This window comes from Scardinius erythrophthalmus (genome assembly GCF_964197995.2).
Source record: "Scardinius erythrophthalmus genome assembly, chromosome: 16".
NCBI lineage: Eukaryota > Metazoa > Chordata > Actinopteri > Cypriniformes > Leuciscidae > Scardinius > Scardinius erythrophthalmus.
Window position 1 is genome coordinate 41,064,933 of NC_138236.1, and position 144,179 is coordinate 41,209,111.

Below are 144,179 nucleotides of genomic sequence, written 5' to 3' on the forward strand. Positions count from 1 at the left end.
TATCAACCAGTGCTGAACTGATATCCAGAAGACTGTGGAAAAATTGCATGTAAAGAAGATAAGGTCAGTGTAGCTATTACAGAAAGAACAGGGGACAATATCTATATTCAATTTTTGATTTAAGAATTTATTAGAGGGATAAATCTCATTTAAGATTTTGAAGTGTGTTTCTTTTGCTTTAGGAGAAATAGGAAAACTTAAATAAGCTGTTCTAAGATATTTTACAGTATTCTTATTAAACATGTGATCTAGCTTATTTCTTTTAATTTGACAGGGATAACATGTTATTAAGATGACCTGTCTTATATACTTGTTAGTACAATGAACACTTTTAAAATTAATATCTCCAATGAATAAAGTGGGAAGAGCTGGTTTAACTTTAGCATAAGAAAGGGAGCATCTCATTAGCATCTTTATGCCAGAAGGTATTGCATTAATGACAGTGAAGAACTCTTTCGGGTGACAGGTAAATCCATGCTTCAAAAGCATTATAGTCTAAAAGGTTTCCCTTTTCAACTGCAGACCAAAACTATCTTCATTACATACAAACATTTTTAGCCATTTGAGTTTTAACAGAATATTCATGTTTTCGAACTCAATCACATTCAAACCACCTTGTTCGTAAGATTTAACAATGTCAGCTTTTTTAATATAAGGAGCTTTTTGCCTCCAAATAAAATTATACATTTTCCGGGAGCGGTTGGGGGCTAAAGAAAGAGCGGGATAAATCAATCTGGATAAGTATTCGACTTTGGATAATAAAATTCGACCAAAATTTTTTCTTCATAAAACTCTTTGTAACCAGCATTTTAAGATTCGGTTTGCTTTTTGTAGATTATTTTCAAAATTATCTTTCGTACAAATTTTCTGATCTTTGGTAATTGTAATGCCTAAATATTTCACCTTATTTTTTACCGGAATATTATGCAGACAAGTGATATCACTCTGATGTAGGGCAAGAAGTTCACATTTGCTTAAATTTAGCTGGAGTCCTGATGCGTTAGAAAAGGTATTAACTAAGGAAATAGCCAGAGGAATTTGATCCTTGTTTTTTAAGAATAACGTAGTATCGTCTGCCAATTGACTGATTGCTATACTTCTATCAAATACATTTCATTTCTGTACAGTTCGATCATGAATAACTAAAGTAGACAACATGTCTGCAGCCAAAATGAATAAAAGAGGGGATAGGGGGCAGCCCTGTCTTATTCCACGACTAATAGGAAATCTTTGCGAAGTACCGTAAGGAAGAGAAATGGAACTGTTCATATCTTTATAAATAATTTTTATAATATTGCTAAAGTGCTGACCAAAACCAAAGTGCTCTAAAGCTTTAAATAAAAACCTATGTTCTAACGTGTCGAAGGCTTTCTTAAAGTCTAAGAAATGAATATATCCATCATCCTTTATCAAATGATTGTATTCAACCATATCCATTACTAGTCTTACATTATTGTGAATCGATCTTCCTTTAAGGAATCCCGATTGAACCTCATTAATTGCCCCATTAAGGCCCTCTTTCAATCGATTGACAAGAACATGTGTAAAAATTCTATAATCATTGTTAAGCAAAGTGATTGGGCGGAGATTATCTAAATATCTTTGATCTTTATCTGGTTTGGGGATTAAAATAATCAAGCCTTGACTCATTGCGGGGCACAAAGATCCATCTTCAACAGATTCAGTAAGAGCATTAAACAGTAACACTTTCAAATCATTCCAGAAATTATTTATAACAATTTCCTGTAAGGCGGTCGGGACCAGGGGATTTGTTTGACTTTAGTTTCTGCACAGCTAGATCGAGTTCTTCCATACCTAATTGTGCATCACAAAGATCTCTCAATCCTAGGAATAAAATTACTAATTTTTTCAGAGAAGTCATCACACTCTTTTGGAGAAAAAATAGATAAATACAAGTCACTGTAGAAATTATGAATTTCTTTGCTTATTATTGTAGGATCAGTATTTTCAATATTATTCACCATTAGGGAAATAATCCTGTTTTTAGACTGTCGTCTTTTTTCTAACCTACAAAAATAGGATGTGCTTTTCTCTCCCTCCTCGATTCATTTGGCCTCTGAGCGAATGTATGCGCAAGTTTCTTGATGTACAAGTTATCCAATTGTGTTTGAAGAGAAATAAAATTACTTTTTTCAACGCTACTTAATGCATTTTTACTGCAGTACTTATTAATCTGAAATATAATCTTGCTTTCATGTTGTCTTCTTAATTTGGTAAGCATTTTACTATAGTTTATAGAAAATTCACAAATTTTAATTTTAAGCAACTCCCATCTGGCTTTATGAGAACTGAAATCAGTACTATTCTCAATTACTCTAATTAAATATTTTATCTTTGCACAAAATCCTTCATGAACCGCTGGGATTGTGAAATGTTGGGCAACAGTGTGACGTAACGCAGACGCGCGGCCCGAGGGCTGGAATCACGTGACTCTGCGAGTTTAGGCTTTATCTTGGCCTTCCCTCCTGTCGCTGCACGGCCACGGCTTCGTCCAAGCGACGCATTTTCTCGTAGCCCTTTTGCTCAGCGCATCAATAGTGGTGCTCCTCGATCCTCACTCCTCGATCCTCACTTCTCGATCCTCGATCCTCACTCCTCATGAAGCTCATCACTCCTCGATCCTCGCCTCCTCGATCCTCACTCCTCGATCCTCGCCTCCTCGATCCTCGCCTCCTCGATCCTCACTCCTCGATCCTCGCCTCCTCGATCCTCACTCCTCGATCCTCACTCCTCGATCCTCGATCCTCACTCCTCACTCCTCGATCCTCGTCTCCTCGATCCTCACTCCTCGATCCTCGCCTCCTCGATCCTCACTCCTCGATCCTCACTTCTCGATCCTCGATCCTCACTCCTCATGAAGCTCCTCACTCCTCGATCCTCGCCTCCTCGATCCTCACTCCTCGATCCTCGCCTCCTCGATCCTCGCCTCCTCGATCCTCACTCCTCGATCCTCGCCTCCTCGATCCTCACTCCTCGATCCTCACTCCTCGATCCTCGCCTCCTCGATCCTCACTCCTCGATCCTCACTCCTCGATCCTCACTCCTCATGAAGCTCCTCACTCCTCGATCCTCACTCCTCGATCCTCACTCCTCGATCCTCACTCCTCGATCCTCGCCTCCTCGATCCTCACTCCTCGATCCTCACTCCTCGATCCTCACTCCTCATGAAGCTCCTCACTCCTCGATCCTCACTCCTCGATCCTCACTTCTCGATCCTCACTCCTCGATCCTCACTCCTCATGAAGCTCCTCACTCCTCATGAAGCTCCTCACTCCTCGATCCTCACTTCTCACTCCTCGATCCTCGCCTCCTCGATCCTCACTCCTCGATCCTCACTCCTCGATCCTCACTCCTCGATCCTCACTCCTCATGAAGCTCCTCACTCCTCGATCCTCGCCTCCTCGATCCTCACTCCTCGATCCTCACTCCTCATGAAGCTCCTCACTCCTCGATCCTCACTCCTCGATCCTCACTCCTCATGAAGCTCCTCACTCCTCGATCCTCACTCCTCGATCCTCACTCCTCATGAAGCTCCTCACTCCTCGATCCTCGCCTCCTCGATCCTCACTCCTCGATCCTCACTCCTCATGAAGCTCCTCACTCCTCGATCCTCGCCTCCTCGATCCTCACTCCTCGATCCTCACTTCTCGATCCTCGATCCTCGCCTCCTCGATCCTCGCCTTCTCACGGTGCAATTAGAGAATTGAGATGTCCTTCAAGATGGCTGAGCTCGACTGGACTCCGGGTCATAGGATGGAGGAGCGAGGAGACGAGGAGGATATTGAGAAGCACCCATAGTCATGATGTTCAGGGAAGAGCGGCGCTGCTCTCTGACGAGGGAACCAGTCGTCCAGGCCGCTGCATATGGGCTCCTCAGGGATAGACCACTCAAAGCCCAACGCGGATTAACTCGCCATCATCCCAGGCTGAGCTCACTCCAGCGGCACATGCGGCTGCGACATTTGAAACAACGGCGTGTGGAAATTTGCTCTTTTAGAGATCGCTGGAAAGATCAGTCAGTCTTGATCTGCTGTGAGGCTCTTCAACGAAACCAGTCGTCAGAAGCATTTCTTCAGTCTCAGAGTCCATGAAGATTATCTCCGTCACTGAAGGAGAATTAATCTGAGATCTACGGTGATGTGCACTCTTATATATACGGTGTTGTGGTTAAATTCTTTTCAGGGGAATGACTTCAGAGATATTTGACATCAGAAAAAATTAGACTTTATTAACAAACAAAGCCGAGTGTCCCTCTGCAGAAAGACCCTCCAGAAAGATTGCCCAGCAAACGTATATACCCTCTCCTTGTCCCAAACATGGTAATACATTCTATAGGTATTTTGAGAAATAGTTTTGTACCATGTGACATTACTGAAATAGAATTTTCAGCTGTAACAACACCTTGTGCTCTCAGGTTCCAAAGTCAGCCAAAGTCACCCACAGACAAGGAAATAATAGTGTACAAAAACCAGTTAAATTACTTATTTTCTAAATAATAAAATCTTCAACAACGGGTGCCCCCCATTTCGGCAGGCTTCATCTCCAGAGGTTCATGCAGTTTCAGGTTAGGTTAGGTAGACTTTATTAATCCCACACCGGGGAAATTCCCTTATTACAGCAGCTCAAAAACAAAAATATGGAAAAACACATTGAATAAAAATACTAGATAGATATAATAAGTGCTACATAGTGTTGTTACTGCAATTAAAGAGTCATTGATCATGACTGTCGTCCCCTTAATGAAACAGTTCGAGCTCTTGTGAGTACTCACAGCTCAAGATTAATTCATCCCCGCTGTTATAAAGAGCGTTTTAGGCAGAGGTGGGTAGAGTATCCAAAAACTGTACTCAAGTAAAAGTACAAGTACTTATAGAAATATTTACTCAAAGTAAAAGTACAAGTAATAATCTTAATAGTTACTTGAGTAAGAGTAAAAAAGTATCCAATGAAAAAACTACTCAAGTAGCTAGTTACTAGTTACTTCGGATCATATAGGCCTATATATATATATATATATATATATATATATATATTAGGGGTGTAACGATTCATACATCGATGTATCGATTTATATTCTTAATGATCCAACTACATCGATCAGTGCTCGGCAGCAATTAGCCAATTAGCTGCCCTAGGCAAGATTTTACCTTGCGCCCAATGCATCACAGCCCATTTCACCCTGTCATTTTGTTCATGATTTAGCATATTATATATATATATATATATATATATATATATATATATATATATATATATATATATATATATACACACATACACACACACACACACACACACACACACACACACACACACACACACACACACACACACACACACACACACATTACAGCTGAACTGTTTCCAACACTCATAATAAATCATCATATTAGAATGATTTCTAAAGGATCATGTGATAGACCGGATGTCACATGTGACACTGAAGAATGGAGTAATGATGCTGAAAATTCAGCTTTGCATCACAGAAATAAATGATAATTTGAAGTATAATAAATTGAAAACAAATTATTTTAAATTGTAATAATAGCCTATATCACAATATTATTTTTGATCAAATAAATGCAGGTTTGATGAGCAGAAGAAACTTCTTTCAAAAACATTAAAAAAAGTAATGTTTCCAAACTTTTGGCCTGTACTGTATCCCCCCAAAACTGCACAACTGTAGAGTAAAACATTAATAAAAAAGTGATAATAAAAAATGCGTCTTAAAACTGACATGATTGTTTCAAAATCACAGTCTGGGGACTCAGAACTCAGAACAACTGCTAACATTAAGTTTAAGGTAAAAACAACTGCCATGAAATTATAGTATCTTACTCCTATGCAATAAATTGTTCATTCACTACATCACTTTACCTTTGTCTTTCTCCCCTTTTATCCTCTTCTCTTCTTTTTGGCACTGCTACATAGTGTTGTTACTGTGTTGTTACTGTATCGCAGACTATGCTCATTTATAATGTGTCATGTAAATTCGGCCATCCATCACAATCAGGAAACTTTCACCGTGTCTAGAACTGGCGCGAGCTGCCAGGCCCGTTTCTACGAGCTGTGTGTTAACAAAAGCAGTGCTGTCTACAATGGATGCGGCGTCGCGCACGCTACACAACAAATTACCAACAACTGATCGCGCGCGCGCTCTGTTTCTGACACTCTTCAAGCACTCGATGGGCGGGGGAAGATTGAAGAGCCGGACTTTTTTTTTTTTTTTTTTTTTTTTTTGCTTTATTTGGTAGTATTTCGAATTAATGGTTTTAAAATAGTAGCCTATTATAAAAAAAAAATATGTAAAAAAAAAATTCACTCGTTCACTTATTCTGGCGCCCCTATGGATGAGTGGCGCCCTTAGCATTTGCCTATACCGCCTATGCCGCGGGCCGGCCCTGCTCGGCAAGTTATATCGATCTAGACATATATCGATCTAACATCATTTTAAAAGGTAATGAATCGATTGTATCGATACTATGAAATAACGCATTGGATTTAAGCACGTCAGACTTTATAAGGATGTTTTTTCTTAGCACTTTTAATGATAAAGGCGTTAACCGTTACTCGATTCAGTCTGCCTATCTGTGACGTGATCGCCATGCGTGACGCGCCAGCAGAAGCGCGAAGACAACAAGCAGCGCAAAGTCTCTCACCTCAGAAAAACGGACTTTCCTGTCCTCTCAGCCGCTATACTGCAGTAGTGCGCACTCTTCAATTGCACGCGCAAATGCGGCGGCGCGCGCTACTGGCTTATATGGTTTCACTAGCCTATATATAAAGCACAAAATAAACTACAAGCATGCAACGTCGTTACGTTTTAAATTAGAAAAAACGTGTTGTCCAGATTCAGTATCTGCGGTCAGATGATGTTGTCAGGCTATATGTCCGTGTCATTATTCTATCATTATTTTCATAACTTGTAACGAAATAAAGTCTCTCACCTCAGAAAAACGAAATCTCATGTCCTGTCATACTGTGCTCGTAGCGTGCACTCTTTAATTGCACGCGCATAATTAATTGCGCGAAGTAAAATTCTTGAATTATTCAAGAATTTTTGGCTAAAAAGTCACTGAATCGTATCGTATCGGATCGTTCTAAATGAACCAATATCGTCCTTGAATCGTATTGACAACCACGAATCACGATACGAATCGAATCGTTGTTAAAACGAATCGTTACACCCCTAATATATATATATATATACAACAACCTCAATTAGATTGTACAACCAGCGTTATACAAGATGATAGACTATATTCTAGGATCACTTGGTTGTATATAATCATAATGCTTTGCGAAATTGATTCTGGAGAATTAGTCTTGTTGCTGTTGTGAATGTTGTTTTCTATTTAGTCATTTTATTGTTGTGCTGCTGTGACATGTACATTTCCCCCTGGAGATTAATAAAGTTGATCAGAGGAACTGGTCAGAGACCCAGAGTCTCATGCAGGGGTGAGAGATGTTGTCTATGATGAAGTCAGCTTAGCTAACATCTCCTCGATGGTGTCCAGAGGACAATCCAGGATAGAGCTGGCCCTCTTTACCAGTTTATTAAGTCTCTTTCTGTCCCTCTCAGTGCTTCCAGCTCCCCAACACACTACCGCATAAAAGAGCGCAGAAGCCGCCACAGTGTCAGAGAAAGACTTCAGCAATGACCTGCACACACCACAGCACCTCCGTCTCCTCAGCAAGTGAAGGACACTTTGGCCCTTCTTGTACAGAACCTCTGTATTGTTAGACCAGTCCAGTTTATTGTTGAGGTGAACACCCAGGAGTTTGTATGTTGTCATCATCTCAATGTCCAAACCCTGGATCTTCACCGGAGTAATCTGGGGCGCCTTCCTACGAAAGTCTATCGCCATCTCCTCTGTCTTGCTGGCATTAATGCAAAGGTGGTTTAACACACACCAGTTGACAAAGTTAGCAATGACCTCCTGGTATTCCTGATCGTTCCCTTCCGATACACGTCCAGTGATGGCAGTATCATCAGAGAGCTTCTGCAGGTGACGGCTGTTTGTGTTGAATCTGAAGTCTGATGTGTCCAGGGTGAACAGAAAAGTAGCGCGCACCGAGCCCTGTGGGACCCCGTGCTGCAAACACACACACACACACACACACACACACACACACACACACACACACACACACACACACACACACACACACACACACACACACACACAGTTCTGGAGCCTCACACACTGTGGTCTGTCAGTGAGAGAGTTGGAGGCAGTCGACTCCGGCTCCTAATAGCTGATCCCTGAGCAGTGACGGCTGTACTGAAAAAAAATTCTGTATTATGAATTTTTAAGGCCAGACAGGTATTGTGTTGAGGTCAATTTGTAGAGAAAGACTACACGCCTGCGCACATATTCAAATGCGCAAACCTATAGACTAAACACGTAATACGCATCTGCACGCCGTCGGCATTTTCACACATTTGCGCTGAGATAAAGTTTTTTTTCTTTACTGCATCTTGGAGCCAATTTCAAGGTTTGCGTTCTCGAGCCGCCAAACACTATTGTCGTGTGGATGAGTGGCCGGAGCGCATTAAGGGTTTTCTGTTATAGCGGTGTCGTGTTAGCGGCCGCTAAGTTAATAACTAATGATCTTTACAACGGAAGTGAATCAATCAAAACTAACTTTATCTGGACAATAACTTTATTCTAGAGCTGCTGTAAAGCCTGAACACTCTCTGTTACTTTGTTACTCTGCATTTTTTCTCACTGTGTGATTCTATAAGGCTTCAGTAATCAGAGGAAACAGGAGTTTCCCCATTGCTTCTAGTGACGCAGTCAATCTAGAGATCACTTTACAACATCTGGATTTATTCATTATTTAATATTTCTAAATCATTTCTGTTCTTTCCTCTTAATGACCATGTCAGTTATTAAATTAAAAGTGGTCCAAAGTGCAATAAAGTTATCAGTGCAGGAACAATACATTAAACCAACCATTAAACTGTTAAAAGTTTACAATACAGTATTTTTTCCAGTATGGTTTTAATTGATCTGATTCTTTCAGGTTTATGTCACATTGCATTGTTCCACATTTGTAGATCGCTTTGAAAAAATCATCTGTTAAATGACTAAATGTAATTATAAACATGATTGGATGATGACAAACTTACCGGTATTTTAGATGTGATCAAACAAAGTCCTCTTTATGATTTATTATCAGGAACAAATAAGAGAAAATGATGAACAAATAAAAAGAATGAACGAGTGAAAGACAACAAAAGAATAAACAAAACAGAAATAAATATAGCTGCGAGCAGCGATTACGGGCCCAAGCCGGTGGCACCGCAACCCCGGTGCCTTTAGGGTGGCGGTGCCGCCGGCTTTGGCCCTTTATCGCTGCTCGCAGCTATATATATATATATATATATATATATATATATATATATATATATATATATATATATATATATACACATACATATATATATTTATTTATTTATTCATTCATTCATTCATTTTTTTTTATTATTATTATTTTTTTTTTTTATTCAGATTTTATGATACACTCAAAATATTCCACAACAAATCCTTTAAATTTAATGTAAAAGTAAAAATGAAAGTAAGCAGTGTTGGGCTCACGTAACCCTCTCATCAGAATCAAAATGTTTCAACATTTGCGATGTATTTGGATGCTAAACTATTCTTTATTATAGGCTTTGTTCTTCACTCGTGTTCCAATATTGATGGAAAAAATCATCCTCTTCACATGCGCAAAAATTTGCTTGGAAACATCACAGTGGAGCGAGCGGTGCTTACTGTGAATGTACGAATTGTACTACTGACTATTTAGAGCAGTGTAATTTTTATATGTTAGGTTAACTATTTTATTATTATATTTTATTAAGGCTATAATGAACAGGCTGCGATGTCAAGATTGTAATGCTGGAGTGTGTGTGTGTGTGTGTGTGTGTGTGTGTGTGTGTGTGTTCATGTTTTTCTATCCCGGTGGGGACTTTAACCTGAATGCACACAGACTCATGGGGACTCGTGTCACAGTGGGGACCTAAATAGAGGTCCCCATGGGTAAACAAGATTATAAATCATACAGAATGAGTTTTTTTGGAAATGTAAAAATGCAGAAAGTTTTATGGGATAGGTAGGTTTAGGGGTAGGGTTAGTGTGAGGAGATAAAATATACAGTTTGTTCAGTATAAAAACCATTAAGTCCATGGAGAGTACCCACAAAGATAGTAAACCGTGTGTGTGTGTGTGTGTGTGTGTGTGGCGTGGGCGCGATTGAACAGTAGACACATAAAAACATACTCCATCATTATACAGGACGACATTCAAACTGCAAAGCGTTAACTTATATTTGTGTACAGTTGCAATAAAACACAAAATTGTGCTTTTGTAAAATAATTTCAAGCAATCCACCCCCCGAAAGGCGCTAATTTTAAAATGAAACTAAAATGCTCATGGCTGCACGGGCATTCATAACGGTGCACGTCCACGGCGAGGAATGAGCAGAACAGAGTGAACGTTTTTCAGTTAATTCCTACTTCCATAGGAATTCATTTGAAACGCTCGCTCAACCAATATAAATGTCAGTGCGGACGAACATATTTTACTTTCGTTTTTAAGTTAGCGATTAAAAAGCCCCCAGCGGTGTCACACGTCAGTTAACCGGTGGTAAAATATTCTCACCGTCACATACCTAGTATATTTATATATAGATATAATAGGCCTACCTGATTTTGAACACAAGAGGGCAGTATAGCACTATGTTTGACTTTATTTATGTATTGTTTAGACTAAACAACCATTCTGGCAGTTTTTAAACTTAAAATTCATTCTTAAATTGAAAAAAAAAGAATAAAATGTTTAGTTGTGATGTTTGTATACTTTTATATAGAAATAAATGGTATATAATTACATTTTTAGAAAATTTGAGGCTTTTAGTTTTTCCTTTTTGGACATTAATCCCTCGCCATAGCAAAACCGTTTGAGATATTTATTATCCGTTCACAATTTAGCATATTTAATGTATTTTCATCATGTTGAAAAAGTTTGGTGGGAATAAAATAAATAGTTTAAGAGGAGTGGCTAAAAATTCATAGGCTGATTTTGCAAAAAAATCCACATTCAGACCAAAATATCTGACTTCCTTTTGCTCTGAGCTAATGAATGTAAATTAGAAAGTTGTCCGGCTTGATGAGAACAATATAAAAACATTTTTTTTTTACTGTATTTAAAACTAACCCCCCACTTTTGTCAAAAGCATGTTGAAAGTGACACACTTCCTGCTGCCAGTTGGTGGCGCTATAACTTTGACTCACAATAGTCACATCCATCTGATCGGCCTCTTACCACGAACACACTGCTGAAGTTTCATCAAGATCAGTTGATGTATGCAGAAGTTATAACACTTCGTGTCTCTCTTTTCTCGCCATAAATTCGTTTCCTCACCACGGCCAAACCGTTCAAGATATCAAAAATCCGTCCGCAATTTAGCATCCTCAATGTCTTTACTTCATGCTGACTGAGTTTGGAGGTGATTGAATGAATTCTCTAGGAGGAGTACATCACATTCCACAGCAAGCGTTTTACAAACAACCCATAATAGCTGACTTCCTGTTGGGCTGGCGTGAAACTTGTCAGAGGGAAAGTTGTTCGGCCCGACGAAATCTATATGTGTACCGAGTTTCATATTATTTCATGCAAGCGTGTTTGATATATGGACCAAGTTTTCAGACCCTGTTCAAGAGGGCGCTGTTGAGCCCCCCTGCCACGCCCGTTTCTGAAACTTTTCACATGTCTACTGGCTAATAAGTGTTATGTGTCTGTCGAGTTTCATCCAATTTCAAGCATGTTAAGAGTCTCAAACGCATCCGAAAAGAATATTAAAACTTGATGCGTTGCCACGGCAACAGTATCTAAGATATCAATAATCCTTTCACAGGTCTACATCTGCCCTGTGTTTACATTATACACATAAAGTTTGAAGCAAATCGGGTAAAATTAAGAGGGTGACTTCAAAGCATTTTGAAAGTGACACACTTCCTGCTGCCAGTTGGTGGCGCTATAACTTTGACTCACAATAGTCACATCCATGTGATCGGCCTCTTACAACGAACACACTGCTGAAGTTTCATCAAGATCAGTTAATGTATGCAGAAGTTATAACACACTTCCTGTGTCCCATTATTCGCCATAAATTTGTTTCCTCGCCACGGCCAAACCGTTCGAGATATCAAAAATCCGTTCGCAAGAATTCATCCTCAATGTCTTGACTTTATTCTCACAGAGTTTGGTGGCGATCGGATGAAATCCCTAGGAGGAGTATTTCACATTCCATTGTATGCGTTTTCCAAACAACGTATAATAACCGACTTCCTGTTGGGCTTTTGTAAAACTTAGAGCACGAAAGTTGTTCGGCCCGATGAGATATATATGTGTACTGAGTTTCATATTATTACATGCAAGCGTGTTTGATTTATGGACCAAGTTTTCGGACCCCATTCCAGGGGGCGCTGTCGAGCCCCCCTGCCACGCCCCAGTACCAGCTTCAGCCCGGCCCTGATGGCCGCAGGTTCTGACGTGTGTGCAAAATTTCAAGAGTTTTTGAGCAGGTTAAGGGCCCCAAAAGTGGCAAAAAGGCAAAAAAAAAAATAATGAAGAAAAAAAAAAAAAAAAAAAATCCTTACGGAAACAATAGGGCCTTCGCCCTTTCAGGGCTTGGGCCCTAATGAAGAAAAACTGACGAACAAACAAAAGAAGAACGTATAAACTAAATGGAAGAGAGAATTTTTTTAATTAAATTGAATATTAAAAAAATACAGTAACATAGATAAAAACAAACTGAAAGTTGAACAACGTAACACGCAAAAAAAAAAAAAAACAACAACATAATTTACCACTTGAATATTAATCTCCAACGCGCGTTCAACAACGTCTGCTCTCACACGCATGCGTCGTGGTGCTCTCGTGAACGCGCGTCTCTGTTTACATCTCTCTCTCGCTCTCTCTCTCTCTCTCGTCACACATAGAAAGTGAAAGTAAGTTCTCTTACGAGAGGTTCTCTCGTATTGCGTAAGTAGCTTACGCATCGGGAAAGTCTTCTTTCTTCGAGATCTGAAGCCAAAAAATTATCCTTAATTTTGTATTCATTGTCAACGCAGTGCAGCAGCCGACAGACCTAGGCAGGCTGTATAAGCGTGCTCATTGGCTGCTCGGCTGCAACTGCTTAAGCCTATCGTTGAGCGCTCTGAACGCGGCAACCAATGAGGGCGCTTCGCGCCCTCCACACCCTTCTAACCGTCAGAATGGGCGTGGCCAGCGTGTATATATTCAGCGCTCACAGGCTAAAATTCTGATTTTTTTGTCTTCAGCGAAGCTCTTCGCATCGCTGGATCTGGAGAAGCCGCCGCCGTTGAAACCAGCGACCAGCAAGCCTAGGACAGCGCCTGAAGAAGCCGGCCGCCTTCGCCGCCTTCAGCCTTCCGTGCCTGCTACGCTATCCGGCGTCATATCCTTTTTCTCTGCTGTGTGTTCGCCTACTGCAACACACCCTCTTCTCTAAAAGAGCACGGGGCGTTTTTCTAAAAATGCCCCGTTTTTCTTGCGGCTCGTGCCACGCCCCGCTCAGCGACGGAGACCGCCATCACATCTGCGCTCTCTGCCTGGGCCGCGATCACGCCGCCACCGCACTCTCCACGGGCGGCTGCCCCGAGTGCGAGGAACTTTCAATGTCGACCCTGCGGGCTCGGCTTGAAGTTTTCGACCAACATGTCTCCCCGCCCGTCCCTGCTGGGCCGCGCAAGAAGAAGCGCCGCTCACAGCGACCGCCGGAGACCAACCAGGCGCACAGAAGCTCGCCGGAGTCTCTCCCTCGAGCTTCTCCCTCGCCTTTCCCGCCCCCCCTCACGGCCGCGCAGCCGCCGGCTCTCGCCCGCGCCTCCACCGCTTCAGGGGATGAGGCGGATGAGTTTGGTGAACGCGCCGCGGACAGCTGTTCTCTCCTGGCCTCCGACAGCGAGGAATGGTCCACTGCCTCCTCGTCAGTCCAGGATTCAGGCTGATCTCGAGCGGGCGAGGACGCAGAACTTTTACGCCTCCTCACGCGAGCTGTCGAACAGCTGGGCCTTGACTGGTCTTCCCCGGAAGAGCCAGCCCCGAACAGACTCGACGGCTGCTTTCTTCACCAACGCCGCCGACATCCGGCGTCCAGAAAAGCACCCTTCCTGCCTGAGCTTCACAGCGAGCTCTCGAAATCGTGGAATGCTCCATTCTCCGCGAGAGTGTCTTCACATGCCTCATCGACGCTCTCACAGGTTGACGGCGCCGCTGAGAAGGGGTATAATTCCATCCCCCCTGTGGAGGAGGCGGTCGCAGCGCACCTTTGCCCGCCCTCTCGTTGGCGCTCAAAGGCTGCCCTCCCGTCCAAAGCATGCAGGACCACTTCAGCCCTCGTCGGCCGCGCTTTCGCCGCCGCGGGGCAGGCCGCATCAGCACTCCACTCTATGGCAGTACTGCAGATCCTCCAGGCTAACCTCCTCCGTGATCTGGACGAGAAGCGCTCGGAGCCTGCTTCCCTTACGGATTTGAGGAGCGCGACGGACCTTTCCCTTCGCGCCACGAAATCCGCTGCCCAGGCCATTGGAAGGTGCATGGCCTCTCTGTTAGTTACAGAGAGGCATCTCTGGCTCACGCTCGCGGACATGAGGGAGTCTGAGCGCGCGGTGTTTCTCAACGCCCCCCTCTCCCCCACCGGCCTGTTCGGCCCAGCGGTTAGCAGGATCGTCGACCGCTTTTCGGAGGTGAAAAAGACTTCTGAGGCAATGAATTTGTTTCTGCCTCGACGCTCCAGACCCGCTGCACGCCGTCCTTCGGACCAGCCTGCACAAAGCTCTGCCCAGCGTCCAGCTCGACCTCCGTCCTCGCAGCGACGACAGGGCGGCCGCCCTCGCTCTCGCTCGTCAAAGCTTCAAGCTCTGTCAGTCCCCGTTGCCACGGTTACTGCAGACACTCATTTCACAGCCAACGAGCCGGTGAACTCACCCTCTCGCCTGCACACAACCGCCGTTTTCACGGCGACCCAGAGAAATCTCAAAGAGAGTATTATGCCTGGTCGCGCGCCTCGCGCTGTAAGTGTTTCAAATGCAGTAAATGTGCCCACTTATCTGTGTTCACCTCTGCACACAAGCACCGTAAACCCCGTGTCTCTCACAGAGCCCACTCGCATAAAGCTGGCACAAGCCGCTCGAGTGTTAAAAGTAGGTCATGTGTCCACCCCGCTGTGCCCACACCTACCCACTGCCCGCTCTGTTACACAACCCCTCTGTACCGGTCAGGTTATAAACACGGATGCTGTGCCCGCTTCCACGCGCTCACACATCCGCTCTCTTACTTCGCCCCCGACGCCGCCTTCGAGCGTCGTGCTTCACACTGTATGTTCCCCGTCAAAAGCCACCGGGACGCTGTGTGTAAAACGGCCGGTCACCGCTGTGAGCGACCCGCCGTATCTAAGCACCAAGAGCGCGCGCGTCACGCCCGCCCCTCCACCGCTTCAGGGGATGAGGCGGATGAGTTTGGTGAACGCGCCGCGGACAGCTGTTCTCTCCTGGCCTCCGACAGCGAGGAATGGTCCACTGCCTCCTCGTCAGTCCAGGATTCAGGCCGATCTCGAGCGGGCGAGGACGCAGAACTTTTACGCCTCCTCACGCGAGCTGTCGAACAGCTGGGCCTTGACTGGTCTTCCCCGGAAGAGCCAGCCCCGAACAGACTCGACGGCTGCTTTCTTCACCAACGCCGCCGACAGCCGGCGTCCAGAAAAGCACCCTTCCTGCCTGAGCTTCACAGCGAGCTCTCGAAATCGTGGAATGCTCCATTCTCCGCGAGAGTGTCTTCACATGCCTCATCGACGCTCTCACAGGTTGACGGCGCCGCTGAGAAGGGGTATAATTCCATCCCCCCTGTGGAGGAGGCGGTCGCAGCGCACCTTTGCCCGCCCTCTCGTTGGCGCTCAAAGGCTGCCCTCCCGTCCAAAGCATGCAGGACCACTTCAGCCCTCGTCGGCCGCGCTTTCGCCGCCGCGGGGCAGGCCGCATCAGCACTCCACTCTATGGCAGTACTGCAGATCCTCCAGGCTAACCTCCTCCGTGATCTGGACGAGAAGCGCTCGGAGCCTGCTTCCCTTACGGATTTGAGGAGCGCGACGGACCTTTCCCTTCGCGCCACGAAATCCGCTGCCCAGGCCATTGGAAGGTGCATGGCCTCTCTGTCAGTTACAGAGAGGCATCTCTGGCTCACGCTCGCGGACATGAGGGAGTCTGAGCGCGCGGTGTTTCTCAACGCCCCCCTCTCCCCCACCGGCCTGTTCGGCCCAGCGGTTAGCAGGATCGTCGACCGCTTTTCGGAGGTGAAAAAGACTTCTGAGGCAATGAATTTGTTTCTGCCTCGACGCTCCAGACCCGCTGCACGCCGTCCTTCGGACCAGCCTGCACAAAGCTCTGCCCAGCGTCCAGCTCGACCTCCGTCCTCGCAGCGACGACAGGGCGGCCGCCCTCGCTCTCGCTCGTCAAAGCTTCAAGCTCTGTCAGTCCCCGTTGCCACGGTTACTGCAGACACTCATTTCACAGCCAACGAGCCGGTGAACTCACCCTCTCGCCTGCACACAACCGCCGTTTTCACGGCGACCCAGAGAAATCTCAAAGAGAGTATTATGCCTGGTCGCGCGCCTCGCGCTGTAAGTGTTTCAAATGCAGTAAATGTGCCCACTTATCTGTGTTCACCTCTGCACACAAGCACTGTAAACCCCGTGTCTCTCACAGAGCCCACTCGCATAAAGCTGGCACAAGCCGCTCGAGTGTTAAAAGTAGGTCATGTGTCCACCCCGCTGTGCCCACACCTACCCACTGCCCGCTCTGTTACACAACCCCTCTGTACCGGTCAGGTTATAAACACGGATGCTGTGCCCGCTTCCACGCGCTCACACATCCGCTCTCTTACTTCGCCCCCGACGCCGCCTTCGAGCGTCGTGCTTCACACTGTATGTTCCCCGTCAAAAGCCACCGGGACGCTGTGTGTAAAACGGCCGGTCACCGCTGTGAGCGACCCGCCGTATCTAAGCACCAAGAGCGCGCGCGTCACGCCCGCCCCTCCGTTTCGAGCTCTCGAGCCCGCGATCAGCGTCGTGCTTCACACTGTATGTTCCCCGTCAAAAGCCACCGGGACGCTGTGTGTAAAACGGCCGGTCACCGCTGTGAGCGACCCGCCGTATCTAAGCACCAAGAGCGCGCGCGCCACGCCCGCCCCTCCGTTTCGAGCTCTCGAGCCCGCGATCAGCGGCGATCAGAGCCCGGAGGCTATTCTGCCCCTGGCTGCACACGCGAAAGCGTGGGAAGCTATTCCAGGCGCGTCAGAATGGGTGCTGAGCACAGTAAAACGAGGCTATACTCTGCAGTTCGCTCGCCGCCCTCCGCGCTTTCAAGCGCGTGTCGAGACCAGAGTGAATGGGGAAGTAGCACATCTACTTCGAGCAGAAATAGCCACACTTCTGTGCAAAAGGGCAATAGAACCGGTTTCCCCTTCCATGAGCGAGTCGGGCTTTTACAGCCGTTATTTCCTCGTTCCCAAGAAGGACGGAGCTCTCAGACCAATTCTAGATCTGAGACGTTTGAACAAGGCTCTTATGAAAAGACCGTTCAAAATGCTCACAACCAGACAAATCCTCGCGCAAATTCGCCCGAGGGACTGGTTTATATCTCTCGATCTAAAAGACGCATACTTTCTGATCCAGATAATACCCCGTCACAGGCCATTCTTGAGATTCGCCTTCGACGGTCAGGTATATCAGTACACCGTCCTGCCGTTCGGCCTGTCTTTGGCACCCCGCACATTCACGAAGTGCATGGACACGGCTCTCGCTCCCCTGAGGGGTCGGGGAATGCGAATTTTGAACTACTTGGACGATTGGCTGATCCTAGCACAGTCAGAGGCCGAACTCATCGCCCACAGAACAGTGCTTTTAAGCCATCTGGACAGCCTGGGGCTTACGGTCAACTGGACCAAGAGCTCGCTCGTGCCCAGTCAATCAACCTCTTTTCTGGGTTTGGATCTGGACACTGTAGCGATGACGGCCCGCCTGTCGACACAGCGCGCGCGCTGCATTCGACGCCTGGCCGCGTCCCTCCGGCCGGGCAGCACCGTACCTCTCAAAACATTTCAGAGGCTGCTGGGTTGTATGGCCTCTGCCGCAGCAGTGCTTCGGCTGGGTCTTTTACGAATGCGCCCGCTACAACGCTGGCTGAATGCCCGAGTGCCTCACAGAGCATGGGCTTCCGGCGGTATTCGCATCAGAGTGACTCAGAGCTGCGTTTCAGCTCTGAAGCCCTGGTTAGCGGCCGACTGGTACCAGCGGGGAGTGACAATGGGAGCTATCTCACACCGCAAAGTTATCTCGACGGACGCTTCCACCTCAGGCTGGGGCGCTCTGTTCGAGGGCAAACCGGCTTTTGGCCTATGGTCAGACCGGGAAAAATGCCTCCACATAAACTGTTTGGAGATGATAGCGGTCGAGAACGCGCTCAGGCGCTTCCTCCCATTCATACGGGATCACCATGTGCTAGTCCGCTCGGACAACATGTCCGTGGTATCCTATGTGAACCGACAGGGCGGTGTCAGATCCAGGAACCTGTGCAGGCTGACAGAACGCCTCCTCGTGTGGGCTTACCGCTCGCTGCGCTCGCTGAGAGCCGCGCACGTGCCGGGCCACCTGAATGTCGGTCCAGACAGACTGTCCAGGGACAACATTCCCCCGGTAGAATGGTCTCTGCACCCCCAGACAGTCCAGTTTCTCTCGCGCCTATTCGGCAGAGCGGAAATCGACCTCTTTGCGTCAAAAGACAATGCTCAATGCCCGAAGTTTTATTCGAAGAGCGAGGACGCGCTGTCCCAGACATGGCCCAGCCTCCCGCTGTATGCTTTTCCTCCGATCTCCCTGTTGCCACAGGTCATTTCGAGGATCAGAGAAACGCACCACTCAGTGCTGCTTATAGCCCCGCGATGGGAAAACCAAACTTGGTACCCAGAGCTAGTGAGGCTGTCGCACTCACCCCCATGGCCGATCCCGGTGAGAAAGGATCTCCTCTCCCAAGCCGCTGGATCGATCTGGCATCCCCATCCAGAGCGCTGGTCGCTGCATGCATGGGTGATCAACGGATACCCGTTGACCTGTCAGAAGGGGTCGTGAACACGATCACGCAGTCTAGAGCCCCCTCCACGAGACGGCTCTATGCGTCTAAATGGTCAGTGTTTTCTAAATGGTGCGCTACTCAAAACCTGGATCCGCGCGCATGCGGGGTCCCGCGGGTGCTCTCCTTCTTGCAAGAGCTGTTGGAAAAGGGCAGATCCCCTTCCACGCTCAAAGTATATGTGGCCGCTATTACAGCGTTCGCTGAGACGACGCTCGGCCGGGCAATGGGAAGGAATAAGCTCATTATCCGCTTCCTCAGAGGAGCTAGACGGATGAACCCCCCGCGGCCCCCCTCGGTTCCCTCGTGGGATCTGTCCTTGGTCCTGGCGGCCCTAAAGGCTTTTCCCTTTGAACCGCTTGAATCTGCGGATCTAAAGTATCTGTCGCTTAAAACCGTTTTTCTGATAGCTCTGTCTTCAGTCAAACGAGTGGGTGATTTGCACGCGCTATCTGTTAGCCCTGCATGTCTCGAGTTCGGGCCGAATGACTCGAAAGTCATTCTCAGACCGAGGCACGGTTACATCCCCAAAGCGATTGGAACCCCGTTTAGGGCACAAGTTATTTCCCTCTCGGCTCTGCCAGCATCCGATAGTGGGGACAGTGATAACCTCCTATTTATTTATTTACCGGATCAGTGTGTGTCGATGTGTGGGTTTGTTTTCTTTTTCACCCGAACATGTTCAATCAGTGTTTCTCGGTGTCAGTTATTATTCAGAAAATTCTAGATCTAACGGTCGACTTGTGTGTGTGTAAAGGCCAATGAGCTTGAGTTAACGCAGTCACGTGATCCTTTTCTCACACACTCCAGATATGTTCAGCTAAATTATGAAGGTTGTTTAATATAATCATTTAATTTAGTGTGTGAATGTTTCTTCATTCAGAGTCAGTGAGGAGATCAAACTCATCAGATTCTCCTGCAGCTTCATCATGGCTGATTCACAAGGATCCAGAGATTGTTCTCCAGGATGCAGGTACTTTCAACAAACATTGTTAAATATTGTGTTACATCACAGAACCTAGAGAAAGTTTACACAAAAAATATATAATTTTTTGCCAGTTTTTATTTTGAAACTAACATAAATGTTAGATAAAAATATTATAAAGTGCTATTTAGTTGAAAGATGAATGTTTATGTTAATATGGTTCCTCTCATAAAGAATGAACACAGTAATCTGAATGATTAAACTGAATCTGTTCTCTGTTCCAGTTCAGTCCAGCAGAAGAGCTCAAACCCAGAGTCCAGCTGTGTGTCTATGAAGAGTAATTGCTCTATGGATCCGCCAATAATGTTTAAGAGTGGAGACAAACGGCCTGATCTCAGGTATATCACTTCTATACAGTGGCGTAACTTTGTTTTAAAAAGTTGGTAGGACAGGTGGGATGACATTACGATGTCCAGCAATCGATTTAAATAGTAGGCTACATGGGGTTTAATTTGTCGTTTAATGAGATGTAGCCTAATATATGTTGTCAGTGCGAGAATTTTCGTGTAAATACATACATAGACCCGCCTATTTGAACAACGTGTATCTGGTCCAGTGGTAGAGCTTTCGCCAAGCGTGTCAGAGGTTAGGGGTTCTAATCCACACTCGTATAGTTTTTTTCTCTCATCAAAATCGATTATGTTCATCAGTGGTTGTATATCAAGCAGGGACACGTTTGTGTGCATTATGTTTTGTGATTTCACCAGAACGAATTGAGAGTAGGGGTGGGCGATATCTCGATATTTACGATATATCGAGATATTTTTTAAACTCGATATGGATTTTGACATATCGTATATATCGATATATTGTTTATATTTAATTCAGATTTCGCCACTTTGCTTGTTTGCCTTCTCTGTGCTGTGCTCGCGCTCGCCCTCCTCCGCCTCCTTGCTATCAATCTTTCCCCGCTCAGCGAGTGCTTGAAGTGCGTCAGAAACAGCGCGCGCGATCAGTTGTTGTTGGTAAATTTTTGTGTAGCGTCGCCTCTCGCCGCATTGCTTTTGTTTGAGGGCGCTTAACACACTCACACTTAACATGCTCCCCTGTAGAAACGGGCCTGGCAGCTCGCGCCAGCTCTAGACACAGGGAAAGTGTCCTGATTGTGATGGATGACACATTATAAATTAGCATTAGCCTAAGTTACCTATTCTGCTATATACAGTGTCAAAAAGAAGAGAAGAGGATAAAGGTGGATAAAGACAGAGGTAAAGTGATGTAATGAATGAACAGTTTATCTAATTGCATAGTAGTAAGATACTGTAATTTAATGGCAGTTATTTTTACCTTAAACTTTAAGCTAGCAGTTGTTCTGAGTTCTCCAGAGGCCCCAGACAGTGTGATTTTGTAACAATCATGTCAATTTTTAGATGCATTTTCATCACTTTTTTTTAAATGAATGTTTTACTCTACAGTTGTGCAGTTTTTGGGGGATATATGGCATTTTTTTTATTTATTTGCCAAAATTAGTAATGATATTTCTATACAGGTTTATTAAAAATAGTGCAATATGTATTATTTCTTCCTTTATTTTACAGTTAAATTATTATTTTTGTATACAGGGATTTTTTTTTTTTTAATGTCGCAGAAGCACTTTGTTCCTACATGAACAGCCTACCTATTTGCACGTCAATAAAAAAAGACTTTGTGGTATTTGGCATATTTGTTTTTGCAGTAGTTTTTGGTGGGTTATTTTTCCTGTAAAGATATCGAGATATATATCGTATATCGAGATATATTTTTTGCTCCATATCGCCCAGCCCTAATTGAGAGTATCTGCAACTGATTGAAGCGCGCGTCCGAGTGAAGACAGTGCGGTGTGTGTGCGAGCCACACGAGAAAACACTGTATCCGCGCCACTGCGGCAACGAGCACTTTGATCACTTGATTCAAAAAACACATTTCAGGCTAGATCGCCTCTTATTTAAAAACGAACTAAATGAATGCTCTGCCAGTTAACTGGAGATGTTTTGTTTATTTGTAGAATTGGTACATTCGTGCGGCGAGATGTTTTAAAAAGTGGTGGGGACATGTCCCACCCGTCCCACCCGCAAATTACGCCTATGCTTCTATAAAAGTTATTCTTATAGTATTTGATTTTTATGAAATTGATATGAATATACAGCAGTTTACAGTTTTTTACAATCACTTTGTTACTATTTTCAGAACCTTGATGTAATTTTTCACAACTCTAGACACAAAACCCACAACCAATGATCAAAATGCACATTTTTCAAAACTCTAACCCTTTTCTCAATTGCTTGGATACAATACACATAAAACTTAAATCATTTGTTCATTCAACAAAAATCACCTGTTCAATATGACACAACTTAACATCACAGTACTACTATTTCAAAACGCAATTCACACATTACATTTCAAATGAGTGTCTATTCATTTCCTTACAATGATCTAACTATCAATTGGTACAACTGCTCAAAATGATAAGTTACTGTTGCATTACTCTAACTGCATAGTTGTGTGGAAACAGACAAACAATCTTACATGTTTACTGTAAATCATGAAAGTTTCAAGATAACGAGATTCATTGTCACCAATTAGCGTGGAGCATGAACTAATTAGACTACAATATCCATGGATGTAGCCTAATATTTGATCATAATGCTTCATCAGACACTGTGTCTATGGTCCCAAATACTGTACCACCTCTTCAGACTATGTACAGTATTGACAGCACTGCACTGTATAGATAATCACTCCTGTTCTGTTTCTTACAGTACAAGCAAGCAAGTTGAGGAACACTGCATTTCATAGCTAATTATTTTTGCTTTGATTCAAATAAACCTGTTGTGATTGTACTGTAGTGTTTTTCATCAATATATTACAAACTTTGTTCAATGATTCCACTGTGTCTGTAGTATTCTCTCTATTACTGCAGTGCTTTTACAGAGATGTGTTTACTGTACATGTAGTGCCATAATGAAACCTGTATCACTTATTTTGTTCTACAATATTTAATGATTGTACGAACAACGAAACAGTGAAACTATCGGTTGCTTGTGTGTGGGTGATCTATAGTTATGTTTCAATGGTATTTCTCAGTAAATTTGTTTTTTGAACCAATGATTGTGCAAGTGCAAGATTTCTTTAAAGATGTGAATGTACAATGCAATGTTTTGAACATTAGACAGCCTGTGTTACAAGTGATAACCGTTTTGAGTTTTGTGTCTAGAGTTTTGAAAAAATACATCAAGGTTCTGAAAATAGTAGCAAAGTGATTGTAAAAACTGTAATGATCTAGATTGGAACCGAATAATTCTAAGTTCAAATCCTATAAGTTTCAGTCTATTAAAGGGGGGGTGAAATGCTATTTCATGCATACTGAGTTGGATTCCCATGCTAAACATGGACAAAGTTTCAAAAACTAAGTTGTACGTTTGAAGGAGTATTTCTGTGCCAAAAATGCTCCTTCCGGTTTGTCACAAGTTCCGGAAAGTTTTTTTCGAGTATGGGTCTTCGTGACGTCAGCTGGGGCGGAATTTCCTTATATGGGTCCTAAGGGCTCTTCTATCGAGAGGGCGCGCGCGCACCCACAGGCCAGAGAGAGAGAGCGAAAGCAGTACGCCCATCAAAGCTCTGTGCTCGCTGCAGCCACAGGAGTTTGTTTGTTCCCTGCATTTCGACGATGATTGTTTTATAAACAAGGCCCAGTTCGATGCTCTAATGCTTAAGGATGGAGCAGTCCCAACGATAAAGGTTCACGGTCGTGTGTTGGAACCGCAGGCGGTGAGAAAAACTGCTTCAAATGTCTGTGTGTTGTTAGCTATCGGCGCGTAAGCACAGCCCACACGGCCCGCCTCCAGCTGCTCGTTTTTCCGGAAAGACTCGGAACTGCCTATCTTTCTTTTATAAATATAATAAAACTAAAGACTTTTTGGAGATATGAAGGATGCAATACTACTCTATAGGTACTCAAGATTAACAGGAGATTGACTGAAACTGAGTGTTTCACCCACCCTTTAATGATTATCATTGTGCTCTTGCCAATCAGAATCCACTCTAATTTAAAGGGCTTGTGCATTTAAAATGACAGACGACATTGTTGAGAAGTTAATCGCCGAGGTACAGTTAAAAGTTAAAAAGTTGGATATATGGAAAGCAATCGGTCGTACCCTTGGAATAAATGGCGAGAAGTATTAAAGGAGACATATCATGCTTTTAAATTGTTCCTTTTTAAATATAAATCATACATTTGTAGTCTATATAAAGCGGAACTGCAATGCTTGGGTCTGAATTCCTCATTATTATAGCTCCACAGGCCCCTTTTACGATTATCTAGCGGCACAGAAACTTTTTATTCACACGTTATTAACAAAATGTCAACAACGGAAGACTTGTCCAGCCATGTACAGTACATGTTCGAGCCAGAGTCGGAGCCGGAGCGAGATGAAAATGAAGACGACGAACCTGCAGAACGTCTTCATATGGATGTATCGCAATGGTGTGTTACTGTATTTACACATGAAACTTTGGTCTTCCGACCTTTTACCACCGTGTCGATTTATTTTGATTAATATGTGCGAGGGAGAGAGAGCAAGACAGCGTCTAGTTTGGAGACGGTGATGTCTTGTTTACACTTTCGCCTGGTTCTGAAGAGAGAGAGAGAGAGAGCGCGCGCGACCCGGTCTCTCTCTCTGCTCGTTCTTTCAGTTAAACATGCTCCACAAGCGCGGCAGTTCATCTACATTAGACGGTGTAATGAAGTGTGTGGGTTACTACATCCAACAACCGAACATTTTAACTTACCCTCTCGTAACTTCTGCATCTTTTAGCTTGGACTACAAAATTGCAGCGAGAAATCAAAATGGCGGATTGCTCGAAGTGTTGGGCCGGAAGTCAATGTCCTTATTTGGCAGTTCCGCTGCAAATACTGTGACGTAATAGTTCACAAAACGTCATAGATAACAGAAAAATCGGAACAGGTTGAAAAATATGACCAAAACAGAATATAAAGATATCAACGAAGCACCTGAAGAGAATAATTTCAACTTTTCTGTACTTCTAAACACTCCAAATATACAACAAAATGCATTTAAGGGCTAAAAAAGTGGATTTAGCATGATATGTCCCCTTTAACGATGAGATCATTATGCAGGCTAGCAGCAAATAGTGTAACAAAATTACCTCAGGTATCTAGTTTCGACATCATTTTATTGCTTCCTTTGAAGTTTCAGTGAAAAAGGAATTGTGCAGTGTTTCCCCTACAATGTATTAAGCAGCGGCGCACCTTTAATGTCACGTTACAATAAGGGGCCTTTCACATTCACGTTCACATGCAAATATTTCAAATGTGGGCGCGCGGCAACGACAGATGCCACGGGAGAGCGAGCAAGCGCTTGTAGAAAGGAGAAAGCTGTACGAACTGCGAAATTGGTACCAAGAACCCTGAATTTTCACTGGGATTGAAAATACCATTCATTTTTCAGATGAGTCTACTAAATTGGTTGGTGAAGAGAAAGGTGGATGGGGACCATCAAGGAGCTGAGGTTAGCAGGCACGTGCGGGGGCGGGGGCGGGCCCTTTGTGGGGCTTCAGTGTCACATGACCCTTCAGAAATCATTCTAATATGATTATATGTGATGCTCTTTTTTTAAAAGATTCTTTGATTAATAAAAAGTTAAAAAGAACATCATGTAATAATATTTCACAATATTAGCCTACCGTTTTTTTCTGTATTTTTGATTAAATAAATGCAGGCTTGATGAGCATAAGACTTCTTTCAAAAACATAAAATAGTATCACACACACACACACACACACACACACACACACACACACACATATATATATATATATATATATATATATATATATATATTTTTTTTTTTTTTTTTTTTTTTTTTTTTTACACATTGCCCCTTTCTTACATTTGAGCCCCTGACTAGGGTTGGGCGGTATTACGGTAATATCGGATACCGCGGGATCTTAAAATAGCACCGGTATCAGTTTCAATACCGCCATTACCGGCACTTATATAGCCTATAATATATATAATTTATTTATTGCCTAAAAAATGCTTATGTGTGGTTGCAGTTTGGCAATATTTCTGGTTCCAACCGAATGAGAAGGGAGAGGCGGTAAATACTGACGAGGCAATTTGTAAATTGTTCCATAAAAAGGTGACCGCGAGAGATGTAAACACCTCTAACCTAATGTCGCATCTCCGAAACTACCACCCACTCACTCACTGCTGCCAGGATGCATTTTGTTCTCGAGTTCATTAAATAAGCGCATTAAGTTTCGTATTTGTTAAAATATTATAATGTTATTTTTTCCATCTTTCTTGATTATGAAAAGTGAACAGCACAAATAAGATGGGATGCATCGGGAGTCAGACGATTTGACCACTTCAATAAATTTAGTTTTGTAAAAGGCCTCTTTAAAACGAATTTCGTTTTGTATAAATTGTATCTTAATTTTAATACATTTTTCATCAACCAATTGCCTATATATTTAATATAATCATGACATGATGGGCGATGGCATGCCGCGGTCACTTGCATTGAAATCTCATAAATTAACCGAAACTTGGAGATGGTGATCGTCAATTTCTTTAAACAAAACAATTCAAAACGAAAAGAAATATAGGGTAGCCTACTCTCTGATTAATCCATGATGTGCATTTCTCTCTATGGCGTTCACAGACATGGCGAGTGTCAATTTCTCAAAACGAAAAGACAAAGGCCACTCTGATTATTTAATCCATGATGTGCATTTCTCTCTAGGCGCGTTCATACGGAGATGTGATCATCAATTTCAGCAAACGAAACCATACAAACCGAAAAGAAATAGACTAGTAATCTAAAAAAGACTCTGTAATCCATGATGTGCATTTCTATCTATCGTTCACTATGGAGATGGTGATCGTCAATTTCTTTAAACGAAACAATTCAAAACGAAAAGAAATATAGTCTGATTAATCAATGATGTGCATTTCTCTCTATATGCGCGCTCACTACAGAGATGGCGATCGTCAACTTCCATCTTTGCAGAAAAGTTTTATTAATAAAAATCAAATGGACACGCGTCACTGGATTACAAAGGCACTTCTTGCTTGTTGCACGCACACAGATATTATGTTGAATAATGGTGGGCTCGGGCTGATAATAACAGTTAATGTTAATTTCAACATTTGGGCTAATAATAGCCTACATTATTGAAATATTTGTATTTTATTTGTTAACATAGTTAATGCACTGTGAAGTAACATTAATGAACAGCTGTATTTTTATTAACAAAGATTAATACAGCATATTAATAGCAATAGAGTGCCAAGTGCCAAGCAAAAAATGCAGGGACAGGTGTGTGGCAAACAAATCAGGTTCATCAGGTTCGATTATTAAGGCTTTTAATCGGCAGGATACGTCAAATATAACCATACTGTCTATGAATATAACAGCGCATACACCATCGCCAAAGAAGAGCTTGCCTTCACTGAATTTATGTCAAATGACAAATCATGTGCCAATATCATCGGGGTGAGATGGTATAGAGCCAGAAGACCAAATTTCAAATCTTGGCCACAGGATGAAATAAAATCTGTTAATATATAATTTGTAGTTGTGGTGCTCCTTAATTTTTGGTGGTGCTCCTAACTTTTTGAAGTTGGGAGCACCAGTGCTACCAAGTAAAAAAGTTAATTTCGAGCCCTGGGAGTTAGACCGTTAAACAGTTTTTCACCATTGCTGTGTTCAGGATTTTGTGGGCGGGGCTAAAACGGGGGCTCGATGACACACTGGAGCTGCTGAGGTTACAGCCTACAGTTTGCTAGCTAGCTATGCCTTCGTCATGAAAATGCGTATTTCCTGGATGCGATCACTTATAAAACAGATCGATTAAATTTCCGAAAAACGACATATCAAACAAAAACATATCAAGAAGAGGTTGATTAATTTTGTGAAGAGCCACCTTGATGGAGAGCTAAGGATCACCACCAAAACCCGCCTCTGTAGTGATCATTTTACACGGGATAGTTTTATAAACTTTCGTCAAAGACAACTGGGATTCACTGATAATCCGCTGTTACTGGTGAATGGGGCCGAACCGACTATCTCCCGCCTCAGCCTTCATCCTCCCGTCGCGCCGACAACTGGTGCCATCATCGGCAGTGTGCGCCCGCGAGTCAACTTTCCCGCGAGTGAGCGTGGTTTCAGCGCAGCCCGTGGACCCTCCCCCTCCCCTCCCCTTCCCTTCCCTTCCCTCCCATCCCTTCCCTTCCCTTAAGATAGAAGATTCCAGTAAAAGTGCACAACATTTATAAGTCTGTCTGCTTTTTATTTTTCTCAGTTTGAAAACCAGTTCAGTCCAGCAGAAGAGCTCAAACCCAGAGTCCAGCTGTGTGTCTATGAAGAGTGACAACTCTATGGATCCGCCAATAATGTTTAAGAGTGGAGACAAACAACCTGATCTCAGGTATATAATTTCTATAAAAGATTTGCTTATTGTATTTGATTTTTATGAAATTGTTGTTCATATACAGCAGTTTCCCAGATAGCAATGAGTCGGCGGACCACCGTCGGTGCTCCGGCGGCAGTAGAAGCGGCAGAATGGCGACATCGCAAACACGTTGGACGGCGCACCGCCGGCGGCAGCCGCTTTTTAAAAGCGGCAGCCGCCTTCCTACCGCCTTCGTTCCGCGGCCGGCCCGCGGGCCAACCACTATTCCGCCGCCTTTATATTGAAGGCGACCCTTCCGCGGCCCGCCGGAGGCAAGCGCTATTTTCCAGCGATCTGCCGCCGCTTATTCTGGCTATATATATATATTTAATATTTATAGCATGCAGTTTATCAAGAATAATGATTGCTCAAACCAGACAAATATCCACTTGCCATTTTTATTCCACATTTCAAAGTACAGTAACTGTCATTTAAACAAGATGTGTCAGATCACTGAAACATAACAGAAAAATAAATAAATAAATATACTAACATGCAGGTTTCTAATTAAATTTTGGTAAAAAAGAACAACAAAAAACAGCCTTACAAGCAAATTACAACTCTTACAATAATTGTTCATATAAAGAGGACAGCTCTAGGGTGAAAAAAATTACCAGTAAACATTATGACAAGTAAAGAGAATACTTGAAAATAATGTGCAGCATACCAAATAAAATAAATAAAAGTATGACATCACATTTACAAGCCATTTCTAACAATAGGATAAGTGGCAGTAATTTATAGTAAAGCTCTGGAGTAGAATAGACCGTTACCGGTATAACTGCAATGCTGACCTGTGGCACAAGGACTAATATTTGAAAAAAGAAAATAAAAGTATTTTGCACAGTTAGTGAGTATAGCGTGACACTTCTGACTTCTTTAGGGGTCTTGATGTTACTGACTGCAAGATTAAGAAAGGATTCCAGTTGTCAGTGATTCTGGGGTGTCAGTAGTCAGCCTGGTGCCTTTTTCTGCCTTCACGGTCAGATGCTCCTTTCAGGTAACGCGAAACGTTAACCTAGACCGCTTCATCAGTGGCATCCTGGGTTGCCGGGTCCTTCCTGATGGCTAATTTAGAAAATACAGATCTATCATTTCATTTGAATTGCTTGAGGCCATACACATCTACTTAAATATAATAAAAAATATATCCAACTTACTTTGAACAATGATCTTCAGGAACATGTCTCTAAAACATGCTTTATCCCTGACACCAAGCTGAAAATCCAAAAAAGTGTTACAAATTACATTTCTCTGAAGCTTCTCATAAATAAATAAAAAATGTGAAAGGCTAAGGATTCAGACTGTAATATATGCAGTATACAATCTTAAATTTTACTTTTTAGATTACTCTATGGCGTTATAATCAGCAAACTTACAAATTGTTCCTGGAGCTTTTTATCCTGCTTCAAACTGTTGTCAAGACACGGCAAATCTTCCTGGGTGTGTAGGGGGAGTAACAGATCCCCTGACAGGGATAACTCCAACAGACACAACATCACCAAATTCTGCAAGACGTCACAGCATAAGGGTCTGATCTGCACCTACAGGGTTTCCCAGAATAAAATAGTCAGTCCTGGTCCCTCAATTACTAAACTATGACATTTATATCTAGATCTACTACATGTACAGGTAGCCCCAGTGGGAATTAAACCAACAACCACAAGTGCTGTTTGCAAGTTGTACCTGATTGCCCAGTGCAAGCAAACATCTTCAACATTGTTTGTTGAACTTGCTTCACCTGCTCTTGAAGTAAGCCGCTGTCATCCGAAGCTACAAAATGAAAGGCATATGGTAATTTTGGACTTACATCACACACAAAAAAGTACAATTTAAGAAACAGTGCAAATTCTCACCTGCTCGTGCATTGCTTTCCCTCAGGGCCTGGTTCTACATTTAAAAAATAAAATAAAAAACAACTAAAGGCACTATTTTCAATACTGTTAAAACACTGGACATTAAAACATAGGGCTAGAATATACCTTCACAGCTGAAAACTTCATGCTTGACACGAGATGCCATTGGAGTACAAGGGCCAACAATAGATCAATGACTTTCTCCCTCCTATTGACAATCATTGACATGTAAAAATATGTTTGAAGTTAGTGCATACATTTAATGAATTGGACTTAAATGTAACACTTAGTTAAGCGCAACGTATTACATATCTCCAGAGTTTTCACCCATATGCTGCCAGGGTAAATTTGCTGCCGGGGGTGTAAAGCTTAGTACGTGATGAGCTGGGGGAGCAAACATAACATCTTTCATTTCAATGCAGAGTATTGCATATTCAGTAACGAAACAATAATTGAACTGTGCAAAGCTAATGGAATGTACAACACACCTCAACACCTTTCATCCAGAAACTGCTGCAGCGAATCCCATCAAGTGTCCTAGTGAAAAACAGATTATGATAAAAGGATTCATCATCTTAAAGTCAGCATGAAATTTTTTTTACAATTTGTATTTTTATATGTACTATTGTAGTGTTTATGTAAATGATTCATCTGTGCACTTCATTTTTTTTATTCATGTACCCTTATAATCTTTAATCAAATACATTACCCTTCCCTCCCCCCTCGAAACAACTTCTCTTCCAGTCATGTGCAATGGCGTGAGGGCGTGGCAACTTCCCTCAAACCATTAGTCTGCTATGAGCAGAGATGGAGGTGAGGAGAGCTAGAGTAAAACCCTGCTCCTCTATTCAATATTCCCTTTCACTTGGAAATACATCACAACACTGGAGAAAAGTCGTTTGTAACTTCTGGTTCATGCCGACTTTAAATAGAAGCAATAGTTTCCAAGACAAAAAACTTCACAAATAACATCACTTACTTGTACTCAAACTCTTGGCGGATTCTGGATTACTGGGGAGAAACCTGGTTCTGAGGAAGAGGAAACAGAAATTTGATAATAATAATAATAATAATAATAATGAATGAAAGAGTCCGTTATCCACAATGAACAGACAAATAAATTACACAGATGAAATAAAGGAAAATCAAATGTACAAGTCAGACCCATATACCTGCTCCCTTCATGAACTTAAAATGATGTTTCTCCCAGGTGCTGTGTGGAGGTGTGCAGCGGATGGCTAAATTGTTCCCTTGTCTTTTTTGCGGAGGTTAAATGGGGGCCAATGGCACATGCCCTTCGCTAAACCACTCTTGCGGAACCACTGCAAATGGCAGATCCTCCTTGTTGATAAACTGAACAATGTGAAGCATCTAAAATAGAAGACACATTAGCATAAAGTATACTTTTTGATTCATTTTTTTCAGGCAAAATCAACAACATTAAAATGCTCACCCCTTCGAAAAAGCAGTAATTTTCACAAGTGGATCAACAGAAAACCATGTTCAGACAAACAAAATCATATAAACAACCTATATATATCGTTATTTTTGTAAGAAAACACCAAAAGTTAAACTACCGCTAAGTCTTTCTAGATGTAAAGTTTGGCTAACGTTACCTACTGTAGCTAGATACATTTCAACATGTAGCAACGTTAGAACATGCTTGAACTGTGTAAAAAAGGTGAACAGCATGTGGTAGCGAACACTGTAATCTAGACTAGCAGCATAATTATGTTTAGTTAGAAAACAACACAAGTTATACTACTATAAAAATCAGTCTTTCTTGTCGTGAAGATTTTGCTAACGTTTCCATTCCCACGTAACGTTAGGCGGCAGAATAATTGTCCGTAGTTCAGGAACTGTAACGTTAGTTAATTCGACTGACCAATACTATCTTAAACCACATGTACTCACACTTGTACAAACATACGTAACAGTTAAACATATACTTAGAAGAAGAAAAAAACTCAACGCCAGGAAGAAACCAAGTAACGTTAGCCTAGCTATGTCAGAAACATGGCGGAAACTTTGCAAACAAGACTAACTTAAGTTACTTTAGCTTGACTAGTTAGGCAAGAACAGATTTTAAGAAGAAGTACTAAAAACAATGTCAAAAATGAACATAGTAATATTGCATCACACAAAAAGGCAAAATGTACTTACTTAAAAGATCGTATATTTCCTCTCTCCAAATACTGAAACCGTGTGAGGAGCATAGAGGTGACGAGACGAGTTATCTGCTTCAGTTTTTTAGGTGCTGCCCCTCTCGACCGGTGGAGGTACTTCTCTGTTTGTGCTTTAACATTTTCTTAAACATTTGTACAGGTCGTGAAACTCGCAATTGCAAACTGCAAAGTAATCCCTTATACATGTAAAAGGTAAAATAAATAAAAAAAAATTAGCTTGTAAAAACAATGAAAGACATGACAGAGAGACAAAATATTTCTAAATATTTCACTTTATCCTTCAGGTCAAAACAGACATTTTCATGTTTCTCATAGACATTACCATGGTTGCAAATTAATAAAAAAAAATATAAAGCAAACCCAAGATTTTGGCCAAGTTGCAGATGTCTTTCATTGTTCACTGATTTCAGGCATTGGTGAAAAATCTAAATTGTTCATACCATGAATGAAATATTTATTTAAAAAAAAATCAGAATCAGAAAGATATTTATTGGCAAGTAAGTTTTAGAAAAATTAATCATTTTTGGTCTATTATTGGTACATCTCAAATTGTGCATAAATCAAAGAAATGTAAAGAATTGTCACCTTAAGTGAATAAAATAATTCTATATATTTTACATATCTGCTATCGCTTCAGAGTTTCAAAGTAGGCTAATTTAAATGGAATCAGAGTCAAATCTGTTATAACCCCTAATGGCTTTAGAGCAACAACAAAAATTTATATAATTCACATAATAATTATAATCGCTTTAAATGTGAAAAGTAGTTAAAATGCTATCAGTTTCACTCATGGCTGGTCGATATCAAAGCGGCTTGCCGCCAGCCGGCCGCGGTTCATTTAGACGGCGGCAGCCGTCAGAGAGAATGAAGTCGGCGGCCCGGCGGCTGTTCGCCGGCGGCATCTCGCAAGAAATGGGAGTGACGTATTCGGCGGCAAACGTTTAATCTCCGCCAGCGGGGCGCACCTATAGCCGACAGCTTGGGGCCGGCGGCAAAAAGAAGCCGTGCAGATATTTTTTGCTATCTGGGTTAATGAGTTACAATCTTGCTGGTTTCAGTCTATTAGTTATTATCATTGTGCTCTTGTGTAAAGCTCTATGTATATTGTATTGTTAATACATTCACACACTGTAAAAGCTGTTGGTCTGTTACTCAGTTAATTACACAATTACATCAATATCAGTGTGTCTGATTCTTTACCCTCTTCATTCTGATTTAAGGTCAAACCTTCTATCCAGACCAGTTAAAAACAAAACTGTGTACAAGCCTGTGATTCAACCACAAGACTTTAATGAAAGCATGTATCCTGGTTTCAAGTAAAATGCAGGACTTTTTGTTGTTGCTGTTGTTTAATTTTAGGTGCTGCAATTCACATCACAAATCACTCAAACACTAGCCTGGTTGAAACTGTCACATGCCTGTCCTGTCTTGTGCTGCACATGGGTGTTTTGTTATTTTGGGCCATGTGCTCATGTCATTGTCTGATCCCTCCCACTTGTTATCTGATTATTGTTTGAGTTCTCCCACCTGTTCCCTCTTGATTAGTTCCCTTTATAAGTCCCCTCTTGTTTGCAGTCTGTGTCGGTTCATTGTCTTTTGTTTCCTGTTTCCCCGAGATCTTCCATAGTGTTCATAGTCTGTTATTGTTTTTGTATTTACTTAGTTCTGTTTTCCCCCTCGTGGGTTTTGTTTTGTGTTTTTATTAATAAATACTTATTTCTCCAGCTTTTGAGTCCTCACACCTTTTTGTTTGTAATCTGCCGTTACAGAATGAACCGACCTATTATGAGGACTCAGCGGAGAAGAGAGGCGCAACCAGTCTCCTGTCCGCAATGGGAGCGGATTCTCCAGTTTCAGGAGTTAGTCTCCCTCCGTCAGCAGGGGATGGAGGTGAGGGAGTTCGGGCAGAGGTTCCGTCGCGCTGCTGAAGGGCTGAACCTGGGCGAGGAGGCTTGCAGGGATCTCTTTAATTATGCGCTGGATGAACCGATGGACTGGCTGATCTGTAGAGCTTTTGATCACGTCAGTTTTGAGGCGATGGTGGAGGGTTTCATTCGCCATCAGGAGAGGATCGCCAGGGGAATGGTCTCTGTTCCGGTGGTTCCTGTTCCGGTGGTCCCAGTTCCAGTGGTTCCGAAGCGGAGGAGGAGAAGGAAGAACCCCTCCGTGGCTATTCCGGTGGACCCAGTTCCGGTGGTCCCAGTTCCGGTGGTCCCGAGTCCGGTGGCTCATAACACGAAGACCATCCCGGAGGTTACTACTGCCCCTGACGCACTGCCCAGGCGTCTTGCTCTGCCCGCGCCGACCAGGTTTCCTGCTCTGCCGGCCCCGTCCGAGCGAATCGCACTGCCTGCGCCACCCCAGCGATCCATCACTTCTGCTGATCCAGAGACTCTTCACGTCACGCCTGCCGAGCCTGGGTCTTCGGACAAGATGGCCGCCGCCGAGAGTGTTCACGTCACGTTTGCCGAGCCTGTGTCTTCGGACAAGGTGGCCGCCGCCGAGCCTGTTCACGTCACGCCTGCCGAGCCTGTGTCTTTGGACAAGATGGCCGCCGCCGAGCCTGTTCACGTCACGCCTGCCGAGCCTGTGTCTTCGGACAAGATGGCCGCCACCGAGCCTGTTCACGCCACGCCTGCCGAGCCTGTGTCCCCTAAGTCTCCGCCCTGGCCGCCAGATGGACTGTTCGCTCTGCCCTGGACGCCGGAGGGAAAGTCTCCACCCTGGCCGCCCGATGAACTGGCCGCTCCGCCCTGGCCGCCTGAGGGAGAGTCTCCGCCCTGGCCGCCCGATAAACTGTCGTCTCCGTTCTGGCTGCCAGATGGACTGTCTGCTCCGCCCTGGCCGCCCGATGGACTGTCTCCACCCTGGTCTGTCCCTCCCGTCCCGCCCTGGTCTGTCCCTCCCGTCCCGCCCTGGTCTGTCCCTCCCGTCCCGTCCCGTCCCGCCCCGCCCTGGTCTGTCCCTACCGTCCCGCCCTGGTCTGATGGAGCGTCTGGTAGCCGCTCCGTAGGGAGGGGGTAATGTCACATGCCTGTCCTGTCTTGTGCTGCACATGGGTGTTTTGTTATTTTGGGCCATGTGCTCATGTCATTGTCTGATCCCTCCCACTTGTTATCTGATTATTGTTTGAGTTCTCCCACCTGTTCCCTCTTGATCCAGAGACTCTTCACGTCACGCCTGCCGAGCCTGGGTCTTCGGACAAGATGGCCGCCGCCGAGAGTGTTCACGTCACGTTTGCCGAGCCTGTGTCTTCGGACAAGGTGGCCGCCGCCGAGCCTGTTCACGTCACGCCTGCCGAGCCTGTGTCTTTGGACAAGATGGCCGCCGCCGAGCCTGTTCACGTCACGCCTGCCGAGCCTGTGTCTTCGGACAAGATGGCCGCCGCCGAGCCTGTTCACGCCACGCCTGCCGAGCCTGTGTCCCCTGACAAGATGGCCGCCGTCGAGCCTGTGTCTGCTCCTGAGCCGGTGGTGCCAGTTCCAGTGCCTGAGCCGGTGGTGCCAGTTCCAGTGCCAGTTCCGGTGGTGCCAGTTCCAGTGCCTGAGCCGTTGGTGCCAGTTCCAGTGCCTGAGCCGTTGGTGCCAGTTCCAGTGCCTGAGCCGTTGGTGCCAGTTCCAGTGCCTGAGCCGTTGGTGCCAGTTCCAGTGCCTGAGCTGGTGGTGCCAGTTCCAGTGGTGCCAGTTCCAGTGCCTGAGCCGGTGGTGCCAGTTCCAGTGCCAGTTCCGGTGGTGCCAGTTCCAGTGCCTGAGCCGTTGGTGCCAGTTCCAGTGCCTGAGCCGGTGGTGCCAGTTCCAGTGCCTGAGCCGGTGGTGCCAGTTCCAGTGCCTGAGCCGGTGGTGCCAGTGTCAGTGCCTGAGCCGGTGGTGCCAGTGTCTGTTCCCGAGCCGGAGCCAGTGTCTGTTCCCGAGCCGGAGCCAGTGTCTGTTCCCGAGCCGGAGCCAGTGTCTGTTCCCGAGCCGGAGCCAGTGTCTGTTTCCGAGCCGGAGCCAGTGTCTGTTCCCGAGCCGGAGCCAGTGTCTGTTCCCGAGCCGGAGCCAGTGTCTGTTCCCGAGCCGGAGCCAGTGTCTGTTTCCGAGCCGGAGCCAGTGTCTGTTCCCGAGCCGGAGCCAGTGTCTGTTCCCGAGCCGGAGCCAGTGTCTGTTCCCGAGCCGGAGCCAGTGTCTGTTCCCGAGCCGGAGCCAGTGTCTGTTCCCGAGCCGGAGCCAGTGTCTGTTCCCGAGCCGGAGCCGGTGGTGTCTGTGCCGGTGGTGTCTGTTCCTGAGCCGGTGGTGTCTGTTCCTGAACCTGAGCCAGTGGTGTCTGTTCCTGAGCCGGTGGTGTCTGAGCCGGTGGTGTCTGTTCCTGAGCCGGTGGTGTCTGTTCCTGAGCCGGTGGTGTCTGAACCGGTGGTGTCTGTTCCTGAGCCGGTGGTGTCTGAGCCGGTGGTGTCTGTTCCTGAGTCGGTGGTGTCTGAGCCGGTGGTGTCTGTTCCTGAACCGGTGTTGACTGTTCCTGAGCCGGTGGTGTCTGTTCCCGAGCCGGTGGTGTCTGTTCCCGAGCTGGTGGGGTCTGTTCCAGTTCCTGAGCCGGTGGTGTCGATTCCAGTTCCTGAGCCGGGGTCTGTTCCAGTGCCGTGGCCGCCCGAGGGGTCGTCTCCGCCGTGGCCGCCCGAGGGAAAGTCTCCGCCCTGGCCGCCAGATGGACTGTTCGCTCTGCCCTGGACGCCGGAGGGAAAGTCTCCACCCTGGCCGCCCGATGAACTGGCCGCTCCGCCCTGGCCGCCTGAGGGAGAGTCTCCGCCCTGGCCGCCCGATAAACTGTCGTCTCCGTTCTGGCTGCCAGATGGACTGTCTGCTCCGCCCTGGCCGCCCGATGGACTGTCTCCACCCTGGTCTGTCCCTCCCGTCCCGCCCTGGTCTGTCCCTCCCGTCCCGTCCCGTCCCGCCCTGGTCTGTCCCTACCGTCCCGCCCTGGTCTGATGGAGCGTCTGGTAGCCGCTCCGTAGGGAGGGGGTAATGTCACATGCCTGTCCTGTCTTGTGCTGCACATGGGTGTTTTGTTATTTTGGGCCATGTGCTCATGTCATTGTCTGATCCCTCCCACTTGTTATCTGATTATTGTTTGAGTTCTCCCACCTGTTCCCTCTTGATTAGTTCCCTTTATAAGTCCCCTCTTGTTTGCAGTCTGTGTCGGTTCATTGTCTTTTGTTTCCTGTTTCCCCGAGATCTTCCATAGTGTTCATAGTCTGTTATTGTTTTTGTATTTACTTAGTTCTGTTTTCCCCCTCGTGGGTTTTGTTTTGTGTTTTTATTAATAAATACTTATTTCTCCAGCTTTTGAGTCCTCACACCTTTTTGTTTGTAATCTGCCGTTACAGAAACCAGACCATTCTCAGTAGTAACTGAGTTATGGTCTGGCAAAGCTTCATTAATAACTCATTTCCAAAGGGGCATCACCAACGGACATCGCACAAATGCCTCTGGGCGCAATTGGATAGACCTAAAACCAATCAGAGCGATCGTCATCGTGTAAATCCATATGCTGCGTCCCAATTCGCCTAAGTTACACTACGCCATAAAAGTATGTACTCTTTTTGTGAAGAAAAGTTATTTACTTTTGAATGTGTAGCAAAAAAGTAGGCAAGTTTGGGACATACTACTTCGTCATCTTTATCGGATGGCTCTATCGCGTGCATCCTGTCATGTAAACTGCCCTGTCAATCATCTTGTCACAGTTAAAATTCTCTATTAAATCTAATTTAATTTCCTACCGTTTCGGAGAGAAATGTAGTATCAAGTTCATCTGCCAGTGGGTCTTTCATGGAGGCTGCCCTCATGTGTTTGCAATTTGAATATAATAATGCATTTAAAAGTTGCGCTTCACCAACGGACATCGCTCAAATGCCTCTGGGCGCAATTGGATAGACCTAAAACCAATCAGAGCAATCGTCATTGTGTAAAGCCCGCCTCAACGTTTCTGATTGGTGCCGCGATTTCGACGGATTAGAAATGGGCTTGAATGAGCTCTTTGCCTGACTACTTGCAGAGCAAATCTAAATTTGCCGGAAGTTGTCTGGGTTTTCCCAGGCTACTCAAACACATGATTAATGATTAACATATTTCAGAAACCTAATGATGTTCTGCGTCCCATAAATAGTTTTGTAATTTATGGCTATTTACTTCTCTGACTTGTGTAATAATGTGATATTTTAATCTTACAGCAATGACTCTAAACCTGCTGAAGTCCTCAACACTTTGAGATCAAATCTGAGACAGAAGTTTGAGTGTTTGTATGAGGGAATATCAAAGCAGGGAAACCCAACACTCCTGAATGAGATCTACACAGAGCTCTACATCACAGAGAGTGGAAGTGGAGAGATCAATAATGAACATGAGGTGAGACAGATTGAGACACAGTCCAGGAGAGCAGACACAGAGGACACACCGATCAAATGCAGTGACATCTTTAGACCTTTACCTGGACAAGACAAACCCATCAGAACTGTGCTGACAAAGGGAGTCGCTGGCATTGGGAAAACAGTCTCTGTGCAGAAGCTCATCCTGGACTGGGCTGAAGGGAAAGAGAATCAGGACGTCCAGCTCATATTTCCACTTGCTTTCAGAGAGCTCAACTTGATGAAGGACAAAACACTCAGTCTTTCAGATCTTCTTCATCTCTTTTTCCCTGTAAGCAAAGAAATGGAAATATCCAGTGATGAGTATAAAGTGTTGTTCATCTTTGATGGTCTGGATGAGTGTCGTCTGTCTCTGGATTTTCAGAGCGATGTGAGGTTGTGTGATGTGACTGAATCAGCCTCAGTGGACGAGCTGCTGATGAACCTCATTGTGGGGAATCTGCTTCCCTCGTCTCTCATCTGGATCACCTCCAGACCAGCAGCAGCGGATCTCGTCCCCTCTGAGTGTGTCCATCGAGTGACAGAGGTACGAGGCTTCAGTGACACACAGAAGCAGGAATACTTCAGGAAGAGAATCAGTGATCAGAGTCTGGCCGACAGGATTATCTCACACCTGGAGTCCTCAAGGAGCCTCTTTATTATGTGCCACATCCCAGTGTTCTGCTGGTTCTCAGCCACTGTTCTAGAGAAGATGTTGAGTGAAGCAGAGAGAGGAGAGATTCCCAAGACTCTCACTCAGATGTACACACACTTCCTGATCCTTCAGACCAACATCAAACATGAGAAGGACTATGAGAAGAAAGTGAGAAATGAAGACATGATTCTCAAACTGGGGAAACTGGCTTATCGGCAGCTTGAGAAAGGCAACCTGATCTTCTATGAGGAAGACCTGAGCGAGTGTGGCATTGATGAGACAGAAGCATCAGTTTACTCAGGATTGTGCACTCAGATCTTCAGAGAGGAGTTGGGCTTGTGTCAGGGGAAAGTCTTCTGCTTTGTTCACCTGAGCATTCAGGAACATCTAGCAGCTCTATATGTGCATCTCTCCTTTATCAACAATAACATCAATGTGTTTGACCAGATTATCAAACCAACTCATGGAGACACAGTTTCCCTATCTGATCTCCATCAGAGAGCTGTGGATGAGGCTTTACACAGTAAAAATGGGCATCTGGACCTTTTCCTTCGTTTCCTTCTGGGTCTGTCAGTGGCGTCTAATCAGAGTCTCTTACAAGAACTAAAGACACAGACAAACAGCTCTCACAACAATGAGAGAACAGTTGACTATATTAAAGAAAAGATCAGTGAGAATCCCTCTCCAGATAAATACATCAATCTGTTTCACTGTTTGAATGAACTGGGTGATCTTTCTCTAGTGAACGAAGCTAAACCTCATACGCATCGTTTATGTGAAGTGAAACTCTCCTCGTCTCAGTGGTCAGCTTTAGTGTTTTTGTTCTTGTCCTCAGAGCAGACACTGCAGGAGTTTCACCTGACCAACTTAATTGGAGGCAGAAATGATCAGTAAGTAACACTGAGTGCAATCATTACAGTCTAAAACATTATGAACAAAGAGAAACTAAGAGATCAGAGGTGTTTAAATCACGGGGCACAGACTGATTTCTGGGATATTGTACATAATTTGCGGGTGTTTCTCAAACCTTGGCTGTGTCCTAGTAAGGCTGCATATCTCGACTGCCACGTCATCAAGCGCCTCTGAAGGCCGTCTCAGTTTGAAGGATGTTTTGAAGACAGACTTCATTTTGTGTCTTTAATTCAGCTCATTTTGAAGGATGCATCAAGTAGATCCTTCCTGTTTTTCAAAACAGTTAATGGCCTTGATGCCATTCCTGGTGGCATTTAGCTCTTCACAGTGGCGTAGGGGACGGGCACACAGGGCATATTACATTACTGTTGTTATCATTATTATGCTACTTTTATCATTAATATTACAGTTTATTTGACCCGCAATAATTTCATAGCGCATCGCCGCATAACTGACGCGCTGTGAGGATAAAAGATTAGATTAGCTTACTTACAAAGACAACTTGTTGAACACAAAACACTTCTTGATTCATGAAAATACGCATTTTTTCACTAGGGGCCACAAGAGAAGTATTAAGAAAATAAATTAGATTAATGTCTCATCAACATTTTTCTTTATCACCAGTTGCTGGCAAAATGATGGATAATGATTCACATTTTGTGCGCATCATTTCCTAAGACAATAAAACTAAGTAAATTATTAAATAAACAAGTAGTAAATAAACAAGTAAAAAGCAAACAAACCCGTGTGCTTAATTTCTATGAATAATTTTCTGATGCAGGTAAAAAAATACTTTTTTTCTTTTTTCTGATTCCTGTGGTTACAGCAACTAGATTTGTGGTGTAAGTAACACTGAGAACAAGCATCACTGTTAAAACATTATAACAGTCCTTACTTAAACATTATAAATTAATGGTTTAACAAAAAATATGAGTCACACTTCAGCTTTTAAACCCTCCACCTATCTGACCTGATTTGTGATCTGCTTAACCGTTTTTTATGATATTTGTTTGAGAAATTTATTTTCAAATATATGCATTTATAATTCATGTATATACACATTTATATTTAATGTATGTATTGTATGTAATGTATTCCATTTTATCAGTTTTATATAATCTTTCTCCCTCACATAGAGACATAATCTCTTAGAATAACAGTTACTGATATATTGAATTAATTGTTTAAAAAAGAGATATTGCACAAATTATGAACACAATTCAGAAAATTAAGAAAAGCAAAGATTTTGTTGATCTGAGCGAGTGAAGAGTGTGTCATTGTTCTCTACAGGTTGTGTAAGTGTGGTGTCACAGATGAAGGTTGTGCTGCTGTAATAAAATTATTTTAATGGAATAAAATGCAGGGAAATAACTATTATTTCATTAATTACAAGCAAAGCTATTAAAACAGCATGATCAAATTTATCAAATTATTTGATGTCTGTTATGATGTTAGATAATTCATATTTTTAAAGTGTTTGCTCTATTTCTCCTGCCGCTGTGAGTTCATGTATTTGATCTGTAAATGATTGAACACAACAGTAATGTTATTAAATATTATGACACTTTAAAACAACTGGTTTTTATTTTAATATATTTTAAAATGTAATTTATTCCTGTGATCAAAGCTGAATTTCAGCATCATTACTCCAGTCTTCAGTGTCACATGATCCCTCAGAAATCATTCTAATATGATGATCTGATGCTCCAAAAACATTCTTTGATGAATAGAAAGTTACACTTTACTATATATTCACGTAGAAAAGAGCTGTTTTACATTGGAATAATATTTCACAATATTACTGTTATTTTTTATTTTGAATCAAATAAATGCAGCAGAAGAGACTTCCTTTAAAACCTTAAAGATATTAGCAATCCCAAACGTTTGACTGGTAGTGTATATGCATGTATTGCTTTGGAATCATCATTCGTCTCCACAACTGCATAATTACACCAGCAGTTGTCTGTAATATGATGGTGCAGATAAAAACAACTCAGACTTAATACATGAATCCATGAAGTTCAGCAGACACCAATCTAACTGGCCATAAGAAATACTTCATATCTTAATATACAAGATTGTAACCACTTACCATTGTCATGTGACTCGATTACATCATTTCCAAACGGTTGTGTAAAGTCATTCAAAAAATGAGCGTGCGCACAAGAAGCAAGTTGGGTGTTCTTTACGTAATTGTGTGTGTATTTGACCATTAAAATGCCACGAAGCGGAACACACGCCGATTTGAGTTCTGATGTGTTTTTAAATCATCAAGCTCATTTTGTTCATTTATCCGTGCTTCTTAATCACTCTAAAGTTTCAATAACTTTAAGCAATTCGCTAAAAATGTTTAAAAATACAATAAGCTGACACATGTACAGACACACACACACACACACACTAGGGCTGGGACGATGCACCTATCTCCTGATTCGATATTATCACGATACTTGAGTTCCGATACAATATGTATTGCGATTTTTAAGAATTGCAATTTGCGATTGTTTCTATCAAAAGCTGATTTACTCTGTTGTGATCGCTACCGTAGACATCAGTGTTTATATTCTAACTTTAATCTTTTATCCCAGTACTTCTATTTTTAAGCTGTTTCATGACGACTCTCTCTGGGTCAGCGGCAGCGCCAACACAGATTTATAATGTAGCGATATGATTTTGTCAAAGGTTTAATAGACAGACGAATTTGAAGAAGATCGTGTGAGTGTTTGAATGGAGATCACAGTATTTTAAAGATGAATCGTGCAGCTCTACTGTCTTATCTCTCTCTCAGTATATGAGCAGCGTGAGGGCTTTCAGTGCTTTCAGTCTCACGTCTCTTCCACACGTCCACTTGAAATGGATATTACGACACTCATAGATAACGACACATTTCATCCTCTGTTGGAACAAAAGTGGCTAACTTCTGTCAACCTCGTCTATAAGCAAGGACAAAACTAAAGCAATTTAATTTGAATCAATATTGATTCTGGAATAAAATAAAATCTATGTTAAAATCGTGAACCAAAAAATTTCGATAGTTTGGTGAGTCGATTTTTGTCTCCCAGTCCTAACACACACAAGTTCCTTAAAATGTTTACAAATACATTATTTACACACACACACACACACACACACACACACACACACACACACACACACACACACACACACACACACACACACACACACAGGTTGGGTTTCCATGTTTTAATGGGGATTTTCCATAGAATTTTATACTGTACAAACTGTGGATTGAATCCCCTAATCCTAACTGATGTGGATCATAATTGTCATGTTTATCTCTGGATATAGGCTTAATGTGTGTCATTGTTCTCTACAGGTTGAGGTATTGTGGTGTGACAGCTGAAGGTTGTGCTGGTCTGGCTTCAGCTCTGAGATCAAACCCCTCACACCTGAGAATACTGGATCTGACGATGAATAAACTAGGAGACTCAGGAGTGAAGCTGCTCTCTGCTGGACTGGAGAATCCTCACTGTAAACTGGAGACACTGTGGTAAGATCATACGTGACTCTCACATGAAACTGTCACTGTGAATTCATAAAGTATAATCAAAATGGAAGAAAATGCAGGGAAATAACTATTATTTCATTAATCACAAGCAAAGCTATTAAAACAACATGATCAAATTCATCAAATAATTTTTACGTCTGTTCATATGATGTAAGAGGATTAATATTTTAAAATATTGTTAAAGGGAAAATACAGATTGTGTTCAATGATCTGGTAGGAATTTCACTGTCCGCTGTAAAATCCTCCAGTTTCCCCCTGATATGTAGTGAGAGCCGGCATGGGCCGCTGACAGATGACAGTCGCTCGTCCCTCTCTCTCTCTCCTCTGTCTTGCTCTGCCACACACACTCCCTCTCTTCTTCTCACAGCCGCACACACACATTTAACCCCCTGGGGTCGGCGGTATCGCCGGCGATACCAGCTCGCTTTTTTTTCAGTTCAGTTCAAAAGAAATGAATTTTGCTCTGTTGACTTTGATATTACAAGCAAGTTTCATATATCAATCGATTTTGTTAAATGTGTATTATTTTTGTACTTTATACTCACAATAAAAACAAAGTGTTGTGCTTTTTGCCAAATAAAGAAAAATAAACGTGATGCGAGTTCTGCCTTCTCTCTGTCAGTGAAGACCATTCTGAAACGCGTCCGAAAATGAACTGTAACTCAGCGAATACTCAGTCAAACAGGCATACAGACACACAGGCATGAAGCTTGAATTCTTTTCTTTTAAATGAGGTAATTTATATAAAAAACAAATATTCTCATCTTGTGAAATCTGTATTAAAAGAGAGCGATTCCAGTCGAGCTCATTAGAGCTCATTCAAATGTAATGTGAACCCGCCCACGGAGAGCGCGTGCTATTCAAACGCAAATTACTGAGGCAATCCTGCAAACCTGTGAACGCCCCCCATATCAGCTTGAGAAAACACAAGTTTTATCATATCATTGTAGCCTACTTGTTTACACCGTCTGGCAGCGCTGTGAGGAATAATAATAATGGAAAATCTACCTCAGAGTGCGGGTATTGCGAGGAGCGAGGATCCGACTGAGCTGAGGAATACTGTAGTAAGTTTTTTTTCCTTCTCAAGTTAATCGCGTTTCTGTGAATGAATGAACGGCAGCCGCAGAGATGCGCGCTGTTTACCACAGCTCGCAAAAAGACAGTTTAAATTTAAATTGCGTTTCTGTGTGTGAATGAATGATGATGTTTTAGCAAACTGTATTGCTATACTGAGATGAGTAAAAATCGACTGAAATATGTTGAAATAAAATGTAGGCTATTTGTATAAGCAACGTATTAAACTGCAAATTAACATTTATATGCCCTAATATTTCATAAAAACAACGTTACAGTCAGGCGTTTCTGTGTGTGAATGAATGTTTCGCTTTTAGCAAACTGTATTGTTATACTGAGTAAAAATCGACTGAAATATGTTGAAATAAAATTTATTTGTATAAGCAACGTATTAAACTGCAAATTAACATTTATATTTCTTATAATAAAAATGAAAGACCTATGTTACAGACATATGAAAGACAACATTTCGTTGATTAGTTTTGGATAGATTATACATTTTTACTGTAAAATATCTGCCACCTCAAATAAGCTTTTGTTTGCCAGTTTTTGCTCATATGTTAAATATAGTATGTTTTGTCAAAAATAAAGTAATCAAATAATCAATCAAATCCTTAACTTTGAAATATGTATGATAAAATGTATACTTATTTTTTACAAAGAAAGATTACACTTGAATTGTTGTTGTAATTGTAACCTTTTTAATTAAAAAATATATATTTACAAGGTAGATGTAAACAAACTATTAAAAGGTAAATATAAGCCTTTTCTTTAAATATTTTTTTATTATGTTTTATTAGTGACAAATTTGGGGAGAGGATAAATATTCCAAAACTGAAAATACAGTATGAGAATTAACTGCACAATTACTAGACATGTTTTCCTTGGATATTATAGGCCAATTTGCAAGCACAATTTGTGGAAAAATAAAAAAAACAATTGAGATGCTTCCAACTGTTGCTCTTGCATCAATGTGGCTCAGTGACACACCTGAATGAATGGCTCATTAAGTATGCGGGCCCCATTGTCTCCTCAGGTGTGAACCACTAAATATGCATGATGGTCGTTGACGCCCACTCCGCATATTGCCTTTCCAAACAGAAAGTGTTTTGCAAAATTCAAATCAATGTATTGTGTAATGTGAATGATTAGGCAGGATGATTTTCACATCATGTTGAAGAAAAAACTCTAGGCGACAACATCAATTAGTCAAAAGTCTTATTGACACATATTTAGTATGTGTTTTGTGGCCTTATTTCAGAAACTTTAGTTTTTAGTTTTTTCAATAACCATGCATAAACATTATTCTCTCAAAAATGCAAACATGTACATTCGTGTTGCTCACATATTATGGTAGCCCGGTTTGTGCTAAATAGAGTGTATTTTCTTTTTTGCCATTAATATGTTTATAAGCAACTGAAAAAAGCACAAATGTCAGGGCATGTCAGAACATCTCAAGGACCCCAAAAACACCTTAGACCCCAGAGGGTTAAGAGGATTTTTCAGAAGGATTGTGAGGTAGACTTGAGCTGAAAGAGGGAGTTTTCATGACTCTTTATTGTTCATTACATTAACCTCTTCTTTCACATTTTTTCTATATTTTTAGGTGATATATAGTTTTCATTTGTTATATCAGCTTTTATATAATCACTGAAAAAAATGTGTCGGATCAAACTAAAAAAATTACTTCAACTTATTACAAGTGATCTATAAAGGAAACAGAGACACTACGTTTGTTTTCGTTATTTTACAAAATCTGAATATCTTTTGTAAATTTATGAATTATGTCTTGCTTTTATGTGGATGACCATAAATTACGCAGTAAGAGTTTACTCTCTTGGAAGGAGGAAGATAAATTCAAGATAAAATAATTTATTTAAACCATTAGGTGATACAGAAAACCATCAAACACATACGAGACCAGACAAAGAATAACTGAACAAGCAGGAACTTAAATACACAGATGATAACTAGACAATGGCAGACAGCTGGGATGATCAAGATGATTGCTGGTTGGTGCGGGTAATGGAGGATTGAGTGCAGGTGTGAGCCGGAGAGGATGATGGGAACTATAGTGCAGACGGAGACTAACAGAAGACAGTGAGGATGACAGTGACGATGACGTTGACATTGACAGTGATTGTGACACACATAAAATCAGGGTGTCCGCGGATCCTTAAAAAGTCTTAAATTTGATTTTTAAAATTTAAGGCCTTAAAAAGTCTTAAAAAGTCTTATTTTTACTTATGAAAGGTCTTAAATTTTCGATGGCAATTTGACTTACACATATCTAAATGTTTTCTAAATTAGAACCATCTAATTAGCATACTTTTTATTTATTATTCTATCTTTGTGGATTTGCTTGTTCACGTGACATTCCGCGGCATTCGTGGCATCATTACGTCCGTCTCCTGCACGCGAAACAGGAGGAGAGAAGGAGAAGCGTCTTTAGTCTTTATGTGCGTAGTGGTGTGCGATGTGTATTGTCTATTATGATATTGTGATCATTGTTTTAACGATGTAGGAGGCACTGCAAGCTGACATCGCTTTTGTCTCTCATGCTTTCACTGCTGGAGGTGTACGGTTATAGGTATGTTCCCAAATGAGTTTTTGTCTCATATATATCATGTTATGTTGTTATCATAGGCCTACAATATCAGCAAGAGTTCCGTTTTCCCGTGCACAACTGCAAATGTGATTATTTATTTTATATAACAGTTAAATTAACAATAAATTAACATTGTGAGTTACATTTTATAAACAATATTGTCAATATTGTTTGTTTTCCCTTTATTTCGCTGATGAGAATTTCAAAATGAAGCCATTAGAGTCAATGCAACAGACAGCGATGATTTTTTTGACTGGAATTCAATGATCAACCACTTGCTTCCCAAATGAATCAGCCGTTTGAACAAATCGGTTGAATGAATGACTCCTTCAACTCACTTATTAAGACAGTGACTTGCCGCCACCTACTGGCAGTTTTAGTTTCACATTTAGAGTACCCTTTAATTAAAACATTAAAATCATTAGAACATAGAAATCAGTTCATATTTAACAATCTCATTAGGGCTGTCGCGGTGAAGGAATTTCCCTTGCGGTAATTTAGAGTGGCTCAATAGCGCGGTATACGGTATTATCGCCATTTATTTATTTATTTAGATATTGTAATAATATTAGCTCAAAGGGGAAATATTAATAATAATCCATAATTACCAATTATGATTAATTATTAATATTTGGGTCAGTTAATTAGATTAACTTTGAGGTAAGCCAAATTAATATTACAATCAATTAATCAGTTCCAACGAACTCTTTGATTATTCATTTATTCTAAGGAAAATGTATTGTTCATGGTCACTGAAAAATAATTATTCCTTATGTACAGCAATTAGCATGTAGCAAGATCAAAATCGTAAAAGGGACTTTGTATGCAAACAGAGGATCAGAAACCAAATTCATAATTGTGCACAAGTTTTATTAGCTAAATCACAAACATAACTAACACTAAACCAGTGTTGTTTTTGGCAGCCCTTTTAGTTTTAGTCTTAGTCTTAGTCTTTTGGACGAAAATGCTTTTTAGTTTTAGTCACATTTTAGTCACTTATAAACTTGATAGTTTTAGTCAAGTTTTAGTCGACGAAAACACAAAAAGATTTTAGTCAAGTTTTAGTCGACGAAAACTCAAAGTTTTAGTCAATTTTAGTAAAAAAAAAAAAAAGTAGTCTTTAACAAATTAATTTAGGTTAAAAAGTATTGGAAATGGGCTTAGGTTTGACAGGTTGTAGCAAGTGTTGCAATTCATTATTTTTTTTTATTTTTTTTGAAAAATAACCCCTGAAATTATGACTTCTGGTGAATAGTGTTGTCACGGTACCAAAATTTCAGTATTCGGTACCGATACCAGTGAAAATCCACGGTTCTCGGTACCAATTTCGGTACCAAAGCTTAATTTAGATTAAATTTACATAATTATATTAAAGTGTATATCACAGTTACAAAGATGGAAACTGTAGTATTAAAAACACTTTAAAACAAGATTCCATTTGTTAGATAACATTAGATAAAATGACCTAACAAAAAAACAATAGTTATATACTGTCGCAATTATTCTCCTTTAGGGGTTAATTTTAAAATACATTTTTAAAATCAAAAGTTAACATTATTTCTATTAACATTATTTAATGCACAATGAATGAAGTGAACAAACATGACCAATCAAGTGTTTGTATTAAATAACATTCACAAACATTAATTAATGTTGTAAAAATATATTGTTCACTCAATGTGTTATGTTAGATAACGCATTAAGTAATGTTAATGAATGGTATCTTATTGTAGCATTACCAAACTATACAGGAGATTAGGGCTGTTTTCGACTAAGGATTTTCATAGTCGAATCTGATTCGTTAGATTTTGCCGTAGTCGACTGATAGTCGAACCTTTTTTTTTTCTTTTTTTTTTTTAGATAGCAGCTCGATTTTTTCCATTTCAAACAAAAGAGCTAAAAAACACATATATCACACATATATCATAACATTTCATAAACATGAGGAGCAATATGAGAGAGAAATTTGGTGATGGTTGTTTAGGTACATTAAACCACGTAAAGCTTTTTCACGCCCATGAGAACCGCGTGGAGTCAACTCACAGCCGCTCCGCTGCCCTGCTGAAAATGTGAAGCAGAAACGCTTAATATCAGATAACGTCCATAATAACTGGACTCTGGGTTCGATTTTTTGACCATTTTCAGTGGTTATGAGGAGCAATATGAGAGGGAAATTTGGTAATCGTTGTTAAGGTACATTAAACAACGTAAAGATTTTTAACGCACATGAGAACCGTGTGGAGTCAGCTTTTTAACGCACATGAGAACCGTGTGGAGTCAACTCACAGCCGCTCCGCAGCCCTGCTGAAAATGTGAAGCCGAAACGCTTAATATCAGATAACGTCCATAATAATTGGACTCTGGGTTCGATTTTTTTTATCATTTTAAGTGGTTATGTGGAGCAACATGAGAGGGGAATTTGGTAATCATTGTTTAGGTACATTAAACCATGTAAAGCTTTTAACGCACATGAGAACCGTGTGGAGTCAACTCACAGCCGCTCCGCAGCCCTGCTGAAAATGTGAAGTAGATTTTTGAATACATTTTTATCTATTTACATTAGTAAGCTACAGGACATCGTCTTTCAAAACATGACCTGAAAAAATAAAATAAAAATGGTACCCAGCCCTTCTGAAAATGCGAATGCGTCTCTGTCCCCAGCACATTTCAAACCAAACTGACGCCCATGTATTCGACTATGAGGTTCATAGTCGAATCAGACCTCTCCGAATCGAATCGTCGAATCCTCGACTATTAGAAGTCAGCCCTACAGGAGATACAATATATGTTTTATTTGACTTGACTATACTTTTATTTAATCCAAAACTGCATTCATATTTAACTTTTAAAGGGCTTTTTAAACCTGCTAAGAGTTCCTCGTCGTCATGGAGAGCGCAGATCGCACAAGCGTTTGTACTCCTGTGGCGTCTGTCGTTGCTATGCATTCATGAACACAGGCGCACATGGAAAAACGAGCGCGCCGCTTCTATTATGAGCGCGCTTGCCGCGCGCCATTTGAAATAACGTATCTGCACGCGCAAAAACATCAGCACCACAACAGCAGCAGCACCACCGATCGGCATCAGCGCTTTTATAAAGAGGACGCAACCGCACGCGCTTCGGGCATGCACGCGCATCAAGTACCGGGTTTGAGAAAACCTGGTACCGTGACGTTTAAAAAAAATAGTACAGACTTGGTACTGAAGTACCGGGTCTTTTGACAACACTACTGGTGAATATTGTGGAAACTAATTGATACATTTAGATAAATATATTTCATACCTTATAGCATATTATAACACAACTTATTAGGCCTATAGAATAGCAAAGTAGTCAATATACAAGACTAAATTCATATACAATAGCCTATACAATATACAAGCCTAATCAATATACAAGACTGAACCACATAGATGTGAAATATAAAGGCTATCATGATCATTTTGCCAACAATGAACCATGGATTTGTTTAGTTTATAATACGATTTATTTTTAACTTAAACAAATACAACATATAACATTCAAAACTCACCGGCTTAGACTGCATTTGAAGAAAAATAAACACAACAGTATTCTGTAGCCTTGTGTGCGAACTTATTCAATAGAATTATTAGATTATCTCCTGATGCGTGCTGCTTAATATCACACACTCCGCCGTGACAAATGAAAAAAAAAAAAAAAACGCGACGGCATATGGTACAATTGGCCTTGTATTCATTGTCCCTCACGCATTCCAGCCACGGGTATTTTAATTAGAGCCCGACCGATATATCGGCAGGCCGATATTATCGGCCGATATTAGGCATTTTCAAAACTATCGGTATCGGCATTTATAACGGCTGATAAACGAATATTTCAAAAATAAAATAAAAACGGACGAAACACCCTTCAACCATGTTATGAGTGTTGGCGTTGTATAGTTTGTCCACCAGAGGGCACTCTACACCGTCCCTGTTGGCAACACTCGTGTATAACGCGCCACATATTCTGCAACCTGTTGATCCAGCCCGAGTAGGGCAGAGAGAACCGCGAGTGAGATCAGCGGTGATGTGTGTTCATGGTGAGTTGGTCACGACTCACGAGACATACATTGCTTGAATAACAATTAAAAGAACATCCCTATCAGTTCTCTTAACTCAAATAAGGATGACAAAATTCGTGACTCATGTCCAGTTTTGCTGCGGTTAAATAAGCCGAGAGTGAAGCGGAACAACGCGACGTAGGCTATATTCACATAAAATGTTAACACTGCAGTTCACAAAAGTTCATAATGTGCATGTGCTTTAATGCTTTGTCGGTTAAACATTTAATTTTAAATACTGATGCGCTGTTCTAACGTGTGCGTTTCTCAGCGCGTACATGTGAAGCTCACATGCACTAAAAGCCTTTCTACCAGCGCCTGGATACTGGACTAAGTTATCTTTCGAGTATTATTGTGCTAATACTGTTAAATACACACAAGACTTACATAAACAAAGTCGGTTGTCTAAAGTAAAGGCAAAAATTGAGAGAAAATCTGCTTTTCAAATGCGTGTACATTAGACGTGTCGTGCTCAGCTCTTAAAGAGACAGTAGCAATTGTAAACACATTGCCGCTTGTCCTTAAAGGGATAGTTCACCCAATAATAAAAATGATCTCATTATTTACAGGCACTCTAATGTTGTTCCAACTGTATTAATTTCCTTCTAATTTTTTTCTAATATTAATAGTTTGAAGAATGTGGGTAACCAAACAGTAGCTGGTCCCCATTGACTTCCAAAGGAAAAAAAATATACTATGGAAGTCACTGGGGTACATCAACTGTTTGGTTACCCACATTCATCCAAATAACTTGTTTTCAACAGAAGAAAAAAACAACTTGAGAGAGTAAATTATGACAATTTGAATTTGTTGTCAATTTGAAGGTGAAATTGTTGTTTTTGTTCAAAGGACTAAACGTTTAGTCTTAAAAAAAATCTTAAGTTTGTATTTTTATACATTTTATTTATCAGAACTTTAATATATTTTGATGTTCCTCTGTTCTGTTGTGACAATAAAAGAAACAAGTTTCTTTTTAAAATGCATTATCATATTATTTTAGTTAAAACTCATAAATAACTACAAATAACTAATGTTAGGGAAATTTGTTAATGTTTTGTTGCGCGTTTCTGGAAAAAAATAAAAAATAAATTTAAAACCAACAAATATTTGTACCGGTATCGGCCTTCAAAATCCTTTATCAGTCGGGCTCTAGTAGCCATCAAAAGTTTGTACACACCAATTGTAAAGTGTGTCCAAACTTACTGTACTATAATACACATAAATAATATTGCTACTGTATTATAATATACACATAAATAATATCGGCCGATATATCGGTATCTGGCTTTTTTTTAATCGGTATCGACATCGGCGCCCAAAAATCCATATCGGTCGGGCTCTAATTTTAATCCCATTCAATTTTACATTTCTGTGCTCTTTTCTTTTTCGCCGGCTGCTCGGAGGTAGTCATTTTTACATTTCCCGCTGTTGTCACTTGTCGTCATCGTTGCTACGATACGTGACTCACAATGACTGAAACGACCAATTAAAAGGGCATTCTCTGATGATGTTCCAAGATGTTAAAAACGCTATGCTGATCATAGACAAACAGGGGGAGAAATTAGTCTACCACACTGTCGGTTTTTTTTCTCATAGCCTACAAATGTCTTCGTTCATAGTCTGACATATATTAGAAGGCTATGTGTCTGTCCTGGATTTGCACTGAATTTATTCTCAAAAATACGGAACTGAACAAGACTTGTGTCAAATACGGGACGATTCCGTATTATACGGAACGGTTGGCAACCGTCAGACTGGTAATAATATTCGTTCCTTCTCGTCTCGTCAACGAAAACTCGAAAACGTCTCGTCATGTTTTAGTCACCTTAGAGCCATTTTTAGCCAGTCATCGTCGCGTTATCGTCATTAAAAAAAAGGTGCGTCAACGAAATCATTTCGTTATCGTCATCGTTGACGAAAACAACACTGCACTAAACAAACATAAATACATTCATACATCCATACATACATGCATAGGTAAAGGGGTGAGTTATGTGGAACCGGAAACAGGAAATAGAACTATGGAATACGATCTATTTCAGTATGGAAAGAAATGAAAGAACCATCAGCTTATTTCATAGCAATCTCATCAAAGAATACTTGCATGGCAGTTGCAATCGTGAAAAAATCTTTAAGTGGATGAAGATTGGATTCGTTGATGGGTCTATGGCCTTGAAGAAAAGCATGGTGGCTTCGAGCACATGGCTGTTGTGCGTCGAAGCCTGCTGTCCTGGCTTGAAGACCAGGAGTGGATCGTTGAGTCAGTGATGGTAAAGTTGCAGTTGTTTTCTAGATTGAAGAAAAGTCTGACTCCCTTTTTGAAGTATGAAAGCATGGCAGGCATTGCTCAGGCCTGTTTGGGCCCAGGGAGCTGGGCCCAAGTGGGGGGGAAGGGGTCCAGCCCCTCCCCCAGTAACAGCAGAAGCTGCCTTGTTGTCGGATGAGAAGCGTTGAGAAGAGAGAGCGGTCACTGTGGTCAGTCTCTAATAAAGCCTGAGAATGGCCACCCCTCTCTGGGTTTGCTGTACCAATGAGGAGGGTGGACTGTCTGGCGGGAGTTTCTTCTGTCACCAGGATTTACAAGCCTTTGTCTTAAGCGTGCTCACTCGGACTGGCATGCTGGATTGGTGTTTAATGACACTATACTAAGGAAGATTCTTAGTAATTCTAATGTGTTGCACAGCTATTGGCATATCATGTACACAATCATTTTGATCTTCAAAGTACCAATTTATCGAGACCAAACATGGTATAAGTGGGGTTACATAGACAGTTGGTCCTGTAATAACTACATAGTATCAAAGAGATCATAGTATCAACAGAATTATTAAAAGACAAAACACACAACAGTAAATCATTCTCAAAATGTTCTGGAATGCCTGTTCATTTCATGTCAGTCAGTTCATCAATAAATGAATGCAGGAGAGTTTGTTCTGATATCTGTGGCAGAGTTAGTTACTTGTTAGCATTCCTGAGAGTCCTATCTGATCGCGGCCATGGCAACCAGGCCCCTTTTCGCCCCGCCTGGGGGGTTGCAAATAAGTCTGATTTGTCTCAGTCGCTACAATATATTTATATTTATTTGTTGCTATATAAGTAGGTTTTACCATGTGGTCAGCATGCACAAAAATGAGTAGCCTACATTTTCAGTAACCAATGTAACCGAAACTAAACAGCGCCTCTGCGCATTGAGCTGTCAATCAGCGCGCATTACATTGTTACGGCAATGGACTGTCTTTGAGTGAGTCATAAAACCTTTCATTCAACGAACACGTTCAAAAACGCTGATTCTTTAAAAGATAGTAATGAAACAAGTTGTTAAGCTCCACTTTTCAAGGCTGAGCTGACCAGCAATGCGTTTTGATTCCCGCGGCGTCCTCGCGCTGTGATGCTGACCAGCGCTGTCACTGATGCCATTCATGGTAAATACCCTTAAACGTTAAGAGGATGACACGACAAATATTTCGCTTTCCTTGGACACAGAAAACTTTTCACGAATCTATATGACTTGACTTTGACCTCAAAGACAGACGCAGGTCATCGCACGCGCTCAGTCGATCTCTCTCATTCACTGCCTGTTAAGTCTTAAGTGCAAATCAATGAAGCCTCTGTACAAATCACCATGATATGACGTCATGAATCACGTCTTGTTATCATTATTAACTTATTTAACATTCAATACGCATGCACAAAGTTCAAAACAAGAAGGGTATATAGCCTTATGAAAAAAGAAAACATGCGAATATCGCGGTTGCTACGGTTACTTGCATTCCTCTGCGGTTGGCTTCTCAGTAGCGCGGTTTTACAATTTTGAAAAAAAATCTCATAGCTTTATTTATGCAATTGTAAATGCAGTGTAAATATATTAATGCCAGATCTGATGCCACTTCTGTGTCACCTCTGCACTGCAAAGATGGATTTTGATTTAATGATTTAATTTGACTGGTAACAGTGGTATTGTGTAATTGTTCTAATAGAATTTAATTTGAATGTTAGAATTTGACATAAAAGGTGATGCATACATCTACAAATGTCCATATATAGGTGAAAATGCCCCTGGAAATCAATTTAAGATGGCAAATATTACCCCTTAATAAAAAATGTCACTGTCACTGCTGTGAACTGACCACTGCATAGAATATGAAAAATATGAATATCTTCGTCAGTCAGCTGTCAACAACAGGCCTAAACCAGCCATGGCACCAAGCACAGAAACACAATCAGTAAAATATTATCTAATTATTATCAACAAAACTTTGAAAATATCGATCGAGACATATTTTGTCAATATTGCACACCCCTAATGCATGGTATTAATTTAGATTTCTTCGGGACTTAAAAAGCCTTAAATTTGACTTTAAAAAATGTGCAGAAACCCTGAAAATGTTACACCACTCAATTTGAATAGTCTGTAATATTATCTGTGACATTTAGCGTGACCACCGCCTCACTGTGCTGTTATGTGGAAAAGATGATATTTTACGTCAATAATGCCAAGCACAAAGCTTAACCTATTGCTCACACACAGCTTACTGGTGTCGAGGAGACGTGATCACAGTGATGAAGCCAATCAGTATATGGGGATGATTAGGAGGCCATGATGGACAGAGGCCAGTGGGTAAATGTGTCCAGGACTCCGGGGTTACACCCCTACTCTTCCGAAGAACATCCTGGGATTTTAATGACCACAGAGAGTCAGGACCTCAGTTTGTCGTCTCATCTGAAGGACAGTGCTCTTTAACAGTATAGTGTCCCCATCACTACACTGGGGCGTTAAGACCCACACAGAGCACAGGGTGAGCAGCGCCCCCCACTGGCCTCACTAACACCTCTTCCAGCAGCAACCTGGTTTTCCCAGGAGTCTCCCATCCAGACACTGACCAGACTCAGCCCTGCTTAGCTTCAGTGGGCAACCAGTCTTGGGCTACAGGGTGATTATGGCTGCTACATAATACGCCTAATAGTTCAGCTTGATTAGCAAATAGTGAAACATTTGGATTTGTGCCGAATGAGAAATGAGGCTTTTTCACTTTAAATTAATTTGTTTGGCATCTTATTTAGTTTTATTTAAATAAAAAAAACCTGTTTCTCGCCTTCAATATATATCCATCAGGGTTCCCGCGGGGTCTTAACCTGTTAAGCTTCACCAGTGCGTCGGCGCACTGAAGTGTTTTTTTTTTTATTTAGTTAAAAATTACTATCAGATTTAATGTTATACATTGACAAACTATACATCATTAAAAAGATATAAGACTCAAGTTTCAGTATTTGACCACTATTGTATTCTGAAAAACTTATAGTTACAGTTATGTCTTAATTTGTGTCAGGAGTTATGAAATGAAAAAATGAGTCGATACCTTTAATATGAATTATGCGCGTCAGCCGCTTTCATTCATAAAAAAACTCCCATGCTGTCGTCATGACAGCGATACACAAAACAATGTCCCTCAGGGCTTTAGCTCAAAACTGTGCAGATTTGGAGAAATATTGATATATTTTCATAAGTTTTCATCAGATTTCTATAGACAGGAATAATATTTATTGAATTTATGCCCAAATGCGTCGATGTAATCATTATGAGCGATGGATACTGTGATGTATTGTGTTTTCAATCCATACCAACAGCCTGAGGGCGCTATATGCACAATAATAGTCCATATATGGAACATGAAGAAGAGCCATGATCATGTGACAATCCAGGAAGTCTCGAACACATTCAAAGCTATCAGAGATCGCTGTAACATGCAGATAAAGACGTTTTGAAGACAATAAACATGATTGAAATTATATTTGGTTTACCTGTGTTCTTCGAGTAATGTCAGGTATTTCCATAATAATAGATTATATTTATAATGTAATGCTAATCGATATAGATTTTATCATTGTGCAGAATAAAAAAAAAAATGTATTTTCTGTCAGATTTTTTTATCTGAAGCGAAATTATATCACAGAAGATTATTTAAAACACTCGACTTGCGTTATAAATTAAGTTTGAAGCACAAACATGGTTTTAAAGCTCCAGTATGCGACTTTGACCACAAGAGGGCGCAGTTTCCAACAATAACAAAGGCGAAGCTTGATGACGCTATGAAGGAGGTGACGATGGGAGATGTCGTTTTTAATGCGTTTTCACCATCTAGCGATATATCTACATGGAATTAATGAATCATGATCACTTATGAGGTAATTTATTCGTTTTTGTATTACCTGTATGTCTGATCGTATTATTTTATTTCATCATAATTAATGAACTGCAAGGAACGTGAAATGTTATGCTATATTATCCCGTTACAACATACAGCTATTTGTCAAATGATTTGTTTGGATAATGTTGTGCAGTTTTACGTTTTTATGGTTAATGCCGTGTTGTTTAACGTGTTCAAACCAATATCTAAAAGTAAATTTGAACGAACATTTGCAAGTAATGACTAAATATATTTTTTTAACATCATATCCGATTGTATTTAATTGTACTGCCATAAGCTCGGTCACCACACGTGATAAAAAGCCTTACCAAAGTACAAAGAGCAATATAACTTTGTTTATAAGGGCTATTATTGACAGTTGCATGTCTTACCTGTCTATCAATACACTCGCGAGAGAAGAGTCTCGGTCAAGTCCAAGATTGTCGCGCAGCTCTCTCCATCTCGAAAACGCCTGCCGATATTTATCTGGGTTTTATTCCTCCGTTTGTCACACAGTCTGAGTGTATCCGAATATGGACGCTTTCGTTTTGTTGGCACTTCAATACTCGCCAAAGAGTTTGTGATCCATAACAGCTATAACCATACAGTCTATGGCTATAACGGTTTACCCACCACTTCCGCATTTGACCATGCGATATTCCGGTGTGGTGGGTCATATTTTTTATTTTATTCTTTTTTTATTCTTTGTCAGACGTCTTTATTGTTTATTGTGATAAGAAAAAAAACCTCAATAAAGTTGTAAAAAAAAAAAAAAAAAAAAAAATCCGGTGTGGTGGAATATCCTATCACATGGTCCACACCGGAAAAAAGGGATATTGCGTCACTGAGGCGCGACATTTCTTTTCCGGGACGGCCAGTTATTTAAAATCGGAATTTCTCTGAAATAAAAAATCTTTGGAGACTTTTGAGATATTGTAAGTACACAACTGGAGGAAATATATCACACTGTGCAAGTTATTTTTGGAAATTTTATTACAAAATTCCTACATATTGGAGCTTTAATCTCATAAATTGTCGTGTATTGATGGTGTGCTAAGCTAACATGCTAGCTAGCTCTAGGTGCACCTGCCACATATAGCAGTTATCCTTTTATGATTTTTTTCTAAATATGCTTACTGAAATGTTTCATTATTCAAGCAGGGCATTTGGTCCAGTTTTTAAATGTTAAGTAAGAACTTTGATAAAAGAAATTAGGGATTGAAACCCTATGAAGAGCCTGTGAATAGCCAGTCGTTAGTAACTATAATGCAGACAAAAGAAATGCATATTTCGAGCCATAACCAGGCTGGAGAGGTGTGAATGTGTGCAGGGGGAGACTGAGACTGAATTGTGCTCGTTTGCACCACAAAACAATAGAGACAATAAGACTGAATGGATGACTTAGAAGATGACTAAACATCAGCAGCATTTTAGCGTCAAATCAAAATAAAGTCATTTGAGATGGTCTTGGAAAACATGTAACTAAATACACAGTTTTGGACTTATTATCTTCAGATTTTAAACATAAAATGTTTAGACATGTGGCTTTAGCTGTAGTGCATTTTTAGATTGCTACAGTGCCAACTTCAATTTTATTTTCATGAGGATGTTTCATAAAAATTTATTTCTAATAACTTTACAAAACTTTGAAGCTATTTATAAATTTTTTTTTCATTATGACAATAATTAATTCTACATTTACAATAAACTGCCAGGTGTCAGCTTTCAAATGAGATCATACTTGTGCTTTTAGTGCAAAGGGTTCATGAACTGTATCTGTTTAAGTTTGGGTATGTCATTTCTGGGGATTTTTCAAAAGTGGCGTTGCAGCTTAACAGGTTAAAAAGTCTTAAAAAGTCTAAAATTCGGAACTTTAAATTTAAGGCCTTAAAACGTCTTAAAAACGGCCAGATTTTCATCCGCGGTCTTAAATTTCGTTTAGTCAGGTCTTAAAAAGGTTTTGCCCTCGTACATTTCCAGAAACGTTGGCCGCAGAAAGTTATTACAAAGTAGGAAAAAAGTATCGCGTCGTAGCCTACAAAGCGGAGCTCTAGAGCAGGGGTCTCCAACACGCGGCTAACGAGCTCCAGTAGCTCGTGGCCTGATTTGATGGAGCACGCCAACAGGCTGTTCACATATAGGGCCCTATCTTGCACCCAGCGCAATTGACTTTGTACACGGATGCATGTATCATTCCTATTTTGCACCCACGCACGGCGGACTTTTCCCTCCACAGACGCACGTCGGTTAACTAAGATATACACTTGCGCTCCCGGGGGTGGTTCAGCGCAAAGAGGAGGCATGTTCCGGCGCAAACGTTCCCTCATGCTATTTTACAGGTTTAGAAAACAATTCCGCAACTGGCCGGGAAAAAAAAAACAGTTTAAAGTCAGTGGCGCATTGCGCATGTTATTCATATGCTATTTTAAGGGCCATAATCAATGTAGCGTGTGCTCAACGCGCATTCACTTTGATTCTCTCATCTACACACAGACGCAGCAGTTATCATTTTTGCCAATCATACATTATTACGATAGATAGATAAATAGATAGATAGATAGATAGATAGATAGATAGATAGATAGCTCCCTCCTACTTTCACTCACTCCTACGAGCCTACATCCCTATCAGAAGCCTACGATCGGCCAACGAGCGACGTCTCGTGGTTCCATCACAGAAAGCCACAGAATCTCTTTCCAGAACATTCTCATACACAGTTCCATGCTGGTGGAACACTCTCCCCACCCTCATCCGGAATGCAGAATCCCTGACAACATTCAAAAGACAACTGAAAACCCATCTCTTCCGTGAGCACTTAACCTCTTAAAAAAAAAAAAAAAAAAAAAAACCTTCCCTTTCCCTTTAAAAACCTCGCTTACCGGGCTTATGCTACTCTGAATAATGCCTGAACTTCGTATTTTGAGCACTTCTTGCGTTGTTTTTGCCTCTTCATGATGACTCGCTTAACTTAGTCCTAATCTGTAAGTCGCTTTGGATAAAAGCGTCTGCTAAATGACTAAATGTAAATGTAAATGTAGATAGATAGATAGATAGTTTATTATAAAAGCATACATCTAGCTTACACATTTACCCAAATTATCATACGCCTGTTTAACCGAAGTTAATTTGGGTGTGTTTCTCCATCCCCAACTTCCCTGACGAGAATGTCGGTCTCCTCGGCTGTGAACCACTCCTGGCAAATCCGCCGTTATAATAGCAATCCGCCATGGAGCAAGCGTGCCTGATCTTAAAGGGAATGTGAGATGATGCTCTGATTGGTTTATTTCACATTACGGCCAAACCACACCTATGAATAATGAAAATACTTCAGACCAACACATTTTAGATTTGCGTCGGGCGCGAGAGTCATTTATGAGACCCGCCCACAAAGTTACTTGCGTTTCGCGCTTGATACTTGCGTTTCAGATCGTTAAAATAGGGCCCATAGTGTCTTTTGCGTGCTCAAGTTCGTTCAAATGTAAGCGCGGTCATAATTGAAGCGACGCGCTCGTTTTTTTCAAGGCGCAGCGAGATAAAAAAAATCTCAACTCTTCAGAATGCTGCAAACCCACCGCAAGTCATGTGACAAGAACCAACCAATCAGCTTCACTCTTTCCGTAACAGCATTGAAAGCTCAGTCAACAGGAAGGATGGGGGTGCACCCAAACACTACGGGTGTTATTCTCTTCGCCGTAAATAAAAATTGTAGCAGAGCTACAGCAAGCGTTTCTTGGTGGTGGAAATCCATTAGCCACTAAAACTTTTTTGTCGTTGTGGAGAGAGCGGTGCATGGTTGCATAGCAACGACAGACGCCACGGGAAAATCTGACCGAATTTTACTATTAATAATAAAAGATAAGCTAAAGTGCACTGTTCAGTTTTTTTTTTCACTCATTCTTTTTTATAAAAAATGATTTAAAGTCTGAAATATGTGAGGTTTATCTTTTTATAAAAACCTTTTTTGTCAAAACTTTATTTGAACTTGTACATGTTAGTATATAACATGTTGCAAGACACTTAAAATCTATTTAACTTACTATAACTTTTAAAAGCTATCATTTTTAATGGTATTATTTTAATGTTTATGTAAACAAAGTGCATATTGATGCAAATTTTATTTGTTATTTGCTGGTTTTCAACATAAAACTTGGTGAATTGATTTCATTGTGTAGTATTAGTACTTTTTGAACAGGATTCTGTGATTCTTTTCTCTGACATGCGTTGTTGGGTGTGGAAGGTTACTAATGTGATTGCTTTATCTGTAAATTAAATTAATGCTTTTTCAATTACTGAATTCATTGAAATAAAATGAATTCTTTGATTTGAATATTTTTTGGCAATGCGTTGTGTAGGTCTTAAATTTCAATCTTTATGGTCTTAAAATGTCTTAAAAAGGTCTTAAATTTGACTTACTGAAACCTAAGAAAGAAATTAGAGATATTATTATTATTAGTAGTAGTAGTAGTATTATAGCCTAAATATTATTATTATTATTATTATTACAAACTAGGCTAAAAAAAAGTAAAACAAAATAACGTTATTAATCTGTATTTTTTCTAATCAAATAATAATACAGAATAAACGCAGGAACAGAAACGTTAAAATAGGCTACATGATATCTTCCTTTATTTCAGATGAGAACATTTCAGCATATATTTTATTTCGTTTTAACATGTACAATACTGCCTACATTTAAACTCGTTTAACAAACATTTTAAAATCAAAAGTTAAACCTTTAAAATAAATTCAAGTGTGATCAACCGGTTCTCCCGTTTCCACAGTAGTGGTGCTGGATCTCTTGCGGGAGCTGAGCTCGTGTTCGGCGGAGAAACTGCTAAATTCAGACCGCCGCTGAAAGATGCTGTGACTCCATAACCTGCCCATACACAAGCAGTGCACAGCTCTGAGAACAGATTTAACATCTGATGTAAATAGATTTAGTGTCTTTAGAAATAAAATAATTTGTTTTATGCAAGGGATCAGGCGTTTCCATCACGCAAAAAAGACTGACTCGTTAGCTAGGTAGGCTAACTGACATCGCATCCTTGTATGTTGCCTTGCATATAATAAAATGATTTACAGTCAAGTCAAGTCATCTTCATTTATATAGCGCTTTTAACAATGTAGATTGTTTCAAAGCAGCTTTACAGAGATAAACGTATAATTTAAGGTAACAGAGATTGTTTTGGCTTAATAGCGGTTCTTTAATAAAGTTATTTTCCAGCTAAAGTTAGTTTTGATTGATTCGCTTCTGTCGCAACGATCATTTGTTATTAAATTAGGGGCCTCCAAGACGACACCATTCTCTCTACACAAACTTTAAACGCGATCCTGTGTGAAACGCTGATGGCGTTCACATGCGCATTAAGAATTGGTTCTATAGTTATGTGCGTTTGAATATATGTGTGCAGGTTTGTAATTCCCTACAAACCAAGCTTAAACAAATTACTGGTGTTTCCTTATAGTTTTGATTCAGAATTTTATTTTATTTTATCAATTCGGGGTAGATACGCAAATTGAGTTTTCCCGACGACGCTTTTTCTGTAGAGTGGGAAAGGGATCCTCCATAGGGAGAGACTAACACAGCACAGTAATGATTTTATAGATTAAATAGAACGTACACAAACCTGTATTTCGCAGAAGAAATGCACCAAATCAGCGGCGCTGAGAACTCTCCAGAAGAGGATGCAAACGCCTGCGCTCTTGATCACCAAATCACTGTAAAATGTAGAATACCGCGATATTGCCGGAACTAAGTATAATAATAAGGTGTAATGTACATTATGATAAGTTTTGCTATTGGAATAAAAAGTTTGCTTATTTGCAGATCAGTTTATAGCCTATAGGTAAATGTCTGCACTTATCTTTCTTATTAGTACTGAAGAATGACTAAAACTGTCTAGAAAAAAAAAAGAAAAACATTGATCAGTGCTTTTTACTTTTTAAGTACTTTAAAAATGAATTACCTTTGTACTTTTACTAAGGTAATTTTGAAAATGGCTTAATTATAATTTGACTGGAGTAATATTTTATTGGGGTATCTGTACTTTTACTCAAGCACTTGATATGTGTTCTTCATCCACCACTCCACTGCTAACCCGGATTATTGTAGTGATACTGTGTATGACTGTTCATTAGTAGTTACTTCATAGTTATTTTGCTTGACCCTTAATTAATAGATAATTAATAGTAGTTCTTCAGGAGGTGTGACAGAATTCATTAGTTATTGATTAACTGATACTTAACACAATCATAAAATTCTATTACATACTGATTAGTTAACACATCTTCCTTAGTAGTTAACAGTAGTGACTTAAGTGTTAATGAAGAATTACCTATTAGTTCTTCAGTAATTCCTCATTAGTAAGCAGTAAGAAACAGTTTTCTAAAGTGTTACCGAATCTTTCATGGTTCGTTCATGCTAACTAATGTAGTTAACTAGTGTGTAACAAATGAAACCTTATTGTAGTGTAAGTAAATTATAAATATTAACCCCCTGAGGTTGGCAATCACGCCGACGTGATCTGCTCGTTTTTTTCAGTGCAAAATACTCTGTTGATTTTGATTTTACATACTTGTATTGTACATCATTCAAAACTGTTAAATGTCTTCTTTTATTTGTGTACACTCATAATAAAAACAAAATGTTGTGTTTTTCGTAAAACAAAGAAAATAAACATGATGCGCGTTCTGCCGTCTCTCTCAATGTGAAACTCATTCTGAAACGCGACAGAAAATGACCTGTAACTCAGCGAATGTTTGTCACACAGACTTGAAGCGCATGTCTATACAACGCTTGGAATCTCTATTTTTAAAGTATGTAAATTATATAAAAAAACAAATATTCTATTTTTAAGTAATCCATACGAAAGCAGCGGCATGTACAGTTTCTCAAACGCGTCCTCATTAAATTGAATTTGAACACGCCTACGCGCGCACGAGCGATTGACATGCAAATGATACTCAAAACAAAGAAGCAGAGACTTCGTAACTTACTCCTTTTCATCGCGTTTGGACGACTGTAAGCTGTGCTGTGCTGTGCTGTTTACCTTGAATTTACCTCGGATTTACTTCAAACGCGATTTGAGATGAGAAGATTTTTAAGGTAAGACATGTTAAACTGGTCGTGCCAGATTAAAATGTATGTCATGAAAGGAGTTTGGAGTAAAAACATGAACTAAGCCTAATGTCATATATGTACATGTATATATAGACAGAAACATGAAATGTGAAATGTGAACTAGAATGATAGGCAACCTTTCAGTGCTTATAGGCTACGTGTTCAACACAAGGATGTTTTTATATTCTATAATAAAACACAGCATGGTAAAAGTAGGCTAATATATATGTGTGTGTGTGTGTTTGAAAGACGCGCCAGAGCTTACATTGGATTTAGGCTACCTCAGAAGAAGAAGAAGAACGCGATTTGAAGACAAGAAAGATTTAAGGTAAGAAATTTTTACATATTAGTTTGTTATTGTTGCATAAATGTCACATTGCAGTTGAACTGTTGCTAGATATATGGGGAATATTATAATATTTAGACCCGTGTTTACTGTTAAGCCTACTTTGTTATATCTGGTATATAGTGTGGTGTGATATCTGGTCAAACGTAGATATGTATGGTAACCATAATGTTTTATATTTTAGCGCGATCGCGTTTGAATGTATCAGATTTTGCACCGTAATCACGTTTGAATGTATCATTTGAAAATTTGAAAAGCAAAACACACCAAACGGCTTCATGTTTTTACTATTATCTCATTTCATATCATCACAACGAATGGAAACATTTGAAGTAACATGATAATCAATATATTTTTCTCTAGCTTGGTTGTTACTGAAATATTTTGGAAGATTTATACTGCTATCTATTGTTATTATTTTACCCAGCACTGCGCATAGCTTATGCCTACAAGGCACAACAAACCTGGTGTTCATTATATTATATATTGTTGGAAATATTTGTGTGTGTGTGTGTGTGTGTGTGTGTGTGTGTTAGGGGTTGCACGACTACTGATTTCTGCTAGTCGATTTCTTATCAAAACAATACTCGAGTTACTCGACTACTCGTCGTTCATGCTACTGTAAATGAAAAGACATGAAATAGCTAGATCTTATCAATAAACATTTATTAATGCATAGCCTAATGCAACAATTACATAAGTAAACTCTCAAAACATTGTAATTATGACATTTCATTTTTAAATTTTCATGTAACAGTCTAAAGCCAAATAAATAGCCGTTCCTGCCTTTCATTTCAGACGTCTGCTTCTAGGGGCCGTTCACATATCGCGTCTTTTCCGCGCTCAAGGTCGTTATTTCAAATGTAGGCGCGTGGCCGCGGCAAGCGCGCTCATAATGAAAGCAACATGTTGCACTAGTTTTTCCAGGCGGGTTTTTCCTTCTCATCTCCAGAAATATATCTAGTAGTAAAGATAATGCAAGGGTTAGAAATAAATTAATCCTTTGCTGAATGATAACTACTTCGACGTCATCATGGAGAGCGCAGTTTGGTTGCATAGCGACGACAGACGCCACAGGAGCGCGAGCGCTTGTAGGAGACATCGGCACGGCCGCGCGCTCTTTCCACACGTTTTTAGACGCAATATGTGAACGGCCTCTTGCAGAGTTGGCCAATTACAATATTTTTTGTCATCCTTGATGAAATACTTCCACACAAATGACGTGTGGTGTCTGTTGGTGACATTCGCCATTTTTAATTCATTTATGGTTTATGGACGCTCGAGTAGTCGATTGTTTCCGACAGCGTCGACTAGTGGTTGAAGTAGTCGATCTATCGACTACTCGACTAGTCTATGCAAGCCCTAGTGTGTGTGTTATGTATTTTGTGAATTTTAAAAAGCAATTTTAACCAGAAAAATCTAATATTTATTTGCAATATCGTGCAGGCCTTTCTCTTGATATCAGTATGTTCACTTTTTTTTCAGGGCCCAGATGCCACTGAGTCCTGTCGACTTCAACATTCACATGAGTCTCTGGAACATGAACATGGTAAAGTGAAAATCAAACACCTTGGAAATGAAAGGTATGTACAATGTTTTTAGGAATGGCACAAAGGTCTCTGTCTTTGGCTCATTGTTTTCAATAATGTGCTTTTTTGTCATTTGTTGTGTATCTTTGGATTATGTTGTGTTGTAAATAAATCCAAACAAGCAAAAAGCCATTCTTTTTTAAATCTCCTCATTCTTTGTGCAAGGTTGCTCAGAATGACAGGGCCTAATAGCTCCTAATAGAGCAGGGGTGAGCAAACTTTTTGGCTCAAGGGCCACACTGGGTTTTAAAATTTGACAGAGGGCCAGCCCAGTAGCAGATTATGAAACACGATCTCATGAAAGTGCGTATCTATACCACAAATTTTTTTTCTCGTGGCAGAAATAATTTTGTAAATAAAACTATTTTTTTATACGCCAAAAATGTTTTTTTGCGTGCATATGCTACGCAATGTAAACCCCTTGGTTAGGATTAGGGGTGCGGAGTGCGTATCATATGCACATGAAAACTGCGTATCATAAGCACTACAAATACAATTCGTGGTATTCGCACTTGCATGAGATTGGGCTGAGCAAACACATTTCTATGTTGTGGCAACGTCTGCGTGAAGTTCAACAACTGAGAGACAACATTCTGACAATAAATTTTTTTATGCTAGATATCCCCCATTTAGCATGTTATGTTTTGAGGTTAATTTTTAATTAGTCAGATGTTAGATAATTATAGCCTATACTTTTTAAATATTGTTTATTAAATATGTATTATTTAATGGGCCTGACAGTAAATTAGAAACAAAACACCTGCAAGTGTACACTATTGCTTAGAAGAGTAAAAATGACAGAAGGTTACGTTAATTCAACTTTATTAAAACTGCATATGGCAATCAATTTGCACTTCCAAAAGTCATACATTTGTGGGGGAAAAAACGAAATGAATATACAAATTTATTTTAAGAATAATAAAATAAAACATAAAAAGCAAAGGCAGATCAGAACATTTAATGAACAAAACCGGGTTCTGTACATGGCAGACAGGGGAGCATAGTCGAAAGCCGGGCGATAAAGGTCGGTAAACGGAATCAGTCAGGATACAATACATCCACAAATCCAGAGGAGCAAAGAAACTAAATAGCAGACAAATCAAAGGAAGAACTAAACAGGTGTGCAAGTAGTTACCAAACATTTTTTTCTCTGTGAGTTTCCAAAAAAGGAAAAAACATTATTGGCAACAAGTCTATGCGCTTAAGTCGCTGTCTGTTTGGTTTCCATGGTGACGCGTCATTGCTTGTTACGTGACACACCGCAGCCACAACAGCGCTGAATGAATGATGATCTGCTTTTATGTCATTTTTACTTTTTTAATTTGTTAGCTATGGCATGAAATATCTGATATTCCGATTGTCAAATATATGCAGCGCAATATATATATATATATATATATATATATATATATATATATATATATATATATATATAACGCAAAGTATTGCAAGAAAAAGGCAAAATGAATGCGATCTTAAGACAATTTTTTAAATACTCGATGGGCCGGATTAAACAGCCTAACGGGCCGTATGTGGCCCGCGGGCCGTAGTTTGCCCACCCCTGTAATAGAGCCATTAGGGGTGGGTCTCTGTCTTTCTCAGGTGTGAAATCCATACACATTAATGATGTGATCACGCCTCTTCGCATAAAGCTTTCTCACACAAAATACGTCTTACAAATTTTAAATCAATATATTGTCTTCTCTGAATGAGCAGTCAGGGTGATTTTCACATAGTTTTGGAGCAAATATTCTACGCTACGTGATGCAATTTTCAAAAGTCTTGTGAAGAAATAATCAGTATGGGTTTCATGGCCTTATTTCAGTGACAATTTTTTTGTTGTATTTTCACAAACCACACATAAATGTCATTATCTCAAAACTACAAACTTTTACATATATGCTGCTGATATATTATTGTAGCAGAGTTTGTGTTGAATACAGTGTAATCAGACTTTAGCCATGAAAATGTCACAAGTAACAGAAATAAGCACAAATGTCAGAGCATGTCAGAACACCTCCAGGCCCAGAAAACACCTCAGACCCCAGAGGTTTAAAGCACATTCACACACACGTTGGGTTTCCATGTTTTATGGGGACTTTCCATAGAAATAATAGTCCCTGTAAGAACAATAAACTCTATAGTCAATCCCCTAATCCTAACTGATGTATTTTCACAATTTGAACTAATGAGTATTTGTATATATTTAATATTTCTTCTTGATTTCACACATCAGTTCTGCCTCTAACTTGAAAAAGGGCTTAGTCAACTTAGTCGACACAGGCATCATCTCAAAATGGCTTTTACTTTCTCTTCAATAAAGTTGTTACAATCTTGATTTGCAATCTGTTGATTTCATTCATATCACAATAGATTGGAACAGATTAACTTTGTTTGCAGTTAGATTAGTCTTGAAACAGTCATTCCTTTTGTAGAAAAGCTCAAGCTCAAATTAGGTTGATAACCTTTAAAGGAAAAAATAAATAAATAATACAATTCCTAATTACAATCAAACATTTGACACCCTATGCATTAACACAATATATACATTTAACAGACTTTTAAATTCATATATGAATCGTATGCACTCTAATGCAGCCTTATCATACTCAAAGTAAAATGTCTAAAACATGTAAACATTATAAATAACACACAGGATGGCATTTATCTGAATATAAATTAATTGAGCTTCAAACAGTCTTCCTACCAGCAGCGTCTCGGGTTGATTAATCACTGATGTGCATCCAATTCCTGTCGTACTCATTCACTCATACCTTTTTCAGTCACAAAGTTTTTCCTCAAAATGAGATAAGCAGGATAAAACCACAGGACAAGCGCTCTCACTGACCTTTTCTTCTGCCCGTGTTTGATGTTTAATGTGCTCTAATTACAAGCGCACCTGATAGAAATTTGGCGAGCTGAGTTCGTTTTTTTCCGACGGATGACGGATGACATCATCTGGATGACGATGCTCTTTGTGGCTTTCTGTAACACCTTCTGTGACAATCAGTTCGGCATACAAATTTTCTCTTTTAATGTTCAGTCGTCCCCAATAATGTTTAAACTAATATAAATAAATGTGTTTAACTTCACAATAGCACTATGTTAATTATGGTCATGTTTATCTCTGGATATAGGCTTAATGTGTGTCATTGTTCTCTACAGGTTGGAGGGTTGTGGTGTCACAGATGAAGGTTGTGCTGCTCTGGCTTCAGCTCTGAGATCAAACCCCTCACACCTGAGAGAACTGAGTCTGTCTGGGAATAATCTAGGAAACTCAGGAGTGAAGCTGTTCTCTGCTGGACTGGCAAATCCTCACTGTAAACTGGAGGAACTGTGGTAAGATCATCTCTACCATTAAGACTTGGAGTGAATAAGGATTAATATGTACAGTAGATAGTGTATGCTCTCCTTGGGTTGCCACCTCGTCGTGGTGGAGAGCCTTGCGTGTTCCGATGAACCTGAGAGCGATGCCGTCTGGAGCTTAAGCTCCTGGTAGGGCCACCCATGGCGGTAAGGTCGAGGGGGAGGTTCCAGACAAAGAGCGACCCAAGGGATATACCATCATACCTCAACAGAGAAGGAAAACTCTGTACAGAAACTCTCGTGAGCCACTGTCTTGTGGTTAGCTCCAGGGAAAGCAAAGGCTAAGGGAGTAAACCCCAACAGAAAATCAGGAGTGGAGCCCCTCAGGCGGATGGTGAAGGAACATGTCAACATCCGGCAACTCCTGCAGCTGCGCTGACACTGACTGTATTGGCTCGCCTTTTTGTCAGACCCTGCCAGCAAAGCCGAGAGGGGGGTCCTGACGTCTGGGCAACCCAGGATCTCCATATTATTAGCCCAGGCCTGCACCTGGAGAGGTCACTCCAGCTGCACTGTCTCAGTGCAGAAACAACACGGGGAGCAGCAGTCTACCAGTGATAAGTCATGGCTCATTTGGCGTCGAGCCGGGCGCTAGGGGTTGCTCCCGACGGTGGGAGGAACCATCGTGCTCCATTGGGTCGTTACCGCCCGCCTTAACCCGGGCAGCCCCCGGGCAGTTAGGTACTACCCCGCCACAACCTGCTTGCTTCATCGGGTGCATGGAGCTTAGACAAAATCGACAGGCAGGTTGTAAAACCCAGCACCAGGAAATAAAAGAAATAATCAAAAGACCAAAAAGTCACCAGCCCTGCGGCTGGCAACCTGGAATGTCAGAACATTGTGCCCTGGCCTCTGTGACGATCTTCAGGCAGTCGACGACGCTAGAAAAACCGCTATCATCAATCACGAGCTGTTAAGGCTCAACATTGATGTTGCTGCCCTTCAAGAGACACGTCTTCCATCCAGTGGAAGTCTGAAGGAGAGAGATTACACTTTCTTCTGGCAAGGACTGGAGCAAGACAAGCGCCGACTTTATGGGGTCGGCTTTGCAGTGCGAAATGTTCTCTTACCATCAGTAGAACCTCCTTCTCAGGGGACTGAGCGTATCCTCTCCCTCCGTCTCACAACCTCCTCGGGACCCTTGCACATCTTTAGTGTCTACGCCCCCACACTATGCTCCACAGCTGAGGATAAAGATGCTTTCTATTACGAACTTGAGGCCAAAATTGCAGAGATTCCACCGAAAGACAACCTGCTCATGCTCGGAGACTTCAATGCCCGGGTGGGCGCTGATAACATCTCCTGGCCACACTGCATTGGACATTTTGGCGTTGGCAAGCTTAATGAGAATGGACAGCGACTACTTGAGCTATGCTCTTACCACAACTTGTGCATTACCAACACCTTCTTCCCCACCAAGCCCCACCACAGAGTGTCTTGGAGACACCCCAGATCCAAACACTGGCACCAGCTCGACCTTATTGTTACTCGGAGACCCATGCTCAAGCACGTGCTCGTCACCCGCACGTATCACAGTGCTGACTGCGACACGGACCATTCCCTGGTCAGCAGCAAGGTGCGCCTCCAACCTAGACGAACCCATCGCTCGAAGTAGAACACGGCAAGAACATCAGTGCCAGAGCTGTGGGAACGCTTCGCCAGGGCCATTGATGAGGCCCTGGAGGACTGCCCTGTAGACAGTGTTACGATGCGATGGGAGTACATCCGTGACACCGTGTACAAGGTCGCCTCAGACACCTTCGGGAAGAAGGTAAAAAAGAGTGAAGATTGGTTTGTGGCAGGGATCGAGGTACTGGAGCCTGCCATCACTGCAAAACGTACCACTCTCCTTGAGCACAAGAGACAGCCTTCTGCTAGGACATTGGCTGCCTTCAGAGAGGCACGTAATAACACCAAGAGGATTGCCCGAAAGTGTGCGAACGACTACTGGTTGAAGTTGTGTAGCGATATTCAGACTTCAGCGGGATGTGGTAATATCCGAGCCATGTATGAGGGCATGATGAAAGCGTTTGGTCCCAACGCCATCAAGACTGCTCCCCTAAAATCTACTTCCGGCGAGATCATCACAGATCGCAGAAAGCAGTTGGAGAGATGGGCTGAGCACTACCAGGAACTGTACTCAAGAGAGAACATTGTTACTGACACAGCCATTCGAAATACCATGCCTCTGCCCATCATGGAGGAGCTTGACTCGCCACCCACCATCGAGGAACTTGGGAAGGCCATCGATTCACTGGCCTGTGGGAAAGCACCAGGCAGTGATGGAATTCCACCAGAGATCATCAAGGCAGGAAAAGTGAGCTCTCTTCTCGGCCACCTCCATAACCTCCTGCTCAAATGCTGGGAAGGGGGCATCATACCCCAAGACATGCGAGACGCTAAGATCCTCACGCTCTATAAGAACAAGGGCGATCGCAGTGACTGCAATAACTATCGTGGGATCTCCCTCCTCAGTGTTGCGGGGAAAGCCTTTGCACGTGTCATCCTTAACCGCCTACAACTGCTCGCCGATCGTGTGTACCCGGAGTCGCAATGCGGGTTCCGAGCAAAACGGTCAACAATTGACATGGTGTTCACCCTTAGGCAGCTACAGGAGAAGTGTCGTGAGCAGAGACGTCCCCTGTTCCTTGCCTTTATAGATCTGACCAAGGCGTTCGACATTGTCAGTCGGACTGGCCTTTTCACTCTCCTACACAGGATTGGATGCCCCCCCCAAGCTTTTAAAGCTGATTATATCATTTCATGAGAACACGGTAGGCACAGTCCAGTATGGTGAGTCATCCTCAGACCCCTTCCCAATCAGGTGTGGTGTGAAGCAGGGGTGTGTCCTGGCCCCAACACTCTTTGGCATGTTCTTCTCCCTGCTCCTGCGCTATGCCTTCTGCAACTCCGAAGACGGGATCTTCCTCCATACTAGGAGTGATGGGAACCTCTTCAACCTTGCCCGCCTCAGAGCAAAGACTAAGGTCCGCAGGGTACTCATACGGGAGATGTTGTTTGCAGATGACGCTGCTCTTGCCGCACACACTGAGGGTGCCCTCCAGCGACTTATCACCTGCTTTGCAGATGCATGCACAGAGTTTGGCCTTGCCATCAGCCTCAAGAAAACCAACATATTGGTACAAGATGTCAACACCACTCCTGCAATCACTATCGGCGACCACACCCTGGAGGTAGTGGAGAATTTCACCTACCTTGGCTCCACCATCTGCAGCAACCTATCCCTGGATACCGAACTCAATATTAGGATAGGCAAAGCAGCTACCACCATGGCTCGACTAGCAAAGAGGGCTTGGGACAACACTCTGTTGACACTCAAAACAAAACTGAAGGTGTACCAAGCATGCGTCTTGAGCACCCTCCTCTATGGCAGTGAAGCTTGGACTCTATATTCTCGCCAAGAGCAAAGACTGAATGCCTTTCATATGCGCTGCCTCAGACGACTCCTGAGCATCACCTGGCAGGATCGTATTACAAACAGAGCCATCCTGGCTCAGGCAGGTATGCCAAGTATGTTCACCATCCTCACACAGAGGCGACTGCGCTGGCTTGGCCACCTGTGCAGGATGGATGATGGTCGTATTCCAAAGGACGTTCTGTACGGGGAGCTTGCCACAGGAACACGACCAACTGGACGGCCAACTCTGCGCTACAAGGACGCCTGCAAGCGAGACTTGAAAGCGTGCAGCATCTGCCCAGCTGATTTGGAAGCAGTGACGTCGGACCGCGAAAATTGGCGATCCACCGTTAAGACTGGTGTCCTTCTAGCCGAAGAAAAAAGAGCAATGCAGTGGGAGGAGAAGAGGACCCGCCGGCAGCAAAGCGTTCAGCCTGCCCCCACTGACACCACCACTGCTTACACCTGCAGCAAGTGCCAGCGGTGCTGTCGCTCCCGTATTGGACTCTACAGTCATAGCAGAGTCTGCAACCAAACTACAGACTGACCTGGGTGCAGATTCTAAACCATTGTCTCTCGAAGACAGAAGTTATGCCAATAAGATAGTGTATACAATATATCTTTGATGTAAGCCCCATCCGGTGGTTCAGCGACGGATTTCAGCTTGAGCCGTCAGATCCTGCCGGACGAACTACAAACCAGACAACAGATGCAGGATACAGTGAAGAGGGTTTTTAAATTACAAATGTTTGCTGTAAATCAACTTGCCTTGTAATGCTTGTGCAAACCAGGGCTTAAAAACGGAAAAAAATATCAATCGGTTCACTCCGAGCAGAATCGGTATTTTAACGTTCCGTTTTTGCGTTCCTCCTTAAGTATCACCGTTCCGAAAACGTTTCGATTCGAAAAATTACCGGTTAATAACGTTATTTTAATTTAGCCTATACTTTAAACAAATATTTATAAATAAAGACAAATTTTCACTCAAAAATAACACATGATAATTAAATTTGAAAATGTATTTCATAACATTTTAATTCATAGGTAATTCTGTTGTGTTTTTTACAAAGCATAAACAGCTGGATTACATTACTAAAAAAATAATTCAAGTAAACAGGATAATTGCTCTTTTAATACACCGTCAACTGCTTTCAAAGCAAACACTGCGCAACCTGAAAGACTATAATAAAATGTGTGACAGTTAGTAGTAGGCCTACTTGGATAGGCTTAAACAAAATGGACAAACAAGACATCTATGAGCTTTAAGTCCGTAGGCCTACTGCTTTGTACGAAAAGACTGCGCAACACGTCTTTAACAATATAACATTGTAAAACAAAACAAAACAAACAAACAAACAAAAAAATACAAACTAAGCATTAACAGTTATGAGCTTAACGTAGGCTACTGCTTGTGTGTACGAAAACACTGCGCAACACAACCTTGCATCACATAGGCTAATCAAATTCAGTCTTCTAATAAATCTCAAATATTATATAACAATATTACATTGTAAAACTACAAAAAAAAAAAAAATTATACAAACTAAGCATTAACAGTTAGCTTAACGTCCATACTGCTTGTTTGTACGAAGAGACTGCGCAACACGTCCTTGCATCACATAGGCTAATCAAATTCAGTCTGCTAATAAATCTCAATTATTATATGACATTATAACATTGTAAAAAATTGAACAGTTATAAAAAACTGTTAAAACATTGACCTGCTGCTTTGGCTATACCTGAAAGACTATTTAAAAAAGTGCGATAGCCTAGGCTATCAAAATGGACAAACTATATCAGTCTATTTAAGCTTAAAGTCCGTACTGCTTATTTAAACGAACGAAGAGAATGTCCTCCAGTACCTGAGCATTTATTGAAGACCTCAGTGGGGAGAGAATGTACTTCAGGCATGAAAATGCGCGCTCTACACTGACTTGCGTTACCGGTAGTGCAATTACATGCATAGCAAGTTTGTGCAAATCTGGGTTAAAGGGAGCAACACTTGCCCAGTACTTAAAAATACACTCACTCCTCTTAAGGCGTGCTTCTCTTGAATAATTATCCAAAACAGATGAGATGGAAACACAAGTTTGTTTTACTGTTGTGCTTTCTCTTTCTTTTGTCATCAACATCTGTTCTATCTCGTCGTCATCGTCGGATGATTGTGATGGAGTGTGCTGTTGCTGTGTAGTTGCTCTGCTGCCGGATAAAGTCTGAATGGCTTCCCAGGCACGACATAAATGCATTTTTGCGCGTTCGGATTGAAGTTCGCTGAGAAAAAGTCTGTATCTAGGATCGAGAAATAAAGCAGCCACAAAGGCATCATTGTCAAAGAGAGCTGTTTGATGTGTTTTTAGACACTGAACTAGGCGTTTTGCAAAAGGATTGTCGATTCTGTCTGTGCACAGCACACATTGAAGCCAAACACCATAGAAGTCACCTGCTGTGAGCTGGTCCGACTGGAGGCTTTTCGTAGCAATTTTCGCTGGTTTCAGTGCACTCACCAAGTTGGATATTGTATCCCAATCACTCTCACTTAAATGTAGCTCTGTAATATTTGGCGACATGTCCTTGCAAAAATTCTGGAGCTCTAAAAGGCGCTCCAGCATATCATGTGTTGAATGCCAGCGCGTAGGACAGTCAACAATGGCCCTTTTGTGTCCCATTCTTTTTAGAATAGTGACAACGTTCTGGGTGCGCAACTTTTTTGCAACACGTCTTGCTTTAGAAATCAAATTGGATGACCGTTGGTCTTTTAATGCGTCGTCAACTGCCAACTGCAGGGTATGAGCCGAGCACCTGACACTGCGCAACACATGTCCTCCTGACATCACAGAGTCAAGTTCAATTACCACATCTGGTTCGCCTTGGGTTGTATCTGGCTCATCCTCATCCATTCCTACGCCCAAGGGATCAGTTTCATTCGCTTCATCAGATAGGGTGCCCTCTTGCATATCGGATAGTAAAGACACTGCCTTTAACATGTTAGCGCCGTTATCTGACGTTACGGAGTAAACTTGCTGTAATTCAACATTATATTCGTGCAAGACATCTGTCACAACGGATGAAATGTATTCGGCTGTGTGTCGTTCAGCTAGCTCCCTTACGGCCAAAGTGCGCAACACAATTTTTTCTCCGTCAGTGTACTGTACATTTATGCCAAGTACAGATCGGTCTCTGCATGTGGCTGAATCAATTTTAAGCATTAGTAGCCTTCCCTTTAACTCATTCTTGAGTTTTTCCCTTCTCTCCTGAGCAACACTTGACACCATATGACGGATATTTGAGGAGTTGATAGTAAAATCATTTCCTATAGCCTGTTGTAATGGGTCGATAATTTTTCTGAAGCCAGAGTCTTCCATTAATGTAAATGGTCTCCCGTTGACAGTTACTAGCTCTATGCACGCATCTTTTAGAACATCAGGATTCAGTTGAATATGTAGGCCTGTTGTCTTTGGCTTTTTAACTATCATCGAATCCAGAGTTGTTTGTCCATCTGCTGTAGATGCTGGTCTTTTATTGCTGGTTGAAGCCGCATACTCCGCTGGATGTTTACGTTGAATATGCCTCTGCAAGTTACCTCCGTGATTACCGGTTACTTCTGCCCCGCATCCTTCAATATTGCAGATAGACTTGTTTGACGACTTGTCATATGAGAAATAATGACGAAACGGATTTTCTTGGTGGCGACCCATCTAAAAAAAATTATTGACAGTGGTATAAGCTAGGCTATACGCCAGGATTTTTACGTTCTACAAAGTAGCTCACTCACATAACAAATCAAAACAATAGTTTGCATTACTTTGTATGGCTAATCTTTACGTTTCTAAGCATGTTTTAAACAAACCTCTGAGCATTGGTTGGGTATGGGTAGCCTGCTTTGGGGTTATTTAAGACAAATATTTTCGTGCCGGAGAGATTGTCTGCTGATGACTGCTGCGCGGGCATTGACTGAAATTCACTCACGCATGATGCGTCAATGTCACATGCTGAACTACTCAATTCATGATTGGTCACTGCTAAATTTAAAACAAATATTAAAAAGAACGATAAAATAACGTTATTAACCGGTTAATGGTCATTTCAAATAAACGTTTTTGTTCAGAACGATTAAAATAGATTTTGTTTTCGTTTTCGTTTTTGATCCTGTCAAAATTTCGTTCGTTTCCGGTTTTCGTTTTCGTTCCTTGAACCGGTTCAAAGCCCTGGTGCAAACAGACCTTTGTAAAAGCGTGAGCATTGCCTCAAAATGTGTGTGTGCAGCTGAAAAGAGGGAAGTGGTGTGTGTTTCACCTGAACCAGGGCTGTCACCATATCAGCTTTATCACTACATGATAATCATGGCCAAAATAACACACGACAACAATATATCACCATATCTATGGAAATCTTGATTATTTCCTCCCAGTCCTAACACACACAAGTTCCTTAAAATGATTTAATTTAACAACTTGTTTCTAATGAATATTTGTATATATTTCATATTGACAGCTTTATGTTATTTATTTTTTAAGTGTAATGTTTATCTCTGGATATAGGCTTAATGTGTGTCATTGTTCTCTACAAGTTGTATAAGTGTGGTGTGACAGATGAAGGTTGTGCTGCTCTGGCTTCAGCTCTGAGATCAAACCCCTCACACCTGAGAGTACTGGGTCTGTTTGGGAATAATCTAGGAGACTCAGGAGTGAAGCTGCTCTCTGCTGGACTGGAGAATCCTCACTGTAAACTGGAGGAACTGAGGTAAGATCATCTCTACCATAAAGACTCAGAGTGAATAAGGATTAATATGTACAGCAGATAGTCAAGTCAAGTCAAGTTTATTTATATAGCGCTTTTCACAACACAGGTTGTATCAAAGCAGCTTCACAGTAATAAATTAGAACAATACATCAATGTTTGTTTCTAGTGGAACGTCTACGTTTGGTAATGCTGATCAATAGTATCGTTGATTGATTAATTAAATTAAATATCCCCAAATATCCCCAACTGAGCAAGCCAAAGGCAACAGTGGCAAGGAACCGAAAAACTCCATCAGGTGACCTAATGGAGAAAAAAAAAAAAAACCTTGGGAGAACCCGGGCTCAGTCGGGGGCCAGTTCTCCTCTGGCGTTTATGAACTAGAGGTCGGATTTAACTGTAGGATTAAAAGTATTATATGAATGCCTGGCTGAAGAGATGCGTCTTTAATCTAGTTTTAAACTGGGAGAGCGAGTCTGAGCAACGAACAGTATCCGGAAGACTATTCCAGAGTTTTGGTGCTAAATGTGAAAATGCTCTCCCTCCTTTGGTGGACCTAGATATCCTAGGTATGACCAAAAGCCTCGAATTTAGTGACCTTAAAGAGCGCGATGGATTATAGGGCGATAGAAGATCCGTTAAATAGACTGGAGCTAAGCCGTTTAGGGCTTTATAAGTCAGTAGCAATACCTTGTAATTAATACGGGACTTTATAGGTAACCAATGTAGGGATGATAAAATCGGTGTTATATGATCATATTTTCTTGATCTAGTTAGAACTCTAGCGGCGGCATTTTGGACTAACTGTAGCTTGTTTATTGAGGATGCAGGACAAACGGCTAATAACGCATTACAGTAATCTAGTCTCGAGGTCATGAATGCATGAACTAACTTTTCTGCGTCAGAAACTGATAGCATATTACGTAGCTTAGCAATGTTTCTAAGGTGGAAAAAGGCTGTTCTTGTAACATATGAAATATGATTTTGAAAAGACAGGTTGCAGTCTAATATAACACCCAGGTCTTTTACTGTAGAGGATGAAGTAACAGGACATCCTACTATGTTAAAGTTGTATTGTGAGAGGTTTTGTGGGTGGTTTTTTGAACCGATAAGTAGTACCTCTGTCTTGTCTGGATTTAATAAAAGAAAATTATGCGTCATCCAATCTTTTATATCTTTAACACACTCTGTCAATTTGGATAATTTAGCGTTTTCATCTGGCCGTGATGAAATATAGATTTGAGTGTCATCAGCATAACAATGGAAACTAATTCCATGTTTCCTTATAATATTTCCAAGTGGCAGCATATATATTGAGAATAATAGAGGGCCTAACACAGATCCCTGCGGCACTCCATAGTTTACTGGAGTTATGATAGATTTTTCTCTATTTAAATAAACAAAATGGTAGCGGTCAGATAAATACGATCTAAACCAGCTTAATGCTTGTCCTTGAACACCAGTATAATTTTGTAGTCGATCTAAGAGTATTGTATGATCTATAGTATCGAACGCAGCACTAAAATCAAGTAAAACTAATATTGAGATACAGCCTTGGTCAGAAGCTAAAAGTAAATCATTTGTGATTTTAACGAGCGCAGTTTCAGTGCTATGATGCGGCCTGAACCCAGACTGAAACTTTTCATAGGTGTCATTTTCTTGTAAGAAAGAGTCCAGTTGAGCGGACACAACTTTTTCTAGTATTTTAGACATAAAAGGTAGATTTGAAATGGGTCTATAATTTACTAGATTATTCGGATCTAATTGTGGTTTCTTAATGAGAGGTTTTATAACTGCCAGTTTAAATGTTTTTGGAACATAACCTAAAGATAAAGACGAGTTAATAATATTGAGGAGAGGCTCTTCCACTACAGGTAACACTTCTTTCAGTAGTTTAGTTGGTATAGGATCTAGTAAACATGTTGTTGTTTTAGATGAAGTAAAAAGTTTATTTAACTCTTTTTGTTCTATAGTTGTAAAGCACTGTAATTGTTCTTGCGGGGTGATAATTGAGGCTGAATTATAAGGCGCGATTGAGGATTGAACGTTTACAATTGTGGTTCTGATGTTTTCTATTTTCTCAGTGAAGAACTTCATGAAATCATTACTACTAAACTGTAATGGAATATTTTGTTCAGGAGACATCTGTTTATTTGTTAGTCTCGCCACGGTGTTAAATAAGAACTTAGGATTGTTATGGTTGTTTTCTATTAGTTTGCGTAGATGCTCAGCCCTGGCCGCTTTTAGGGCCTTTTTATAACGTGACATACCGTCTTTCCATGCGATTCTAAAGACCTCTAAGTTGGTTTGTTTCCATTTACGCTCTAAATTACGGGTTTCTCTCTTTAGAACACGCGTAGTATTGTTGTACCATGGTGCTTTACTTTTCTCTCTGACCTTTTTTAATCTAATGGGCGCAACAATATCCAATGATCCAGAGAGAATGGTGCTCATAGTGCTAGTTAATTCCTCAAGTTCATCTGTTTGTTTGGGTTCACTGAGCAGCTGAGACAGATCCGATAAGCTGTTTGAAAAATTATCTATGGTGGATGGAAGGATTGTTCTGCCTAATCGATAACGCGGCGCAGCATGATATATTACAGGAGACCGTAATATGCAAGTTACCATGTAATGGTCAGTGACATCGTCACTTTGTGGAATGATATCTATATCGGTTGGATCGGTTCCATGTGATATAATTAAATCGAGTGTATGATTAAATCGATGAGTCGGTCCGGTAATGTTTTGCTTGACCCCAAAGGAGTTTAATAAATCTGTAAACGCAGCCCCTAACGCATCATTTTGATTATCTACATGGATATTAAAGTCTCCAACAATTAATGCTTTATCGAAGTTAACTAATAGGTCTGAGAGAAAATCTGCAAACTCTTTTAGGAAATCAGCGTAAGGCCCAGGCGGTCTATATACGGTAGCCAAGGCTAGAGATAATAGGGATGTTTTTCGAACATCTAAGAGCCTAACATTTAGTACAAGTACTTCAAATGAAATAAACTTATAACCCGTTTTCTGAGTAACATTGAGAAAATCTCTATAGATTGTTGCAACACCGCCGCCACGACCATTCAGACGGGGCTCGTGCTTATAGGAGTATCCTGCTGGAGTAGACTCATTTAAACCAAAATAATCATTTGGTTTAAGCCAGGTTTCAGTAAGGCAAAGTACATCGAAGCTATTATCTGTGACTATTTCATTTACAATAACTGCCTTAGGTGTGAGTGATCTAATGTTTAGAAGACCTAGCTTTAAAAATTGTTTTTGATTACCAATAGCAACATTTTCTGGTTTAATAACAATTAGATTTTTTCGAGATCCTGCAGTAGATTTATGATTTGACTATGCACCTTACTTTTATTTAACGTAACGTGTACGTGTCGAACGATGGAATCGCCGATGATCACAGCATCGCGTTCTGTTTCGCGAAGAGGGGAGAAGCAGTTTTGTGTGGATATCTCGAAAACCGGGAGGGTCGGAGAGAGTTTTCTTGGTCTAGACCTGACTCGCGACTTCCGCTGCGGAAAAATCCAGGCTACGTGGTGGCATGTTGGAGCCGGAGTGAACGAGACCATGGCTGATCGCGACCTCGACGTTCGGGACCGATGTAGAGGAACGCACGGAGTAGACGAGGTCGGAGTCAGCGGGTTAGTAACATTAATCTCTGATTTGTGTGCCTCGGCACGTGATGTTTCGAGAGCCAAACGCCGGTCTATCAGCTCGGCTTTTCTTACTAAAAGGTCGTGGATCTGTTTCTCAACAGCTTCCAGCTCAGACTGCACCGCGTGCAGCTCAAATGTGTCCTCACCTGCACCAAAAGGTAGACTACTTACATTTGATATATTCGCCATTTTAACAGATGGACAGTAAGTTAAGTTAGCAACGACGCTACCAGTGGTGCTATCAATATTAATACTAATTTATGGCTTAAGTCTTGGATATAATCCGTCTTTTCAGTGGTACGGGTGTAGTGTAGATGCACGATAGGCGAAAAAATGTTTGTTTGTAACTTAAATGAGTGCGGAGAAGACGCGTTCAGCCGTGATCCATGGACGTAACCTATAAGAGTATCCAGCGTTGGATCACAAGGCTTGAGACGCGTCTGCTCAACAATCCGCGTTATAACTATGAGGTGAGGAAAAGTAGAAAATGTTCGTTGTAAGTGAGTTTAAAGAGAAATCAAGAATTATAAATCAATCGATGGAGCTCCAAAGACAACAACGCGCTCAGACGCGACGCATGCGCATTCGAAAAAGACACACAGGGCTCACAGAGTAAGTCTCCGGCTCAGCTCAGAGTGATATACCAAGGGTCGGCAATAGGCGGCCCGTGGGCCAAAACTGGCCCGCCAGCAATATTTTTTGGCCCGCCGGATTATTTTGGAAGTCCGTTTTTTTTTTTTTTTTTATCGCTCTATTTTTATTTTACAATAACGGTTTACAAATAGGTCCCGCATATCATTCGTTCAATCGTTTTTTTTTTTTTTTTTTTTTTCAAATTAAAACCAAAAATAAAAAAACGAAAAACAACTTGTTTTTCCATTATTTATTTCCTGAACTAAAATGAAAAAACGAATAACGACTCGTTTTCCGATTTTCTGATTGTGCGTTCAGATCAAAAATAGAAAAAATAAATAACAGGTTTAGATGAATTTTAATGTTGAATTTTAATTTAACACCTAGCAGATATACCAATCATTTTAAACAGATCAATTATTCGGGTATAACACACTGATAAATAATGTGTATTACCTGATAAAAAATATTTGCACTATGCTGCTGCACAAAACTCTTCCAATACTTGAGAAAAGCCGTGGCCGCGCGCCTACATCTGACAATATTGTTTTCTTGGTTGTGGTTTAAAAATAAACATTCTGACATAAAACACTCAGTCAGCTACACTGTTTACTTCTGAATATTATATTTTGGGTTCAAACACGCGCCGCTGCACACCACACATAGCCTACTTAACAGTGTTAAATTTGAAAAATACTGTTTGATAGAACTGCTTTGTTAACTTACCACAGTTATCTGCGTGCTTCCTGCGATGAAGTTCCACATTTGCGGCTATCCAACACGAAAATGCAGCAAAGCCTTTCACAATGTTGTTTTCTTCAGATAGCCTAACTCCAAATTTCTCCCACACACTGGACTTGATTTTTGACGACTATTGTCGACAACTTTACAATCTCCACTAGCTATTCTTTTCTTCAACTCCTCGGCATCCATCTCGACGACTGCAGTGCAAGCAGATCGTGCGCGCGGTTATGAGGAATTTTTAAAACTGAAAGTAGGTAACGTTATAGATTCCTGGGAAGGCGTGGCGCGTGGGCACAAATAAACTGATGTGGATTTTAAATTATTTTATAAACTTGAAATACAGGCATATTTTTGTAGATGTGTTTCTAAAAATATGCATATATTTTTACGTTTGAATGTGATTGTTTTAAACCCGTGTTTAGACCCGTGTTTCCCCCCGTGTCCGACCCGACCCGCACCCGTATCCGACATAGTTGGATATTTTTCACCCGTTTGAGCAAAATTTGCAGGTTACCCGTCGGCTACCCGAACCCGTGCAGGACTCTATTTTAAAGTATAAGTAGCGGTCAGAACTCTGGTGTAGTTTGGACGGAGCGGGCGGTCGTCTGACTGACAATAGCCCACTCCCGATATGTTTTGACAGCGCATTCGCACTTCATTCTGACCACCTGTAGCCTACACCTAGATCTGAGGAGCTGTTTGGTACTGAAACTATTGTCAGTCAACAACATTCTTTTTTTTTTTTTTTTTTCAAGGATGTTTGAAATAGTTTGGCAGAAAATAGCCTTCTTCATTTGTCAGTAGGGCAATATGTTTTTTATGTATGTTGCTTGAGTGATTTGTTATTTATTTATTTATATTTCATTATTTTTTTTCTGTGAATTTTTTTCTCTGCTGACAGTAGGCTACAATGTTAAAATAGCCTAATATTTATATTGACACGAACACAATATTTGTATAGCATTTATAATTGTTATAGGCTACTTAATCTCTCTCTTTCCGTTAGAGACATTTTAATGCGAGATTCTGGAAGTGAGATCTAAATTTTGCGGACCGTCAGGTCGGAATATAAAGCGGGTGAATACAGAGTGTATTTTAAGCGGTTTAATTTGTGTAGCTACGTGTAGCTGGCCCGCCACCTACTGGCTAAAAAAATTATTGGCCCGCGGCCATAGTTATTTGCCGACCCCTGGTGTATACAGTATATCTTAAACATTTAAGATGTATACAGCCCCATCCGGTGGTTCAGCGACAGATTCCAGATTCCAACACACACACACACAAATTTTCTCTTTGAATGTTCAGTCGTCCCCAATAATGTTTAAACTAATATAAATAAATGTGTTTAACTTCACAATAGCTCTATGTTAATTATGGTCATGTTTATCTCTGGATATAGGCTTAATGTGTGTCATTGTCCTCTGCAGGTTGGAGAAGTGTGGAGTCACAGATGAAGGTTGTGTTGCTCTGGCTTCAGCTCTGAGATCAAACCCCTCACACCTGAGAAAACTGCATCTGTCTGAGAATAAACTAGGAGACTCAGGAGTGAAGCTGCTGAAGGATCTGAAGGATGATACACATTATAAACTGGAGAGACTAGTGTAAGAATAGTTTTTAACGATTTTCATCATCATATTTTCATTTAAAGTTCAAATGGCTGATTTACTCACTAGAAATATAAGTAAATTGTACCAGGTTCAGTAACACTGTGTGTGTGTGTGTGTGTGTGTGTGAATATTTTGTCTGAGATCATCAGATAATGAGTCTTAAATTCAGCTTCAGTTTCTGTAGGTCTCTGAACTTTAAACTGTTTAATATGAGTGTAATTCTGCTCATACTGTTGTGACTGATTGTGAAAATAATATTAATGTTATTTTCAGCTTTTCCCCTTTAACTGTCTCTATAGGCATCTTTACACAGCCGAGCTATATCACACAGAGGAAATCTAGAATTATGTATTTTTATTTATCTCGAGTTTTATTTCTTTGTTTACTATTTAATTACTTTTAAATTCATTTTATAACACTTTGTTAAAACTGTAGTTTTAAAATAGTAATGTTCAAAGTATTATCTCCCCTAATTTTAATTCCTGTGTAAATGCATTTATGTTCTCGGCGTCAGAGAAGCAATAAACATTTTGTGTAAATGCACATTTTGCGATTTTATGCCGCTTCAGATTTGGTTTCTGTGTAAAGACGCCTTATGTGTGTGATAATCTGAGATTTGGGTTGTTATTAACTGATATTAAATGTGTAGTGAGTGTAATGATCATTTCTGCTGGTTCTGTATCAGCTGTCCGTTGTGTGAAAGTGACCTTTCGTGTGCTTTTGATTTTGTAAAGTGACTTTGAGCATCAGATAGAAGCTATATGATCATGTTTGAGAATGAATCAATATAGATTATCTAGTTCAAGGGCGTAACTTTGGGTCTACCATTGGGGGGGTTAAACTCGCTGCATATTTATTTATTTATTTATTTATTGAATAATTTTCTTGTGTAAAAGCCAAGGTAACATGCGCGCGAGTACTGAATTGAGCTCTCTTTCGTGTCTGAATGGACAAATACACACAACATTATGTCGAAATGTCCGTTTTGGAGAGTATTCACGTAAACTATGTTGGTTATGTCTTAAACAGTTTTGAGTGTATTGGATGTGCATCAGCGCACGTCACTGGACATGATCCGACGTCTTAAAGTGACAGTGGGTAATAAACCTAATGCGGTCTGTGTATTGATCAAGCAACAAAAGGAAAAGAGAAAAGCATTCACTGCTCGTTAATAGCTTTAATAATAATTCATTATATTTAATTCATACAAATAAATATGTCTGCTGCTTGAAAGAATAAAGAATGATGATATTTTTTAGATATGTTGTCACCAGTATTTATTAGTTATTTTTTAATCCAACCAACTCCAAAACGTTTTGAGCTGTATGTATTTTTATCTTAATTTTCGTATATGTAAAAAAATATATAAAAATAAATTCTGCATGAATACAAAAAAGCATACACTCCTGTTATTTTTTTATTAAATCTGTTTTTTACCTGTTTACAGATAATTACTTTGAATGGAGCTAAATAAATATAATACTATATATCATAAACATTTTAATGGTGTTTTTGTTATGTGACTAACAACTAACAACTATAGATGATAATAACAAAGTACAGAAACAACATGTTTATTTTGGGACGGTTGACATTCACTTTAGGACGGTTCAAATCGTTTTTCAGGACGGTTCCAGGACGGAGGTGAAAAAAGTTAGTCTGGAGCCCTGAACAGCATTAAAAACTTTCAAATAGAGAAAATGAAAGTGCAATTATATTATCACTTTGCATGAAATAAGACTCAAAAGTAGATACAAAAATGTGTGTTTGCATTTAGCCTCTGATAACATAAAATTCAGAAACTGAGAAAATACAAGTGTGGACTAACGTTAGTTGTGCTTTGATTCATTTTGTCACTTTGCAAACTCCATGCAAAAAGAACAAAATAATAATAATAATAAAAATAAATAATAATAATCTCAAATTGAGCCGGAGGTGGTAAATTCCTAATAATGTACGTTTTTTTTTTTTTGGTATTTTAATAAGATACCTAAAATACGTTGCGCATACAGCTCAACTAACGCGATCGTTATAAAGGTGTTTGAACAACAAAACACATCCACTTGCACATATTTGACAATCGGAATATCATATATATCCTGCTATAGCTAACAAATTTGTGAAATTTTGAATAAAAAAGGAAATAAAAGCAGATCATCAGTCATTCAGCGTGGCTGCGGTGTGACAAGCAATGAATGACGCGTCTCCATGGGAACCATAAAGTGATACTACGATCAATAACGGTCGCCTTGAAAAACTTTTAAACTTACGTGTGTAAAGGTTAAGTAAGGCTTACATTTAAACGTGTCTTTGTTTTGTTTTGAGTGTATGGTCAATAAATAAAGGAATTAAAAAGTTGGGCACAAATCCTGTTTGTTGCGCCCCACTTGTCATGGCTCTATTCCCCACCAGTGGGCTGCGCCCGCGCCCCACACTTTGAGAAACGCTGAGCTAATATAGGGGTACCTCCGTTTGGTCAGGATTTTTCCTCTTTTTGGCTGGTGTCGACCAACAATGAAAAATCGTTGTCTGGCTGCCTTTCAGTGTCCTTTTCATCTTTCCATCCGTTAGCATGCTTCTCCAACCATTCATCCCAGCGACTGCGCAAAATTGTTAACAAACTTGGTAGAGAAAGCGGGTTGGGTAATACCAAGTAGGCTAGTCGGTGCGGTGGGCGGGGGTACATTACAGCTTTTTTTTAAATATGATACTATCTTTCTTGCTGGCAAATGAAATTAATAAAGAAAACGAACAAAAGTATTAATTCGGAATATTTCATATTTATTTTAATCTGAATGATGTGATGATATTGGGGGGGTTATATTAGCTGGATCTGATTTTTGAGGGGGTCATGACCCCCGTAACCCCTGTGCAAATTACGCGCATGATCTAGTTAGTTTTCTAATGAAAAGATGTGACAGATGTAATATCTCATACTGCATATGTGACTGTGTGTGTGTTTTATTTTAGGTTATAGATGACAGTCTGATCTTGTGATGATCATCTGATGGTGAATAAGGATCCACTACAGAGACTCAGAGTCAACAGAATCAACAGAGACTGAAGATACAGTGACTTCACTGTTATAAATTAAGACTTCATCTAGATTTCAGCGACCCTCTGACAGACCTGATGAGGCGGCAGTGAAACACCTTTTATTTCACAGCAAAATACAGTTTCTCATTCATAGATTAATCATTTTATGTGTATAAACGCACAGTAACTCAAAAAGCTCTGAGTTTTGTCACAGAGTAAATAAAGAGCCTGAATATCTTTGTGTTTGTGTTGTACCAGCAGAGGGAGACAAAGACTGATGAAATATTCATTTTCATAATTATAAGAAGAAAAAACAGTTCAAGCTCACTTTTGGAAAACAATGGAAGCTTGAGTTTATACATCATGTTTTTAATAATAGTTGTATTACATTTGTATTGATGTATTAAAGGGGTCATATGGTGCGTTTTCATGTTTTCTTTTTGTGTGTGTGTGTGTTATGTAGATGTTTTTGCATGTATAAGATCTACAACCTTCAAACTACAAAGTCTCCTACAAAAGATTTTGGTGCTCGAGCCCCTTTTTCAAAATGAATCATAAGTGCCCCTCTCAAACAAATATCAATGATAATGCTGACATGACCATCTGTGCAGTTGCTAGTGTTAACGAGTGTCCAAAATAAATATGATTACACACACACACACACACACACACACACACACACACACACACACACACACACACACACACACACACAAACACAAGAAAAAGGTTTGTCAAAAACAAGAACAAAAAAAAACATTTTTTGATTCTTCATTGTTTAATATAGTTTTGCAAACAATATGAATTCATAACCTGCAGTCCTCCTACCTAGCATAACATTTAAAATGCTTTGTTTGCATAAAGTTAATGATTACCAATGATCACAGAGCTGATTGGCCACACAAGGCTGAACGATTCTGACAGTTTGTGGCGTATCCTGACAACCCTTTTCCCTCCTTTTCCTGAATGTCTACTGTAGTCGTGCTCTAAACCAGAAGTGCTGTTTCTGGGGCGTCCCGCTGTCAAACGCCGCCTCGAACCAGTCTCGGGTGATCTTCGGGCCACTGCTGTTGGCTGACAGCCAATAATGGACCTGGTCATCTAGCAGCTCGTCTGAAGGTCTGAACATCCCTTAACCAAAACTCGCAGAACCTCATCGCTTCGCCTCAGAATAACTTTATTAACCCACTAGAGTCGAATGGATAACTTTAGTGAAGGATAGATGAGCTTTTTGGAGCTTCAAAAACTCGAACACTATTCAATGCCATTACAAAGCTGGGAAGAGTCAGGATATTTTTATAGGAACTCTGACTGTGTTCGGCTGAAAGAAGTCAGATAAATCTAGGATGGTTTGAGGAGTAAATTATTGGATAATTTTTGGTTGAACTGTTCCTTTAACTCTTCTAAGCTTCATGAACTCTACAGGGTTGGTTGGAGTTTGAGGTTTAGAGTAGATGAGGACCTGCTGCAGGTCTACTGTTCACAACACACACATACACCATGAATATACTTCTACTACTACAAAACTACTAGACGGAACCTCAGCGTTTGTTGTTGACACAACAAATGTGTTCCCACATTAAGTCCTTGAATTTGAGGGTATTGGACCTGGAAAGTCCTTGAAAGCTCCTTAAATTTGAAGTTAATGTCCTGTATTAAATATTCAGTATCATTCATTCATATCCTTAAATATTCATCTCTACGTCACATTATACTATTCAGAACACAAATAACATAGTGCACAAAAACTTTATGGTGCTTTATAATGTTTTTGTGCCTTTTGTGGGGCTTAACAATAACAGAATAGTATATACACACAATATCAGATTTGGATTGGTCTCGTCTGACCAATACCTGATCTGGCCAAGAATGGCAGTGTCAGAGCCGATACCGATACTAAGTGTTGGATCGGTGCATCCCTAATATCATGTTCTATCAACGAACTATGAGAAGGAACATCAGAAAACAAATAACTGTACATCTGAAAAACATGAGTCACGTCAGCTCGTTCGGTAACAATCATCTGGGAAACAGAATTAAATACAGAAGTAAACTGTTACACCGGTTGAAATAGCTGATTTCTCTGGATTAAAACATTGTTGGAAACATTTGGGATAATGTAAGTACGCAAGTCAGCAAAATATATAAAACGGTTCAAGTGTTTTTTGGGCATTTTAATCCAAAAATCTGACATATTGTGCCTTTAAAGCCAGTCTGCACTTATAGGCGGTCACATTACTGTGCTAGCTTTGACAACAGCTTCTAAATATGACAAGGTTCAAATTACAGGGCTTTGTCTAAAGGAACATTAGGCATGAAATAATTCCTAATAGTAAACCAACACTTTGTAAACATGCATTTATACCAGGCTTATTACAAAATGAACTGCTCAGCCTTTTACTTTCTTTTCTTTTTTTTACTGTTTTTGTCTCATATGATTTTCGTAATGCAGCGATGAGTGCAGAGATCTCTTTGTGGTAAGAATTATGATTATTTGTAATTATTATGAGATTTGACATGACAAGGAAAATAAATGTTGCCTTTTTAGTGCAGAAGCATCAGCTGTGAATGATTCAGTGCCCCAAAGGTTCATTTTCAATTTGCACAGTGAAAGGTTACCATTACAATTTGACTGTTACCATTACAATGCCTGTCGTGTTGATGAGGCCTTCACAGGAGAGAGTCTAGCTAACACCGTCTCTGCTGACTACATCATGCGTTGTGGTCGTGTCTAGGTGCAGGTCCTCCATCTGATCTGGATACGGCCCGGATCCGGCTGACTAAATCATGAGTTGTCGTCGTGTCTAGGCGCAGGTCCTCCATCTGATCTGGATACGGCCCGGATCCGGCTGACTACATCATGTGTTGTCGTCGTGTCTAGGCGCAGGTCCTCCATCTGATCTGGACACGGCCTGGATCCGGCTGACTACATCATGCGTTGTGGCCGTGTCTAGGCGCAGGTCCACCATCTGATCTGGATACGGCCCGGATCCGGCTGACTACATCATGCGTTGTGGGCGTGTCTAGGCGCAGGTCCTCCATCTGATCTGGATACGGCCCAGATCCGGCTGACTACATCATGTGTTGTGGTCGTGTCTAGGCGCAGGTCCACCATCTGATCTGGATACGGCCCAGATCCGGCTGACTACATAATGTGTTGTGGTCGTGTCTAGGCGCAGGTCCTCCATCTGATCTGGATACGGCCCGGATCCGGCTGACTACATCATGTGTTGTGGTCGTGTCTAGGCGCAGGTCCACCATCTGATCTGGATACGGCCCAGATCCGGCTGACTACATCATGTGTTGTGGTCGTGTCTAGGCGCAGGTCCTCCATCTGATCTGGATACGGCCCAGATCCGGCTGACTACATCATGCGTCGTGGTTGTGTCTAGGCGCAGGTCCTCCATCTGATCTGGATACGGCCCAGATCCGGCTGACTACATCATGTGTTGTGGTCGTGTCTAGGCGCAGGTCCACCATCTGATCTGGATACGGCCCAGATCCGGCTGACTACATCATGAGTTGTCGTCGTGTCTAGGCGCAGGTCCTCCATCTGATCTGGATACGGCCCGGATCCGGCTGACTACATCATGTGTTGTCGTCGTGTCTAGGCGCAGGTCCTCCATCTGATCTGGATACGGCCCGAATCCGGCTGACTACATAATGCGTTGTGGTCGTGTCTAGGCGCAGGTCCTCCATCTGATCTGGACACGGCCTGGATCCGGCTGACTACATCATGCGTTGTGGCCGTGTCTAGGCGCAGGTCCTCCATCTGATCTGGATACGGCCCAGATCCGGCTGACTACATCATGCGTCGTGGTTGTGTCTAGGCGCAGGTCCTCCATCTGATCTGGATACGGCCCAGATCCGGCTGACTACATCATGTGTTGTGGTCGTGTCTAGGCGCAGGTCCACCATCTGATCTGGATACGGCCCAGATCCGGCTGACTACATCATGTGTTGTGGTCGTGTCTAGGCGCAGGTCCTCCATCTGATCTGGATACGGCCCGGATCCGGCTGACTACATCATGTGTTGTGGTCGTGTCTAGGCGCAGGTCCACCATCTGATCTGGATACGGCCCGGATCCGGCTGACTACATCATGTGTTGTGGTCGTGTCTAGGCGCAGGTCCACCATCTGATCTGGATACGGCTCGGATCCGGCTGACTACATCATGAGTTGTGGTCGTGTCTAGGCGCAGGTCCTCCATCAGATCTGGATACAGACCGGATCTGGCTGACTACATCATGCGTTGTGGTCGTGTCTAGGTGCAGGTCCTCCATCTGATCTGGATACGGCCCGGATCCGGCTGACTACATCATGCGTTGAGGTCGCGTCTAGGCGCAGGTCCTCCATCAGATCTGAATACGGCGCGGATCCGGCTGACTACATCATGTGTTGTGGTCGTGTCTAGGCGCAGGTCCTCCATCTGATCTGGATACAGACTGGATCTGGCTGACTACATCATGTGTTGTGGTCGTGTCTAGGCGCAGGTCCTCCATCTGATCTGGACACGGCCCGGATCCAGCTTACTACAGTAAACCTCAGGATAAACAGAGAGACTAACATTAGCATAGATGCCATTCTTCTTATTATGTAACGAGTACATCGGGTGTTATGGGAAGTGTTGCCGGTTCCGGCTGACCTAATTCAGACCTGACCGGCTGAATGCCAGGTTAACCCTTTAAAACCGGATGTGTCATCGACGACACAGCCAACCAAGCTGTATTCATGTCACTGTAACTCTTCAACCGTTTGCACTATCAAAATAATTCAAATAGTTCCTGAAAGTAGACATCATGCGCTTTTCACCAATATACGGCTTATTACGGTAATGTCATGCTTTCCATCTGCAAATGACAGCAGCGCGGGATGGAAGGATTTGAACAGAGAGATACGACGCGTGGCAGGTTAGAGTGTTTTTGGATTGCATAAAATAATAAAAGAAACGAACAAATACATGGCGAAAGAAGTGTTAGACAGCAGAAGAGGGGATTGGGATGATTTTTAATGAAATTTTGGAGGTGGATGGCCGTTACTCTTTCACGTATCTAAGCATGTAGTGTGTGCATGTGTATGTGTGCGTGCCTATGAATGCGTGCATTTGTATGTGTGCGTGTATGAAAAAAAAGTGCCCTGAATGAAAACTTTGCAACCCAGTGTCACAAAAAAGACTTGTATATACAGTGCTATGCATAAGTTTAGACACCCATACTAAAGTTGGCTAAAAAGAGGAATAAAAAATCATCTTTTGGAAACTGAACTTAATGCCTTAATTTAAAAAATTAGGAAAAATCCAACCTTTAAGGACACCAATTTTCTTTGTGAATGAATAATGTATCATAAATAAATAAATGTTCTTCCTTAAAATACAGGGTGCATAAGTTTGGACACCTCTATGTTAAATTCCCATAGAGGCAGGCAGATTTTTATTTTTAAGTATTTAAAAAACATTTTTTTTTAGGATACTATGTATCCTGATAAAGTTGGTTCCCTTGGCCTTTGGAATTAAAATAGCCCCACATCATCACATAGCCTTCACCATACCTAGAGATTGGCATGGTTTTATTTCAGTTAGCCTAAAAGCTAGTTTGATTTGCATTGCGAGATGATCTTATGGAAAGTACCCCATGCCAATCTCTAGGAATGGTGAAGGCTATGTGATGATGTGGGGCTATTTTAATTCCAAAGGCCAAGGGAACTTTATCAGGATGCATAGTATCCTAAAATAAAAATAAAAAAAATACTTAAAAATAAAAATCTGCCTGCCTCTTTTTGGAATTTAACATAGGGGTGTCCAAACTTATGCACCCTGTATTTTAAGGAAGAACATTTATTTATTTAAGATACATTATTCATTCACAAAGAAAATTGGTGTCCTTAAAGGTTGGATTTTTCCTAATTTTTTAAAATTAAGGCATTAAGTTCAATTTCCAAAAGATGATTTTTTATTCCTCTTTTTAGTCAACTTTAGCATAGGTGTCTAAACTTATGCATAACACTGTATGTTTTATAGTTCATTTTTCAATTTCAAAGTGTTAGTTTCTTTCGTTCATGATTTTTTCTGTTTTTTTTTTCTAAATAAAAATCAGTAAATTTATTCTCTTTTTTTTCTATTTAAATTCTATTTACAAACTCACCACACACAATAATGGTCAATAACTCTAATTTGTTGAAAGCTTATCTTTTTCTGAAAAAGATGACACCTTGCACATGAAGAAAGCACATCGTTTTATAATCTTACAATCAAAAAATCAAATTATGTTAAAAACATCTATTTTAGCTTCAGGTTCTAAAGGGTTAAAGAGATGTGTGCTAGATTTATGCTGAAAGAGTGTGTCTGCTTCTCGAACAATGCTAGGAAGATTATTCCAAAGTTTACGTGCTAAATAGGAAAAGGATCTACCGCCAGCAGTCGATTTTGATATTCAAGGTATTATCAGCTTGCCAGAATTTTGAGATCACAATAGACATGAAGGACTATAATGCTTTAAAAGTAACAACAAAACTAGCATGCTTCCTAATGATATCTCCCAAGGGTAGCATTGAAAAGCATTGGCCCTACAACTGAGCCTGGCAGTACTCCTACTGAAATTGTAAGAGGAGCGGATTTTGTTTGCCTAACCTAACTTTTTTTAAAGAGTAGCATGATTGTAGTTTAACTTATTGAAATTATGTGTAGCTTGTAATGTGACATGCTTCCCCAACAATGTTTAACTCTATTGGACCAACATAAACAGTATTTTATGTGACATTATTTTATGAGTTTTTCTTGACTGGAGAGTAAAATAAGAATAACTTGAACAACAAAAACGTACTTGGTTACTTACGTAACCTCGGTTCCCTTAGAGATAAGGGAATGAGTACTGCGTTACAAATGCTGTGGGAAAACTCCTTTTCTCGAGAATATTGAAGCCTTTATTTTAAAACGCATTGCAGCAGCACAGGCGAGAGCATCAGAGCTCGCGCAAGCGCGCTGATAGGCTGTGCTGAGGCAACTGCACAAACCAATGGCGAGAAAGCAGAAGCGTGCGATCCAATAGGAGCGCTTGGCGCTCTGCCAGACTCTGCGCGCCAAATAGAAGAGTATAAATACAGAGAAAACTCGCCAAATGACAGATCTAATCGACTGAAGCGAAAACACCTGACGTGAGAGAAATAGCAAGGCAACGCAGTACTCGTTCCCTTATCTCTAAGGGAACCGAGGTTACGTAAGTAACCAAGTACGTTCCCTTACGAGAACGTTCTCTCGTACTGCGTTGCAAACGCTGTGGGAAGGCTATTTAAAACGCCGTGCTATTTGTGTGTGACTACTCTGAGAGTCCAGGGAGCCCCGGGACTATGACAGAGTAACCCGAATATCACAGACCAGAACGTCGGGCCAAAAAGGATATTCATAATGTATACATAGAGCTGGACCGAAGGCGCCAGCCATCTAGAGTATAACCCCACATATAATCGAGGTCACAACCGTGTGTCTGAGTCAACACTAGCCTGGGTCCACGGAGCCAGGGCCTAGATGGAGAGAACTTGTGCCTGCAGAGCAGGGACCTCTAAGTTATAAAACCTTGCAAATGTGGACGGGGCGGACCAGCCGGCCGCCGCACAAATGTCTTCGATAGGGATACTACTGGACCAGGCCCACGAGGAGGCCACGCCTCTTGTAGAGTGGGCTCTAACACCTATGGGACAAGGGAGGCCCAGTGAGGTGTATGCCAGAGCAATGGCGTCAACTATCCATCTGGATAGCGTGAGTTTCGTGACCGGAAGACCCTTGGTCCGGCCCCCGAAACAGATAAAGAGCTGTTCAGACTGTCTGAAAGAGGCAGAACGCTCCAGATATATTCTCAGAGCTCTGACGGGGCAGAGCGTGTGAGCATCACTGTCTTCTCCCGAGACTGGGAGAGCTGACAGAGAAATAACCTGGGCTCTGAACGGAGTTGAGAGCACCTTAGGTACATATCCATGTCTTGGCCTAAGGAAGACTTTAGAGTCGTTAGGGCCAAACTCAAGACAGGAAGCGCTCGTGGAAAGTGCTTGTAAGTCCCCTACTCTCTTAACTGACGCCAGTGCCAACAGCAGAGCGGTTTTCAGGGAGAGGGGTTTTAGATCAGCCGACTGAAGTGGTTCGAAGGGGGGTCCCTTAAGAGCCTGTAGAACCAGGGAAAGGTCCCAGGCCTGCACTGAAGGTGGCCGAGGCGGGTTAAGCCTTCAAGCTCCTTTAAGGAAGCGAACTATAAGGTCGCTTTTACCTAAAGAAGATCCGGCTACCAGTATGTGAAACACCGCAATGGCTGCCACGTACACCTTGAGCGTGGAGGGGGAGCGTCCCGCGTCCAGCATCTCCTGGAGAAAGGATAGTACCATAGGTACTTCACAAGTGTGTGGGTCGAGGTTCCGAGCTAGACACCAGCTGGAGAACACTGACCATTTAAGGTGGTAGAGACATCTAGTAGACGGAGCTCTAGCCTCCATAATAGTCTTTAGGACATCCTCTGGGAGGTCCTGGGATACCCGTTGAGTGGCCATAAATGTAGGGCCCACAAGTTGGGACGGGGGTGCCAGATAGTCCTGTTCGCCCTCGCCAGGAGGTCGCACCTCAGCGGGATTGGCCATGGGTCTATCACAGACAGTTGCATCAGCTCTGGGAACCAAGTCTGGGTCCGCCAGAGGGGGGCTACCAAGAGGACTGCGCACTTCGTGTTCCTGATCCGTTCGATGACCCCCAGGTCATCGAACGGATCAGGAACACGAAGTGCGCAGTCCGGAGACTCGAGACCGGAGGAAACGCATAAAGGGGAAGGTTGGGCCACTCGTGGGCCAGCGCATCCCTGTTCTTTGAGAAGAAGATTGGGCAGTGACAGTTGTCTTCTGAGGCGAAGAGGTCTACCTCTGCCTTTCCGAAGACCTCCCATAGTAGGAGAACCGTCTGGGGGTGGAGTGACCATTCTTCTGGGGGAACGTTGCCCCGAGAAAGCATGTCTGCTCCTGTGTTCATCGTGCCCGGCACGTGAGCTGCCCTGAGCGAGTGCAGGTTGGTATGGGCCCATAGCAGTAGCTGTGTGGCTATGGCGAACAGGTTGCGGGACCTGAGGCCGCCCTGGCGATTTATATAGGAGACCACTGACATGTTGTCCGTCCGTACCAAGACGTGGTGTCCCGCCAGATATGGGAGGAAGGTTTTCAGGGCTAGAAAAACCGCTCTCATCTCGAGGCAGTTGATGTGTAGGCGTTTCTCTGAGCTCGACCAGAAGCCGGAGGCAGGCCTGCCCTCGTACAGGTCTCCCCAACCGGAGTTGAAAGCGTCTGTCGAAATGACCCTCCTCTCTGGGAGACCACACCCATGTTTACACCCTGCTGGTACCAGCCGGCGTTTTTCCAGGGGGCCAGGGCTCTTATATAGCGCTGGTCCACCCTGATATTCAAGAGGCCCGAGCGCCAGGCATGGGGTGGTACTTGAGGTGCTAGCCACAGCTGAAGAGGACGCATACGCAGTAAGCCTAGTTGGAGTACTGATGATGCTGAGGCCATCAGGCCCTGAAACGTCCGGAGGGGTACATAGGAGCCCTATATGAACGACGCGGCGAGCCGCTGAATTGATAGAGCCCGGACCATGGTGGGCCATGCTCTCATAAGCACGGAGTCGAGAACTGTTCCCAGGAATGTGATACGTTGGCTGGGCAACAGTATACTCTTGGAAAAATTCACCCTGAGCCCTAGACATTCCAGATGGCTAAGGAGCCAGGCTTTGTGAGTATGGGACTCCGCCTCTGACTGAGTCAGTATGAGCCAGTCGTTGAGGTAGTTCAGAATGCGCATTCCCCGCTGTCTTAGGGGGGAGAGAGCTGCATCCATGCACTTTGTGAAAGTACGAGGCGCTAGTGCCAGTCCAAATGGTAGGACTGTGTACTGATATGTCTGCCCCTCGAAGGCGAATCTCAAGAATGGCCTGTGGTGGGGGTTCACTTGGATGTGAAAGTACGCGTCTTTTAGATCCAATCAAAAGAACCAGTCTCCTGGGCGAATCTGCGCTAGGATGTGTCTGGTTGTGAGCATTCTGAAAGGCCGTGACATGAGGGCCTTGTTCAGATGTCTGAGATCTAAAATGGGTCTCAAGCCACCGTCTTTCTTCGGAACGAGAAAATAACGGCTGTAAAACCCCAACTCGCTCAGTGAAGCGGGGACTGTCTCGATAGCCCCTTTCGCCAGCAGACATAATACTTCGGTGCGGAGGACGTGAGACAACGTGCTCTTTACAGAGGTTTGGATAACAGCGCGAAAGCGCGGTGGTCTGCGGGCGAACTGAAGCGAGTAACCGCGCTTTATAATGTTCATCACCCATTCTGAAACTCCGGGGATGACCTGCCAAGCCAGAGCCCGATGAGCCAGAGGTACAATCATATCTGACGCCGGAACGCCCAGACTCGGGGGCTCGACCTGACATGAATTTATGTGAGAAATTGTGCTCGTTTTGTGCTTTTTGTGGGTTGCTGTTAAAACAGCGTTTGGGTGCAGGGGTGCGTGACAGATGACGGGCCCATGTTCTGCATTTAATACTGCTCCAGCCGCCTGAGCTGAAGAGGGGGCTGTGAGAAGCACTCGAGCGGTCTTCGGGGCAGGTCCGGCCGCGGCGGGACATAAACCCCTCTTTCTGCCGGTTAGGACGGCTTTTTGGGCTCATGGTCGAGCGAGAGCTTCGGCCAGGGGCCCTGGTGCTTAGGGAACGGGTACGGGAACGGGTACCGTTTCGCGGGCTTCAGACGCTGGCTGGTTTCAGCCACTAGGCGGGGCTGGTGAACCTGCGGCGCTGTCTTATCCGGCCGCGGCGTGCTCTTGGGGCGCCGTGAAGCCGAGCTGGAGCGTTTCGGGAGGAAGTGCTTCATAGCCCTTGAAGCCTTCTGAGCTTCGGTGAAGCGCTCTGAGAAGCCACTGACAGATGGGCCGAAGAGACCAGTTGGGGAGACCGGAGAGTCGAGGAAGGCGGTTTTATCTGCGTCCCTGATCTCCGTTAAATTAAGCCATAAATGGCGCTCCAAAACTACTAAGCTGGTCATATTACGGCCGAGGGCTTGAGCAGTGGTCTTTGTGGCCCGTAACGCCAAATCTGTAGCACTTCTGAGGTCCTTAAAAGTGTCTGGGTCAGGTCCTGACTCATCCATAGTGCGGAGGAGCTTAGCCTGAAACACTTGAAGTGTCGCCATGGCGTGTAGTGCAGAGGCGGCTTGACCGGCGGCAGCATAAGCGCGGCTAGCTATAGCCGAAGTAGTCCTGCACGGTTTGGAAGGGTGCACCGCCTTTGACCTCCAACTTCCTGCAGTGGGAGGGCACAAATGAGCGGCGGCCGCTTCCTCAAGTGGCGGGAGCGTCACATAGCCCTTTTCCTCAGCGCCGTCAACAGTAGAGAGCGTGGTATAGGAAGAAGAGCGTGTTCACGCTGAAAAGGGCGCACGCCAGCTTTTAGTGAGCTCCTCGTGGACCTCTGGCAGAAATGGAGCGGCACGCTGGCAAGGAGCCTGTTGGCGCCCCGGCAGGTACCACTCGTCGAGGCGGCTTCTGGCGGGTTCAGCTGGAGAAAGCCAGTCGAGCCCCAGCTCGTCGACAGCGCGAGACATGACACGGAGAAGCTCGGCGTCAATATTCGCTCTGGTGTCGAGACGATCGTACTGAGAGGAGGGGGCGGGGTCCGCGGAGCCTGACCAATCCTCACTCTCAGATGCCGCCACTGAAACTGCGTCATCCATCTCCTCAACGGATCCGCCGAAAGAAACGAGTCCTGCCGCTTCACGTGAGGGGCGTTGGTCGCTTCTAGCGAACAGAACTGGGGATGGGGAGGTGGGCGAGGCACGCGGGGATTGACCCGGCGTGCATTCGCTGAAATCACCAAGTTCAGGGATCCTCTGATCGCGCTGTTTCTTCCTATGGGGTTCCGCGGGGCGCAGAAGACGGAAGATGGGCGGGTTCACTCTCTGAAGTTTATTTGTTTATTTGTTTATTTAAAAGGATCCCCATTAGCTGACGCCGAGACGACAGCTAGTCTTCCTGGGGTCCAATCAATACATACAAAACCCAATAATTACAATCACAATTACTTCCAAATATATCATATATAAATACACATAAGAGAACAAAAAAAAAATAATAATAATAACAATACAAAAAGTACTGATTAAAATAATAATAAAATAATGAAAAACAACATAGCATATGATACAACCTCGCTCAACCAATCCAGACGATATTATGATGTTGAAAACAAATACAGTCTTAGTCTTTTTTTAAAACCAGTTTTTCCCTTGATTTCACGAACCCCAACTGGAAGATTGTTCCAAAACACAATTGACCTATAAAACACGGTCCTCATCATAGAGTCAGATTTAGGTAGGGGTAAAGAAATCTGTCAACTATTCGCCCCTCTTGTGTAATGTGAATGCATATCTGAATAGTAAATTATATTATCATAAAGAAATTTAGGAGTCTGAGTGTTAATAATTCTATGAAAGTATACTAACAAATTAACAGATAGTCTATGCTTGACCATCAGCCAAGCAAGACGTTCATGCATCTCTGCAACACTCGTTCTCAAAGAACAACCAAGAACCAGTCTTGCAGCCTTGTTTTGAGCCACTTGTAATTTTTTTAAATGACTGCTTGATGCAGCAGACCATACAACAGAACAGTAATCCAAATGACACAAAACCAATGTACAAACAACACGACTAAACAGCTGTGAATTTAGAAACTGTGCACATTTACGCATTACTGCAACAGCTCTACCCATTTTAGCAACAACTTTGTTAATGTGATCAGACCATGACAATGTGGAATCAAGCCAAAGTCCAAGAAGCTTCACCTTTTTTACTTGCTGTACATTTTGACCATTTACTTGTATATTAATTTTAGGATTATCAGATAATCTATACTTAGAACCAAATATTATACTCATAGTTTTTGAAATATTTAGAAGAAGTTTATTTGTTTTGATCCAGTTATACAATTTGCTAATCTCACAAGACAGAACCTGATTAAGCTCTGAACATGTAGGGGCTGCATAATAAAGAGTAGTATCATCAGCAAACATAGTCAATGTAGCCTTACTGAGTATATACGGCATATCATTTGTAAAAATTGAAAATAACAAAGGTCCGAGGCAACTTCCTTGAGGAACACCACAATCCAGGGACTTGCTACAAGATAATGCACCATTAAAATAAACTCTTTGCGACCTCTCCGACAAATAGCTCTTAAACCACTTGATTGCTGAGGAAGTAAAACCATAACTAATAAGTTTGGAAATCAAAATTTCATGGTCGATCACATCGAAGGCAGCACTGAAGTCTAGTAGTAGTGTACCCACTAGCATTGAGTTATCAATTGATGTTAACCAGCTATCCGACATTTGTGTCATTGCAGTGCAGGTGGAATGACCAGACCTATAAGCATGCTGAAACATCGTAGTCAAATCATTGTTAGAAAAGTAATCTTGCACTTGCTCAAATACAATCTTTTCCAATAATTTACTTAGAATAGGCAAAATGCTAATAGGCCTACTATCTGGACCACAGAAAGTTGATTTTGTGTCTTTGGGTAAAGGAATTATCTTACCCTCCTTCCAAAGTTTTGGACACACACCACTAATCAGACATCTGTTAAAAATGTGACAGATTGGTTTAGAAATATGTTCAGCTGATAACTTCAACAGCCGACTATCCAAGTTGTCTGTACCAGCAGACCCACCAACAGTCAAAGATCTCAGCAACATTTCCACCTGCACAACATTAACCTGATGAAATTCAAAACTACACAGTTTATCTTTCATAATACACATTTCAATTAGCTCATTTGAGTTGGAATCAACAGTGTATTTCATTGTCTCTCTAAAGTTAGAAACCTTATTAACAAAATAATCATTAAAATAATTTGCAATCTGTATTGGCTTAGTCAAATAAACTCCATTCAATTCAACAAAAGAAGTACAAGTAGATGTTTTCCCCATGATTTCATTGAGTACATTCCACATTCTCTTACTATCTGTACCACTATCATCAATTCTCTTCTGAAAATATTTTTTCTTTTTCACTCTGTTCACCTTGGTCACCTGATTCCTTAAAATACAATAAAATTTTCTGTCCTCAAGAGAGTCAGAAAGAACCGCAACCTTTTTAGCCTCTTCCCTTTGAGCCATTAAGCTCTTTAACTCAGTATCAACCCAAGGAGCACTTTTGGCTTTAACTGTAAATTTCTTTAATGGGGCATGATTGTTAACAACTCTCATAAAACAATCCATAAATAAATTAAGGGATGCATCCACATCATCAATGTCACTTATCAAATTCCATTTAATATTATCCAATTCATTTAGAAAACTCTCCTCATTAAATACCCTATAAGATCTTTTCATTATGATTTTAGGACAGGCTCTAGGTAGCTTAGTTCTCCTGGTGACAGCAATACAGTTGTGATCACTAAAGCCAACTGTTACAGAAACGGGTGTTGAGCACATATCAGGATTATTAGTGTAAATATGATCAATACATTTTGATGTTAAAGATCCTGTATTGTTACTAGAAATTCTTGTTGGTTGATCCATTAATTGAGATAAACCACAGGTGTCTATCATAGTTTTAAGCTTATTCTTCAGAGGACAAATATCAGACAGCCAATCAATATTTAGATCACCCAGCCAGTATAGCTCTCTGTTTTCCTCAGTCGCCTTGTCTAGCATATTACATAACCCATTTACATACTCTATCCTGGCACTAGGTGGCCTATAACAACAACCAAGAATAATCCGTTTTAAATGTGGAAGTTGTACCTGTAACCATAACACTTCAACATCATCAACCATTAAGTCATGTCTCAGTTTAACAGGGAAATGATCCCGTATATAAATGGCCACACCACCTCCAAACCTATTTCGATCATTTCTATAAATTGAAAACCCTCCTATATCAACATCTGAATTGTCTATGAAGTGATCCAGATGAGTTTCAGAAATCATAAGTATGTCTATTTTGTTTAATTGCAAAAATAAAGACAGGTCTTGAATTTTGTTCCTTAGACTACATATATTAATATGTGCAAGGATTAAACCTTTAGGTAGTTTATTTATACTGGTCATCTTAGTTGAAGGTAAATAAGTCCTATAGTTGAATATCTTGTACCCTAAGTTATTTTATCATCATCAAGTAGGCAACATACATATAAGACCTGGGGCCTGTACCATGAAGCCGGATTAGGTGGCTAGCCAGCTATGTTTCAGCTTAGTTTCCGTCAACCCTGGGTTTTAGGTACTATGAAAGTAGCTCGGCTTTAATCGGTGTTCGTTGCCATGGTATCTTACGCTGCACGGCTAACCTGCTCCGGGGCAGGTTATGTTCTGGATTCGAGATCTCAGACTGAAGTTTGACCAATCAGCTGAGAGCAAAGAAACATATAGGTGACGTAACTTATTCCAAGTGTCTGTTGCAATGACTTTTCTTCCAAATCCGGTGGACATCTCAGCGCAAATTGTTTGACGAGCACTTCGTAGAGAAAGAGTTTTTAGCCAGACAAAATCCCCTTGCCTTAACTGATAGTTACTTGTATGAAAGATACAGATTTTCCGCGGAAGTAATATCTTATCTTTGCGAACTTCTGGAGCCGCACATAAAGAATTTAACACGTCGAATTTATGCACTTACTGTACCGCAAATGGTTTTGCTTTGCGTTTTTTTTTTTTTTTTTTTTTTGCAAGTGGTATATACTTGCACGGTGGGTGACGCACAGAAGCTAGGGGAAAACATATTTTTACAGTCTATGGGGAAAACATATGTTTGTCGAACCATTCGCAAGGTGGTCCTCGCTCTGCAGGAGTAACTTACATGAATAGTTTCATTAATAGTGTTCCCCGGACATTTATCGACCATGTCCATAAAAGAGGGCTTTTATAAAATTGCCAGTAAGATATATTGATAGGGTGACATCACATGAACACTTTTTTTTTTTTCAAAAAGCAAATTTCACAAATGTAGGCTACTATACAATAAAATACATGTTAAGAATTATTTTGAATCTTTTTTATTATTCTTCTGTTAATCTTATGATAGGATTCTCAAGTCATTGCAACATGCATGCAGTCTATTGCTCCAATCTCCACTGCTCTAGGGGAACATGAGGCAGATTATGTTAATAGGAAGTCCTATCACAGCCATAATGTTCAGGCAGAGATGATGTGAATATGTGAGATGATTACTTTCTGTGAGATGAATCTTTAAATTAATAGTAACTTTAACAGATATAACAATGATCTACTAAACATTTCATCTGCAGACGACTTGTGGTCATGAACATATGATCAAGTTTGGATGCCAAAGGGCTGGCTCCAGTGCTTGTCTCACAAATTTTCCATGAGTCTGTGTTGTGTCAGCACTTTGAGGAAAGCAAGTTAAATTTGGTACAGTACAAAACACTGTTAATTTGAACTGAGCTAGAAAAACCTACACAATAACCATCATGACCCTCAGACAGGGCCACAGCACCGCTTCAGTGTGGCCCTCAGTAAAACCAGAGTGAAGATAGAGATGACCTTTGGCCTCCTAAAGGCACATTTCAACTGTGTTCGGCCCTTAAGAGTCACCAGACCGGGCATCACAGATAGTGGCTGCATGTGCCATTCTGCACAATATAGCCACCAGTAGAAAGGAGCGAGAAACACCACAAAACCAGCTTCACCCCGATGAAACTGACCCGACCACACAGCTGGTGCAGATGTAGATGCAATCACCATACAATATTACACTTAATAAAAGCACATTGAAACTGCAGACAGGTCTCAAACTGTTTTATTTGTTTTGTGGGATGGGAGGGAGAAAGAGAGCAAGAGAAAGTTGCATTAATAAATATTCATACTAAAGTGTTACTTGGTTAAATCATTTATACTATATATACTATATAACTATATACATACTGAGATCAGTTTTATCCAGCTGTTTGATTTTGTTTGGAGCCTCCTCAGCTCACAGTCAGCTCCTTTAGTGTGCAGTCTAGTTCGAGACTCCTTTTGTACAGGGCCCTGACTGAGTCTGTTTCCACCTGAAACATGATCATTACAAGTTTTCTGGAGGCTCATCAAAATCACAAAAAGTTCCTTGACTTCCTACAAACACAGGACTGACTGTAATTTATGTCAAGGGTTTTAAATCCTTACACATTTCTTCTGAAGCCCATTGAGGTAGAGGCCTCAGTTTCTGGGGCAGGTTGTGAAAAATCATACAATAAAAGAGATGTGTAAGGGCCAGTCCCTTTTTTATGTCACACATTCAAATGTTTGCCATAATAAAAAGCCCAGTGCATTCACATCAGCAACTGTCTCAGAACACACAGACAGAGTGTCTTCATTTCCTCCACCCCAATAAATAAAAGTAGGTCAATGTAAAGCATAACTGTTGTAAAGCAGGTTATGTTTGGTGTTCTGTCTGCTGCATACTGACCTCTGTGTGGGAGACTGTGTGTATGCGTTTCCCTCTACTGCAGAACATACAGTCAGCCATATTTAAAAAAGTAGTAATGTATTGCACACGTACCCAGTGTTATTGCTTAGAGGAGCCAGCACCAGGGTCAGACTGTACAGCACCTGTAATCTAATCGTCCGTCCCTTATTGCCTACTCAGAGCCAACTCCTCCGCCAGTGTATTCTGGTTTTCTGAATTTAACTCTTTATTTCTGTTTGCTGCAAACAAGTGTTTGTGATAAAATGTTCACAAAAGTAATAAAAGGTTGTGGTAAATACTCACCACTTTGAATTATATTTTTATATTTTGACTTTATCTGCTGCCAAGAACATTTGGAGTTGGGGTTGCATCTAAAAATCTAAAAATCAATGAATATTAATCTTTCTTAGTACATACATGCACATTTTTATATATATTATAAAAATAGGCTATAGGCTATATTACACATAGGCTACACATAGCTACATATATACATACTTTTACATAAATATAGAACGTATTTGTTTAACTTACGCATTAACAATCAGCAATCTTTCTCCAACAGTCTTCTCTTGCTTTGGCAGCAAAGACCGTATTGTTTCAATCTTGAAATACATATTTAAATTCATCGTAATTATGAATGATTATCTCTTGCTCCTCAGCGGAAAAATATATCGCTCTCGCTCTACCCGCGATTGGTTGTTCAGTGTCGACGTCACTCTTTTATGTGCACGCGCGCGTGGAGTAATCATAGCTTGAGGATCAAAGCCTGAGTTGACAGAGAAAGTTGATGAGCTGCATCATGGTACCAATAAAGCCTGATTGCATCGGTTTGGTTTTGTCAACTCAAAACTAATCCTGTAACCCCGAGTTTGTTCAGCTACCTTCATGGTACAGGCCCCAGCACACAGACACACATGCATGTACACAAACATATATAAAATTGAGCTTTGAAGCTCATTAGGCCAATCACTGACTTTGTCCAGCCCTTGGGGTGATGATCAGTTTATCATACTTCAAACTCGCTTTATCACCTCTCTCTCTGGCAGCTTTCACCTTCGGCCACAACTCTTTCCTCCTCAGTTGCACAGCTTCAGAGAAATCTTCGTTAATGTAGATCCTAGTGCCCGTTAATTTCTTGGCAGAAGAAAGAATCAGCTCTCTATCTTTAATGCGAAGAAGTTTGACAACAATTTTCCTTGGCCTTCCCCTCTCCTGAAACTGACCAAGTCTCTGGGCACGCTCAATGTCCATGTTTATTCCATCTAAGCCCAAGTTTTTTGAAAACATTTCTCGCACCTTTTTCTCTGATTCACACCAGTTCTCTCCTTTCTCGTCAGCAATGCCATCAATTAAAATATTTGTTCTCCTGCTCTGGTTTTCAATGTAGTCAAGCTTATAAAACATTGCATCCAATTCCTGCTTGGAAGTAGTGATGTTTGTCTCAAATGCCCTTATCTTTGCCTCAATCTCAATGCACCCCATCTTCTCCTCTTCAAACTTTGTTTGGGTAAATTCCAAGCTGGTCTTCAGCTCCTGTACATCTCTGATAACACCATCCAATCTTTTGTTAGTTCCATCCATGATCAGCTGAATGAAACATTTGAAGTTATCTTGCTGCTGCAATAACATATCTTTATAGATCCCTCTCTGCTGCTCCATCAACTGGGAGAGTACACTCATTGTGACAACTGCATCCTCCTCACAAGGAGATGTTTTAACATTTTTAGGAGGCATAATGTGTCTTACCAGGATGTACCAGAAGTTGATGAAAGTTGCAAATGTTGATGGTGACAGATCTGTTTGTCAAGGTCCTAGTAGGCCCAAAAGCCCATCAACTTGGGCTACAGCACAAGCTCAGCGGATAGTGGAAATATTGTCCCCAATATTGAGACGCAATTTAAATAAAATGCAACTTGAGTCAATTAACCACTAAATTTGAGAATACCAGAAAGGATTCAGTAGATCTTTGTTAGATTCTAAGAGGCCAGGTTCTCAGAGAAAACTACTGGCGTGAAGTAGCGAGAGTGAGTCTTGATCGGAGGACGGCCACAGGCATGCCGTCACAGTGACGACAGCCGCCTTTAGTGAGCGCTGACTCGGCGTGCTCAGGACCGAGACAGACACGTGCAATCTATCAGACACGTGCAAGGGAACCCTGCAGGAATCGCAGATGGGAAGCGGCATTTGAAACAACGCCGCTCCGCTGTTAAAACAGCGATTTGCTCTTTTAGAAAAGCGTTTTAGAAAAGCGTTTAGAAAGGATACTCGCCGGATGCCACAGGGAAATGCTTGCTGGCGATCTACCGAGCCGCGAAGCTGTTCCGCTAAGAGGCTTTTCCACGGCGAGCGGCTTCCTATCCGGAGAAATCAGCGACGAGGTGAGTCTCAGAGCTGAAGGAGATAGATCTGTCATTTGGCGAGTTTTCTCTGTATTTATACTCTTCTATTTGGCGCGCAGAGTCTGGCAGAGCGCCAAGCGCTCCTATTGGATCGCGCGCTTCTGCTTTCTCGCCATTGGTTTGTGCAGTTGCCTCAGCACAGCCTATTAGCGCTCTTGCCTGTGCTGCTGCAATGCGTTTTAAAATAAAGGCTTCAATATTCTCGAGAAAAGGAGTTTTCCCACAGCGTTTGCAACGCAGTACGAGAGAACGTTCTCGTAAGGGAACTACTATGATAAATGTATATATAGGCCTACTTAAAGCTATCTCTGTAAGTGAGGGGAAAATGCACATGTGGGACAAACGGGAAGAAAACAGTATTGATATTGGCTATATAAATGATTGTTAACTGTAAACAAAATCTATAGGTCATCTATCTTTCACACAGGGAGCAGTCAGGACTGTGATGGTTCATGTAAGTGACAATGATCCCTCCTCTCAAATTCATTGACAAACGCACATGATTAGTTGGGCTGGCTAAGGAGTTGCTGCAGCATTTATTGGCAGCAAGGGAATCTGCTGTGGTAATTTGAGTCATTGGTGCCACGATGCTCAATCACACTGACCTGTCACTGAAAATCAGACTGGATAATTTCATCTATTCATCCACACATCCATCCATCCATACTCAAACAATGTCTGTTCCTAACATTTCCCTTCTAAGCAGTGGCATGTATTGCACTAATGAAATAGAATTTGAGACAAAGTCCAATCTTCTACACACACACAAACACACACACACACACACACACACACACACACACACACACACACACACACACACACACACACACACACACACACACACACACACACACACACAAATACTTACCACATGCTCCATTTCTGTAAATCCGTTTTAATAAATGAATTACTCTCTCTAATAACTGTTGCTTTGATCTTTGTCAACACGCGCTTGCACCACCTGCTGGTGAGGTAGACTAACAGCAGATGGAGATTATGAATTGGTAATCTGTTCTTTCAGTTCCCGGATGGGAATTGTTTAATTTTCTGGTGAATTTGAACCACTGAATTTGTGGAAGCAAATTTGCAAAGCGAAATAAAATTGACCGAAAATTGCATGTCGAATACTATATGTTGTATTTTTAAACAGAATGGATATTTCGGAAAGTGAAATCTGAAAGGTGAATATGGATTATTGAATTTTTAATAATGAAAATGTGTGCGAAATGTTTTGAATTGAAATATTCACAGCTTAAATTAGTCAATAATTTTATCCCTTAAAACTCATCTTTGATCAGCAAAATGACATTTAAACAAAAAATTTGTTAATGGTTAATGTAATGAAATGCATATTTTTTCCAAGTAGTGCAATTGAACAAGCTTTTTCGTTTCAAATACGTTTGCCATTATTTTACTTACATATAGATGTAACAAAATGCACTTTGTAACAATGTTAAAGGCTCAGGGAAAGAGGAGGCAGGAACCGAAGAACGTTCGAAAATATTTTATCATAAAATAAACAAACAACAAAACGAAAGTAAAACGGCAGCCCCTCACGGACAACTGCCACGTATAAAAACATAACAAAACACAACATAAATAGTCCAGGCTTGGTCCTCTCTGGTCCTTCACTATCGTCACTCCTCCTTTTATTCTTCCGGAGCTCCTCCGTGAGACTCGAGGCTTCATTAACACTCGCGCCATCGGCCTCACTCCGTTCCCACAGCTCTCGGCCCCGCCATGCTTGCCACATACTTTTGCATAATTCTCTGATGGACATTGATGAGTTACATCTATTTAGAATAGCTCTGTAAATATTTGATGACTGAGACCATCTTCTGCAGTTGACCCCTGCTAATCTCCTATATCTCAGGTGGCGAAAGCCGAGTTAAACGTTGGCAGATTGCACAGAAAGAAGTTTAAAGGTTTATTCCATCCACTCTGATCTCTCTGAAAACTATAAAAGCCATTCAGTAACATAAAATGGCAAATATGGCATATATGCTCATCATCCCCAGGCAGACACGTCTGCTTCTAAACACTAGCTCAGACAATGACATTTGAATGTATCGTTCCTCAAACTCTGGAAATCAGAGTCTTTTTACATCTGTGCTGTCTCTCATCCAGCTGTCACTCAGCACTGCAGTAAGAGCGGCTGGGGATGCAGTGGGAAAATAGGCGACACCTAGAACTCTATTCATGTCATACAGTAAAGAAAAAGGGGCAGTTTTTCATGTCCTCTCCATTGCAACAACCATCAATTTAGCTCTGTGGTGGCCGGATACAGGCCTGCCGGCCCAGCTGTGTTTGACACAGTTTATCTGCTCTACTGAAGCATATCATTTTTTTATTATTAACCTCACACTCCAAAAGAAAGTGTCTTTTCACAATAAAGATGTGAAAATACAGTGCAGCCGAGTTTGAAGCCAAGCGATCAGGCTCTTTGCCATTACTCTTGTCTCTCTGTTCGTTCATGACTTCTGTGAAGTCACCATCCAAAAACAAAAAGAAAACAAATCTAGATGACACAACTCTGTTCAATATCTTCATTCCACACACTTCAGCGCTATTACGGCTGCCTGTCCAATAAATTAAACCCATTTACTGATCTGTAGTATGTATGTAGATTGATGCTTGTATAATTTAATTTCACACAAATTTAATTTGAGATTATGTACTCAGTCACCAAGGATGGCTGCCAGGGGAGAGAAATAAAATTGGATTATAATGGATTTGAATTCTACATTACAGCGGGAATCAGGCAAAGATCAGGGTTCTTGTGTATACAGTGCATATTCAGAAACAGTTTGCATAAAAAAAGAAAAAAAGTGTACACCATTTCTCATGCACACATCCAGATTTATAGTTGTAAATTTGTCTAGGTTAAAACATCTAGGTTATATGTAACCCTAGTTCCCTGAGTGTGAAGTAGATGCAGTGTAACTACGCAGTGGGAACACGTCAGTCTGAAACCCTTTAGATTCAGCGTCTCATTTCCACTTTTTGACCTACAACAATGTAAAAAATCCTAAAAAAAAACAGGTATACCTACAGCAACAATCAAACGCTAACATAAAAAAATATATTTTTAAACTTCTACAGACTGCAATGTTTCCATACAGGTCACAATGAAGTCCACATGTGTATTTGAATTTATCAAACAAACACATCTCTTATAGGGCAGACTTTCTTGAGCTGATCAGAAGGGGCAGTAGTAAAAAGAATGTGATTATTATCAGCTAGCAAGAAATCATCATGATAATGTCACTGACTAATAAACCAAGTGACATAATCAAGTCCAGTGTGTGACCATGAATATGTGTAGAACCATTAACCAATTACTAAAGACCAAAGGAGTCAATACGATTGAGAAAATCTTTTGACAAAGGGTCAACATACATGAACAACATACAAGGTCAACAAAATTGTCAGTCAACATACATGTGTATTAAATTCCCCCAACATTAATATTTTGTCATATTTTCAAGACAATATCCCCAAGAAAAAAATGGACAGCTCAGAGATAAAGCCATTATTAGCTTTCGGTGGTCAATAAATAACAGCACATAGCATAGCACAGCACATACAGCTGTATTTCAAAAGATTGAAGTTCAAGGCTTGAAAAAAAGATTAAACTTGAGCAAGGTGCGAGTAAAAATTGAAGCTAGTCCTCCTCCCCTTTCAGTATCCCATGGAGAATTAAAAACGGTAAAAGTACTACGACCAAGTTCTCCAAGAGCATACCACCAATGGTAGGTCAGGTCTTTGAGATAAATAAAAAGTCGAAATTCAAAGCCCTAGTGAGCTCTTCAAAGAACACACGTTTATCAAGGCCAACCAGGTTGCTGTTTTATGGTCCTCCAAAATGGCATCATGACACCGCTGAAAGCCAAACGGTAAAGGGCAAAGATTCTTCAAGTTTACTCCAATCCAGTGGAGATGCAGTGGATCTCATAGCAGCGCATCTACTGGTTGCAGCAATCCTAGGAGAGAGACTAAGCTTTTAGTTTCACCAGTTTTCCTCCTCGCTTTCCACGGCAGTGGCGTTTCTTCAACAAAGGGGTTCTGGGCTCATGTTGCAGCCATGTTGGAATAAGTAGCGGCGGTGCCGTAGCAAAGGGCTAAAGTTCACCTTGTCCTTCTTTAAAATACTCCTAGTATGAGCTTCAAATATTTAAAAGGGCCAGAGCAGACCAGAGCAGAGGTTGAGTCGCATTTTAACAAAGTCCATTTAACGTACACCGGCACCATCTTCCAAGCAAAAATGTTCCTTTCATAGAAAACACAACACTGCATAATCACACAATGGGAACAGTATTCCATCACGCCAAGTAAACTGTAGCTGCCAATACTCAGTCCGTGTTGTAAGACAATAGATGCACACTAGACAAAACTAATCAAATCCATGCAAAGATTGATAAACCCTGTGCAGCAAGAGCCAAACCTTCATCCAGGTTATAAAATCTGACAAAAGTATGCAGAGAAGACCAACTTTCCGCCATACAAACGTCTTGCAAAGAGGCCCTTTTACCATGGGCTTACATAGATGCCACACTCGGGGTAGAATGTGCCGAATACCCAGAGGGAAAGGCAAACCATGCGCCCCACAGGCTCCTGAAATCATACTGGACAGCTGTTGAGAAATTCTCTGCTTAGCAACTGAAGTTCATCTGTTAGAACCTCCAAAACATCAAGATGATGGTCAAACATATGCCACTGACCTGTACAGTAAGCATAAGTCTTTAAGGTCTTAACTGGATCCTAACCTGTCTTTCCCATTCCTCCAGCTTAAATGGGGGAGGAGTAAAAGCTTACAAGGGAATAAGTTAAGATCAGAAAGGTGTAGAGATAACCTTAGCCATGTAAACAAAGTGAGGTCTCAATACAACATTCAACAGGCCCAGTGCAAAGTCCATATACACTGATCTGATTGAAAATGCATGCAAATCACTGACTCTCTTAAAACATGCCAATGCCAACAGCATAACAGCAGAAACTCAAATGCATCACCATAAAGTCCTGATTGAGACACACTGTCAAGAGACAGGCTTAAATCTTGTTTAACGTGATGCCCAAATGGCGTTTCACAGCAACCATTCCTGAGCATGCGATGTGCTTGGTGTCTGATGCTCTGCACAGCTCACAAACAGCCTCTGCATCCAATGGAGCAGCGTCATCCAAGTCTCTCCTTAAGTGTGCTTGTAAAGGCCCGTTCACACCAAGGACGATAACTATAAAGATAACGATAAAGATATAATTCTAAAAATCGTTCTCCATATTAAAGAATAACAGAGTTCACACCACAACTATAACGATAAAGATATGAGGAACAATATCGTTGGGATCACTTTCAGAACGATTTTTTTCCAGCTGTCGAACGATAAAACACTGACAGCCAATCAGAATCCATTCTAATTTAAAGGTCTCGTGCATTTAAAATGGATCTGGATCATCCGGGCGTGCGTGTGCTTAGAATAAAAAGACCGTTATCGGTCGTTGGTGTGGACGCATATATAGTTATCTTTATCGTTATCTTTATAGTTATCGTGCTTGGTGTGAACGGGCCTTTAGGCTTGCAAGACTTGCCAGGGTGTGCGGGCTGACACTGGATGGCTAGAAGCCATATACGCATGTAGATACAGGGAGAACAGAATCGATGCAAACTACATTAAACATGAGACAAATTCAAAGTGAAGGAGCTCTAAAAAGACAATAGTATCATTATTTAGCTCAAGTCAGTTCAATGTTGATTCAGTTCAGTTCAATAACACTGACATTGTGTGACCAGAAGCCATGTCCGCATGTAGATCAGGGATGAAAGGAGGTATGCAAGGTGTGGTCATGTAGTTGCTCACCAAGAAACAGACATCTAGGATGAACTAGCGGTCCTTTGACTGGGACTCATCTGGTCATTTGAGGTGCATTTCCTAAATGTAATTTGCCACTCCAAACTAGAGGAAACGACTTGCAAAAAGAAGTTGCTAGACAAAAACACTGAGATTATCATGTGTAACGAGGTTTAGATGTTATGGGAAGAAGGAGGCGGGAACCGGCGAACACTCAAACATTTTTAATCAAAATAAAACAAATACAAAATGAAAGTAAAAGCCAGCAGCCCCTCACGGACGACTGCTGGCAACACCAAACAGAAAACAAAACACAACATCAAATAAAATCAGGCCTGTCCTCTCTCGTTCTTCACTGTCGTCGCTCCTCCTTTATGCCTCCGCTCCTCCGTGAGAGATGCGAGACCGGTGCGTCTCACAGGTGTAGCTCATCACAATTACGCCACCGATCTCGCGCCGTCCTCCCACGGCCCTCGACCTCGTCCTGCTCGCCACATACCCCCATCGCCCCTCGCAGGCCGGGGGGTACCACCGAGGCTGCGCCTACTCCCCCTCCCCCCCTCCCCGGGGGGACCGATCACGGCGGCTGCGGTACCTGGGGGTATGGACAGACGAGGCGAGAGTACAGGAGACGGAAGCATGAGGAGCGACAGAGACGAGAGAGGGGAGAGAAGAAAAAAAAAAAAAGTTCTTGATCCGGTTCCCGGACACACTGCCGCTCGGTCCTCAACCAGCTGAGAGTCACTCGCGGTGCCATGCGATGGTACTGGACATTCGTTGGGGGACGGCTCGACGCCCTTCCGCCTCCTGGCGGCCGGCGGTGACTCCTCTCGAGGGCAGCCGGCAGCGAGTTTCCCGTTCCCTGCTCCGCCCCCATCATGGCCGACGGCAACAGGCTCCGGCCCACGGCGAACGGGAGCGACTCCTCCGCTCCCTCTTGACGGCAGCCACCCCTCCTCGATCCAGGAGCACGGTGTCGAGCTCTCTGTCCCACCAGATCTTCCATCGCTCCAGCACCATCGCCTCGGGCAGCAATCGGCGGCCGACGCTCCCTCGTGCTGCCCGACCTCCTCAGCACCGCGATTCCTCCCAGCAGCGAGGGCTCTCCGACAGCGTGTCCCTCCCTCTTCCCGGGTTTCGGCACCAGTGTAACGAGGTTTAGATGTTATGGGAAGAAGGAGGCGGGAACCGGCGAACACTCAAACATTTTTAATCAAAATAAAACAAATACAAAATGAAAGTAAAAGCCAGCAGCCCCTCACGGACGACTGCTGGCAACACCAAACAGAAAACAAAACACAACATCAAATAAAATCAGGCCTGTCCTCTCTCGTTCTTCACTGTCGTCGCTCCTCCTTTATGCCTCCGCTCCTCTGTGAGAGATGCGAGACCGGTGCGTCTCACAGGTGTAGCTCATCACAATTACGCCACCGATCTCGCGCCGTCCTCCCACGGCCCTCGACCTCGTCCTGCTCGCCACATCATGCATTGAAGAAAATAAAAAATCTAAAATTCATGAAGCTAGAATAAAATGTTCTGTTGTTGTTAAAACCTGAGACTCTGTTCTTTCTTTTGATGTATTATTTTATTTTTTATATTATTTGGACTGTAAAAAAAAAAAAAGTGAAGTGAAGGCAGAGTATGACAACACACACTTGGAATTTGTCCTCAGCATTTAACCCATCCAAGTTAGTGCACACAAATTAGGAGTAGTGAGACGTGAACACACACACACACACACACACACACACACACACACGGAGCAGTGGACAGCCATTGACTGTGGTGCACAGGGGAGGAAGGGGGTTAGCCTTGATCAAGGACACCTCAGTCATTGAGAATCAACCCCGATGACCTCCGGGTGACCAGTCTGACTCTCTAACCATTAGAAAGTTAACCATGAAAGTTGTGTTATTATGATGAAAAATGCTGGTGCTGGCTGGCAACTTTTTTTGAAAACACTGGCAGGGAATTAGTGACTTTTTAAACCCCAACTAAGCAATAAAAGAGGCGACAGTGGCAAGGAACCCAAACTCCATCAGGTGGCAGAAAAGGAGAAGAATCCTTAGGAGAAACCAGGCTCAGTCGGGGACCAGTCCTCCTCTGGACCGGCTCTCTCTAATCACTGGAAATCTACTGGATTCTCATTCCTAAGACTCAGATATTAATTCAGCAATCAACTGACATCAGCCGTCTCCACACCTGCAAACTTTTTGGAATTAAACACACATAAAGTTTTATGAATGAGGCCCTATAACATGTCTTCCTCTGTGCTCGCTCTATGTTGTGGTGAGACATCTCTCTAGTCAGCACTGGCATAATGTGCATGTTTGTGTTCCTTCTGCCACACTCTGTCCATCCTGTTCCCAATATGCACCAGTTGAAGCAGTGTAATAACTGGAATTAAGCTCTTGCTGATGATTCTGATGTGCTGCACGAAATGTCAGCCAAACCCAATGCCTCCACACCATAATCTTCCACAACAGCTTATTCATCTGACGCCACCTTCATTTCACATTCGTCACTGTTTATCACAACATGTGCAAACACGTGTGAATATTCTCTAAATGTGTCAGTACAATAATTCTGCCATACTGTACTAATGTTGCCAGCCAGCGCCAGCATTTTTGATCAATTTCAACAACTCTCATGGCCCCTATAATGTTTTGTTATATGAATATCTGAATATACCATATGTTCAAAGATAGCAGACAGGAAAATAGAGCCTCTGCTTTTGAACAAACAAACATTTTTAACAAAAAGCTGAGAAAATCACATTTTTGTCAAGGACTTTGTCCGGATCGGATTCAGAACAGCGATCCAAACAGTCCTAAATGTCTTCGTGGGTTCGACATTTCATCCGGTAACATTAGGCAGCTTTGATTTATATGCTATTGTTACGATCACCAGCTGGAGTGCCCTTGAGAGCCACCAGAGGGCGCTCCACAACAGACTATTGTCATTCCCTCTCAAACTACATCTCCCATAATTCTCTGCCTGGACTCATCAGCACTCATTGTTTTCACCTGTGTCTCATCTTCTTGAATCCGCCCACCTCTGTATCGTACTGCTCTGAGACACAAAGGTTGAGGATCTAAATGCAGTTAGATGGTAATCCAAAATCGTAATGCAAAAAAACAGGCAAGAGGTCATAAACACCGGGTAATCAGTCCAAACAATAACAGGGTCACAGGGACACAGGCAAAAGGGAAAATCCAAGGACAGGCAGAGATCAAAACCAAGAACACGGGAATAACAGACAGAACGCTCAGAATTGCAGTACAAACACTAAACAAGACTTTGCAGGGAATGACAGAAAGAACCAGGCTTATATAGGGTGAGCAAACAAGAAGATGAGACACAGATGAAAACAATGAGTGCTGATGAGTCCAGGCAGAGAATTATGGGAGATGTAGTTTGTGAAGGAATGACAATAGTCTGATGTGGAGCGCTCTCTGGTGGCTCTACAGGGCACTCCCGCTGGTGATCGTGACAGCTATTGAATGTTTGATGATCCCATTTGTTTATTTGTGCATAAGCAATCTTATTCGCTTGTTTTTGCTTCTTCTGCGCTTGTTTTTGGATCCGGAGATGCTGTACTCTTTCAGAAGATGCGTAATAGCTCCTGTTCCACATTGTCCTGAAAAATCACCAGAGCAATAAGCCGGTGGTCACTGTATCCATAAGGTACCTTTTAAGTGTCTTTTGCTTTATCTTTATCTTATTTTTTATGTGTTTTACACAGGTCTTATTTGCTACTGGGAAATAATTGGGAATTGTGATAACGGAGCATCTTTTCTGGCATGGTGGAAAATAAACAGCTGTAAATAAACTTCAGCCCCTCTACAGCCAGTGGAACATGGGGGAACGGGAGGTAGAGGTCATAAACTGACGGAGAACGATCTCTTGAGTCATTCACAGCTGGTTCTCTTCATCTCCATACAGCCACAGATCCACCACACACGCAACCTCTTTAAACAGTTCAACAGAGCTTTCACAATTTCCCCTGTTTAGGTAAAAATAAAGGAATATGATGATGATGTTAACAATGATATTCTTTGTTATAATTGTTTGTTATTATGGCAGGAATAACAATCTCAACAAATACTAAACAAAAACTGGAATGTCCAATATTTGTGTAAATCTCTGACAAAACGTTTACAAGGGAAAACAAAACAAAAGCAGCACAAAAATAAGCTGTAACTGAAGGCACATCAGACCATGCCACATAACATTACCTTGCTCTCTGACTCATCTCTGACTCACTTCCAGTGATATCTGCTGTGATACCTAATGTCCTAAACTATCTGGGATCAGTGAGGGGTTTTCTTTTTGGAAGGAATTAATACTTTTATTCAACAACGATGCATTAAATGAATCAAAATTGACAGCAAAGACATTTATCAAATAAATGCTGTTCTTTTAAACATATACAGTATGTTGCCACATATACATATTCTTAAAAAAATATGTAAATCGACATTAAATTTAAATGATCAGATTTCTGTAGAACAGTGGTGGAAAGAGTACTAAAAAATGTACTTACTGTAAGTAAAATTATTCCTACTTAAGTCATAATTTACTTCAGTACAAGTAGAAGTACTGAAAAATAATATGACTCAAGTAAGAGTAAATAAGTAGTTTGCTTAAAAACTACTCAAGTAACTACGTTACAAAGTACTTTAGTATTATTTTTCTATTTTTACCCAAAATAGGGAGATGATAGCGATATGGAGCGTTAAACACTCTCATGTCATCTGTTTCATTAATACTGAAGCCCAGTACACACTGATTCATACCTTGCGCAAAAAGTCCACAAGTGTCTGTCATTGGCTGAAGCACATCAGAACTGTCTGCGATTGGCTGAAGTGCATCCGACCTGTCTGTGATTGGCTGAATTGCATCAGACCTGTCTGTGATTAGCTGAAGCGCTTCAGACCTGTCTGTCATTGGATGAAGCACATCAGACCGGTCTGTGATTGGCTGAAGTGCATCCGACCTGTCTGTGATTGGCTGAAGTGCATCAGACCTGTCTGTGATTGGCTGAAGCGCATCAGACCTGTCTGTGGTGGGCTGAAGCGCATCAGACTTGTCTGTGATTGGCTGAAGCACATCAGAGCTGTCTGTTATTGGCTGAAGCTCATCAGACCTGTCTGTGATTGGCTGAAGCGCATCAGACCTGTCTGTGATTGGCTGAAGCACATCAGAGCTGTCTGTTATTGGCTGAAGCTCATCAGACCTGTCTGTGATTGGCTAAAGCGCATCAGACCTGTCTGTGATTGGCTGAAGTGCATCAAACATGTCTGTGATTGGCTGAAGCGCATCAGACCTGTCTGTGATTGGCTGAAGCGCATCAGACCTGTCTGTTATTGGCTGAAGCGCATCAGACCTGTCTGTGGTTGGCTGAAGTGCATCAGACCTGTCTGTGATTGGTTGAAGCGCATCAGACCTGTCTTTGATTGGCTGAAATGCTTCAGAACTGTCTGTTATTGGCTGAAGCGCATCAGACCTGTCTGTTATTGGCTGAAGCGCTTCAGAACTGTCTGTTATTGGCTGAAGCGCATCAGACCTGTCTGTGATTGGCTGAAGCGCATCAGACTTGTCTGTGATTGGCTGAAGCATTTCAGAACTGTCTGTGATTGGACGAAGCGCTTCAGAACGGTCTGTTATTGGCTGAAGTGCATCAGACCTGTCTGTGATTGGCTGAAGCGCATCAGACCTGTCTGTTATTGGCTGAAGCGCTTCAGAACTGTCTGTTATTGGCTGAAGTGCATCAGAACTGTCTGTGATTGGCTGAAGCGCATCAGACCTGTCTGTGGTTGGCTGAAGCGCATCAGACCTGTCTGTGATTGGTTGAAGCGCATCAGACCTGTCTTTGATTGGCTGAAATGCTTCAGAACTGTCTGTTATTGGCTGAAGCGCATCAGACCTGTCTGTGATTGGCTGAAGCGCATCAGACCTGTCTGTTATTGGCTGAAGCGCTTCAGAACTGTCTGTTATTGGCTGAAGCGCATCAGACCTGTCTGTGATTGGCTGAAGCGCATCAGACTTGTCTGTGATTGGCTGAAGCATTTCAGAACTGTCTGTGATTGGACGAAGCGCTTCAGAACGGTCTGTTTTTGGCTGAAGTGCATCAGACCTGTCTGTGATTGGCTAAAGCACATCAGACCTGTCTGTTATTGGCTGAAGCGCTTCAGAACTGTCTGTTATTGGCTGAAGTGCATCAGAACTGTCTGTGATTGGCTGAAGGGCATCAGACCTGTCTGTGATTGGCTGAAGCGCTTCAGAACTGTCTGTCATTGGCTGAAGCGCATCAGACCTGTCTGTGATTGGCTGAAGTGCATCAGAACTGTCTGTGAATGGCTGAAGTGCTTCAGAACTGTCTGTTATTGGCTGAAGCGCATCAGACCTGTCTGTTATTGGCTGAAGTGCTTCAGACCTGTCTGTGATTGGCTGAAGTGCTTCAGACTTGTCTGTGATTGGCTGAAGTGCATCAGACCTGTCTGTTATTGGCTGAAGCGCTTCAGATCTGTCTGTGATTGGCTGAAGCGCATCAGACCTGTCTGTGATTGGCTGAAGCGCTTCAGATCTGTCTGTGATTGGCTGAAGCGCAGGCCTCCACCGCAGTAGTTTGAGAAGTGTCTGTCAAATGTTAGCTCGCCCTGTTGGTCCGTCGGCACCTTTGTCAAAGTACTTTGTACTTTTGGTGAAAAATAAATGAAGCGAAGTTGAATACTTCATTTTTATTCTACTCAAGTAAAAAAAAAAAAGAACCACAATTTAATTATACATTTAATTATACACAAGTACTGTAATGAAAGTATTTGTAATTAGTTACTTTCCACCTCTGCTCAAGGATCATGTGACACTGAAGACTGGAGTAATGATGCTAAAAAATGCAGCTTTGATCACAGGAAAAATGACACTTTACTACATCCTATTACTGTTTTTACTGTAATTTTTATCTAATAAATAGCCTTGGTGAGCAGAAGAGACTTTTACCGACCCAAACTTTTGAATGTAAGTGTTCACTTTCATAATTAATTCTTGTCGTGACAGGGATCACAGAGAGTTCACATGAGAACGGTGTGGCCTGGGAAGAAATGTAGGGGATGCCTCAGGAGGAGCAGGAGAAGTGTGTGCAGCCCAAACACACAAGATGGTGTTTGCCATCACTGGAAGAGCAGCCGACGGTGAAAGGAAATCCAGGACCACCGGATTTGAGACCACTGGACTTGGAAGTGCTGAGACCACTGGACTTGAGACCACTGGACTTGGGAAAGCTGGGCTTGAGAGTGAGACTGCCAGGCTCATTAGCACTGCTCGTAGGGCTGGGCGATAAAACGGTATCGGTATTTATCAACGGTACACCATTTTCGGTAACGATATAAAAAATGTTCGATATAGCAATCGATATTTTCAAAATGCGAGCACATCTCCTGTAGATTTTAGATTAGATTAAAAATGTGTGGAAAGCGCAGATGTGCCGGTTTCTCCTCCTTTACAAAGCACTTGCACTCCCGTTATCAACCACCTCGGATGTGCATATAACGGCGGCGCACACTCCAGAACAACGGAGCTTGTGGTGATCCCTCTGGTGTGGTCATGGGAGTTGGTATGTGAGTGGTGATCCAAGTTAAAGTCCTTTTCAAGGAGAGTCTGTTCACTTGGTGGCCATATTTCTAATGCCTCCAGGTAGCTATTTTGGGCATCCAAGATCAAGCCCTATGTATTTGAATGGGGGAATCCTGAAATCGGTCGTCGATCTGTTACAGTAGAGAAGAGGAGAGGATCTAATTGAAGCAATTTTATTAAACAAACACTCAAAGATAATCCAAATGGGGATGAAGAAGCTAATAATCCAAACAAGAAACAAGGTAACACTTTACGGTAAGGGTACATGAATTAACATGAATTCATGTATAAATTCATGCATGAATTATGCATTCATTCATGCATTAATATCTCATGAATCATCAGGAACTAACACGAGTTCAGCGTTTTTCATTCATGACTTCATGTATGAACAACACCTTAATTAAAACATTAACTAAGAGGAGTACATCATCATGAATTATGATTTATTACGCATGATCATGATGTTTTCTTTGTTCACAATTATGCCACTATTAATATCACATTGTTCATCAGTGTTTCAAAGGACGTAGTCAACACTTTAGTTGAGGTGCCACACACATTATGACGTCATTGATAGATAATGCTTAGTTAATGATGACTACTGTATTGGACAGAAATAGACCAATCACAGCTCATAGCACAGAAATTCTGTTGACATTCAAATACAGTAGTCATCATTAACTAAGCATTATCTATCAATGACTTCATCATGTGTGTGGTCCCTCAACTAAAGTGTTGACTACGTCCTTTGAAACACTGATGAACAATGTGATATTAATGGTGGCATAACTGTGAACAAAGAAAACATCATGATCATGCGTAATAAATCATAATTCATGATGATGTACTCCTCTTAGTTAATGTTTTAATTAAATCTATGAAGTCATGAATGAAAAACGTTGAACTCGTGTTAGTTCCTGATGATTCATGAGATATTAATGTATGAATGAATGCATAATTCATGCATGAATTTATTCATGAATTCATGATAATTCATGTACACTTACCGTAAAGTGTTACCAGAAACAAAAATCTGAACCGGAAGGAAGAAAATAATAAACCAATGGGGAACAGAAATACAACAACTTTACAAAAGCACATGTAAAGACAATGACCAACATATGAAAGGTGAAACACAGGATAACAATAGGCTTGACCAGGAACAGGTGTGGGTAATGAATCACTATGGAGACTAACAAGGGTAACTATGGAAACAAAATAAAACAGGAATTAAACACAGGAAGAGAAACAGCAGAACAATAGGAACAAAAATACACTTCAAAATAAAAGTTCTAGAACACACAAAACAAATGGGAAATCATGACAACATGTTATTACAAGTTTGATAGTTATTACATTAACTTAGGGGTAAACTAATTCAATCAGGCTCTATAAGAATAAATAAGAAATCATCTGACTTTGAATTATACATGATTTAATAACATAACATGATTTAATAACATTTAAACTGTTAATCTGCAGCTTTGTGACATAAATAATTGGAATGGCCCATGATTGTTTTGCCATTATTTACAATGATCTACAATGGTCTAATTTAACATGGAAAGACAGACTAATAATTACCACTTGTCAGAGAAGGATGGCTGTCCAAAGTGTACAATGCAGGAGTTTCACACAAACAGTCTTTAATCCAAAAATTCAACAAATCATAGGTCATAGAAACACAAGAAAACAACCCCTTTACATTGACGAGACCAGGCAAAGAACTGAACACAACAAGGAGTATATACAGTATACACAACCACATGAGGGAACTAATGAGTAAATTAATGAACAACCTGAATCAAACTGACACATACTTGGAAACTAGGTCAATAGGCAAGGAAGGAACAGGAACAAAGAAAGAACAAAACATAATTCTGACACCGCTAAGGGTACGTTTACACAACAACGATATGCTTAAAATGGAGAAGTTTTTCCTTTGAGTTTTCCACGTACAGATGACGCCATTGTCAAAACAATGTCCATTCACACGAATCCACGAAAACAACTAAAAACACAGTAGGCCAGTAGATGGTGATGAAATACTATAGACTAAACACGTAATACGCATGTGAATGACGTCCTCGTTTTCAGAGATTCACGTTTTTGTTGTTTACACGGAGACCATTTTCAAAAACTTGTACTTTGAAACCCGTTTTCAAAAGTTAGCATTTTCAGGCATCATTTCAAACGCATCATTGTTTTTATGTTTTTAGTTAAAAATCTGTGTCGTGCAAACAGCCCCTAATATTGATCTCTAAATTTGATCTCAACCAATAGAATGGTGTGTAAAATAAATTCATAAAGAAAAAAACTATAAATAATAAATCAGCTCCATAGCAGATTCAAAGTAATCAAGGGCTTAGGGCGTTCCATTTAAACACATTTCAAGGGTTCTGCCAGTGATGTCCACTCGTACAATGCCAGCAATGATGTACATCTGTGCGAGCGAGCGAGACAGAGGGAAGTTAGCGAGGGACGGATGTAAAAAAGTGCACTTTAACACAGCCCTGGTAATGCTGGCCTTTTACTCTAATAAATGTTGTCTGCAACACCTTTACATGTGTGTTGTATTGGGATTTTTCACAAAGTTAAGTACAATAATTAACAATTTTTTTGTGGTTTGAATTGATATGGTTTGCTTATGGATTTATGGACTTATGGATACTACATATTTTACATGTAAACGTGCCTTATGTGTGTCTTCACAGGTATGTTTGGGCTTTCTTTTTATATTATTTTCTATTGTAATTTTCATGACCCATTGGCAGGTGTTTTTGCAATAAATCATTAATCTCACAAGATTTTGATACATTTCTCTAAAAGCAATGGTATTTATAAGTATAATAAAGCATAATATTTATAACATCTATATAATTATAATATATAAGTATAATATTCAGATCATCAGACAGCATGGCCTCAATTTTCATAGCTATGCTGATGACATTCAAATTTACTTCACGATCAATCCCAACTCATCATTTCCACCCTCTTCAGTTATCTCCTGCCTCCACGAACTTAAAACATGGATGTCCTCTAACTTTCTACAGCTTAATGCTGGTAAAACCGAAATCCTGTTGATTAACCCTAGATCACAGAGCTCACCCAGACATGACATTTTTATCGATATAGATGGTATTGAGATTAGGCCTTCAAAAACTTTACGGAATCTGGGAGTTTTGTTCGACCCCAAGCTCTACTTTCACTCACACATTAGTCAGACTGTCAAATCATGCTTCTTTCACCTGCGGAATATTGTTCGTATTCGCCCCTATCTTACCTTTATAGATGCAGAAACTGTCATTCATGCTTTCATCACTTCCAGATTGGACTTCTGTAATTCATTATACAGCGGACTACCCACCAAAGCAATACACCGCCTTCAAATGGTACAAAACTCTGCTGCACGAGCCCTCACATATAATAAAAAATCTGCCCATATCACTCCTATCCTTCACCAACTGCACTGGCTTCCTGTCATAAACCGCATCCAATTCAAACTGTTGGTCCTAGTGTATAAAGCCTTACATGGCCCGGCACCCAAATACCTTGTTGATTTGGTACAGCCATATGTTCCAACTCGGGTCCTTAGGTCCAGCACTGAAAACCTACTCGTGGTACCCCGGGTCAGACTCTCTACGGTGGGCGGTAGGGCTTTTAGTGTTGTTGGCCCAAAGCTTTGGAATAAGCTATCCCCGAATCTTCGTGCGGCCGACAACATCTGGTCTTTCAAAAAACAACTTAAAACTCATATCTTCAAGCTTGCCCAATAAATAAGTATCCTCGACACTGTTTTCCCTGTTCTCCACTTTCTCAGCCCTATTTGCTACTTACTTTGTCGTAATTGTATGCTTTGATAAATAGTACAATATGTTTTTCTTTGATTCATGTCAATTGTTTGTCTGTTATAAGCAGATGGTCTTTGTATCTGTTTGCCTGCTGTTTGTTTGTTATTTGTATTGCATTGTGAAGCGACCTTGGGTTCTTGAAAGGCGCTATAGAAAATAAACATATTATTATTATTATTATTATCTTTATATATTAATAAGAAAATATATCTTCATATCTTCATTTAAATATTTAAAGGTTAATATACTGAGTATGACAATGGTCACCGGGATTTTGCCAGGTAAGACATGATCCTGGAACGACATTCCTGTTTGAAAATGTAGCCCTAACCCTACCCCTACACCTACCCCTATATCCATAAGTAATCCCTACAGTCAGAGGGAAATGATTGTGAACAACACTGATGTAGAAGCACCTAACCCTAGTTGAAAGCCTAAACTTGACATAAATTGTAAACTTGTCCCTCAAATCTGATTGGTTGATTAGAATGTTGTTCCAGGATCAAGTAAGATGTTTATCCAGGAACATGTTGTACTTAGTGAAATCATGTTTACTATGAAACCGTAGGTAGGAGGGCCCTTTTAAAAAATGTGCTTAGGGTCCCCAAAATGCTCGGGCCGGCCCTGTTAACTACCCATTCACTAACATCCACTCATGCCTTGTGAATGCATTATTTTGTCATGAGTTCACTTGAGGGGACACATCATAATTAACTCAGTTCATTACTTAGTAAATTCAGCTTAAGATTTAGTACAAATGTGCTTATCACATACACATGTTCTAGTACACATAGTATTGAGCCCAGTTAAGTGTGGAGGCACAGTATCATCACGGCCTGCGTCTGGATAGAGAGTGAACTGTAAAGATATTAAGCAAACACAGACTTGGAATATATAGTCTAATGGACTACCTTCAATATGCTTTCACGGTGTAGTTTTTGGATCTTAACAGCCTCTGTCCTAAGAGCAGCTTGAACATTCTGCCAAACATCATATGCTACATGATTGTGGTGTGTCTTTGGCAAGAAATGAGTAGAGGAGAAATCAGCAAAAGCCTCATTAGCCGGCTCATCGCAGCGGGCTCTTCTCTGTGTGTCAGTGTCAACTCAATACCCTTGGCATGTGTGCGGTTAACAGATGCCTTCTGCTGTCAGACAAACGCCTTCTTTAGATTTTACACACCACTGGTTACAGACGCATGTCGCTATGGAAACATTGTCCATCTCTACATCACACCAGAAATACGTTCCCTTGTCAAACTAATTATAGCATATTGCTTTTCTTGTCAAACAGAAGAGGGGTGGAAGTGCTTTGGTGTAATTATGGGGACACACTGTTTGTCGTTCTGTGTGGCGAAATTAAGGAGCACCGTGATGGACTTTGCATGTCAAAATATGTATTGATGAAAAGACCCATTCTGCAGTCATAGGGCCTGTGATGGAGGATTAATGAGGCTATGGGATGAGGACGAGAAGATCTACATGAAGTATTAAGGTAGTGCGCATCTAAAATGGCCATGTTAAAAGAAACTCTTTCCCAAGAGTCCCGTGCATCCTTCTTCAGCTAAGATAAAGCCGTTATATAAATTCCATTGCATTTTAGATCTACTTCTCTTTATTTTCAAATTACAGTTCTTCCTTTTCTCTCGTTTTTGGCTACAACAAGAATTGTACTGGAATTTAAAATCCATTCATAATTAAATCTTAATAAGTGCAAACCACTGGTTAGTATGTGAAGTATAATGTGTAACATTTAATACCAACAGCTCTTGTTCACTTATGTCCTAACAACACACTCTACATAGACACATGCATATTTAAATTAAAAAGAAAACTTGTCATTTCTGGGTAACTTTCTGGGTACTTTTATTTGTAATTGCGGGCTTCCATTCATGCAGCATATATCAGAATCTGATCAAAGTGATAGATAAGACACTTCAGAAGAAACATCATATGAATGTCATTTTATTCGACTATTTCACCAGTATTTTAAGCAACTGAGATGCTGAAGACAGGCAGAGAGGGAAAGAGAGGAAGACAAAAATAAGAGAGAGATGTGCTGCAGGAGAACGAAACAGTGTGATTATACTCTAAAGCGAAAATTACTACCCATCAGAAAACTAAAGGCAGTTGACACTCTACAATAAGGCAAATAATTTCCAGTTGAAATCCCTGAAAATGTTAATATGAGGCTTGAAAATAGGAGTGAAGATCTCTGGGAAAGGAAGTGGCTAATAAGGTTTAATGATCCGTGTCAGGAAGCCACAGTATGGAGGGAAACACAGCTGCTTTCATTTTGTAAACTACTTGAAATACACCTCCATCTAGAGAATAGATGTCTGTGGCCCCAGGGCAAGTAGGGACGGTTTAGGCTGTGATCGACCTGGATAAAAAGAAAATACATTAATATAATCTCACTATAATGACAGGTGCACATGAGTCTATGGGCTAAAGGAACTGAATTTATGTTCTCAGTTAGACGTTCTGGATATTGTTGAGCCCAGAGGAGATGATCAAGGATCAAGTGGGGCTGCCCCGCCACAAGAATCAATGGCAATCTTATTTCAAGCTAATATCTCCTCATGTTTTCCTATAGTGCCATAATGAATACGTATCACTGCTACTATTGTATTTGATGGCTCAATGTAACTGATTTGTTGTTTGCTGTAATCCACAACATGACTGTCCTGATAAGTATCGCAACATTTCATTTTCTCTGTGTATTAAAAAAAATTGCTCAAAGCATATAAGGCAGCAGCACCTACATACCCAGACACTGTACAGAGATACACACACTGAACAGAACAGGCTGAGCAGCAGATGGCCACACAGTCTTTGATTGTGTTTCTGTGTGGTAGAGTTTATTTGGATATAGACCTTATTCACAGCAGCACCATCTTTGATTTTGATTTTTGCATAATAAGTGATCTAGAAGCTTTATACAGCTTTTTTTTTTCTTTCTCCATACATTTATCTTGGAGATATAAATATGAGGACATATTTACTTCTGAGGCAAACTTTTAAGATTTAAAAAATATAATAATTTTTAGAAATGTGTCAAATTTTAGTGAGATTAATGCTTTGACCAAGCAAAAATCTTATTTGTATTACTATATTGGAAGAAGGTTTTGTTTGTTTTAAGCATAAATCTCATAAAATTCTGATACATTTCTCTGAAACATAATCTTACAGTGGATATAAAAACTGTACACACCCCTGCTGTTTTTTGTTGTAATGTGGCTGTTATAGACAATAGCACATTGGATCCAGAAGCAGTTTATGAGTTTATTTAAACAAAACAACAGAGGTAAATCCAGGCAGAGAACACAAGAGTCTAGGCAATGAACAAGATGCTCCATACATGGGAAAAACAGGAACTGGAACACACACGATACATCCGAGTAGGACAACACCAGACAAAGAACATGAGAAACACTGGATATTTATACACAGGGCATAACAAGCTAAACAAGGTAATGAGGGAGCGTGGTAAATTGAATTGGGAACACACAAGGGTAACCAAGGGAACTAACAAGAAACACCTGGGGAGACTAATCAACATGAAAAACTACAATGAACTACAAAACATGGCACCAGACAGGAAATAACAAAAGTCATCACACAAGACAGGGGAACACAGGCTGGGATCATGACAGAACAACAATAGTCCAGGAGAGTGGTGGAACAGAAGCGGAACAGGGGATTGGATGGATGGGCCAGGCCAGTGTGGAAGATCTGGAGTCTCAGGAGTATGGAGTGAAGCGTGAGTACCCCAGAGTAGAGTAGACAGAGCCAGAGAGGTGGTGGAGCTGGAGTCGCAGGGGGATGGAGTGAAGCGTGAGTACCCCAGAGTAGAGTAGACAGAGCCAGAGAGGTGGTGGAGCTGGAGTCGCAGGGGGATGGAGTGGAGCGTGAGTACCCCAGAGTAGAGTAGACAGAGCCAGAGAGGTGGTGGAGCTGGAGTCGCAGGGGGATGGAGTGAAGCGTGAGTACCCCAGAGTAGAGTAGACAGAGCCAGAGAGGTGGTGGATCTGGAGTCTCAGGAGGATGGAGTGGAGCGTGAGTACCCCAGAGTAGAGTAGACAGAGCCAGAGAGGTGATGGATCTGGAGTCTCAGGAGGATGGAATGGAGCGTGAGTACCCCAGAGTAGAGTAGACAGAGCCAGAGAGGTGATAGATCTGGAGACTCAGGAGGATGGAGTGGAGCATGAGTACCCCAGAGTAGAGTAGACAGAGCCAGAGAGGTGGTGGATCTGGAGTCTCAGGAGGATGGAGTGGAGCGTGAGTACCCCAGAGTAGAGTAGACAGAGCCAGAGAGGTGGTGGATCTGGAGTCTCAGGAGGATGGAGTGGAGCGTGAGTACCCCAGAGTAGAGTAGACAGAGCCAGAGAGGTGGTGGATCTGGAGTCTCAGGAGGATGGAGTGGAGCGTGAGTACCCCAGAGTAGAGTAGACAGAGCCAGAGAGGTGGAGGATCTGGAGTCTCAGGAGGATGGAGTGGAGCGTGAGTACCCCAGAGTAGAGTAGACAGAGCCAGAGAGGTGGTGGATCTGGAGTCTCAGGAGGATGGAGTGGAGCGTGAGTACCCCAGAGTAGAGTAGACAGAGCCAGAGAGGTGGTGGATCTGGAGTCTCAGGAGGATGGAGTGGAGCGTGAGTACCCCAGAGTAGAGTAGACAGAGCCAGAGAGGTGGTGAATCTGGAGTCTCAGGAGGATGGAGTAAAGCGTAAGTATCCCAGAGTAGAGTAGACAGAGCCAGAGAGGTGGTGGATCTGGAGTCTCAGGAGGATGGAGTGGAGCATGAGTAACCCAGAGTAGAGTAGACAGAGCCAGAGAGGTGGTGGATCTGGAGACTCAGGAGGATGGAGTGGAGTGTGAGTACCCCAAAGTAGAGTAGACAGAGCCAGAGAGGTGGAGGATCTGGAGTCTCAGGAGGATGGAGTGGAGCGTGAGTACCCCAAAGTAGAGTAGACAGAGCCAGAGAGGTGGTGGATCTGGAGTCTCAGGAGGATGGAGTGGGGCGTGAGTACCCCAGAGTAGAGTAGACAGAGCCAGAGAGGTGGAGGATCTGGAGTCTCAGGAGGATGGAGTGGAGCGTGAGTACCCCAAAGTAGAGTAGACAGAGCCAGAGAGGTGGAGGATCTGGAGTCTCAGGAGGATGGAGTGGAGCGTGAGTACCCCAAAGTAGAGTAGACAGAGCCAGAGAGGTGGTGGATCTGGAGTCTCAGGAGGATGGAGTGGAGCGTGAGTACCCCAGAGTAGAGTAGACAGAGCCAGAGAGGTGGTGGATCTGGAGTCTCAGGAGGATGGAGTGGAGTGTGAGTACCCCAAAGTAGAGTAGACAGAGCCAGAGAGGTGGTGAATCTGGAGTCTCAGGAGGATGGAGTGGAGCGTGAGTACCCCAGAGTAGAGTAGACAGAGCCAGAGAGGTGGTGGATCTGGAGTCTCAGGAGGATGGAGTGGAGCGTGAGCACCCCAGAGTAGAGTAGACAGAGCCAGAGAGGTGGTGGATCTGGAGTCTCAGGAGGATGGAGTGGAGTGTGAGTACCCCAAAGTAGAGTAGACAGAGCCAGAGAGGTGGTGGATCTGGAGTCTCAGGAGGATGGAGTGGAGCGTGAGTACCCCAGAGTAGAGTAGACAGAGCCAGAGAGGTGGAGGATCTGGAGTCTCAGGAGGATGGAGTGGAGCATGAGTACCCCAGAGTAGAGTAGACAGAGCCAGAGAGCTGGTGAATCTGGAGACTCAGGAGGATGGAGTGGAGCGTGAGTACCCCAGAGTAGAGTAGACAGAGCCAGAGAGGTGGTGAATCTGGAGACTCAGGAGGATGGAGTGGAGCGTGAGTACCCCAGAGTAGAGTAGACAGAGCCAGAGAGGTGGTGGATCTGGAGTCTCAGGAGGATGGAGTGGAGCGTGAGTACCCCAAAGTAGAGTAGACAGAGCCAGAGAGGTGGTGGATCTGGAGTCTCAGGAGGATGGAGTGGGGCGTGAGTACCCCAGAGTAGAGTAGACAGAGCCAGAGAGGTGGAGGATCTGGAGTCTCAGGAGGATGGAGTGGAGCGTGAGTACCCCAAAGTAGAGTAGACAGAGCCAGAGAGGTGGAGGATCTGGAGTCTCAGGAGGATGGAGTGGAGCGTGAGTACCCCAAAGTAGAGTAGACAGAGCCAGAGAGGTGGTGGATCTGGAGTCTCAGGAGGATGGAGTGGAGCGTGAGTACCCCAGAGTAGAGTAGACAGAGCCAGAGAGGTGGTGGATCTGGAGTCTCAGGAGGATGGAGTGGAGTGTGAGTACCCCAAAGTAGAGTAGACAGAGCCAGAGAGGTGGTGAATCTGGAGTCTCAGGAGGATGGAGTGGAGCGTGAGTACCCCAGAGTAGAGTAGACAGAGCCAGAGAGGTGGAGGATCTGGAGTCTCAGGAGGATGGAGTGGAGCATGAGTACCCCAGAGTAGAGTAGACAGAGCCAGAGAGCTGGTGAATCTGGAGACTCAGGAGGATGGAGTGGGGCGTGAGTACCCCAGAGTAGAGTAGACAGAGCCAGAGAGGTGGAGGATCTGGAGTCTCAGGAGGATGGAGTGGAGCATGAGTACCCCAGAGTAGAGTAGACAGAGCCAGAGAGCTGGTGAATCTGGAGACTCAGGAGGATGGAGTGGAGCGTGAGTACCCAAGAGTAGAGTAGACAGAGCCAGAGAGCTGGTGAATCTGGAGACTCAGGAGGATGGAGTGGAGCATGAGTACCCCAGAGTAGAGTAGACAGAGCCAGAGAGGTGGTGGATCTGGAGTCTCAGGAGGATGGAGTGGAGCGTGAGTACCCCAGAGTAGAGTAGACAGAGCCAGAGAGGTGGTGGATCTGGAGTCTCAGGAGGATGGAGTGGAGTGTGAGTACCCCAAAGTAGAGTAGACAGAGCCAGAGAGGTGGTGAATCTGGAGTCTCAGGAGGATGGAGTGGAGCGTGAGTACCCCAGAGTAGAGTAGACAGAGCCAGAGAGGTGGAGGATCTGGAGTCTCAGGAGGATGGAGTGGAGCGTGAGTATCCCAGAGTAGAGTAGACAGAGCCAGAGAGGTGGAGGATCTGGAGTCTCAGGAGGATGGAGTGGAGCGTGAGTATCCCAGAGTAGAGTAGACAGAGCCAGAGAGGTGGTGGATCTGGAGTCTCAGGAGGATGGAGTGGAGCGTGAGTATCCCAGAGTAGAGTAGACAGAGCCAAGAGAGGTGGTGGATCTGGAGACTCAGGAGGATGGAGTGGAGCATGAGTACCCCAGAGTAGAGTAGACAGAGCCAGAGAGGTGGAGGATCTGGAGGCTAAAGCTGGTGGAGAGATGGCGCAGATCTAGGGATGCTGGCTGCACGCACCAATGTCAGCGGTGTGTCCTCCAAGCTGGATGCCAGTCTCACTCACGTAGAAGCCATCTTAATGGCCCAATGTGCGAAGTTCATGATGACCCGGAACTCTGGCGGGGCGTCTATGACAGCTGAAGACTCTGGCATGGCAGCCATCTTGGCTGAAGACTCAGGCGTGGCGGCCATTTTGTGATGAGGCTCTGGTGTGGCGGCCATGTTGTGAAGAAGCTCAGGGCTGCATTCCATTCCACTTTTAGACACGCACTTGCGAACTTCCCTAAGCACTTCCTGAGTCCCATTTTGAAGTGCATTCCACTTTGTGAAGTGGACGAGGGAAGATTATATGGACAGACCCTCGCTTTTGACAGAGGGAGCGAGTCTACTTCATATGTACACTTCAGGCAGCTCTATATACCACAATGCAACACGATTGTGACGTCAACACACACTGAGTTTAATTTACCCCACCACAAACAACTCTGCAATATACTAATTATTTAAAAAATCTTTTAAAAAAACTCAAACACACCTATATACATGCTGCATTAAACAATTTCGTAATAAAAAAATAAATCAACCCCATAGTGGATTCTAAGTGATCAAGAGCCTAGCAGGTTCCAATTCAGCCTATTTCAAAGAAATAGCAGTTAAAATGTTAATGTAGTGCTAGACATTTGTCCTGTATTAGTTATTGATTAGTTTTGCATAAATTATGAAACTTTTTCAGTAGTTCTCTGGGAAGCATTAAAAAAATAGTAGTTATTGATTAGTTAATAGTGAACTAACACTTTCATCTGTGTGCTATTACTTACTAATTCGTTAATCAGAGTTTCTTGTTAGTTAATAGTAGTTACTAGATTGTTAATATTGTTACTCATTTGTTCCTTTGTTGTTATTCATTAACGAAGGAACCTTATTCTGAAATGTTACCAATAAATGTTGTGACTACATTTATCTTTATACATTACATATGCCTGTTACATTATTTATATTGTTTAGGTTAGGAGCTCAGAAATATGTTGTGAAACCAAATATCATATCTCAACATACAGTATCATGCCATGATGACAAAATGAAAAATAAAAAAATAAAGACACGATGCTGGAGGATAACAGGACTTTGAATAGACTTCACAACAACACAGTACAGTGATACAATCTTTAAACCTGGAATCTGATTGGCTTAGAGGCGTGTGATATACCCCCAGTATCAGAACCGGGACTATTCACTGCTTGTATCCCTCCACTTGTCTCTGCTGGGTCAAGACTGGCAGCATTTCTGCCAGCGTGCGGCAATGGCGAAGGAGAAAACATACAATGGGCCCTATTTTAACGATCTGAAACGGAAGTATCAAGCGCAAAATGTAAGTAACTTTGTGGGCGGGTCTTGGGCGCTGTTGCTATTATACCGGCGGGATAAATGATTCTTGTGCCCGACGCAAATCTAAAATGGGTTGGCCTGAAGTAGCTTCATTATTCATAGGTGTGGTTTGGGCGTAACGTGAAATAAACCAATCAGAGCGTCATCTCACATTCCCTTTGAGAGCAGGCGCGCTTGTTCTATAGCGGATTCCTATTATAACGGCGGATTTGCCAGGCGCGCGCCAGGAGCGGTTCACAGCCGAGGAGAGCAACGTTCTCGTCAGGGACGTTGGGGATGGAGAAACATACCCAAATTAACTTCGGTTAAACAGGCGTATGATAATTTGGGTAAATGTGTTAGCTAGATGTATGCTTTTATAATAAACTGTCTATCTATCTACAGAGCCGCCTTAACCTAATGTTAGGCCCCGGGGCTGAGAGGTTTTGTAGGCCCCCCATCCCCTCGATTTATAGAGTCTCATTTTAAAAAAGTGTAATATCTAGGTAATCTACATCACATAATGCATTAGTTTCTTTCGAGACCTACAACAGTGACTTTTTTTTTTATATATTGTTTTCAATTTTAATATTGTTATTAACATATCACTGAGCAAATAAACACAAGAAACTTTATTTAACAACCACACACAGCAACTAAATTTCAACTTTATGCAAATGAGAAGCGATTTTCGCGAGCGACAACCAATAGGAAAGAAGCCTTAAGTGGAGCTCAGCTCCCGTCACCGTCTCGAGTGCAGGAGAGACAGAAGAGTTCGAGGGCGATTTCACTGTTTTATATGATTTGACAGTAACTAACCACAAACATGGATATAATAAAATGATGCATGGAAAAGAAACTGTCGACAGTCAGTGAGTTTATTCTGGATTTTGTGCGGAAATCATTTTGCTTACAAATGAGATGCTTTGCAGTTGTTATATAGCCTACATGTTAAAGATTTTATTTTGGATGTGTTCATTGTGATTATATTGGCTGGGTTTATAAAAGTTTATAAAATTGAAAGGATCATTGCTTGGTGCATTTGGAAACAAAGCTTGTCTATTTCTAAATGTAATCGCGTGCATCGCTGATGATTATAGGCTACTGTGTGTTGAAAAAAACGTCGATTAAACACACTCGCAACAGACACCCCAAAGCGGAGACGTTAGTGGCACTGAGCGGACACGAACCGCAACGCCTCATTCGCGCCGCGGGACCTCTAGACGCGCGTATACGCGTCTTTGCATAGACTTACGGTGCGTTTCCACTACAGCGGCAAAAGTCCGCTCAGTGCCGCTGGCAACGCTATAACGCCTCCGCTTTGGGGTGTGTCATTGCGAGTGTGTTTAATCGAAGTTTTTTTCAACACACGGACAGTATAATCACCAGAAATGCACGCGATTACATTTACAAATAGACAAGCTTTGTTTCCAAATGCACCAAGCAAAGATATCCTTTCAATTTTATAAACTTTTATTAACCCAGCCAATATAATCACAATGAACACATCCAAAATAAAATCTTTAACATATATAGAACAACTGCAAAGCGTCTAATTTGTAAACAAAATGATTTACGCACTAAATCCAGCATAAACTCCAGCAAAATTTGCATATTTTTAAACTCTCAAAACAGATGTCACATCACGAACCTCACAGCAATTGGCTGCCGACCGCGTTTTTCGCTTGATATTTGCATAAAGTCAAAAACTGCCCAACCTTTTTGACGCTCTCGGTCGCTCTCAACGCTTTCTCCGGTCCGCTGGCAATCCTAAAATGCACTGCGCGAGCGTGAAGCTCAACTTCCATAGGAATGAATTGAAAACGCTCGCTCCGCTCCGCTCGCAACGCGCCAGTGGAAACGCACCGTTAACATTGAAATCACTCGCGCCAGACGCTCTTTTCGCGTTTGGTGTGAACGCACCATAACAATAACATTAGAGCGACAGCACTACCAACGTCCACAAGCGACTAGCGACATACAACGACAAAATCTGACAAGTTAAAACAATATGACATTTTCAGCTCATCATAAACCTGAACATGGGAGGCCCCTGAACTTGGGAGGCCCCTGGGCTTCAGCCCAGGTAAGCCCGTGCATTAAGGCGGCCTTGTCTATCTATCTATCTATCTATCTATCTATCTATCTATCTATCTATCTATCTATCTATCTATCTATCTATCTATCTATCTATCTATCTATCTATCTATCTATCTATCCATCCATCCATCCATCCATCGTAATAATGTATGATTTGCAAAAATGAAAACTGCTGCTTCTGTGTAGATGAGAGAATCAAAGTGCATGCGCGTTGTGCACACTCTACATTGATTATGGCCAAGCATGCGCCCTTAAAATAGCATATGAATAACATTACTTTAAACCACTGACTTTAAACTATTTTTTTTTGGTCAGTGGTGGAATTGTTTTCTAAACCTGCAAAATAGCATGAGGGAACGTTTGCGCTGGAACACGCCTCCTCTTTGCGCTGAACCGCCCTGGGGAGCGCAAGTGTATTTCCTAGTTTACGGACGTGCGTCTGTGGAGGGAAAAGTCTGCTGTGCGCGGGTGCAAAATAGGAATGATACATGCGTCAGTGTTCAAAGTCAATTGCGCTGGGTGCAAGATAGGGCCAATAATGTTTCTAAATATTGCTATTATTGCATCATGGAATGTAATTTTTAGAGTTTTTCGGGGACAATGTGGTTGTTTAAACCTCAAATATGCAGTTTATTTATAAAGATAGTGCTTATTTGAACCTTTGCTGGGATGTTTTGTGAGGTCTGGGCCATCGCTGGGCACTCCGCCGAGAGCTGCCGACTCTAATGTCTCTGTAGTGCTTAAACATCAGATATAATTTGTCTTAGGGGTGTCTAACAGGAAATCTTTGGTCTCATGAATATGTTATTTCTTCACAGGTAAATCATTTTGACTGAGGGCAAAGTTAAAGGTGAAGTTTGTAGTTTCTAAGATAGGGATAGGGAGATATTGAGTGCGGTGCACAGCCTTACCCAATCTTCACAAAGCTGAAATAATAATTATAAAAGTAATAATAATGTGTATTTTCAAAATGTTTTGGCTAAGATAGCTAGCTAGTCTAGTGGTGTACTTTAGCTTTAATAACATGATCCCTTTGGGTGGACAATATGCAATAAGCAAACCACAGCAAAATACTTGCCATATAACAAATACTTGCATAAAAGTAAGAAGTGCTCAAGTAATTTAGTAATCACGTAAACAGTCAGTAATAAAATAAGAACAAAGAAGAAAGAAAAAACAGACAAACTTGTGTGAGTGAACTGTTTGTTCACAAATATGGACATTTTGGCATAATAATGTGTCTCATTTAGAAATGATGTTTCCCCAACTCATTTTAATTATTTGCTCATTTTTGCTTTCTGATCTCATGATTTATATATTTGAGAATCAAGTATCTGTTGGTGAATTTCTGTTTTAGTTGGGAATATGAAACTATTCTAGCCCTATCCCTCTAGGAAAAGGGTTGGGAACCGCTGGTCTAAAAGAGAGACCAATAATACATGAATTAAGAATAATAAACAAATGAGACTGCAAACAAATTGTAATACTACTAAATCAGTCGTCATTTGTTTTATGGTGTATGGAATCACTCAGTTCTTGTAGTTTTACAGTAATATAAGTTGTAATATTCTTCAACAGGCAATCATAAGATAAATAATATGATGATGTCCAGATGGAATGAACGTGAGTAATGGCCAAGACACGGAAAGAATGACCAGCTGGTGATGCCAGTTGCGGCAGGGAGCCTTGGAGACATTTCCATCATATCTCTATGTTGAAATTTGCGTCTATCATGCTTTGTAAGGACTCCCAAATGTTTTCATAATTTGGTTTTATTATAAGCAACTCTGGCCCATGTTGAAATATGAAGGTAAAGAACAACACAGCGGCTCTGGCGGTCATCCGAGAGGACCACACACAGAGCATGAGCAAAGCATTTCAAAGCACATTTAAGCAATCACTAATTCTTCAAATTACTTTTCAAATGTTTGCTTTGTATTGTTTTTTTGTTTGTTTGTTTCTTGTTATTGGTTTTTTTTTCCCACCAAGGAATTTCTTAAACATCCTGCTCTCATATGTGCGTGTCCACAAATGTTTCAGGAGCCGAATAAACTGGAAAACTGGAAAAAATTCTGTATCATCACAACTTAATAAACAAACACTGTTTAGAATGTATTTACATTTTCTGTTTGGTATAAATAAAATGAAACCACAGTAATGTAGCTATTAAATCTAGAAGTGACACTCTGTTGATACCTTACCCACGATGTGCATATTCACAGCCTGTGCAAAAACTTAGAGAAGGCTGGGTCAAACACTGATGAGCAATGGACTCTTGCCTGGGCTTCATGGCTTCCAGTGTGAAGGAATGTGATTCGCTAGTGTCCGGTAATGTATATTTTTGAAACACCACTTCAAAATGAGTGCTCACACAAGAAGATTTTAAAATCTGAGCAGTTTTTCAGTGACAAAAAGAAGAAATATTCTGAGCATACAGTGTACAGCCTCTTCTAATTTCAATCAACCATTAAGTTTTTAAAGCTTTAATCCAGCCCAAGTAGATCAGAGAAAGCGATGGTTCATAAACATTTGCTAAACATTCATGCATTTCCCATCATCCTCCCTGGCATTTAACCATGCACACTGATATATGGTTATGTCGGCATTGTTGTTCCTGCAATACTTTCATAGTGTCACTAAAGAAAAATTTTCCTTTGCAGAATTTTCATATTCCATTCCTGCAAAGATGAGAGAAAATTTACTCGCTTATGCTGTCCGGCGGCAAAACATGCTGACAATTGAACTTTAGGCCATGTGCAGCCTGGACGCAACACTGAGGGGTGAGTGGTTTATTTAGCTAATAAAATGAATTAGCTAAAGAACTTTATTATGTCTGCTCTCTCTCTATCATATCTTGAGCTCTAAGTATATTATATGCATGCGCAGTACAGTGATTTTAGCATTTTCAGACGTTTCAGAGTGGATGAGCAACTTTTGGAAATGTGTCTGGTTTAATGTAGATGTAGACTGTGTTATCTTTTGCCTTGTAAAATCATCTTCCAAACACTTTACGAAGCCATTCAGGAATCAGGCAAAAGGCACACTGTAAACACATATAACTTGGGAACTAAAAGGCTGTTATTTCAAAGCGGAAGTACATCTTGAAGCTGCAGGAGCATTTCTTTGAGCATGTGTCGAGCCATGGATGTGTTGTGGGTGAGGCGGGGCAAAACTGAGACAAAGCTGAATCTGCGGTTACTCAATAGGCCTTTTTCACATGAATAAGAAATTATATTAGCGCAGAGCAAAGCTAGTTCTGCTACTATGGGATGATTATAGTATCAAAAAGATTAACACGTGCAAGCACACTTATCAATGAACTTGATACATGTTGCAGAAATGTTTTATCCATGCCTTTCAACTTGCGTGTGCAAAATTCTAAATTGAATGAATGTGAAGCAATTTGTACAAATAGAGACAATTTTGTGAATACAAATGTTTTCCTTTGTATAAGTGTATCATAATTTGCACATGCAACACAGAAGATGTGCATGTGTGGATCAGGTGACACGCGTGCATTCATTGACGTCTCCTCTGAGTCAATCTCATTTGATTCATTTGGATTTTGAGACTTTCTTTTCGCGGTTTTTAAGCATTTCACAACCCACACACAAACAACTACAAATGAATAGGTCTGGTGCTAATTATTAATGTGTGCACAACTACCCATCTATTTGACAAATTCACAAATGTGCGTCACTACATTTAAACTAATACAACACAACTTGTGTGTGCAAAATCCAAAATCACATGAATGTGCTGCATTTTGTATAAATAGAGACATATTTGTTAATACAAAACCTCGGTTTTGTATTAATGTAGGCCAGAATTTGTGCATGCAACAAGTAAGACGTGTATTTGTGGATGAGGTGACACGCGTGCATTCATTGACTCATTTCTGAGTCGATCCTATTTGATTCATTTGGATTTTGAGACTTTCATTTCGCAGGTTTCGCCTTGCTCGATCCACACACAGATGTCTGAGTAAACCTGCTACCACTAGATGGCAGTATTCTGCTAAAACAGACAACGGCAGCATAATAAAGCGTTCTTTCTCATTTAAGACGCTTAATGAGAGTGATATTGAAGCACCAAATTTAGTACACAATATAGGCCTACCTTATTAATAAAGCATACTTTATAGAGGCAAACAGATTACATCAGATTATGAACAACACCCATAGAAAACCACTATAAAACGCTTAACGTGCAATCGTTAGTATGCGTTGCATGTTCAAGGTGTATTGGCTACTTAGCTTAAATATCACCGTCATTACTGCATTGACGTTAAGCTTTTTCTTTATAATATGCTCTATGGGAGGAAAACTATATAGCCTACAGACAAGAGCCTATATGAACGCGACGCGCGGCGTTTCATGTTAATGGCATTTCCCTTCCTGAGCCTGTTAAAAAGAAAAAGCTTAACATGAAATTCTGCAGTTGCGTTTAACTTTGCGTGTGTATGGGAGAGCAACCGGTCCGAGAGCGCAGTGAAGTAAGTTTTGGGTTTGATCAGAGCCATATAGAGAGATATCAAACCATAGAGAGAGTGGCTCTGGGTTTGATATTCGCTGCATTTTCTAAAGGGACCATCTGCAAATTCCACTCACAATAAAAAAAATATAAACGTCCAGTCATTCATTCAAATGAATACTTCCAAGGTTATAGTAAATGCCTAGTGGGCAGACTGACTTAGCCTACTGTATGTCCAGCCAATATCCCGATTGAACAGTAGGCTACAATTTTTTAAATTACTGTAAATTGTTTTTCTATTAATGTTCCAAAGGTTGTAGTACGTTCCTAGTGAGAGTCAGGTGAAATTTTGCATTATTCACCTGTAGTAAGTCACCAAAAACCCGTTTGGTTAATTAAAGTAATTTTTGAATAAGATAATAATTGTTTACTGTAAATAGGCTACATGAAGGGAAGTATTGTCCAAATTTTACTTGCAAGTCAGTCTTACAGGAACCTTCTACAAGCTTTGGGAATTTGAAAATGTCTGTTTTTAAATATTAAAAGTAATTTGAATTAAAACAAATTATACGTTTTTACGCAGTTAGTGAAATTGGCAGACGTTCCCTTGTGCATCACGAGCTGTGCTTAGCGCGTCAAAGCATTCTCATGTATAAATATGCAGCTATACACACGTAGGTCCAGTTGATTTTCAATTAATATTTCATGTCGACAATATTGTTAAAACTCATCGTGCTATAGTAAGACATAACAAATGGCTTAAGGGTCAAGGGAAAACAAATGTACTGCGAAAATCGTCTTTAACATTTAAAAACAGACATTTTCAAATTCCAAAGCTTGTATACTATGTGTAGTCAAATAAAAGTAACATGAACGCAACTGCGAAATTTCAAGTTTTTTTAACAGGAAGGGAAATGCCATTAACGTGAAACGCCGCGCATCGCGTTCATATAGGCTCTTGTCTGTATGCTATAGTTTTTCTCCCATAGAGCATATTATAAAGAAAAAGCTTAACGTCAATGCAGTAAGACGGTGATATTTAAACTCAGTAGCCAATACACCTTATTGAACATGCAACGCATACTAACGATTGCACGTTAAGCGGTTTATAATGGTTTTCTATAGGTGTTGTTTATAATCTGATGTAATCTATTTGCCTCTATAAAGTATGCTTTATTAATAAGGTAGGCCTATATTGTGTACTAAATTTGGTGCTTCAATATCACTCTCATTAAGCGTCTTAAATGGGGAAGAACGCTTTATTATGCTGCCGTTGTCTGTTTTAGCAGAATACTGCCATCTAGTGGTAGCAGGTTTACTCAGACATCTGTGTGTGGATCGAGCAAGGCGAAACCTGCGAAATGAAAGTCTCAAAATCCAAATTAATCAAATAGGATCGACTCAGAAACGAGTCAATGAATGCACGCGTGTCACCTGATCCACAAATACACATCTTACTTGTTGCATGCACAAATTCTGGCCTACATTAATACAAAACCGAGGTTTTGTATTAACAAATATGTCTCTATTTGTACAAAATGCAGCACATTCATGTGATTTTGGATTTTGCACACACAAGTTGTATTGTATTAGTTTAAATGTAGTGACGCACATTTGTGAATTTGTCAAATACCGTAAAACTTCAAATAATAGCCCGGGCTTTTATTTTCGCAAATCGCCGAACTGCACTGGCTTGTATTTGAGACAGGCGTCTATAAGAGTGCCTTTAATTCAAGTGTTGATGTTGTTCATTGAGTGTAGCATATCCATAGAATTTAGGCTGACAGACAGAAAGCATGACAGTAAGAGTTTACCACATTATATTAAGTTTTATTTATAATTCGAATGTGTTTAACAAATCAGTTATGTAAGAATTACATTATATTGCGTCGTGTCACGTCTAGGACAACTCGAGGTAACGTTATTACACACCGGTCGCGCACTTGCTCGGTTTATGGCCAGCAATATTTTTATGTTTAAGGACATTATAGAGTTAATATAATGTCTGTACTGTACTATGTTATGATTGTACTGTACAATTAAATACAATCGTTGCTAAGTCTGCAGTCTGAACACTTTACCTCAGAGCGTCCGTTAACTGAATAAATAGATAATATCATAATACCTCGAGTTGTCATTGACGCAGCGTGGCACCATAGAACTGGTTTAAAAAGATGATCTGACAGGTTTTAGAAGATTAAATACAAACCGAAAAAAAAAACAGACCAGGCCTCTATTTGAGACCGGCGTTTATTTACCCAAACCTGTCGTCACACCAGGCGTTTAAAAGAGACAGGCGTCTATTTGGGACTCGGCTATTATTCGAAGTTTTACGGTAGATGGGTAGTTGTGCACACATTAATAATTAGCACCAGACCTATTCATTTGTAGTTGTTTGTGTGTGGGTTGTGAAATGCTTAAAAACCGCGAACAGAAATCCAGTCTCAAAATCCAAATGAATCAAATGAGATCGACTCAGAGGAGACGTCAATGAATGCACGCGTGTCACCTGATCCACACATGCACATCTTCTGTGTTGCATGTGCAAATTATGATACACTTATATAAAGGAAAACATTTGTATTCACAAAATTGTCTCTATTTGTACAAATTGCTTCACATTCATTCAATTTTGAATTTTGCACACGCAAGTTGAAAGGCATGGATAAAACATTTCTGCAACATGTATCAAGTTCATTAATAAGTGTGCTTACACGTGTTAATCTTTTTGATACTATAATCATCCCATATGCTACAGGTCTGCGCCTATTATAATAACACATCTTATTATTTTATGTCTGTTTTCTAAGTTGTTATATAATCTACTGACATAATATTTCACTAATGTTTTACTCACTACAATTAAAGTTTTTGATAACACTTTATATTACGACCCGCAAACAACTGCGTAAGTAAACCGAAATTACGGTGTACGTTTCTGTAATTATCTGGGTACAACCAGATATACAAGCAAATTATTTATAATGTAATTATTTTAAATCTAACAGGTACCTATTCTGTTAATATATTCCAGGCAAAAATTATACATCTGTTGTATATAAAAGTTTTTATCACATTTCTGGCAATGTAACATTGCTGAGGAAGACAAGTGAAGACAAGGATCTAAACGCAGGTTATTTAATAAAGTAACAAGGAACACAGAACTCAAAGGTAAAAGGAACAAAACCAGGGAATCACAGAGGCAACCATTACATGTACAACAACTGACAAAGTAACAAGTGAAACACAAGGGCTATAAATACACAGGGACAAACAAGCTAAACAAGAT

The 144,179-nt window shown here is 41.5% G+C and overlaps 2 protein-coding genes and 1 long non-coding RNA gene across 4 annotated transcripts; 1 reads left to right on the forward strand and 2 right to left on the reverse strand.

The window, feature by feature from the left end:
* Positions 1–30,067: 30,067 nt before the first annotated feature.
* On the reverse strand, positions 30,068–30,902 carry LOC308704280 (uncharacterized protein). 2 transcript variants are annotated; one of them, XM_081388455.1, is made up of 5 exons: positions 30,847–30,902; positions 30,665–30,746; positions 30,539–30,572; positions 30,369–30,455; positions 30,073–30,190 (listed from the first exon to the last, which is right to left on the reverse strand). In XM_081388455.1, the coding sequence occupies exons 1-5, from the start codon at positions 30,867–30,869 to the stop codon at positions 30,102–30,104; spliced, it is 315 nt and encodes a 104-aa protein (XP_081244581.1). In that variant the 5' UTR covers positions 30,870–30,902; the 3' UTR covers positions 30,073–30,101. The 2 variants fall into 2 exon arrangements, 1 of the variants encoding a protein (XP_081244581.1); XR_014031783.1 differs by having other exon boundaries at positions 30,068–30,226; positions 30,665–30,887.
* A 129-nt stretch (positions 30,903–31,031) lies between these two features.
* Positions 31,032–32,749, reverse strand: LOC308704281. The gene is made up of 4 exons (XR_014031784.1): positions 32,702–32,749; positions 31,711–31,909; positions 31,518–31,567; positions 31,032–31,075 (listed from the first exon to the last, which is right to left on the reverse strand). It is a non-coding gene; the product is annotated as an uncharacterized lncRNA (long non-coding RNA).
* A 1,760-nt stretch (positions 32,750–34,509) lies between these two features.
* LOC308704535 (NACHT, LRR and PYD domains-containing protein 3-like) lies at positions 34,510–70,542 on the forward strand (the record flags this gene model as incomplete). Its single annotated transcript, XM_081388905.1, has 5 exons — positions 34,510–34,911; positions 37,890–37,894; positions 38,927–40,645; positions 44,005–44,178; positions 70,365–70,542. 5 exons carry the CDS (start codon positions 34,510–34,512, stop codon positions 70,540–70,542), a joined length of 2,478 nt encoding a protein of 825 aa, XP_081245031.1.
* Between the last annotated feature and the right edge of the window lie 73,637 nt (positions 70,543–144,179).

Excerpts from the sequence above, each read along its gene's own strand:
- LOC308704280 (XM_081388455.1), bottom strand. The coding sequence starts at position 30,869 with ATGGGTGAAAACTCTGGAGATAT. Across the intron at positions 30,573-30,664 it reads TGAAGTTTTCAGCTGTGAAG|AACCAGGCCCTGAGGGAAAG; the intron begins GTATATTCTAGC and ends TTTTAAATGTAG. Across the intron at positions 30,191-30,368 it reads TGCTTGCACTGGGCAATCAG|AATTTGGTGATGTTGTGTCT; the intron begins GTACAACTTGCA and ends GACGTCTTGCAG.